The sequence below is a fragment of the Poeciliopsis prolifica genome, unplaced genomic scaffold, assembly GCF_027474105.1.
Source record: "Poeciliopsis prolifica strain line A6 unplaced genomic scaffold, Auburn_PproV2 SCAFFOLD016, whole genome shotgun sequence".
In the NCBI taxonomy this organism is placed as follows: domain Eukaryota; kingdom Metazoa; phylum Chordata; class Actinopteri; order Cyprinodontiformes; family Poeciliidae; genus Poeciliopsis; species Poeciliopsis prolifica.
The window spans coordinates 5591106-5704304 of NW_026562391.1; the positions used below are offsets into that span (position 1 = coordinate 5591106).

At 41.9% G+C, this 113199-nt stretch overlaps 11 protein-coding genes across 14 annotated transcripts; 5 read left to right on the forward strand and 6 right to left on the reverse strand.

The window, feature by feature from the left end:
* Window positions 1–12710: 12710 nt before the first annotated feature.
* taf5 (TAF5 RNA polymerase II, TATA box binding protein (TBP)-associated factor) lies at window positions 12711–18620 on the forward strand. Of its 2 annotated transcripts, none has more exons than XM_055040932.1 (11): window positions 12711–13119; window positions 13982–14210; window positions 14290–14605; window positions 14711–14874; window positions 15159–15294; window positions 15414–15534; window positions 16327–16456; window positions 16959–17123; window positions 17228–17405; window positions 17796–17973; window positions 18073–18620. In XM_055040932.1, the coding sequence occupies exons 1-11, from the start codon at window positions 12711–12713 to the stop codon at window positions 18285–18287; spliced, it is 2241 nt and encodes a 746-aa protein (XP_054896907.1). In that variant the 3' UTR covers window positions 18288–18620. The 2 variants fall into 2 exon arrangements, with proteins under 2 accessions (XP_054896907.1, XP_054896908.1); XM_055040933.1 differs by having other exon boundaries at window positions 13985–14210.
* Window positions 18621–18622: 2 nt separating this feature from the next.
* atp5md (ATP synthase membrane subunit k) lies at window positions 18623–20335 on the reverse strand. Its single transcript, XM_055040972.1, has 4 exons — window positions 20232–20335; window positions 19134–19239; window positions 18837–18930; window positions 18623–18759 (listed from the first exon to the last, which is right to left on the reverse strand). The coding sequence occupies exons 2-3, from the start codon at window positions 19218–19220 to the stop codon at window positions 18841–18843; spliced, it is 177 nt and encodes a 58-aa protein (XP_054896947.1). The 5' UTR covers window positions 19221–19239; window positions 20232–20335; the 3' UTR covers window positions 18623–18759; window positions 18837–18840.
* A 1353-nt stretch (window positions 20336–21688) lies between these two features.
* pdcd11 (programmed cell death 11) lies at window positions 21689–34317 on the forward strand. The gene is made up of 35 exons (XM_055040920.1): window positions 21689–21787; window positions 21899–22033; window positions 22138–22305; window positions 22624–22785; window positions 22863–22983; window positions 23089–23252; window positions 23343–23444; window positions 23941–24153; window positions 24227–24351; window positions 24444–24504; window positions 24600–24746; window positions 24837–25088; window positions 25656–25775; window positions 25865–26059; window positions 26142–26312; window positions 26400–26613; window positions 26692–26841; window positions 27393–27505; window positions 27578–28077; window positions 28486–28548; window positions 28643–28739; window positions 28849–28938; window positions 29056–29158; window positions 29246–29423; window positions 29930–29986; window positions 30057–30179; window positions 30378–30500; window positions 30601–30766; window positions 30905–31045; window positions 31139–31282; window positions 32142–32392; window positions 32482–32650; window positions 33134–33287; window positions 33391–33556; window positions 33962–34317. The coding sequence occupies exons 1-35, from the start codon at window positions 21689–21691 to the stop codon at window positions 34131–34133; spliced, it is 5409 nt and encodes a 1802-aa protein (XP_054896895.1). The 3' UTR covers window positions 34134–34317.
* Window positions 34318–34358: 41 nt separating this feature from the next.
* Window positions 34359–44186, reverse strand: zgc:175214 (uncharacterized protein LOC557610 homolog). Its single transcript, XM_055040968.1, has 7 exons — window positions 43354–44186; window positions 42762–43152; window positions 40589–40742; window positions 38046–38088; window positions 37224–37265; window positions 36297–36379; window positions 34359–35202 (listed from the first exon to the last, which is right to left on the reverse strand). Exons 2-7 carry the CDS (start codon window positions 42784–42786, stop codon window positions 35082–35084), a joined length of 468 nt encoding a protein of 155 aa, XP_054896943.1. The 5' UTR covers window positions 42787–43152; window positions 43354–44186; the 3' UTR covers window positions 34359–35081.
* Window positions 44187–47429: 3243 nt separating this feature from the next.
* LOC129366878 (calcium homeostasis modulator protein 1) lies at window positions 47430–52111 on the reverse strand. Its single transcript, XM_055040959.1, has 3 exons — window positions 52016–52111; window positions 50124–50725; window positions 47430–48695 (listed from the first exon to the last, which is right to left on the reverse strand). The coding sequence occupies exons 2-3, from the start codon at window positions 50667–50669 to the stop codon at window positions 48186–48188; spliced, it is 1056 nt and encodes a 351-aa protein (XP_054896934.1). The 5' UTR covers window positions 50670–50725; window positions 52016–52111; the 3' UTR covers window positions 47430–48185.
* A 2040-nt stretch (window positions 52112–54151) lies between these two features.
* On the forward strand, window positions 54152–57792 carry LOC129366862 (inositol 1,4,5-trisphosphate receptor-interacting protein). The gene is made up of 2 exons (XM_055040937.1): window positions 54152–54242; window positions 55385–57792. The coding sequence occupies exon 2, from the start codon at window positions 55394–55396 to the stop codon at window positions 57257–57259; it is 1866 nt and encodes a 621-aa protein (XP_054896912.1). The 5' UTR covers window positions 54152–54242; window positions 55385–55393; the 3' UTR covers window positions 57260–57792.
* A 2714-nt stretch (window positions 57793–60506) lies between these two features.
* Window positions 60507–64360, forward strand: LOC129366879 (ras-related protein Rab-40C-like). The gene is made up of 6 exons (XM_055040960.1): window positions 60507–61166; window positions 61235–61295; window positions 61391–61451; window positions 61864–61941; window positions 62735–62957; window positions 63295–64360. Exons 1-6 carry the CDS (start codon window positions 61013–61015, stop codon window positions 63606–63608), a joined length of 891 nt encoding a protein of 296 aa, XP_054896935.1. The 5' UTR covers window positions 60507–61012; the 3' UTR covers window positions 63609–64360.
* Window positions 64361–66577: 2217 nt separating this feature from the next.
* On the forward strand, window positions 66578–69455 carry wfikkn1 (WAP, follistatin/kazal, immunoglobulin, kunitz and netrin domain containing 1). The gene is made up of 2 exons (XM_055040938.1): window positions 66578–66887; window positions 67934–69455. Exons 1-2 carry the CDS (start codon window positions 66636–66638, stop codon window positions 69452–69454), a joined length of 1773 nt encoding a protein of 590 aa, XP_054896913.1. The 5' UTR covers window positions 66578–66635; the 3' UTR covers window position 69455.
* Window positions 69449–71848, reverse strand: mettl26 (methyltransferase like 26). The gene is made up of 6 exons (XM_055040965.1): window positions 71514–71848; window positions 71244–71406; window positions 70567–70626; window positions 70433–70500; window positions 70196–70274; window positions 69449–70092 (listed from the first exon to the last, which is right to left on the reverse strand). Exons 1-6 carry the CDS (start codon window positions 71705–71707, stop codon window positions 70036–70038), a joined length of 621 nt encoding a protein of 206 aa, XP_054896940.1. The 5' UTR covers window positions 71708–71848; the 3' UTR covers window positions 69449–70035.
* A 67-nt stretch (window positions 71849–71915) lies between these two features.
* On the reverse strand, window positions 71916–93992 carry ccdc88aa (coiled-coil domain containing 88Aa). Of its 2 annotated transcripts, XM_055040921.1 has the most exons (31): window positions 93708–93992; window positions 93460–93635; window positions 93267–93372; window positions 91587–91678; window positions 90311–90416; window positions 88990–89059; window positions 88468–88526; window positions 88310–88393; window positions 88078–88218; window positions 86959–87134; window positions 86015–86096; window positions 85406–85564; window positions 85068–85214; window positions 84605–84749; window positions 83161–83709; window positions 82862–83067; window positions 82564–82758; window positions 82007–82128; window positions 81780–81918; window positions 81332–81505; window positions 80014–80175; window positions 79641–79918; window positions 78952–79095; window positions 78696–78882; window positions 78239–78384; window positions 77412–77504; window positions 76551–76720; window positions 75947–76027; window positions 74575–74790; window positions 74378–74443; window positions 71916–73600 (listed from the first exon to the last, which is right to left on the reverse strand). In XM_055040921.1, the coding sequence occupies exons 3-31, from the start codon at window positions 93327–93329 to the stop codon at window positions 72636–72638; spliced, it is 5217 nt and encodes a 1738-aa protein (XP_054896896.1). In that variant the 5' UTR covers window positions 93330–93372; window positions 93460–93635; window positions 93708–93992; the 3' UTR covers window positions 71916–72635. The 2 variants fall into 2 exon arrangements, with proteins under 2 accessions (XP_054896896.1, XP_054896897.1); XM_055040922.1 differs by lacking the exons at window positions 74575–74790; window positions 75947–76027 and having other exon boundaries at window positions 93267–93635; window positions 93708–93991.
* Window positions 93993–94752: 760 nt separating this feature from the next.
* pld5 (phospholipase D family, member 5) lies at window positions 94753–110193 on the reverse strand. 2 transcript variants are annotated; one of them, XM_055040945.1, is made up of 10 exons: window positions 110047–110193; window positions 101409–101545; window positions 100363–100546; window positions 100057–100165; window positions 99065–99192; window positions 98203–98400; window positions 96905–97056; window positions 96582–96747; window positions 96399–96489; window positions 94753–95757 (listed from the first exon to the last, which is right to left on the reverse strand). In XM_055040945.1, exons 1-10 carry the CDS (start codon window positions 110191–110193, stop codon window positions 95510–95512), a joined length of 1560 nt encoding a protein of 519 aa, XP_054896920.1. In that variant the 3' UTR covers window positions 94753–95509. The 2 variants fall into 2 exon arrangements, with proteins under 2 accessions (XP_054896920.1, XP_054896921.1); XM_055040946.1 differs by lacking the exon at window positions 110047–110193 and adding an exon at window positions 103662–103930.
* Window positions 110194–113199: the final 3006 nt, after the last annotated feature.

A 113199-nucleotide genomic window follows, 5' to 3' on the forward strand; every position in this document is an offset into this window, starting at 1 on the left:
CGCCTCAGGGAGTGAGTGTGAAGACAGATCTGTGTGAAAACTGAGCCGCGTTCACTGACACAGAACCTGGATCCAACATGAAAACAGCAACAACAAAAACTTAGTTTGGCTAATGGATCTCTGACTAAAGTAGCTAACCACCAGAGTCATTAGGAGCTTAACAGAATTTTAGAAAAAACTGAAAGAGATTGTTTTTTTAACTATTTTTTATTTTCATCTTGAACCTTATTTATAAAATTGCCCGGTTCAAACTGTTTTCTGGATGAGGGGAAAGCTGCTGAATCATTTCGAGGTGGGGCCGTTGTGTGATAACGATGACATCAGCGCCATCTTTTCCTTTTTTTTATATACATAAGACTTGGAGCTAATAATAGAGTAACTGCCAGCTGAGCCACCCAGACAGGCAGAAAGATGGAGGGAAGGAGGGTCTTTGTCCCTGAAGAAAGGGGAAGGACACATCCTTCAGTCTTGACCTCCTTCTGTGGCACTGAAGGTGTTCAACCTGAGAAACATAATTACATTTCTGCCACGTCCTGCTTATCAGAAAATGGAGCGGGCAGCCTGGTGATTGTTCCTGAAAGGTATTCAGTGAATTTTATAAGGGGCAAATATTTGACACAGGGGGAAATGTTAATTGCTTTCAGTCAAATGGAGAAATTATGATTATTTTCTTTTTCTTTAAACTCAGTCGGAGATGTAACAGTCAAACAAAAATGAAATAGAAATATGTTGCACATTTAAATTTGGAGATACTTCCGAAGACTTCTCCAAATTAAAGAGAAGATCATTGTCATTGTGTGTTGACCAACATTTAGCACTTCACAGGTGGCAGGCTATAAAAGTCAAACACATTCCTCATTGCTGATTGAGAACCAGTTTCAGAGGTGAGACAGAAAGTGATTAGTAACATCCTCCTTAAAACAGATGATGACAAAGTACAACTTAGAGCACAGACTCTAAATGTTAGAGGCGTGGTATGTTGTTGGATTTAGCTGTCTGGATCAATCGCACCCTGACGTGTGAAGCTGCAGCACTGTCAGCGTACAGATCAGATGCACTGTGATCCTCAGAGAAAAATCCGATGAGAGAAAAATCAGTTTCTCTTCCAGATATTTCAATACTTCACAGAATACTTTCTAAAATACATCCTCCAACATGCTATAAAGGCAGCTCCTTTACTAATCACCTTCAGATGTAGCTTGATCATTGTGATCCATAGAAAAATGTGTTTCTCTCGCTCTGCTATGCAGTAAAGTTCAGCTAAAGTAGGATATAGTGAATTAGTTTTCGACATTAAACCGTCTTGACATCACTTTCTGAGTTGGAGCAGTTCACAACATGCCAAAGTGTCGCAGGCTCCGAATTCAGCTGAGACTTGTTATTCTGGAGGCCTGGGAGGACGCAGCAGTGCTGCAAAACAAGCTTCACCCTCAGGGGCTGCGTCTGTACAGCAGCTTTATGCTGAAGTTTGCATATGAAAGGATCAATACAAATGACCTGAAATTAAACCTGGACGAGTCATCACATTTTACTGACACTTTGCTTTCTAAATCTGTCTAGTTTCAAGTCATGGTATGATAACTGGATACTCCACAAGGAAACATAGAATTAATTTGACTTTGAATTGTTTAAGTCTACTTTGTCTTAATATCGAAGGTGAAATGATAATCTAATGTTGTCAAATCTACTGGATGTCTTCATAGACCCACAGTTTGCTGGTATGGCCTGAAATATAGTTCTTAAGTGAGAGGGTTGTGCTGCTGCTGCTGCTGGTTCATGTATAATGGAAGAGATGAAACCTTTCTGGGAGTTATTCAACATCCAGTTTGCACATGACGCAGCAGTTTGAGGCAGGAAGCTTAACTCAACTTTAAAAATACACCATAGATGATCCAGAAAAGAGCTTGGAAACATACTTCTGAATATTTAAGTGATTAGCAAGAGCAGTGATAATAGCAGCAAGTAAAAAAAGGAGCGGCTACTGATGAGAAGATCAAAGTTTCTGTCACAGTGAAGCATCACACCAGCTTTGGATGTTTCTGCTTCAGACAAATAAATAAAATATAGCATTATTATCAGTGTAAAAGAGTAAAACTCATTGGCATCTTCCAATTCAAGCTTATTGTGAATTTTTGCAGAGCAGTCACAGATCCTGTAACGAAGCATAACGTCATGGCCGAATGGTAAATGTCACCTTCAGAAATTCTCCGTAATCCAATCCCAAAATATCACAGCGTGTTCCAAGTCACAAATCAGGATGCTGCATTCATCACTGTTCGCTGTGCTGCATGGAAAGGTTTTGTGTTGCATATCTGGGTCAGATCTGTGGAAGTTAATTTCCGTCGGAGTTGATCAGGTAAGAAAACCAACAAGTCAAATGAGCTTCGATCATTAATCTTCCGTCCCAGAGGATGTGAATGTTGGCTACATTATTAAAGCCATTAATAACTGTGAAACATGATTTTTTTTCCCCTGCGAAGTCACAGCTTTATGCTTATGTAGGGAAATGTAAAAACTCATAACAAACTCATTTTGTTATGGGTTTTGCAGAAGCTGAATGTCAACTCTCTTAATCAATCTGAAAGCTGTTTTACTGCTCGCACCAGTGGCAGCAAAAATCCCAATCTTTATATAAATTCACGCCACTAATATCACTGTGTTCAGGTATTTACATCACGGAGAAGTTATGTTCGTTGTAGAGCAGTTCACCAAGAAATCTGTTTCCTTTTCTTCAGCTGCTCCATATCCACAACTCTTTGTGGATGCAGATTGGGCGTGAGACGGTCCCAGCTGTCGCTTGGCAAGAGGGCAGAGTACACAACAGATTGATCCTCAGTTCGTCACACAGCCAACACAAATAGAAGCAAAATCCACCAATGTACTCCATCATGAGATCGATTCGGAGTCCTCAATAAACCTGGCATGCATGTGTCTCAGCTATGTGAGTGAACTGGGAAAATCAATGCGAGTCGTGCACGAGAACATTGATAGCATGATGATAGTAAACAATAGACGGCTGTTGTTTATCGTGGGCTGAAAAACGTAAATTGGTGGCATCATCCCATAAAATCTTTCTCCTCTCACCTTGTTTCCCCAATATACATAAACACTCATCTACCCACTACATTAATGTTTCTTTATTAATGTGCGGTAGCAGAGTCTGTTTAAACCAAAAAAGGGCACAGAAGGACACTTTCCTCCCCCAGCGGAGCTCTGTGGGTCGAAGGAGTAAAGATTAACTGCCCCCAGAGACCACAGATGCTCCTGTGTACAGCAGAGTCTTCAAACATCCAGACGTGCACAAGACAGCTGTGTGTGGGGGGGCGGGGGCAGTGAGGCAGGACACTGCAGTCCACCCACTTGCACCACCAGCAGGAGCTCTCACCTCTTTTCTCCCGAAGGCTGACCTTTAACTGATCATCCCACTCATCTGTCATGCTAAAGCATTTGGGACAAAATAGAGATGAATGGAAATGAGAACTTATCATACGGTTCCTGAGTTGTTCGGACTGCCTTTTGTTAGTGAAACCGGCCGGCTCAAACTGATGGAGTTCTGCTCTGCTCACAGCTGGCAAAGGATCCGTTACCATAGCAACAGAACACAGCAGGGCAGAGCAGCTGCTCAGGACTACAAAAACGCATCACTGTAGTTCCAACTACGGCAGACCTCTCAGTTTAAATGGAGGCTTCTTGCTGTTTTGGCCAGTATATAACTGATTTAACCCAAATACTGTCACACATGGGATTAGATTGGCAATGTAAAAGGAAGCTTACTGAAAACTTCAAAATAAAAGCCTCAATATATCTTTTACTCTGAGATTTGTGCATTAGCCTTTTTTCTAAAATAAGCATTTAAGCTATTTCTTATACATTAGCTTTGTTTACTATACTGAATGGAGGAAGTGAATGTAAGACAAAATACTAGTGACGACCCATATGCTACTCATGGCATTCAAACTAACATTAGCATTTTGGCTAATTTTAGTTACTGAATGGTGCAAGTCTATGTTGGTCAACATTATGCTACTTTGTAATTTCTTTAGCTAAGCTTAGCATTGATGCTACTTTCTAGCATCAGAACGCTGGGTCCAAACCAACGGGCACACTTTGGCAGGCCCCACTTAAATTTCTTCAGAAATTTTCTAGTTCTTCTTCTCTAGTCATGGGCCAAAAACAGCTCAGACCACCAATCACTGGATGCCTTCGTCTCCTGCCGGGCTGTGAAGACACAACTGGAATCCCGAAACTTGTTCAAAGTAGGAGACACTTTATTGGCTTTCCATCCCTGCATTCCTCTTCTCCTTTTCTGTCTGAGCTGCAAAGTGCTGCAGTTTGCAGATCTGAGATAGTTTCAATCCATAAGCCTCTGAACACCTCCGTGTTTGCTCCACCTCATTTTCTGGCCTTCATCAGCACCGCGGCCACTCAATGCAGCTCCCACAGCGAGGAGCGCGGTGGTGTGTGCGTGCTTGCCCTGCTCACCCATCTCCCAAAGTGCTGACTACAGTCATTCCATACCTCCTGGCAGTCTGCCTGCAGGCTGATATAGTGTGTCACCATTCGCACATAAACAGCTATTGATCGGCTGGGAAACACCAAAAGCTTTCCATTAGCTTGACATGAGTGTATTTCAGATTGCCTGTGGGACTCGGGGGCTGAAGACTCAATCAGACATTGTGCATGACTGCGGAACTGTTAAAATATTTACCCACCACGGCCATGTAGATACAGACAAACATCCTGCCGCCTTGATGTGATGGTATGTTTCTTCCTGTGTGTGTGGTTGTAGCTGTAGAGAACCTCGTGTGTGTGTGTGTGTGTGTGTGTGTGTGTGTGTGTGTGTGTGTGTGTGTGTGTGTGTGTGTGTGTCAGTGATGCTCACACATCGTAATTAAAGAGCAAATCGATGAAGCTGCTTTTAATTGGAAAACCGTTTATAACATTGTACATAAAGACAGAGAGGACAGGAATCATCTGTATCCGACTATCGATTAACATTTTACCTGGAGCAAAGTTGAAGAATTTCTGAGCCGTGCAGTTAGAATGGCATGCATTAAATATTCACTCCCTGACTGTCCAGTATATTAGGATTATCTGCTTTGTGCTTTGTGGGCCGACACAAAGCAGCAAGAAAAGTGATGCATGGTTTACGATTTAGAAATTCAGTTGATGTCCTCAAAGGTCAATTCATTTGTAACAGGGAGTGGTGATGGTCAACACATTCACACAGGCTTTTACACAAAGATGAATGAATATCCACCTGAAATAAAGGTCTAAAAATGAAATCTGACAAATAACACATGAGCTAAAAAATGAAGTTGGATGGCAATAGTTCAATAGCGGCTGAAAGTTGCTATCGGATTAAATCTAGTTTGTTTAAAAACCCAAAGACTGTAAGGATAAAAGGGGGGCTTCAATCCATCCTTTCGGCTGAAATACGAAGCATCGGTGCTTTAACATGCATACTTCTTACAAAGAGCTACACACCCACAAACTTAAGGAACAAACACTGTTTCCAAATTGCTGCATATAAAAAATGCACACATGCAAGATGTCTGCTACTTTGTGTCCGTCTGTTGTTTTTGTTTGCACAGGTTGGTCAGTCCCCCGGGACGCCCTCTTTCATCAGATATCCCCCTCCCCTCCTTGTGATTTCCAATGATGCTCATGCAAGGAGACCTTCCTCACACCCTTCAGTGACTTTTGTGTCAGGAACACACACACACACACACACACACACACACACACACACACACACACACACACACACACACACACACACACACACACACCTCAAGGAGAACAAGGACATTCAGCACAAAGAGATTCTCAGATGCATTTAGCTGAGATTTCTGTGTGAAATTAAAGAGGAGCTGAATATTACCTGCAGAGATGGAGCAGGTTTTTGAATCAGACACTCAGGCCTCCAGAGCTGATTAGGATTGAGCTTAGGCGCTGCCGACAGATCTCATGAATTAACTAAATGTCACTATTTTTAGGGCGGAGAGGGATCTTTATCAGCTGAATGTCCAGGGAATGGATGTTCATGCCAATGCGGCACACGCAGGACAGGAAGGGAGGTGATCATCCTCAATTCTCTATGAATTATTCCAGGTTATCAGGGGACGCTGCATGTCTTCTTCGAAAAGTATAAAAATTTCTCTTTCATCACGTACTCGTTCACATATGCAGTGAACGTGTGATCTGTGCTTTAAATATCCGTCATATTTCAAGTGATTTCACCCTGTGATCTTAACGTTTTAATTAATTATACATTTAATTGCAGATGCATTGATTCTGGAGAGGAGGGCTGACCTTTAACAAATTCAAGCCCACGCCTTTATCTCAGTCTGGCAGCTGCCAGTCAGTGTGTGTGTCTGTATGTGTGTGTGTGTGTGTGTGTGCAGATCAGGGTGTGTGATTATCTTCAGAAACAATCGCTTGGACTGCAGCGGGAGCTATTTGGTGAACAGAAGCTACAAAGACTTGCTCTGCTAACAAAAAGCTCATTTCTGCACAGACAACATCCAGCCAATCAAAAAGCAGACATGACTTGCATTGATAGCTGATATAATAATGATGCACTGCACAAAGTGAAATTGGGTTAAACCCATGTAAACGCATGAAGTGAGCCATTTGCATCGAAGCTTTTTGTTAACACTTTCCCAGCTTCCCGGTAGGAGTTGGTTATGGTTCCTTGCCGTGGCGTGCCGCCTCATTAGTTCTAGACGAGGCCTGCATTATTCATGGTGATAAAGAAACAGTGATGCGCAGCGTTGCGCTGGGAGGGACCTGCATCAGGGGTGCTGTTAACGTGCCTGGTTAGCTCCGTCCTCAAAGGGAGAGCGTGGGAGGTGGCTGAGAGAAACCACAGGCAGAGAGGTGAAGCTGCAGAGAAAGTGAAAAACACTCCTTCATTTGAAACGCTGCTTATTCATAAGGTCGGTGTCGGTCGACAGCTCACGCTGGGACTAATCAGGTTTGAGTTTTTATTGACTGGTCTGAAACACTGACGATTCAGAGTGAATTGGCCCTTTTTGTTACATTTTTAGAATCGGATTTTGGTCTTCAAATTGAATCTATTTTAGATTTTCACAACATCAATGTTTATACATACAAACAAACAATAATTTGGTAAAAAATGTGCCCTAGCAGAGTCTCCTCTTTGGAAATGGTTTATTTAGTTGGTTGAGTTTCAGCTAATGTTCAACGGTTTTAATAGCATGAGGACGGGATCATCCCAGGAACTTAATCGTTCCACTCTAAAAGCAATTCGTTCATGTTGGAATGTTGAAATTTTGTCCAGGCTTCCAGCCATTTAACTGGCAATGTCATGTGGTCTTGATGAAATGACCGTCCATCTTCCTTTCAACTTTGAATGATGCACCTCCATAGCTAAAATAAACCCTCAGCATGACGCTGCAACCACCATGCTTGAAAGCTGGCTCAGTATTTTGACATATTTCCTACCTTCATGGCCAAATAACTCAATCTGTCACGAGTCGCAGACTGCGTGACGGATCCCGCTTTCCAGTTAGGTCGGTGCTGAATAATGCACAATCCCCACATTTCTTTTCCCCGAACCTCGACTCCTCTGGAGCCACAGACCAGCCTTCACGCCCATCATTCCACTTGGATGGACTCAATACGCTTTAATGCATTCACGCACCAAAGTACCCACACAGGGGAAAAGAAATACACAACTTCTCCAACGTAAGATATGAAACATGAGTAAATACAGAAACGTTACTTGACAAAGACGTACTTTTCCCTATTTTGTGTTGGTCTGTCATGCAAAATACACAGAGGTTTGTGCTTCTAACGTGAAAAGATTCAACCGATGTGAAAACGTTTGCATGTCAGGTGAAAAACTATTCCAGAATTGGACAAATCACACGCAGTAAGTAAGCCTTTCTTTAAATGTGCCGTTTGCTTGGAGTGACGACTGAAGCAGGTGAAAACGGGTTTCACTGTTTCTTCTTCTCATTTGCTGTTTCTCATCCTTCACACCTTTACTCTACACCTCCGTCTCACTGCTTTCTACCACCTCTCTCACATACCTTCCTTTCATCCTGACAACCTCTGACTTCTCCTGCTCTTACATCCTCTGATGATCTGCCTCGCCCTTCCCATTCCACCCCCTCTCAACCCGCTCCCCTTTTGTCTCCCTTCATCCTTTCCTCTTCCTCTCCTTCTCTCTCTCTTCCTCTTCTGTGGGTCGCACCTCATAAATTATTTATCTGTGCCTCTCAGTGGGGGGTGGGGTGGAGTGGGGGGAGCTCTGCTGCATTTCTTGACCGTTTCAGCGAAACCAGTAGGTGATTTCTCATCACCAGCAAAACCGCCGGTTCACCTTACTCGCAGCTGAGTGCTGCTCACAACCAATGCTGGAAAAGTCCATTTGAAAGCTGGGGAAGCAATATGTGCACCTGTCATACTCAAACATCTTTGTAATTATCCTTTAGTTTTAATTTTTTTTTTTTTTTTAAGCAGATTTAGCTTCAGTTGTGTCTTTTCTGCAGACGGTCTGTTGAAAATTAACAAAAATATATGAAAGAGGCAGAAAAAGTGCCACGCCCTGGTCTACACTGCCAGAACTGCTTCACATAGGCAGACACACGCAGGCGCATCTCCTCAGGGCGCATTTCTGCTTCAACATTTCCTTTGCTTTGATTCATGAAAAGCTATAAAACTAATACAATCTGTTTTGGGTGCAATAGATTTACTGGCTCAGTTCTCAGCTGCCCTTGAATCAAGCTGGCAAAACATTACTCCAGCTATATGTGCAGCATTTTTGTTTTCAACAAGAGGAATTAAAGGGTCCACAAACTGTCTTTTTGTTCGTTTTTTTTTTTTCCTGTGTACGTTCCAAAAAAAATCCAGACTCTGTGGGGATGCCACACCCTTGCACCATCTGACCGAGCAGAAATGGGGATGTTGGGAGAATCCTTCAGCTTCCACCACCCATCCATCCACCCACCCACTCACACACACAGAAAATCCAAGCCAATCGTCTCCGAGGTGTGAAAGAAGGGATGGGACTGAACAGACGTCTCTTTTCTCCACCCTCACCCGTTTCATTATCACTATGAGACGTGCTGGAGCAGCTTTGAATAAACTCGGTGTATAAAAGGCAGCAGCAGACATAAGGTTGGATAAGTGCAGCTTGAACAAGTGAGAAGAAGTCGATCTGAAAATGCGTCACCTCTTTTCCAGATTTATGTTCCTTGCTTTGCTTTTATTGCAACATTGGGACTTTCCTGGTGGGTTGGTATTCAGGGTGTGGCTTGAAGGTGATTTGTGAAGTAAAAAAAGAAATAAAATGGGTGCGGAAAGCAGAATATATATTTACATATCTGATCAACAACCTTTATGCATCAATAGGCTTCGAATGATAAGTGAAAGTGAATAATTTAGATTAAAAAAAGTAGCTAAACAGCTCTCAGTGTCTACTAATAGCTGCTTTATGTAAATAAAAATGTTTTTCTATATGCTTTTTTATTCATAAAAATGACAAAATGTCCTACAGAAAAAACGAAGAACAAAAGCCAGCAGAAAGATGCAGAGAGTGTATATTTAAGAACCAGCTTGTCTTGAGAAATGTGGAACGAGATCAAATTAGCCTTAAAACTACTTAGGATTAGCTTTAGGACTCAAAGAACAAAAAGGTGTGCGTTCAAACAACTGGCTCACAATTTAAAGGAGAAGGGAAAACAAAACATTTAAATAAAACATTTCCAAGAATAACACGTCCCACATTGCTCTCTCCAAATCTTCCAACACTGTAAAAATATTGCTGGAGAAACTATGCGTTGCCAAACTGGTCAAAAGATTACTCGCTGCTGGGACTACAGGAATGATTTGGTGAATAGCAGTTATTTATTTTGAGATTGTTTTCCCCACTCAGTAAATAAATTCAATATATTGAAATGATACATATAAATGTATTGGATTATTGGATATTGGATTATTTGCGGGGAAACAAAAAAAAGTCAGAGTGAGATTATACTAGTGCAACAAAATCTACCTTTATTTTAAAACTCTTTGCACATCTTTACCAACTCTGTTAATGTGTCTGCACCTGCCATTGCTGGAGAGCAGAAGAGCATTTTTATCCACTCATTTCACGTCAGTCAGAAAACAAGTTGTTTGTGAACTAATTGCGGTCTAATCCAATCATCATCAGAAAGGATGAGATGTCAGCAGATTGCTTCTGGTGTCTTTACTGAGTTGCATTTCCATTGAAGTTTTTTTTTTAAACATTAAACTACATCACAGTTCTCTCAAGCAGGACAAAACGTTGGGTATTTTTCACAGCTGACCAGACAGGGAGAACGTTCACAAATCATATGTCAGATTTTTTTAATTTTTTTTTACTCCAAACAAACGTAATGAGCAGTTTTACAACAATCAGAGAAAAGCTGACCACACCCTGAGCTGCTCATGTTGTCTCACACACTACACCCACAAACTAACGCAGCCCATCCCCCCACCCGGCTCTCCTTCACATGGAGCAGCGACGCCTCAGTGTTACACAACATCCCTCCGCATCTGTGCCTTCTGTCCCAGCCCTCATCAGCAGAGCTGCTGGGGCGTCACCTTCCTGGAGCCCAGGTTTGGAACAGGCCACGAGTTAGGATGGTTAAAAAGACCAAAACCAAAAGGTCAAATAAAATCAAAACATGAGTCCGTTTTGATTTTCCACGTGACAGCTTCACTGAAATGAAAACTTATGCCTGGCTGACCTGAGACCTGCCTCGTCAGCGTCACACGTCTGACTGCATGTTTGGCATGTTTACTGAGGCAGGTATGGTTCTTGTTCTGTGCAGGAGCTAAAAAAAAAACAAAAAAAACCCACCTCAGCAGTATGCAAAGTGAAAAACATGAATTTTTCTGCATGTCTATTGCCTCAAGGTGCTTCAAGGTGAACAAATTAAAGATTTGATTTAAAAGCCGTGAAGGACGCAGATATAAATTATCTCTTATGATTGTATGGTGTCGTAAAATGAAAAGATGGATGCAGTTGTAATAAATCATTATAACCTAGAGATGAGGATTATAACAATGACATCTTATGACAAGTCTTAGTAGAAGAAATTAGCAAAACATGTGAAAACATGTGCCCAAATTTTGTCGTTTTGTTCTTTTTGAATCAGTTCATAAATCATAATCCACAAACTCAGTGTCCTTGAATTAGTTCTGCCTCAGGGAGTTTCCTGTCTGCCTCCTCCTTGTTACCTAGACTACACCAACATCAAATGCCCGTTAATAAAAAGGTCCCCAATAATCTTTGAATTCAGGTGTAATTTTGGTTCATAATTAATCACCAGTAGGTGTGAAGATAATTTGTCATACAAAAAGCCGTTAATCAAATGAGACTCTCATGCTTCTGTTTTCTTTTTGCTGAACAAAATTTAAATTTTACTGATCATCTGGAGAAATTAACTATCTGTTTACCGCTGGAGGCCTAATAGGGAATACCTGTGAACAAAATCTACCAATTCTATGCTGGTATTTATTCACAGTGACTGTAGATAACAATGTAATTCAACAATTTTAACAGGGAAAAATATCTCTCTTTTTCTTTTAAAAAAAAAATCTTGACATCGCTGAGAGTGAGTTGGTCGTGTGTGTGTAAAGAGTGCCCTCCTCTGGTACAAGAAAAAAACAAAACACACATCTATTACTAATACTCAGCATGAAGGCACAGCTGGATACAAGTGAGCAGCTGAAAGTTAACAATAAAGAGATTGGTTTTATAAAATAAAAACAAGACTTTTTTTAGGAAGTTGAAAAAATGTTTAACCTCAGTCGAATTGCCCAAAATGTCTTTGTATGTTGAAGTATCAAGAATCAGTTTTACTGGAACTAAGGGGCCGAGATTAACTATTGCAAAACTCATTTCCACTGCAGAACATTGTTGGCAAGCATTGCTAATCCGTCTCATTTGCTTTTGCCACTACTTTTTAAATCCCCGTGTTTGTGTATGGATAGAACACCAGGTAGAGGGATGTTGGAGTCTGGGATATGGCCATTGACCATTATGATCAATAGAAGAGATTGTTTGACCTTCCTTCCTTCTTCACCTCTTTATTCTTTGGTCTTGCTCTGCATCCATAAAGCCTTCTTTATGGATGCAGTGGACCCCACTGGAATTTGGGGCAGTTCAGGTTTTTCTTGGACTTTGGAGATGTCAATGAGGCGCTCCTTGAAAACAAATCTGTGGCCGAGGTCACACAGCAACTCTCCGAAAGTAAAACAAAAAGCATGAGTAGAAATCCTATATGCACAGGCTTCAAAACTACAGGGAATAGCTATCCAAACATGCATCCCCTCATCAGATAAGATTATGAGCAAAATTCTACAAAGTGAACAAATCAGAAATAATATCGGCCCCTATGAGCAGCAAATTCTGGTTCAAGTTAATTGAAATAAACATCATGCTAAGCAGGCATCCATCACAGTTTGTTTGTGTCCAACTTGCAAATGATTGTGCCATCGACATTCTTCCTCAGGGTACCACTAAGCAGCATCCAGTCGTACCAGCCCCACAGCTGTGAAACCAGAGTTGATTCTTGAGAGAAAGGGGCGGGACTTAATTGGAATCTTCAAATTTGACTGACATGCGCTTAAACCAATCAGGTGACTCAACGTCATGCAATCGGCGGTTTCCGTATTTCAATCTCGCGCATGCGTATTTCATTTTGAAAATGGCGGCCGTACAGGGTAGTATAGTCGACGCGAAAGACGAAGCCGACATTAAAACAGAACCGGCGACCGATGGCTTCGGAAATAATCACGCCAACGACGCGGGAGTTCTCTCCGCGTCCCCCGGCTCCAGCGCTGCGGCTGGAAACAGCAAGCCGGCGACGGGAGCCCCCGAGGACCAGCAGACCCTGCTGGCTGTGCTGCAGTTCCTCAGAAAGAACAAACTGTCAGAGTCCGCAGAAATTCTGCGTCGCGAGGCGGGATTGCCGGAGGAGGTTCTGGATCCAAAGGGGGCTGACTCCGCCGGTTCTGGGCTGGGAAGTGGCGCGGACATAGACGGCGGGGATGCGAGCGCTTTGCTCAGCCGGGTGACCGTCTCCGCTCCCGGCGGAGCAAAGGCGCCAACCAAAGGTACGGTTCACTCCAACTCACGTTAAGTGTGTGAAACAGGGTGAAAGTGTCTCTGGTGTTAATTCAGAACCAACACCAAGTTACTCTGTTTAGGAACGCATCTACAGATTGTAACCGAACCGGGCCAAATGCTGTAAAATCAAACATTCACATAGATATGACCAACATACTGAGTTTTGCGCTGTTAGTTTTACAGAAGATTGATAGAATGTATGACACGTGTTGCGTTCAAGGCCCTCTAGGTTCTGGAAGGAGACATAAAAGCATCCTTCCAGGTGTGTGCTGAAATATTAGTGTGTCAATCCTATCAAAACTGTTTTTAGTTGTATACTGCCAAAATACATCGGTTTACTTTTATTAATATATTTTGTCACAAATCATCCCTCTCAGGACTTTCACGTTCTTGGTGTGTCCCACAATAAAAATGTGTTTGACACCCTTCTAATGTATGGATGAACTTGGTGTGTCTGACATTATACAGTTTCTGAAGGGTTTTTCCATCATTTTCTCCCGTTACTGTTAAATGCCTGTAAAAGTGAAATGTTTTCCTATTTTGAAACGCTTCAAAAACAGAAAACAAAGAGTGGAAAACATATTTTCACATACAGGTGTGTTTTCCCCTGTCCCATTGTCTCAAACTTGCATCCATCCATTTATTTTTCCTTTCTTCCCTCATAAACATATGCATTAGATTCCTGTTAAACCTTTTGTGTATTTGCTTTAAAAACTGAACTGAGAAAAATTGCAATTTTGATATTAAAAGTGTGTAGAAACCCTGAAGTCACATTTCAAGTTTTTAGAAGCCAGAAGCTATGCCTGAATGAGTTCAATCTACCACTGATGGAAAACCTGTTTCTGGCAGCAGCTGGAGAGGATCAGCCGGACGTCAACGTGGTTCTGTCAGCCTACAGCCAGCAGGGAGACCCAGCTCTCTATGAAGTTTACTACAGCGGCCTGAAGAAGTTCATCGAGTCGGTTCTGGACTGCCACAGAGCAGAACTGTCTCAGGTCTTCTACCCTCTGTTCGTCCACATGTACCTGGAACTGGTCTACAACAATCATGAAGGCGAGGCTAAGGCCTTCTTTGAAAAGTGAGTGTCTTCAGGATATTTCAGTCTACGCCCCGATAATACCCATCATCGTATTTACCCCCTCGCCCCCCGGTTTTAGGTTCAGCGGGGACCAGGAGTGCTACTACGAAGAGGACCTACGCATTTTGTCGAGCCTTACGAAGAAGGAGCACATGAGAGGGAACGAGACTCTGCTGGATTTCCGCACCAGCAAGTTCGTTTTGCGCATCTCCCGCGACTCCTACCAGCTGCTGAAGAGGCACCTGCAGGAGCGCCAGAACAATCAGATCTGGAATATAATCCAAGAGCACCTGTACATCGACATCTTCGATGGCATGCCGCGCAGCAAGAGCCAGATCGACGCCATGTCCGGCAGCTTGGCCGGAGAGGCCAAACGAGAAGCAAATAAGGCCAAGGTTGGATAATTAAATTATTTTTGCTTTATATTTTTCTTTCATACTGTTTTCTTTTCTTTTCTTTTTTTTCCAACTTTTTTTGCTTGTTTTTTTTAATTTGTGTAGGTTTACTATGGCCTGCTGAAGGAGCCAGAAATCGAGCTTCCCCTCGATGATGAGGATGAGGAAGCAGAGAACGAGGAAGGTAAACCCAAGAAGAAAAAGCCCAAAAAGGACAGCACCGGGTCCAAAAGCAAGAAGCAAGATCCAAATGCTCCTTCACAGACCAGGTACAACCATGTGTGTGTAATTCACGCCTCTGGACTCTCATATCCTCCATGCATAATAATGAATGTCTGTGAACAGCAGAGATATTTATTCATGAGAGTTAATTTTAAGATGAACTCTCAAAATTTTCAATGCCTTCGAAAAGTATTCACACGCTCTGAAATTGCATATTGTTGTTTAATTCTGCTGAGATATTTTATTAAGGGCCAAACATTGAAATGTACACCAGATTCTCATTCTTCATTGGGATTTGTTTTTCAGTGGTTGACGGGTTTTTGTGTCTTAGGATACCTCTGCCCGAACTAAAAGACTCAGACAAGCTGGACAAGATCATGTACATGAAGGAGTCCACCAAGAGAATTCGTTTGGGACCCGACAACCTGCCCTCTATCTGCTTCTACACCTTTCTCAACGCATACCAGGTAAATGAGCTCAAATGAGCTGCGGACATTTGAGCGTTTGCACTTCACGGGAGTTGTCGGGGCGAACCAGTTGGTAGCGATCAGCTTATTTTATTTTTTCTTTCATGTCGCCCCTTCAGGGTCTAACAGCGGTTGATGTTACGGACGACTCCAGTCTGATCGCAGGGGGCTTCGCTGACTCCACGGTGCGGGTGTGGAGCGTCACGCCGAAGAAGCTCCGCAAGGTAAAGACCGCCACAGGTAAGACGTACCACAATGAGCGGCGAACGGCTTTAGCGACAAATTTCATACGGTCTTGAATTAAAATTCTGTGTTTTCAAGGTTAATAAGGCGCTTGATTTCTATGTAAGGACCTAGAAAGTGTCGTTACTCTCTGCACAGTTTTGTAGTAAAGTCAGATTTTTTTTCTCACTGTCTGAAGTTAAATCAGACTAAACTCTTCTTGTTTTTAGGTTAGATAAAATGATCAAAAATAATTTTATTAGTTAAGTGCCACAAAACTTTTGAGAACATTTTGTAAAACATATTTTCTGCTCCTTCCTTTGTACATCATGTTCAGCATTTAATATGAACAGGAACTTTATTTATTTGGATTGTTTCAATGAAATTAATATTTATTATTCCTAATGTCTTAGTGAATTATTGATTTGTGTATTTGAAATAAAGGTTGTTTTATATTTTATACTTTTGAAGAAATAAATTAGTGTTTTGTTCTTGAACTAGTCAGGTGTACAGGGTGTGTGTTAGGAAGTCTTCAAAATATAGCATTTTGTTATATTTTAGTTTGTTTCTTCTGTCGAATACTATCAGAAGACATCATCAATAACAATAATAAGTGACATCATATAATAGTGAATTGAAACGTTGGTTTTTTTAGATAATTTGCAGTGTTTGGTGCTGAAAAAGTTTAGAAACGTACGGTACATTGGAAGCATTTGAAGTTTATTGTGGAAAAAGTGTGTGAACCCTGTAGCTATTGTGACACAGTTTCAAAGTGAAACGTTAGTTTTACGTGCGTTTTCCCTCTTTAAGATTTGAATCTGATTGACAAAGAGTCAGATGACGTTCTTGAGAGGATTATGGACGATAAGACGGCCAGTGAGTCAAAGTGCCTCTACGGACACAGCGGACCGGTGTATGGCATCAGCTTCAGCCCAGACAGGTACAGTTTTGATCAACAGAATAAAACCCCATGAGACGAATATGCTCAACTGAACATTACCCAAGTATGCGACTTAAATAAAAAATGTTACTCTAGAAATCATCAGTTATTGGCAAGCATCTAAAGTCCAAAGGCAAACTGGAGTAAGTTCAGAAAACCTGAAGATCAAAACAACTTTAAATGATTACGATAAACTCTTTGTTCGTAGAAAGTGAAATATAAAGAAATGAGGGACGAATCAGGACTTTTGCACAGAAGGTACATTCATATAAAAAAGCATTTTAGTGCTAAAAGTCTACGTTACAAAGTAGTTGCCATGTTTGATGATGCAAATGCTGTCCTGCCCCCACTTGTTGATTTTTATTTATTTTTCTTAATTTAGGTACAGGCTTCTAATTTTAGCAGTAAAAATGTTAATCTTGTGTGATAAAATAACAATAAGTGAACATTCTTAATCCTTCCTCCAAGAACAAAAAGATTTCTGACCATCTCACCTTTTCAGAAACTACCTGTTGTCATGCTCTGAAGATGGGACGGTCAGGTTGTGGAGCCTCCTCACTTTCACCTGTCTGGTGGGATACAAAGGCCACAACTACCCAGTGTGGGACACGCAGTTCTCCCCTTACGGGTATTATTTTATCTCCGGGGGGCACGACCGGGTCGCCCGGTAAGAAGCGCATACAACACACCTGCAGTTCTGTGCGTCTGTAGAGGAATGCGTCCTGTCGCAGCTCAATGTAAATGTCCCTTTGCGCTCTCTCTCTCCGACAGCCTGTGGGCGACCGATCACCACCAGCCGCTGCGGATATTCGCCGGTCACCTGGCCGACGTCACTTGCACTCGTTTCCATCCCAACGCAAATTACGTGGCCACAGGCTCGTCCGACCGCACCATCCGTCTGTGGGACGTCCTCACCGGAAACTGCGTCCGTATTTTCACCGGTCACAAGGTGAGATTTCACAAGAACAGGCGGCTGCCGGTTTTCAGCTCAGCATTTGATAGAAATGGGAAGAATTATCATAGTATGACAGTGTGGAGGAAAATAAGGATGCAAATGCATTTATACAAAAAAGAAACTATTTGAACATGATCTAAAAGCTTATTTTGAAAACAGGAAGCAGTGATGGTTCATATTGCTTGCTAAAATAGTGACTTCAATTAATAGTTCTGTAAATTGGTCTTTTTAACAAAAGAACTCGATCAGAGATAAAATGAGACTTTTCACTCTCTGACCTCAGTTTCTTTTTGAGTTTTAAGTTAACATGTAGTCCATAAACATGGAGTCCTGTCAGTGATAAAAATAAGATAAACCACTGTTTGTTTTTTCTCAATCCATCAGGGTCCCATTCATGCGCTGGCGTTCTCTCCCAATGGGAAGTTTTTGGCCTCGGGAGCCACTGACGGCCGAGTCCTCCTGTGGGACATCGGTCATGGACTGATGGTCGGAGAGCTCAAGGGTCACACAGAGTGCATCTACTCCCTCAGATTCAGCAGGGACGGAGAGATCCTCGGGTCCGGTGGGTGCTCCACATCGCACTGTTCCCTTTAAATCAACTAAATAACAGCAACGAAGGCTTTAATTACCCCCCACGTGATCATCGTTTGGTTCGTTCTAGGCTCTATGGACAACACGGTTCGCCTGTGGGACGCGACGAAAGCGTTTGACGATTTAGAAACGGACGACTTCACTGCGGCTACGGGACACATCCACCTACAGGATAACTCCCAGGAGCTTCTGCTGGGCACCTACATGACCAAATCAACACCTGTAGTTCACCTGCACTTCACACGGAGGAACCTGCTTCTGGCTGCAGGAGCTTATAATCCATAAGAGCATGGGACCATCAGGGAGGGAGGAGAAATCGTTTAAAGCTTGACATGATGCACATCATTAACCTCTGAACTGTACAAATAAACATCATCAGTTCGTTTTCTGGCTAACAGACTGAAGTAGTAACCGGTTGACCAATCAGGTTCCCAGAACAAAGCTAACTGTTGCAGTTGTAAACTGCCTCATTGAACCCCCGCCCCTTTTTTTTTTCCCTTTTTCTTTTAATGAATCACTGCCATGACTTCACAGTTTACCTCAAAACATGGCTTTCAACTTTGTAACATATTCTCTTTTATACTGATGCACACTGTAAATAAAACAAAGTGTTTTCTATATCCAGAGCATACATTTTCTTTATTGTTTACACAAGGAAACGAAATAGACATATGTTACTACAAGCATGTCCAGCTGCTCTCTCTCTCTTTCTCTGTCTCCATTCCAAGCAGTTAGAAAATGAAGATCAAACGAAAACCTGTTGAGAAAACAATCAGCTTTAAGTCATCGGAATTGAAAACAGCTTGTAGCATAGAAAGAGATGAATATGCTTACAGAACTACTTCTCTGTGACGGCAGGTTTTTTCTTGGGCTTCAATTTGAAGAAAAGGAGGATGCTTGCAATGGTGGCATAAGTGGCCAAAACGCACTAAAAAAAAGGCAGAAGTATTAAAACAAGTCCTAATTCTAACTTTACAATAAAACATGCTTCGTACAAGTTTGAACATCACTCATGTTCAAAGAACTACAAATTATTTTTGGTTCGGCTATAATAGTTTGCACGAAGCAGATGTGAAATCTTGAAGCTTCAATTCAAACTGTTGGGTTAAATAGTTCATCAGCAGAACTTACATTCCTCCTTCCGAGGATTGTGTATGAATTGAAGTGTTTGGCAATTCCAGTGAACTGGTGCTGACTCCCCGCGTCGTGTCCTGCCATTCTGGCTCAACGTATGGTCCTTCCACAAACACAAGAGCCAATATTATCGCAAAAATCAATTACCGACTCTAATTTATGTAGAATAATATTTAAAAAAACAAAACAAAAATTTACTGTAATTTTGGAATTGTTATTTTTCAACAAATTTATTCACTGTTCCATCTCCTCTATGAGGGGATCAATAAATGATAACTATAGATATATTTTGCATTTTAATCATAAAAGTCAAATTTCTTTATGTAACCTGGTGTCCTGCTGAACAAATAACTATTTTGTGACTGTGATTCCTGGGCGGTGCAGTCACAGCCATACAGTTACACAAAATACTGCAAAGAAGTGAAAAAAATAAAAATAATAATTGGTTTGAAAAAACGTAAATCACTTATTGTGATCACAACACTTGCCAATGCTTGAACGTTGGCAAGTTTCTATAGTTTAACTTTGTGCTATTAATCAGTCTTAAAAATAAATTCAGATTTGGGAAATAATCCAATTTCTGTATAACCGATGACAGCAAGGCTTCATGAGAGGAAACTTGCTAATATTTCAAGCAATTTGGTTTTTTTGAATAAATCATCCAACGTCAAACTAACGGAAATACACGGAAAAATATATAAAATACTTAATGTTTTAGTAAAAAAAATTTTGGGAAAATTAAAGCAGATTTAAATAGGTTTGACATCTTCATTGAAATGCAGAAATACTACAACATTAATTCAGCCGAATTATAATGTAATACCAGCCATTGTAAGATATTTGTCAGCGTAACTTTATGCTTATTAACTTATACGCAATTAACTAAGAATTAATGTAACTAAACAGAAAAACAAGTTAGCACACTGTGAAGTCACTGTTAGCTTTCAGAGTTAGCTACCAAGCTAAGTGGATATTCATTAACGTTGCCAGACCATTCCGTTAAACAGAAGAGCTACAAAGACATGTTTGTTCTTTTCACGTGTTTCGAGACCAAAAAGGATCAACTAACCAAAGCATAAACGTGTCGCAGCTTACCTCAAACACACGACCCCTGAGCTAGCTGAATGAGACAAGTGCCCTTCAACAGAGGCCGCAATGCTAACGTTTCCAGGAAGTCCCGCCTACTTTTAGCAGGCCAGATGCGATTGGCTATTGGTTGAAAACAACGTCATTCATTTCTGGGATCAGAACCGACCTTTGATTGGCTTATATTAGTGTCCGTCATCAATTCTCCACCGTGATTGGAAAACAGAAGGACCGCCTTGACGGGTTTTTCTTCCGGGTTGGGACGATGGCGTGTTGCTGAAAAACATGTGAGTTACTGCATGGGCAAATCCGAGTCTGAGCGTGCATAAATATCTCAAAACCAGGTATTGTAGATACGTATTTATCTTTAAAGGAAGAAATAATGTTTCCGGAGAGGATTACTGTCTGCTGCGCAGCTTGTTGACGTCCATCCAGTTAGATTTTAGTCGGAGTCGGTGGAAGACGGGAGCTCTTTCAAAGTGCTTGTCAGACCGCTCCATTTAGGTTCAGATTAAACTATTTACTGTCTTCCAATTGATTTTTTTGGTGAGCCATATTCTTTTATGCTTTACGTATTAATATTATAAAGGACCACAGAGAAAATAACAACTAATACAATTAAGTAATTTTGTTTAATCAATTCAATAGAGCTCACATTATTACAGTGCATGTATTCGTTATAATTGAAGTAAAGTTTATTTCAGTCAACGATTTTGACTAATAAGTAATGAAAATCCAAAATGCTTTTTCTTGGAAAATTAGATTGTAATACAAGATCGGTAGAAAAAACTTTTAGTACTATTATATTGTAAAGTCAATGCATTCAATACTTCCTGAGGCTCCTTTTGCATAAGTTGTTAATGTGCTGCTGGCAAATAAATTGTCCAGCAAATGTTTATCCTATGGCACAAAGTGCTCTAAAATGCAAGATGTCTGCTCTGACCCTATAACACACAATAGAGCAATAGACTAAATCATTACTGACTGTGGAAGCTACACACTTGATCTCAATGAGCTTGAGTTCATCTGCGTCCTTCCTCCAAACGCTGGGACTTTGATTTCCAAATGAAACGTAACATGATTTTCATATAGTCTTATTTCCTTCTAGTGGGTTTCCTCCAAACTTTCTGATTGACTTTGTTTTCCAGTCTTTTTAAGGCGTTAACAGAATGTATTTTTTCTTGCACTGCACTTTCTATGAATATGCTTGGGAACAGCGACAACATTTTGAGGTTTACTGTGTTTCTTGATGGTGCTAGGTAAAGACAGTTTTCTCACACACACGTTTAACAAATCTTTCTTTTTATTGGCTATTGTCTTCAAAATAGACAAGCAAATGTCCTCCGTGTAGCGTCATCATCCAAACTCTTGTTTTGTGTGTGTCTGCAGCGTTTTGGAGATTTGGATATACTCCGTGTGTCGCCTGAAACTTCTTCAAATCATAGACGTCCCCAGCTTCATCCAACATGGCGTCGGTAGAGGAGGATTTTCCTCGTGGAGGCAAAACAAAGCCCACCGACAGTAAAGTCACAGCGGAGCCAAGAAAAGTGGACAATCTGTTTCAGGTAAAAAGACAAACAACTTGATCAACACATGTAGATGTTTAATAAGCTCTTCTACAATCCCATCTCCGACCAGAAAAGTGAACCGATGTTGAACTTTATTTCTCCCTTTAGCAATCAGATGAACAAACGACAACAAAGAAAAAAAAGGGAGGCGCCAAGAAAGTAAAAGAGCAAAAGACAGAGGAGCAAGAAGGTGACCTGACACTTAATGCTGCTGCTAAAAACGTGGAGATTCTGCACATAAAGGTGAGAGACATAGCCATCTCCTGTCAACGCTTAACCCTTGTTTAGATTTCTACTTTTGATTATTTTGTCAGTCAAGCTAAATTGTGCAACACGTTTTGACCCAGAACGTAAGAGAAGGGATGCTGTTACTGGGCTGTGTGAAGGAGGTGGCTGACTTTGAGGTGACCGTCAGCCTCCCGTGTGGCCTGCAAGGCTTCCTCAGCATCAGGAACATCAGTGATGCCTACACCAAGCTGCTAAGCGAGCAGCTGGACTCAGGCGCTGAAAATGAGGTGACTAATTCAATCTGAACTGTTCAGTGTTTGTCTGACACATTCAGCGGCTTACAGCGATGTAAAGTCAGGGTTTCCCCCAGTGTATTATAAGCCTGGCGGGCCACCAGGCTTAGCATTGCTTATTTATTTAAGATTTGTTTTAAATTATTAGCATTTTTTGGGCTTTATAGTTGGTGTTCAGATATTATTCTTCCAATAACACAAAGTTATTGGAAGAATGAAATTCCTGTAAAATTCGTTAGATTATGGATGTCGTGTGATCAAAAAATTCAATGCGTCTTAAGCAAGCTGTACTTTTGCGCTTTGACTTCGCAGGAGTTCTGCTCTTTGTCCCAAATTTTCTGGCCGGGAATGCTGCTCCGATGCGTGGTTTCCAACATGGACATCACTAAAGGAGGCTCGCTCAGCATTCAGCTGTCGGTCAATCCGAAGCTGGTCAACAAGAGCCTCACCTCGAGCTCTCTGATGGCTGGAATGGTGAGCTGGAGTGAACGCCAGCGGTGTTAACAAAAAAAAAAGATCTTTGTTTTTTAACGTTTGTTTTGATGAACCAGGTCCTGAGTGGATGCGTGGAGAGTGTTGAAGATCATGGCACTATAATTGACATTGGCGTGAGTGGAACAAAAGCCTTCCTGCCTGAGGATGCTGCAAAGAGCAAACAGCATAAAAATGAAGGTGAAAAAAAGATCCCCAAAATGACTTGAACGTAGCTTTGCAGCTTCAAAAAGACCTCAGTTTGGAAACGTTTCTCAAATATTGGCATGTTCTCCGTGCGTGCAGAGCTTAAAGTGGGTCAGTATGTGACTTCTCGGGTAGAGAAAGTAATGAACGACGGCCGCGTCGTCCGGCTCGCCGCCGCGGCTCGGGCCTCCGCTGACGCCAAACAGGGCTGGACTCTCACCAACCTCCTGCCAGGCCTCACGGTCAACGCCACCGTTAAAAAGGTGATGAAGGCTTCCTTTCACTTTATCGTGGACGCGAGTTGAGCTGAAAGAGTTGCGTCTTTAAATGAGCTCTGCATATTGGGGTTGCAGGTGACCAAACATGGCCTGCACCTGGACTTCCTGTCCTCCTTCAGCGGCCAGGTGGATTTTCTGCACATGGAGGAGGAGTCCAGCTACAGAGAGGGGCTTCAGGTAACCCCTCACTTGTCCTGCTTGTCCTGCTGCCTCAGCCGGACAGTGGGTCTCGACTTCAATTTAATCTACACAGATTTAAACATCTTGCCTGAAACATTTAATCCTAATAGAAGTTTAAAAAATGAATTTATGCAAGCATGGGAGTCCAGTATTCTTCCGGGTAAACTGATGAATATAACTTCAAATGAATATGTCCATCATGGTCTGATTTCTTGAATATATATTTTAAGAATTTAACAAATGAGTTGTGATAGTTTGAATTCATCACAGTTTTAGTATCGGTTGCTGCATAACACTAGTATAAACTAAATAAATAAATAAAATATAAACAGTATAAACTGTCTGCAAACACTGTTAGCCCCGCCCACAGATTTTAAGAGTCAAGTTTGACAGATAAGTTGAATTCAGGAAGTGTTGAGTTGAATTAATTCTTGACACATTAATAATTTGGTGTTATTTGCGTGTTGACCTGCGGCGCTCCATAACCAACCAGGTGCGAGCGTGCGTTCTGTACATCGAGCCGACCACTCGCCTCGTCGGGCTGAGCCTGCGCAGCCACCTGCTGCAGCCCGTGTCCGACGTCGAGGCCACTCCTCCCGGCGCGGACCGGACCGGAGAGGTGGTGAAAGAGTGCAAGATGACCACAATGCACCACATGTCGGGGGCCATGTTGGAGCTGCCGGACAAAACCCTGACTTTTGCGCATGTAAGTGAAGCTGGCGATTTGATGAACTTGCTTTAAAGACCCTGACGTAATATCTTATGACGCGTCTTGACAGAGGAACCACCTGAAGGAGCCAAGCGACCCGGCCAATGAAAATAAGGTCTCTGCGATGCCCGAGCACACCTGCAGGATCCTGCACTTCAGCCCCATGGAGCAAATTTATTTTGTCAGTTTACGAAAGTACGCAGCGGCCGATTTTTATTATTCGTTTTACGTCAGAAAACGTAAAACGAATCCTGCACTGACCACCTTGCGCTGTCTCCTGATTGCAGGAGTGTGATTGAACAGCAATTTTATAGATACCAGGATCTTCACGCCGGCCAAGTTGTGGAGGTGAAATAGAGAAAATATTTTGTTGGGGTTAAAGTTGCAAATTTAATCCGCTTCGTAAGGATGTGGACTGTTTTAAGCCTCTGTTGTCCTCCAAGGGGACGGTGTCTGTCCTGCTGAGTCACGGGATGATGGTGCATCTGTCGGAGCACGTCAAAGGCCTGGTGCCTCGGACGCACCTCTCCGACATCATCCTGAAAAACCCGGAGAAGAAGTACGTCGAGGGAATGAAGGTCAAATGTCGGGTCGGTACAGTTCTCTCCTGGAGAAGAAGCAGGAATGAAACCTCTACCAGGGTTTTCAGATTAGCATGTCTGGTTGTGTGTGAACTTCAGGTGCTGTCGGTAGACGCGGACAACAGGAAGTTGTGTCTCACCCGGAAGAAGGCGCTGGTTGAGAGCACCCTGCCGCTGTTCCTCAGCTACAACGACGCCCGTCCCGGCCGGGTGTCCCACGGCTTCATCGTGTCCATCAAAGGCTTCGGCTGCATCGTCCGTTTCTACGGCAACGTCAAAGGTCTGGTCCCGCTGGGAGAGCTCAGCTCTGAGCCCGTCGTCTGTCCAGAGGACGTCTTCTACATTGGACAGGTGAGACCGGAGGAGCTCAGGTGTTTGGAAAATAAAAACTTCACATTTGAAGCCTGACTGCTGACGAGTATCTGCTGCAGATTCCTGGTTGTCTTTTTTTTTTCTCAGTTATATTTTAACAATGGACAAAAAAGGAAGACAAGTCAAGTTCATCTATTGAGCACATTTCAGCAACAAGGCAGTTCAAAGTGCTTTGCACCACAAAAACATCATATTATGAAACAAGCAATAAACCGTAAACATTTTTCAGATGCCATCATGAAGCAAATGTATATAAAATATATTGATCGGTGTTCCATCCACGCATTGGTTTGTTCTGAGTATTTGTTCTGAGTGCTTGGATAGGTTGGGAGTTGTAATGCAGAGTTGTGTGTCGTCTGCGTAGCCGTGGTAGTTGATCTCATTGCTTGTATTAACCTGAGTTAGCTGTAGCATGTAGACGTTTAATAGGAGGCGTTCTAGGATGGAACAGGTGACATCTGCTCAGAAGACGCCTATTAACACAAAGAATCAGGGATTTGAATAATTTTGAAGTGTATGTGGTTGTTTTCCACCTTTACCTTCCAGGTGTTGAAGGCCAAAGTTCTTCAATGTGAGCCAGAGAAGGAGAAGCTGCTGCTGTCGTTTAAGGCGGCGGGAGAGGCGGAGGAATCTGCAGAGCCTCCGATTGACTGCCAGGTTGGAAAGGTAAAGCAGAGTCCTTGGTGGTGGTGGTGTTGTTTTTAGCCTACATCAAACCTTCCTCGTTTCCCGGCTACATTTTGTTTGCCTTGTAGAGGGTGGAGGCAAGGGTGGTGAAGAAATCCATCAACAGCCTGGAGGTCGTCATCCTCCCAGACGAGGGCCGCGCCGTCTTACCCACAGTGCATCTCTCTGATCACGTGTCCAACTGTCAGCTACTGTGGGAGGTTCTGCAGGAAGGAGACACCATTTCAAACCTCATTTGCTTTAACAAGAACAAGCAGAACATCGTATCCTTTCTCCTTTAGACTGAAGCTGACGTTCTGTGGTGTGAAACGGTTTATTTCCGCCTTAGCTGCCTCTCTTTTAAAGACGCTCACCAAGAAACCAAGGGTGAGATCGTCACTGGAGGAAGGGGCGGTGGCCAAGGATTTCTCCGAGATTACCGTGGGGATGCAGCTGGTCGGCTGCATCAGGAACATCATGTCCTACGGCGTCTTTGTGGAGTTCCCCTACGGCCTCGTTGGTCTTGCACCCAAATCTGTGAGCTGGAGAGCTGGGAATCGGTTTTTCCTGACGGAGAAGTGTAGCTGTTTTCAACATTGAGCGTTTTTTGTTTGACTATCGCAGGCCATGTCGGATAAGTTCATCAGCGACACGACGACCGCCTTCAAGCTGGGCCAGACGGTCATCGCCAAGGTGACCAACCTGGATGAGGAAAAGCGGCGATTCCTGGTCACGCTGAAGATCTCTGAGGTCATAACGCCCGACGGGGACGCTCGGGCCGCGTTCCTGAACGCCGTGCAGGAGAGACGAACTGTGAAGGAAATGCTGACTGTCAGAGGTGTGCTGAAGGTTTCCTGTTCAGCCCGGCAGAACCTGGCTCTGCCGGTTCCCCCTCTCATCATACCTGTCTCTACAGATGACGGTGAACTCCGGCAGCAGCTGGCCTCTCTGACCATCGGCCAGAAGCTGAAGCTGATGGTGGATTCAGCGACAGAGGATGGGGCCAAATTTAAGTCTGACAACTTGCCTGGTGCTGACATTATGGCCAGTAAACGCCATGTGGCGGGTACGTTCAGAACCATCAGGTCTTAAAGGGATACCTCAGAGTAACTGTTGAAAGATTTTAGTCGTTTAAGCTCTGGCCTGCAGTAGAAAACATCCTGTTTGTTTCTTCATTTAGTGTAAATTCAGACTATTTTTTGCCACCGGTTGAGATTAACAGCTAATCTGAGATGACCAACACCCAGTCTGACCTTCACTTCAATGATTATAAATGGTATAAAATTGTTAATAGTAGCAGGTCATGGGTAGGATTGGACAAATGATAAAACCATACCGAATAAGGCAGTCGCATCAGATCCTGATAAATGTAGAAGCCTTTTCTCATTATAACAAAGTTTTTGTCTTAAATTGAAGGCGTTCTGGTAAAATTACATTTTTATTCTGCCAATATTATAATTACATTTTCATAACTAAGCAAAAATTCTCATTGCCTGCCCCTAATACTCTGTCGTGCAACACACTGAAGGGACAACTGAGATAAGAGCTACTTTTTAAAAACTCATCTTCTGAATGCATCAATAGTCCTACCAGTGAGCGCATCTGCCTGTTTTCCAGGAGTTAGCCTGATCCCTGGGCAGAAAGTGAGTGCGGTCATCCTTAATGTCGACATCCTGTCCACCTGTGTCCATGTTTCCGTCCTCCCAAAGCTGCTGGGGAAGAAGAAGTCTGTAAGTGTTGCTAATGTTTTCTCTCACGTGGCATTACATTATCTCTGCCATTTTTAACATTCCTCTTCCCAGCTGAATAAAGGCTCAGACTGCTGTGCCGTGGTGCAGTTCGTCGACCGGGACTTTGCTGTCATCTCGCTAAACGATGCGGCGCAGCTGACTCTGCTCCAGACCTGCAGCCACCTGAACGAGGTCACCCCGTCCGAGGCAGAGAGGCTCAAGGTGGGGATGACTCTGACGGTGGAAGTGGTAGAACCCAGCTGCGAGCAGCTGGAAGGGCTCCCCCTGGTGTTGTGGAAGAGCAGAGCGCCGAAGCGGCAGCGTACGGCTTCGGAGAACCAGGCGGACTCTTCGGGACACCGCTTCGGCGAAGTCCTGCAGGGCACAGTGAGGTCGGTGAAGCCCACCTACATTCAGGTGGCGCTGGAGGACGGGAGCACGGGCAACGTCCACGTGTCGCAGGTGAAGGAGCCGGCCGAGGTCAAGCTGGGCTCCTTCCCCACGTCCTCGGTGAGAGTGGGCGGCGTGGTCAAAGCCAGGGTCATCGGAGGACGAGAAGTCGCCAGTCACAGGTTAACGCAACCTTTAAGTGTCGTCGTTTGTAGATGTGCTGAGTGATATGCATTATTTGTTTCTATCTGTTGTATTTTGGTGATTCTGGTTGATAACTGATGGATCTAAAAACGTAGTAATTTCATGAATCAAATAAAATGTTATTTGAGGACACATTTCAGCAACAAGGTTAAGTTCTAAGTGCTTTAAATAATAAAAACAGAAAAATACAAAATCATATCCTACCCTGTCGTACAACTCAGGAGGGACAATTGAAATAACAGCCACTTTTTGAAAATATTTTTATAACTACTTTTTAACATAAGAAAGTGAGAAAAATGTTTCATTTTAAGTCGGATTGTCCAGCTGTGTCCATTTTCTCTATTTTCAAATGGCTGTCTTCGTAACAAAATCTTTCTTGATTTCAGATTTCTTCCGTTTTCTCACCCCAAATTCAAGTACACCATTCCTGAACTCACTCTTATACCCAGGTAACCAAAGTGGATCATAATCATCACATCGCGCGTCCCGATTATGGATCTTTGACATTTTGAGCCTGGTAACTTTCTGTTTTTCTTCCTGTAGCCGACTGGATCCTGGTGTGGATTTCAAACCGGTCACAGCAAAAGATAAACTGTCCGGCTATAAGCCTGGCGACGAAGTCACATGTTTTGTGTCAAAGGTGAGCTTTCATGAGCGTTTCAGTGGATTCACTGTGTAATGGCAGCAGATCCAAATATTTCCAGTCATTCTTCCAGCTCTTCCTTCAGTGGTTTTGTTTCTGTTTCCAGTTTAAATCAGACAAGAAGTGCTTGGAAGTCACCTCTGACCCCTGCGTCACAGGGACCGTGGACCTGCTTTCCATGATAACGAATCCTAAAGTGAGTGATGCAGATTCTGTTGTTGTTGGGGTTTTTTCTGGTAATTACATTGTGAGAATATAATTTTACTTAAGAAAATATCTCACCTTGAGTAAATATTTGTTTTTCCATGTCCAGGATGCCAGCCACCCAGAAAAACTGTTCAAGCTGGGCCAGGCGGTCCGCGCTAAAGTGGTGGAAGCGAGCGTCCATCCTCAACGCTTTGTGCTGTCGCTCTCAGGTAGAGAGGGTAGAGTTGACGTTGAAATGCTTCGGTAACGTTTCGGTGGCGATGACTCTCATTCTCCCTATTTTCCTGCTTTCCCAGGGATCCATAAACTGGAGAAAGGCAGCATTACATTGGGAATGGTGACCGGTGTTCAGCCACAAGTCGGCCTCATGGTCAAGCTCCCCTTTGGCGCCGCCGGAACGGTTTCTGTCACTGACGTCGCCGACACTTACAGGCCAAACCCTCTGGAGGCGTTCAGCAGGGACCAGCTCATCAGGTTAGCTGATGATGAGGTTCGGCGTTCTCTGACGGGATCATCTAAAAAGTTCAATGCATTTCTTGTCATTGTGATGTTTATCAGGTATAGTCAATAAAATGGCAAGAAATGCCATTCTGGAGACATTTATTCTTGGAAATGAATCTATAGAATATGAGCATCTCTTGACAATAAATATTGAACCTTCTCACTACATTCCAAGACCAGGAAAAAATGGTCGTGGAGACACTTAATGTTATGTTAGAAAAAAGAATCTGAAACTTAAAAAAAATCTGAGAATAGACTATAGCAGAACAAATAGGATAAATACACACAGATGGACCCCGGACAGGATCTTGATTAAAATGTTTTTTTTTTTTCATGTTTACAGAACGTTTAGTCGTGCTGTAAAATGAAAGCTCACATTTTAAACTTAGTTTATTTTAGTCGTATCAAATTTGAGTAGAGTTAATTAGGAAAAGTTAAACTTCTTTAAAGCCAAGCGTTGCCACCCTGCGTCCCCTCAGGTGTTACCTTCTGGATATGCGGAATGGAAAGTGGCACCTGTCCCTGCGTCCTTCACGGTAAGAACAGTCATTGGGAAAAGTCGCATGGTTCGTAGAACGTATGGCTCATTGCAGCGTGTCCTTTCAGGTTGAACCCACAGAACACCAAGCCAGCGAAGGACCCAGAAGTCCTGTCTTTGGACCATCTGCGGCTGGACCAGGTGGTCCGAGGTTATGTGAAGACTGTGAGTGAGCAGGGAGTCTTCATCAGGTAACTACCTCTGTCTTGGATTTACTGGATCTCAGTGTTGCATTGGCAACATTTGCAAATGAAAGATCAAATGTGGAGAACCTCAAGACCTCGCTCTCGGACCACTGAGCCTCTCAAGTGGACACAGAGACGGGAGCTGAAGAAATAAAACACAAGTTATCTCCTCCTCGTCATTTCTATCCTCTCCTCTGTTTCCAGGCTGTCGCATAACATCACAGGAAGAGCTCAGCTTCAACAGTCCTCCAAATACTTTGTTAACAACCACAAGATCCTCTCTAGTCACCTTCCGGTCAACACCCTCCTCACCACTAAAATCCTCTGGTAAAAACACAACGTCTCAGCTCAGACTTTCTGATCGTATTTTGTTATTTATTTATGTATTTTTTTAATGCGGTGAAATAACCTTGGTTTGTTTCCTCAGTGTGGACAGGGAGGACGAGTTGGTCGACCTCTCTCTTCTCCCCGCGGACACCGGAAAGCCAGACGTGCTTCCGGAGTCCCTCGGCCTGCCGCTGCGTCTCGGCGGAAACGCGGAGAAACGCGACTCAAAGAAGGCAAAGAAACGCTCGCACTGCGAGAGCGAACAGGTAATGAACATCCTTTCAGCTGCCATCATCTAATTTTCACATATTTAGCAGCACTAGAGTCAAACAGAGAGTCCACAACAGCTGCATTCGGGATCTTTAGACCCTCAGGTCAGTCTTTGTTGTTCATTCATGTAACAGAAACCAGCAGAGCCCCAGATCCCAAAGAAGAAAAATAAGAAATCAAGCAAACCAAAAGCTGATGGTGATGACAGCGGAGTGGAGGTCTACTTCAGAGAGAAGGAGGATGAGGGGGAGGAAGTGAAGCGTGATTCTGCTCAGGTAAGCTGAACTTCAGACACTATTTTTTGCCCTTGCTGTGAATTCCGGCCCCCACAGCTGGAGAACATTATGGGTGTGTTTCTGCCCCTGCAGGTGTCTCGCAGCTCGGCGGGTCCGTCCAGGCTGCAGGTGGCAGCCGGCTTCTCCTGGGATGTGGGGCTGAGCTCCCTGAAGCCCGTCCTGGAGGCAAAGGACGGGGACTCCAGCGACGGAGAGGAGCAAGACGGCAACGAAAAGGTGAGACGATCAAAAGGGATCCGTCAGGGTGGCGTTTATATTACTTGAGCTTTTTCGTGTTTCCTGTGAACCTTGGATTTTTTTTTTTTTCCCCGATTTACCAGCATAAAGTGGGACGTTAATATGAGTTAGAAGGAAAACAATGAGTAATTTATTAGTCATTTTACTAATGAAAATCTTTGTACTGTGGTATTTGTCAGGGTTCGTTCCGGTGCTTGAAATCCTTGAAAATTCTTGAATCTCACTTGGCGAGTTTTCAAGGTTTGGAAAGTGCTTGATGTTCAATCTGCCCATTTTTGTAATAAAGTACGTTTTTATTAAAAGCCTAAATTTGTAAAACATAATTTACAGTTAAACCAGATGTTTTCATACACCTAATAAAAGGAGACATATTTTCTTCTCACTGAAATTAAATCAGAATAAATTTTTCTTTCTAGAATTCTTTCTATTTGCTAAATGCCATAAATTATAGGGACATTTATTTTTTTACATTTTTGGATATGTCTTATTTTTATTGGCACAATTACTTATTGGTCTGTGCAATTTAAGTTAAGGTTGGCTTATATTTTGTGTGTTAAACATTTTGTTAAATTTGCGTGTTGTTCTCATACTAGTCAGTTTTTTTGTGTGTTCTAAGGCGGTTTGACGAAGCATTAATTCAGAAGATCCGAACACAAAATCATGTCACACTTTTCAGATTTTTATTAGTAAAAAATGTGTAAAAACCATTTTGTGTGACTGTTAAAACAATCATCTCATAAAAACCAGTGTGAGACGAGACCTTTAACTGGTCTCACCTGATTTTTCTCCTTGATCAATTTTATTATTTTTTCTTTTTTTTTTTAATTTAACCGTCCAGCCCCAGAAGAAGACGCGCCACGAGCTCGAGCAGGAGAAGAAGTCGGCGGAAAAGGCCCTCCTGCAGCGGGAAGCCGAGCTGATGGACCCGAGCCTCCGGCCCCAGGACGCGGCCGCCTTCGAGCGGCTGCTGCTCGCCTCGCCCAGCAGCTCGCTGCTCTGGCTCCAGTACATGGCCCTCCACCTGCAGGCCACGCAGATCGAGCAGGCCCGGGCCGTGGCCGAGAGGGCCCTCAAAACCATCTCCTTCAGGTGTTTTACAAGCACCGACGCCCCCACGCAGATGGTGACGAGAACGCTGCGCAAACGGTGTTAAGACTCCGCTCCGTGTTTGTGTCCAGGGAGGAGCAGGAGAAGCTGAACGTGTGGGTGGCCCTGCTGAACCTGGAGAACATGTACGGAACCCAGGAGAGTCTGAAAAAGGTGTTTGAGCGAGCCGTGCAGTTCTGTGAGCCCATGCCCGTGTACCAGCAGTTGGCCGACATCTACGCCAACTCCAACAAAATCAAGGTCTGAGTTTATTCTTCCCATGGTTCACACCAGCCCCGCTTAGTCCTCTTTAATCGAACACCAGGTCGTTTGCCGAGAAAGCCGTTTGGGGAGATGTGAATGTGCGACCGACCCAGGTTTCAGTTCGGTTGAAGCGCTAGAGAAAGAAATCCTACAAACACTAAAATCTGCCCTGCCTCTATTTTGTTTACATTTTTGTGAAGGAGGAAGTTGTCTTCTTCAGAGGATTTTATATCGTGTCCTTTAGTAGTTATTGGTGCAGCACTGCCACAAGAAAGGAGGGGAGCGGGTTTTTCAGTTGGTTTTGACCGTCTGACACAGTGCAGTGTGAACGCGAACCACACCAGCTGAAAATGTAACAAACATTGCAATAATTGTCCCCAATCGAACCAAATCTGCTGGACCATCACGTGTGAAAACACCCTTAGTTCCTGAGTGAAACTACTTTTCCTCCAGTTTCTAATATGTGTGTTTGCGATGTAGGAGGCAGAGAGTCTGTATAAGACCATGGTGAAACGTTTCCGGCAGAACAAAGCAGCGTGGTTAAGCTACGGGACCTTCCTGCTCCAGCAGGGCCAAAGTGATGCTGCCAGCTCTCTCCTGCAGAGGGCGCTGAAGAGTCTGCCCCCCAAAGAGAGTAAGATGAGCCGAGTTGGTTTGTTTCATCTCTCAAGAAATGGAAACAAACGTCAGAATTTTACCAGTTGTGACGTTTCCTGTGTTTTGCGCCGACTTGCTAGGTGTGGATGTAATCACCAAGTTCGCTCAGATGGAGTTCCGCTTCGGCGACGCTGAGAGAGGACGCAACATGTTCGACAAAGTCCTGACGAACTATCCGAAACGCACGGACCTCTGGTCCATTTTCATCGACCTCATGGTCAAACACGGATCGCAGAAGGAAGTGAGGTAAACATGAGCTCCTTATGAGGAGGTTCACACTGGAATTTATGTACAGAAACAACACAATAAATAATCAAATGTCATTTTTTCAGATGAAAGTACATTTTAGGAAATAAATACAAGTCTGAGAAAGTGAGGATCTCTTGTGGAGTACCTCAAGGCTCCATTCTTGGGGCACTTCCACATGATCCCCCTAGTTTAGATTATTACTGTAACTATGCTGATTGTTTAGATTTTGGCCGACATCTACGCCAAAATTTCCTAGTTGTTGAACTAGGAACTTTGTTTTTATGCACTGAAATGCATTTCTTCACCCCTGTATATCTTCTGTTCTGAAACATTCAAACAGTCTTGTCTGAACCACACGAGCATTTGGGTTTCATTTCGTTCTCCGCTCCTCTCCTTCCGCAGGGCCGTCTTCGATCGGACGATCCACCTCAGCGTTTCCGTGAAGAAGATCAAGTTCTTCTTCAAGCGCTACCTGGAGTATGAGAAGAAGCACGGCACCCCTCAGAGCGTCCAGGCGGTCAAAGAGAAGGCCATGGAGTTCGTGGAAGCAAAAGGCAAAGACGCTGCAAACTGAAAGCGCAAAAATACATCAGCGGACCCAAACAGAGTCCCTGAAAACCGTCAAGTCTTTTAGTTTGAACTCTTGTAAGGTTTGTTGACTGTTGAAGCTTGATGCTGGGTCCATGGTCTATACATGTTAAAAACAAGCAGCTTCTTTTTAACCTATTTTGTAAAATAAACACTGCATAATGATGAGAATAGAAGTTATGGCTTTTTTTTTTTAATAAATCCAACACCGTGACATTACATGACACTTTAATTAAAATACAAAATAACATCATATAGGGAGACTTTTACACACAATACATACAGGCAAGACTAGTTTTCTAAGAGTCCTGTTTTAAAGGAGGACGGGGTCACAATCGGTTCCTACTGAAATCGTCGGGGGTTTTTCTTCCAGCTGGTCTCCGTCTCAGCCAGATGTTGTGGCGAACTCTGGCTGCTGGGGCGTCTCGCCTTCACTGGCAGTACTTGAGATGCATATGTGGCACTGGGTTTCTATGGTAACTGACATGGGTTGTGCTGGCTGCGTTGGTAAACACCCCTGAGAAAGTAGAGAAAGTATTCGGACTGATTCTGGGACGTCCCGCTCCGTGCCTGTGGTGATGTTAGTCGCTGGCAGTGCTGCTCGACTCGTCCTGATAATCCAGCTCCGTCTCTCTTTCTCCTGCCGTCGTTGTTTTTGTAGCTGTGTTGCAGTGCAACATGGAAGCAGAACTAGGAACTTTGTTTTTATGGAAATAACCCTACTCATCCGGTCTCTCTCTGGCTGATCCGATCAAACGTGCCGTCGTCGACGTCTCAAATCCCAGCCGGGGCGCGTCGCTCGAAACTCGCCAGCAGAACCCCAGCTTGGGATGATTACCACTTGTTACCTTCTGAGATGTTCGTCATCTTTAGTGTATTTAATGTGGGTGTTTTCTGAGAGGGGGAACGGGTCTTTCTCTTCCCCCCGGTTGTCTCACACCTCCTCTGGATCCATGGGACCCTCGGCGCCCTGCGGGGCGTCGGAGTGGAGCCGCAGGATGGGCTTGTTGCACATGGGGCACACGCTGCGGATCTCCAGCCACTTGAGCAGGCACCTGGGAGGAGGAAACACAGGAGCAATAGACGGAAAAAAAGGCATTTAAATGGGATATTGAGATAGAAACCAAAATAACGGGGCCAATCTTGCACTAGAATTTAACTGGGTAAATATTTTGTCTTGCATAATAAGTCTGTTAGGCAGACAAAATAAAACGTGGCTTTGAAACGCATCAAATCATCCGACAAACAGATCTGTAATTTCAGTCTCTCAAAGTCGGGTCGGATGCTGCGAACGAGGAGATATGCCGTTCCTTTATGCGAACGCGTGCGGCGGAGCCTGAAGGGTCCGAGGCGCTCGGTTCACGGTCACAGATCCCTGAAGCATCAAACGGGGATCAAACGCCTCTGGAAAAACACCTTTTGAAACGCTGCAGCATGTTCTGAAATCATCCCTCGTATTTTCAATCATCCGTCCACATTCACAGCTGCCCTGGAAACGATGCTCATTGATTTCAGCTGTCAATGTGTTGTATGGCTTGTTTTTTTTTCTGAAATCAAGTGTTTACAAAGATAGGAGAACGAGATATAAAATGCAGCCTAATTATGTGACTCAAACAATGAGCACCTGTCTTTGATCACTATGGCCGAGAGCACAGAGGGAGACCAAAGTTTCAGGAGAAAATTATGTTGTTTCACCTGTTTGTTCGTCTTATAACGGTTTAGCCTTCGATAAAGAGAAGGCTAAACCGAAGAAAATGAGAATCTGACATATTTTAGTTGTCAAACCACTGCCAGAAAGATTCAGCTTATCTCAGCTCAGAAACAAACGGGAGTCTCTGTTTATTAGGGGAATGGAAATGCCAACAGATCTGACATATGACATCACGTAGGTCAGGGGTGTCCAAAGAGCTATTAGTGACCCTTGGACTAGATTTCCCAAGAACGATGCAAATAGTAGAACCACGCCTACGCGAAGACATTTCCTGAAAAGCCGACTTTGATGCACCCAAATCAGCTTTTACTGAATTAATTAAACTTGACTATTAATGTAGAAAGCATTAAAAAAAAAAAACGGTGACACAAATTCTCTTCTTACAACTGAGAATGGAGCTAATCTCTCCAGAATCCTTCAGAGCTCAGCAACACTCACTTCTTGTGAAATGCATGTGAGCACGGACACACGCCCAGTTCATCTCGGGTCCTGAATTCTTCCAGGCACACGGCGCAGGTTTGCTGCATCGACAGAAACAGAGCGGGTTAGTTTAAGGTGAAAGAAGGACAAAAACATTCCTGAGAGTGCCACAGGGAGCATCACGCTTGTCTCTTTCGAACCAGCAGGCTATTTGTTTTCTCGTTTCACAGTAATTTAATTTATCTCTAATGAACAAATGGGACGTTGTTGAGAAACCGCCATCTTGCTTCGTTTCCAAGCAACAAGACCAGTCGGACACGTAAATAATGATATAAAACGTTACATTGAAAGTATATAAATGTGCTTTCTCCAAGCGTCTAGAAATTGTATGTTCAGGTTCGAATTTAAAGACAATTCAAAATTGTTTCATTGCTCTGGATTTTAGGAATCAAAATGATTCCGGTAATTCGTTTCCCTATTAAACTGAAAATACATTTTAAACAGCTATTATACATTTTTATTGGTCTCAGATGATATTATAACCTTAAATGTTGTCATTAGCAGTAAGTGGAAAATCACTAATTAACAGAAATAACAGCTTGAAAACACCAGCATGTGCATAATGATTTCACTTAGTGAATGGAGTGACTGAAAATCAAGGAATTTTCAATATCCTAACCGGTCGAAAATGACTGCATGTATGTACACTGTAGATGTATGTGCTCTGCTGTCAGTGTGACAGTCACACATTGTGCAGACGTGCTCACATTGACTTTATTTAACAGCATCTCCACCCTGATTAATGCAGGACGGCCAACTAATCACGCCTGAAAGGGGTTAACCCGACTAAACAAACACACCCAGCTCACAATGGATCATCTGAGCTCTTGTGGAAAAGTATTCTGGCTAAAATAAAATCAAGCTTTTACGGGAAAAGAAACTCACTCCGAGAAGGCTCAGCTTCTTGCTGGCTCCTTTCAGCACCACCTGCAGCGAAGAGAGCGAGGAGAAAATGTTGGATGTTTTCTTTAAAGCGCTTCTCATTCTTCCAGTTCATTCTCCCAATGCAGGAGCCACGAGCGTTTCTTCTCACAGTCGCTTCCTTGTACCTCATTCACACATTTGGTGAAAACCAGCGAGTAAATACTGACACACAGGTGGAGTCAGGGCCATGTATGAAAATGGCCCTGTGTAACACGGTGGACTTCCATGACTATATAACATCCCTCAGAAACCTTGTAGGGCTGAAAATGATTGACTAATTCAGTAATTGATTAATCGCTAACTGGAATATGCAGTCTCAAAGGAAGGACATTTTGATGAATTAACAACAGTCGATGCAGCAATTAAGCTAAAACTGTACAAAAATAAATAAATAGCCCAGTTTTTGTAAATATGTTCTACCCAGGATTTCTCAAATGGCACTTTTAGCTTTTTCTGCTGAGCTTTTCACATGTTGATGTTGGAAGGTTGTTTTTTTTAGCTGCAGACGCATCCTTTGCAATAACTGATCACGCATTCCCTGAAGGAATGCGACAATGTTGCACTTCAGGGAATAACATGTCTATTTTCTTGTTGAAAACAGAATTAAACTGTCTTTTTGTTGCTTTATTTCTAACATTTTAGATAAATGATTAAATGACTAAATCTGCAGAAAGTGCCAACTTTTTATCCAATTAGCCATCATAATAATCGATTACTGTTGTAATTGCCACACATCCTTGCGTTACACAGTCCCTCACAGTGACAGGTCTGGGTGTGACGTACCTCGTTGTAGCTGAACTGCTCCCTGGTTCCTTGCTGTTTCAACCTGAGGGAGACACAAGAGAGGATGACGCTGCCGTCTGCACAGTGTCAACTGCATCAGGGGAGAAACGGGCTCAGGTTTACGCTGAAATGTGTTCGCTTCAGTCAAAGCGGACGAAAAATCGCAAGGCTAATTGTCAATTCATGGGTCTTGATAAAGTTAAAAGCAGAAGAGATCAGCAGTCATGTGTTGATCAAAGATGCAGGGAGGATCGGTGTTGGGTTTCACCAGGCCAGACTTTCTCGTCTTGTAACCATCCTGCTGGTCAAAAGGAGGAAAGTGGGGTGAACGTTACAAAACAAGCTGTCAATTAAAAGGCATGCTTGTTGATTCTCCTTGGAAAACTGTATTATAAGCCTTTAGATAGTTTTAGATTTTGCAGCAGTCTGACCTTTTTGCTAAAAATATTGAGCAGAATCTTCAAGTCGAGTCATTTGTTTTGTAGAAATCCCATGTAAAGAATTAATATTTCAAAAAAATCACCAGTGACCCAATTTATGTAATAATGAATTTCTAAATAAATATTATTGAGCCCATTTTTATACTTTTATTTTTTTTTGAGTTTACTGAGAGGAAATTCCCCTTCAGTAATCCACAGATTTCCATTTTCACAAATAAAGAGAATACAGTTATAGCACCATGTTATAAAGTAGGGAATGCTAATAATTATGTCACTTATGATTTTGTCAAAACAGATTATCTTTTACTTTTTAATATACCCAAAGGGGGAAAAAAAGAGGTATTTATATTAAAGGTTGAATATTTGTCTTTTTGGCTTTGAATTTGTAGGTATTTTGCATGTTTTTTACCAGGGCGGGCAACAAATCTCCTCAGGTCTGGAGAAAGTTCCAGAGGTTAAGCATCAGTTTTGAAGTAGGCAGTGAAAGGAAAGACGAGGTAATGCTGTGCTCAGATCGGAAACTCTGAATTTTCAGCCATTTCCCTTTATAATCATTTAAAATAAAAATAAACGCTTATATAGGATGTACTATGCAGTTATTTTTAGGTGGAAAGAAACTTGAGAGTAAAACCCTTACATCCACCTACCTAAGCTGGAAGTGTAATTCAGATGATGGCCACTAGGTGCTTGTTCCGACCCAGTATGTGGTGCTGGTAAACTTCCTCAATTTCTAAACATTTCTGAAAGAACATGGATCTCTTTTTTTCTGCCTGTCTAATTAACAAACCGCCTAGGATTACTGTGTTCATGTAGTTTTTGGTCATCGGTTTTTGCAAATGTAAAATAGACTTGAGTAATGATTTTGGGACAGATTTCAGATACTAAATCAATTCCGTGTTCAGGAAATCAGACATTTTAATTTGTTTTAGCAGTTCCAGGTAAATTCCCAGCACACACACACACACACACACACACACACACACACACACACACACACACACACACACACACACACACACACACACACACACACACTCATAACTAAGGGCATAAAAGACCGGTTAACCCAACATGGATAATTTTGAACTGTGTGAGGAAGCCAGAATACCCAGAAAGAATCCACACATCCACGCCGTGAGCCAAAGAACCCGTAAGTCAAACACTAACGACTTTCATGCCAGTAATGTATCGCCCACACACCTAAGCAAATGTATTTTATCTGGGTTTTTGAAGATAACTAGTATGGCACGTTGTCTTGTATTTTCTGCTCTGGGGCGGATAAAAGAAATCTCTCATCATATCACATTTTTATGCCAGCAGGGAAAACTAATTGGGAAGCACAATTTAGAGTCTGGAGACATTCAGAATGACCAAAAAAAGGTCAATTATGGCTTGGCAGCTTTAGCTTCATTTAATGCACTGGAATGTCTGAGATGCCAATAAATGTTTCACTGATGATTATTAGAAATAAATAGTTCTGTTTGTGGAGTTATTTGGTTTCAGTAAATAAATATGAGGAGGTTGATGTATTTTTTAATGCAAAAAGAAAAGCTTTTTATTCAGTAATGTCAATAAACATGAAGGGCGTTTGGCTTTGTTTTTTTGTTTGTTTCTTTAATACTTGATTACTTCACTAATATCTTTTTTTTTTGGTCTGGCTTCCTCCTCATCAAATTTGTCGCCAGCTTCGTCTTTCTGCCCTCTGGGACCAGACAGGTGTCGCTTAGTGGCTTTCACAGACAGCTGCCTGCTCCGTGTGAAAGTAACGCAGACGTGCGCAGAAAGCGAGAAAACCGAGGCAGCAGGGATGTGGCTGAACTTCAAAGGACGAGGTGAAAGGTCTCAACTTGCTACGTTCATGCAAATCCACCTGCAGAGTTGGTGAGAAGCTATTTGCTAACGAGCAACAAACGAACCCGAATCGCCTGCTGCTCATCTGGAGAAAAGGCCACAAACATAAAACAGCAGGTTTTGATTCTAGTGGAGAGTGAGATACGTGTCCATTCTGGAAAATATTTACTTAATCAGTCTTCTTCTTTTCGTCTGCTTTAGCCGAATCTATTTTCAGTCTTGATTTTTCTCCCCAGCTACTAACGACCTTACCTGAAAAGGTAGCAGCAGAAGATGAGGCTGAGCATGAAGACGAAGAGGCCGATGCCCAGGACGATGACATAGATGTTGAGGGGGAGGTGGTAGTTGTCAGACGTCATGCTGCAGTACTGTTCAGAGCGATGAAAACTCAAACCACAAAGGCATCCTGCCAAGAAGAGCGTTCAAATGCACAAGTTTGTCACTCGGTACTTTCATGACGCCAAAAGCTTTCCCTTGTTCTTTTGTAACTGCAACCTGCTATGTTACTTTTTTTTAAAAATATGTTTCTGCAGATGTTTGCTGAATTAAAACTGACATTTTGTTCCCTCTATCGACAGAAACATTGAAATAAACACATTGAAATGTCGGTTCTGGTAAAAGTGAGCAAATCGATCCACGATACCAATAATATTGATACCAAACTTGTATCAGTAATATCACTGTGATAAGATCAATACTGTAGTTTCAAATTCCTTCTTGAAATTTGTATTTATTTTGGTATTCTAGTTTCTTGACTGAAGATTGTTATTTTTATTCTGAATCTATTAAACAATACACACAAGTTTAAACTAAAGTATTAGTTGGGCTTTAACCAAGCAAATCAAAAGGAAAATAACTCGCAAAGGTCAGAAGTTTGATATAATACATAGATAATGAATACTGGGGCCGGGAATACCGGCACTATCAGATCGAAACCAAAACAAGCATCGGCCCTTATCTGGCATTTCAATGAAGAAAAAATATAATTTCTCATCGAATTTACCGGAGAATCTCAAAGCCCTCCTGACACAATACGACACCAACAGCGCAAAGACGATACATTAGCAAATTGGCCTAAAACCTAAAACACCAGAGTCCACCAACAGCAGATTCTCGTTCTCTTGGTCAGTACCAAGAGGTTTAAACGCAACGTGCAGGTGTCTGGGGGGGGGATCTGCGGCGCCACTGAGACGCTCGTAGGACTGAGCGTTAATTGCCTGTGAACAAGACAAACATGAAGGATGGACAGCACTTCTGTCACGACACCATCTGTTCCACAGAATCTTCCGAGATGACTGGCAGAGTGTGAGCGCAGGCGTGTGTGTGTGTGTGTGTGTGTGTGTCAGAGTGTGAGGGGGAGGCCGTGTGGTTGGGATTCGTTGTCTTGGAAGTGGGGGTGTGCTGAGCAGAACGTACTCTCAGGGGAAAAAAAAAAAAAAAAAAGCACCATTTGGTCAAACCATAGAGGAGGAAGCCCCACTTCCACAGACCACATGTGTTCCTATTAATTTGCTGTACAGGATGCTGTTTGCCAGCCTCTAAGTGACCATGTGTCACTCTTTACAGTGAGGGAAAGGGTCCAGCTTGCAGGCTGCGGGCAGGGGGGGTGAATTTGTCATGGCACGGGGCGGGTTAGGAGATTTATGAGGGTACGGGGTCAAGTAGGGACACCTGAAGGGAGCGTCAGACATTATGCAGTTTTAAACGAATGGACATTGTATGCACACAAAACCAATGACAAATAGCTGGAGTGATCAGTTTGAGATTATCGGACATATAAAATGGAAAAAATCAATGTTTAATATTTTTGCAGCAGATTTAGGGGAGAAGATATTTTGTGTTCTTAGGAGCAAACAGGTCAAGCTAATATTTTAAGGGTTAATCCATATGAAAGGTGTGAAGGTTTGGTTTGGTTTTAGCAGCTGGTGTATGGGTAACTGGACCAAGATGAGCTGATATGACCCAGTTTATCAGGCGGGCAGCTGGCCTGCAGCCCGCTGCCATACGCAATTTTAAACGAGTGTACAGTGTGTGACATGCGGCTCTTATGTTTTCCAACTGTAGTTTTAAAAATAACATTCATTTTATAAAAGCTACCAACGACACTCCTTTGGTTTCCACAACACGACCATTAAAGTTTCTCAGGGTGTTTTTGCGACTGAAAATATTTCCAAACAGCCATCTGTGTCTGTCTCAGAGTTTTTTTCTTTCGTTTTTTGTTTTTCTCCGCCAGCTGACCAGCAGTGTGCAGCCTAAGACAACAGGTGCCAGGAAATAACAACAAGATAGGTTTAAAATATCCTTGAATTCAGCTTTTTTCACACGCACGTTACTTCCTGCTTTATTTCAATCTCGTCAGTCAAGTCTGCAGACGGCCGCCACCTCGCATGTGTTTACTGGTTGGCGGTGAAATCCACTCACTTACCGTTACACCATTGGAACGGTTGCATGAAATTCGACTCCCAAGGAGGCAGCAGTGAATTCAGGGCCCTGTCAGGAGAAGAGACTGGAGAAGCGCCAGAAGCAGTGGATCCGGAGGCTCAGATGCCAGAACTTGCGTCTTTCTCAGCGAAAGGTTTCTCTCGCTGACCTGGATCTTTGCGTTAGCTCCTTCAGAAAACAAGTCATGGGAGATTTTCAGAGTCCAGAAATCCTCGGGAGGTGTGGTTCTCTTTTTGTTGTTGTTGTTGTTGTTGTTGTTGTTGTCGGCTCAGCAGTCTGGGGCTGCACAGAACTCTCCCAAATCTGGACGAACCACTCCGGGGTGGGTTGAGTTCAGGCGGCGAAGGTTTGGGTCTGGGGGACCTCAGATGTTTCTGCATGATGTCACCAAAGGAGAGAGGAGAAGAAGAAGAAGAAAACAAAGAAACATGGCTGAGAACAAACAGGAGCAGAGAGGCCTGGTGAGACGAGTGAGAATTTGTTATTAAAAAAAAAAAAAAAAAACAGAAGAAGAAAAAGCCAAAAACCTCACCGAATCGTAAACAACAAGCAGCTCGCAAACAGGAAATACTCACATTTCTACCAGGGAGAAGGGGAAAGAGCCTCCTTGACTTCACTTTGCGTCACTTTGCGGTGTCGTCTCCTCTCCCCAACCACCACAACCTCTCTCCAGTCACAATGACATCCAGCGTCCAAATGACAAAACCCTCAACGACGGCAACAATCCAACATCAACCCGCGCCGTCGTCTTCCTCCTATAAAGCAGCTTTTTGTTTTCTTTTTCGTTTTTTCTTCCCAAACAGGGGGTTTTCACAGGTCTCACCCCGCTCTCCGGGCTCCTCTCGCCCCAGTCCTCCGGTCTTGCAGTCGGTGCTCCTCCTCGGCGGCGATGTTCTCCTTCCCCGAGAGCAAACGAAGTGAGGACAGCTCCATGCAGTCCCCAGCGGTCCTCTACAGCCGCTGCTGTGTGTTTGTGTGACACCCGGAGAAGATGCGCGCGCGTGTTTCGCTCGTGCGTAGGGAGGGGGATCCTACTCTCCCTCCAACCATCTGCTCCTTCGCTTAAGAGAAGAAAAAAGGAAAGAAAAACAACCAGAGACAAAAGGCGGAGCGTGTTTGTCAGCCTCTCACACCTCCAGCTGGCTTTGTCATGGCAGGTTTCTCCCCCCCTCCTCCTCCTCACCCCGAGTCTTTTGCTCCTTTTTTTTATGTTTTTTTTTTCAGTCCATAATGGTGCCTGCAGTTTGCCTTTTTCTCTCTCGCCCCCCTCCTTCTTCTTCTTCCCTCTCCCTCGCTCCTGTCTCTTGCTGCTCTGCTTCGGGTTTGTAAACAGATCTCTGCTCATGTGACCAGCCGTTTTGCCTCGCAACTCTCTCCTCCGTCAGCCCTCCCTCGCAGCCTCCGTCCTCCAATCTGCAGGCGGAGGCCAGCCAGAATGAGCCAGGCGTCGACGAATGGATGGTGGTGGGGGTCGGGGGGAGGGGAGCGGAAGGGGGTGCGCCTGCGAGCACGACGGCGTGCGTGCGTTTGCGCGTTCCTCGTTCCACCCCTCCACTCCACCACTCTTCCTCCTCCATACACTCCCATGCATATATGTGTGTGTGTGAGTGAAAGAGAGAGAGAGAGAGAGAGAGAGAGAGACTTGCAGCAAAGTCAAGGGAGCCCAACGATGGCTGATGTCCTGACAACCAAAACAAAGCAGTGTGTGTGAAATGGAGGTCAGGTAGGGAATAAATGATTTCTGCCTTTAAAAAAATTTAATAAAAAAATAAAAAGCTGTGAAATAAACAGAAATCTTCAGAACCAGGAAGAATTTATGAAAATATAATAATAATAATAATAAAATGCAGGCAGCAAATCACAAGCTGGACACACACCCCCACACCAGCAGGCCTAACCCTAACAGCTGCTGGACTATCGGGCAAGGAGAGGGTCAAGGGGAGGGCTGCTCCAGTAATCCCCCAGGGGGGGCATGGAGGGAGGGCAGAGAAGGAAGAGTCAGTGGGATGCATGGCATTTCCACCACCTCCCCTCCATCCCCCCATTAGTAAAATACGAGGTGTGAACTTCAAAAATTAGGCCGTCTGAATTTCTCCCATTTACTTAGATTTCTCTGGCAGCATTTTAAAACAGACCAATCAGCACGCCGAAGGACAAGCTGTGATCGATGGAGTCGATTTTATGGGCTGGTTTGAAACTGAAGGCTGCCTGTAGTTTTAGCAATGGCAGAGGAGGAACTGAGCGAAGCCGTTCTGTTAGCCACAACTCTAAATATTGCATTAACATGAACTAAATTAATATCTTGTTCAGCTCTTTGCAGGGGGTAGGGACGCATGTTTCCTGCTGTAAAGTTGACTGTCGATGTCTGTGGAGTCTGTTTTTTAGCCCTTGGGGTTTGTTGCAACTGTGGCAGCATTTTTTGTACTCTGTATATAAAGAAAGGTGTGACAGTGACGGACAGAAACAATTTTGAGCATGACAACGCCAGCTAACAGCTGCTAACAAATCCAAAGTTTACATCTGCTTTTGAACTCCCTGTCTGTGAGAAGCAACAGGGCCATATTTCTATAATGCTTGCTGTCTTCATGTCTTATATCAATTAGTCTTGTGAGCTAATTTAATCTAACTTTGGTAAAACAGCGTCACTTCAGTGGGGAACCCAAATCAGGCAATGTTCTGACTGAATTGTTGCCATGAGTCTAAACTTAATGAAGAAATTTGAACTCTTCCTTTTTTGTCGTCGTTTTAAGCTGCTGTTTCTGTGAGAAGCATCTGACTCAGCGTTCTCAGGCTTTTGACACTTTAACCTCTCATGTTCACCCTAACCACGAGCTTAGGCTACAATGAGAAAAACGTTTTCTTTTGCACATTTGTGGACTGACAAGATTATTAGACTTCTGTGGATTTAGAACAGCTAATTGAAAGAAAATCAGATTCACCCTTTATTGGCTTTTCTGAGTTCCCGCAACAGCTGGCTGAGCTGCAGTTCTAAAAAAAAAAAAACACAACCCTGATACTGTAAACATGGCTGATGTATTTTTACCAATTTCTTTGTCAGTGTTCACAAAAGCATCACCAGCATTAACCCGGTTGTGCATAAACACATTATCTATGTTAAACCTGTTGCCTATAATTGCCCTCATTGCTGACGTGAAAATTGGTTGTGAATTAATACGGTTATTAATTCGCTCAGGTTTATCTCTGAGATCTACGTTTAGGTTAAAGTGTCCTATTGAATCCAGTGTATTAATTGGATGAACTCAAATGAATTAAAACCTTACTTCAAGCCTAAATATCTGCTTTACCATTAATAGTGTTGCTGGCAGAAATGATCTTCATATGCTCAAATTCAAACCAGAGAAACCAAAACAATCAATAACTTTTGTTATTAGGTTCTCAGTTCCCTTAAAACCTTCTTTAAAACTTTCTTAATCCAGCAAAAATTTTGTGGCGTTATCCCGATGCTCTGTTTTCTGCGTTAGCGTTTGAAAATCGAATAACAGACCGAACCTTCTGCTGCCAGACGGCAACAGGTCGGCGGTTTTAGAAATAGCACGCACTCTTGTGAAATATGGTTTTCAAGACAACAACATTGAATCAACAACTTCCTGAGTTCACTCAGATAAGCATAATCAGCTGTAACTGCAGACATGTAAAAAAGGGGCTTTAAACAACACTTCCAATGACAGATGTAAGAAAATAAAAGAAAAGGAAAAAATAGTCCTCTTTCTGTGTGAAATTGTACAAGAGTGTCACTGACAAACAAACAAACAAACAAACAAAAGAAAAACCCAACAAAAAGCACAACGAGCCAACGAGATGCAAATCTTGACCTTGTTTTCATTCTCACTTGTGAATGTTCCGGAAGCCGCATTCTTTTGTTTTTGCATGAACTTTACATTTGCTCCGAAGTTAAAAAAAAGTTACAACGCAGGATGTCCAACTCGGAAGAAAAAGGCGGACGCAACATTCCTACACCCGGGAACTTTTATCATTTCAGTGCTATTGTGTAACGTCTGCCTACAGCTGACAGAGTGATGCTGAATCCAGCTGCTTCACTGTCACCCACATTTTAATGGGGTATGGACGTTTTAATGACAGCCACACAAACAGTGGTTAGTGTTAACAGTGAGGGCTTTCCAGTGTGCTGCAATAAATAAGTGTGAGCTATCTATAGTTGTTTGTCTTTTTTTTTTTTCTTCAGATTTAGTTTCTCAACATGCTGCCTCAGCTCCTACATTTTAGAGTTGCTCATGCCTGCTGCTGATCAGTTACTTTGGTGCATTTAAGTTGCAGCACTTTGTTCCTACTTCCTTTCCCAAGGAAAGTTCTGCTGAGTCATAATGTGACTTCACTGATATTCTTAGGATCTGTTTGTTCCCCTGATTACAACTGTACAGTTATCATTAATAGTAGTTAATTATCACAGTCCTATTTGAGCGACAAATTATTTAAACCTCTTAAATAAGATAGTGAAAAGGGTGGCGGGCTGAAAAGTGGCAATAGTTATTTCCCAGACTTTAATATCAGGTATGCTCTTATCATGCGCGGTATATTTGTTCACGTCGTAAGTTTTGTGTTGGGGAGAGAGGCTCTCACTTCAGAGCGCCCAGTTAACCTAACATAGTCAGTTTGAGACTTTGAATACATGTTCAGGGTTTCAGTTTTTATTTGCATTATTTAGTGTTGAACATTAGCAGAGGCTACTCGTCCTGAAGGAAGTGCCACGACAATGGATAAAAGCTGCAACTTTAGAAATTGTGCACTGGAATGAGATTCAGTCAGAGCTGTTACAGGTGCAATATATATATGTTCTCTCTAAAGAACACGTTACTTTCTCAATGTTGATCAAACCGTTTCTTAGGGTTTCCAAAGGCCACTCTGAGAATTTCCTATTTGGGTCCTGCCTTTCGGTTCAGACCTTGAACACAAAGAGTTGGTCTCAAAAATCCCTTTGCTAATACTAAAATGCCATTTTACGTGACTCAGAGCCAATTTAACTTTTTTCTGCTCTTTGTCATAGAACAAGGATTAATTCATTGAATTTAGATGTCTTACATAATTCATAGGTCAGAGCGACGCAGCGTAACGAAAGACACTCCTCTGAAAGGATCAGGTCCTGAAATTAAATGATGGAGGAAACAGTAAACGTGGAAAGAAAAGCTCTGAAAAGCCTTTGGAAATCTGTAGGAGATATTGGCCAATGTAACTTTAAAAGAAGGGGGAAAAAAAGTCTAACTGAATGGAAGCAAAATATGAAGAGATGGGCAATAGTTGCAGACTTTGTCAAAGTAACAAAGTCTTTTTCCTTTAGCTTCTAAGGCGAGGAAACAAAAGTAAAGGCCACATCTCTGGAACACAGTGTCTGCCTGCGAGTTCATTTGTAAGTGTTTTCTCTCAGTTTTCTTTAAACCTTACTGTAATACACCGCCCATTCCTTTTTTTTGGTCTCGTGGGCGTGTCCGTTTGCGAACCCATTGAATCCCTCGTTTATCTTCCCGGTCAGCTTGCTGTCGTTTTCACCGTCCATCTGGTCCTTCCTCAGAGCCAGCGCCGGCTTACACGTGTGCCAGTTCCACAGAACCTTGTTCATGTCGTCCTGGGCCCTGATGCCCAGCAGCTTGTCTTCGTCACTTCTCTTGTCCTCGTCTTCGTCGCCCTCGTCGTCCTTCCCGGAGCGGTGGCGGTGGAGGCTCTGCATCTCGCCGCTGATGTTCTCAAAGTACTGGTGGATGCACACTTTGGCGAAGCTCTTCGCGTGCTCCTTGCAGGTCTCATCGAACATCTTGCGCTCGATGTCGATGTAATGGGACCAGTATTTGGTTTTGAGGAAAGCGGCCTGGGTGAAGCACGGCCTGATGGCCCGGATGAGGAAGGCGGTGAAGGTCATCATGAGGAGAAAAATCCACCCGCATGCCTGCAAAGAGCCGAGGTTTTTAGACGAACAAACAGACTGCATTTGCTTGTGATGGATTTCGTTTTCTTGTTAATCTTTCCACTTGGTAAAGTGGAAACAACACATTCTACTGGCTTCCTGCAACCTTCACAGCTCACCAACTTCATTTATGTTACAAACGTTTCATTTGCAAGATACGGGACTTCAGAGACCTAAACAGCAGCGTGGGCGTTTTATGAGAGGACCAAAATAGGTCTCAGTTTCATGAATAACACATTTAGGAAAAAAAAAGCAACGTCACAAAAGTAAATGTAACCAGTGAGGGATATTAGAGGTGAAACAGAGCCACATTTTCTTATGAGGAATTTAAAACATTGCAGCTGCTAGAGTTTTAAACACCCAGGGGCCACATTAGCTTAGCCCCCGCTTTCTTATAACAAACAGGTAAAAACTACAAACAATGACATAATAAATTTAGATCTACTTTAAAATTCAACCAAAGGTTTCAAAACACAAAATAGGAGGGTTATGTGTTTGTAACCACCAGTATTCCACCCAATCCTGTATGATCTGTCAGGGAATTTATTCAGCTTTGGGGAACATTCATGATGTAGTGATTTTCAACAACGCAGAGACGGCAGCAGCTGATTAGTTCATGGACAAAGCTGTTAATCACAGCTGTCAGTATTCACCGTAATTTAAAGATTTTTTTTTACAGTGTACGTGACCTGAGCGATATGTTGAGTAGCACAACCTGATGCAGATAATGACTCACAACATTGTTCTTCTATTAAAGCAGTGCATTCACTTTTTGCACATCTGTGTGAGGATTGTGACAGACATCCACGTCCTACATGGGGCAAATCAGGAACACACAACTTATGCATTTTATTTGTATGAGTTGTGTGCCCCGGGCTTTAGGTTTTCTGTGAAAGGGCAATGTGATCCACAATGGGAGTTTGTGGTTGTGTCTTTATTGTGACGGTTTGACTTGAAAGGGGTTTAAGTTGCATGTCCTTCTTCAGTGCTTCGACTGTGTAAAAAAGTTGGATGGATGAAAATGTTTCTTGAGCTAAGCCAACAAAATCATGCACTTCAATTATACATCAGAATATGGAAATTCTTGCACCTTTTATGTCTTGTGTTAAATCTCAGGGAACATTCGGCCACACTTTGAATAAGTATGGCCGAATTCAAGGGCTTCCAAATTCAAGTGGTATTTTTGAAAATAATAAGAATGATTTTCTGTTGATTTGATTTGATTTTTTTTTGATGATCCATTTTGTGGTTTAATATTTTGAATGGTGTCAAATAAACAGATTTTTTACTTTATTTACTTCAGGGACGCCAAAACAACAACCTTGTCGTTTTTTTTAAAGTCATATTTCTGATTTGCATTACTTCTTCTTGTGTTTTCCCCTGAGAAAAAGTAAAACCAACTCAGCATACCTGTGATATACACTTGATGTACCGTGTTGCCGCCACTCTTATTTCCTGATGCTCAAACAGGTCTTTGCAGGGGATTCTGGCCAGCAGTCGAATCTTCTCTGTCTCCGACATCCCTTTAATGAAGCTGGAATTCCCAAACTTTTCAATGTCCAAGTTGATGCTGAAAGCGCAGAGGAAGCTCTTCCCGTCCATGAGGGTGACCGACACCCACAGCGCAGGGGCGATCAACGACCTCTGGGTGATTGAACAAAACATGTAGCGCAGGACTGTCGGATCCTTCGTCCGGCTCCCTGTGGGCCTTTTCCACTCCTCGGCGAGCACCGACACATTATTGTTCAAGACAAAGCCCAACAGAAAGAACCATATGGGAGGGATGACGAGAAGCCCGATACCGTAGGTGTAGTTGTACTCTGGCATGCAGGGGCAGCTGAACTCAAAGGCAGAGTACATCTGGGCGCTCGCTAATGCCATGATGCCACAAATCCCATTCATGAAAGACTCCTGGTTGGACTGGAGGAACTGGAACATCATACGAAACTTATCCATCGTGTGAGATGTGGTGGACGCTTTGGTTTACAGACAGTCAAATCTCTGGAAAAAGACTGTTTGAGAAGAACCGTTAGATAGACAGCACTTCTCATTTGGTATGAAAAACAGTAGCGTTTGAACTTCTTGAAAAACAAACCTTAATTAATGCCAAGTTAGGGTTTTAACAATGTTCAATAATATTTAATGAGGTGTCAGCGATCCATATTGACCTGACAGCATGACGTAGTTGCTGCAGATTTCTCAGCTTTGTATTCGTGATGGGGAGCTCCTTGTTCTACCATTTCTAAAATTTGCTCTAATTAATTGTGATCTGATGACTGAAGGCCATTGGGGTACGGTGAACTAGTTGTTCTGTTCAAGAAACCAGTTTGGTTTCTACACATCGGCTGTGACATTTCAAGGATACTCAGCCGGTACCAATGGGCCCAATGTTTGCCAAGAACAATTGCCCATACTTTTATGCCACCACCACAAGGCTGAAGCAGTGATACAAGGCGAGATGGATCCTCATTTATGTTGGCTACACCATATTCTGACAATAACATCTAAATCTCACAGCCAAAATCAAGGCTCGCCAAACCACTGTTTTACCAGTCTGCCCCTTGTTCAGGTTTGGTAAACATGTGAAATCTGTGGCCTCTTTTTGCTGATGGTAGCTGGCAGAAGAGGCACCGAGTTTGGTCTTGTTCCCTTGTGATCTAAGGGCTTCAAATGTGATACACTCAAATGTTGTGTTCGTAAAATCTTGTTTGTAACAAGTGGTTATTTAAGCTACTGTTCTTTTTCTATCATCTGGAACCACTCTGACATCAGCAACACATTTTCATCCAGACAGCTTCTCCTCTCTCTTTTGTATTCTGCAAACCTGAGAGACGTTTGTGCCCATCTGGCACAAACAGCTACGCAACGTTCAAAGCCACTTGGTTTCAAGATTCGGCTTCACAACATTTGCCTGGCTAAACTCACTGAGCCGCTGACTGATTCAGGATTTGTATTACATGGTAAATGGTCAGGCGTACCTGATAAAAAGGCTAGTAAATGTTCAATCAACAAGATAGTAATATCTGAGTGCAAAGTTATTATAACAGCTATTACGTTTTTTTTTATTAAGAAACGAGTAGGAGATTTAAAGTTTTGTTTATATCCATAGAGAATACATTTTGGCTGAGAAACATCGCTGGATTTCACCAGACGCAAAGAAGATGCAGCAACTATTTACAATTTATCTATAAAACATTTGTAATTTACTTATCCAACAACAAAGTTGAAGACAGAGATTTAGTAGAACATGTTGATGGTACACGTATTCATAGATATTGTTCTCATATTAACTTCACACTTACCTTGTTATTTATACTTGGATAAACAGCTGAAAAGATAAACTTGTCATATAACCATAATGTCCATAGTGAGTGTCCTGTGGCTCTGTTTATATGCAGCGTACATCTGCACCTGGCTGACTGAGAAGTGATTCTCTGGTGAAACTCAGACCTGACCTATGCTCCTGTCATCAAGCTCCTCCCTTCACTGTGTTACAGTGATTTGAGAAAATATATTCTCTCAAACGTAAACCTGACGAAGCCTGTGAATATCTTCCACTCTTTATTTCAAACCCCCCCCCCCCCTCTCTTTTAGCTCTATGTTTCTGCATTATTTTATGAAAAGCAAAGTGCTTCTGTGTCAATCCAATAAATCCCATCAGTGAGAGTGCCTGGATTGTTCCTGCCCCACCACAACAAGCCAGACATGCAAACAAACGTTCAAACTATTCAAATATCTGTGGCTTTGGATGGAAAATTTGGTTGCAGTCACATAGGAAAAGAGTGAATCTGTTTCCATTTGCTTGGAGTAGAAATGAGAGTGAATCAGGTTGAAATAGTTATATATAACTATTTCAACTACACTATATATAGTATAGTACACACACACACACACACGCACGCACGCACGCACACGCACACACACATATATATATATATGTATATATATATATCCTACACAGGAGTTTCAATTCATATGGATCCACAAATTGAAGCTTGACAAACCAGTTTTAAGCCTACAAGAAGATAAAAGGCAGCGGTTCACTCCACTGTTCATGAACACTAGCCATTTAATGCACTTGTCTGTAACCTGATACTGATTGTCGACACCAGGAAAATTATTTCTCTGAGTCAAAGATTTGTGTACACTGATTTTATGTAACACAAACAGCGCCACATTAAGAAACACCTCATTTCCATTGACACTCTAGACAAAGACTATAAAGGCTCACCGTTTGTTAATATGCTCAGGTAAATCTTTAACGCTGGAAATACAGCAGAAATTATTCAAAACCACCAATAACACGGAGCAAACACAAAACCATAGCTTTTTTACGGCTTAAAACTTGATTAGTTATTGTGGCTGCAAATAGTAACAAAACAGGAATTACTATTTCACAATGTTTACAGGCAGATATTGTTTAAAAAGACTACATTGTTTTAGATCAATTCTCAACGGGAGCTTCAGATACTCGTCTTCTGGTTGAATTAGTCTCAGACCAATAACGACATTAAAAACCATAAGTTTTCTATTTAAATCTGAAACGCTTTGAGACGTTTTGGTACCTTTCGATGACAGAAGATACATTTTAAACCCGTGGGAGATCCTCATTATTTGGCATCACCTCTGCAGGCTGCTGTGGAGTCTTTGCATTTGTATATAATTGAAACCGGACATATATTTACTCTGTTTAAAAAGAAACATAATCCATTTTTCTCACTGTCTAAGACTGAATCAGACTAAACTTGATCTGTTTTAGGATGGCCAGGAGTACCAAAGCTATTTTCTCTGTGCTAAATGCCAGAATAATGAGAGAAATTTGGATTGAACTTCATTTTTCTTTGTTTTAGATTTGCCTTTTAAACTGTGTGACATGGGTCTAATGTTCTCGGTTTCTAAGTCAGGTTCATAGCATATTGGCTCACGCCTGCCCACAAATCTTTGACGGCCATGATTAGAATCATTGTTGTCATTAAAAGGCCCATTTGTGCCCAAACTTTCATTTCCTGACTGAAATCTCAGCTTCTTTTTCACTTTCATTGTTTTAGTTTACAAACTATGGTGAAGATTTTCCTGGATTGTTTAAATGCACAGCGATCTGTACTCTTCCAACTTGAACAAGTTCTTTTGACATTTAGCAAACAGAGATAGTTTTAGTCATCCTAAATAATGAAAAACAGGAAAAAAAATTCCTTTATGTCAAAAACACGGGGGAAAAAAGTTGAGTTTTTAAACAGTATATGAAAACTTCTGGTTTCAGCCAGTGTGGCTGCATCATCTACATTTGGCACTACATGTGAAATGAGTAGGCAGTTTCAGGAAGTCAGCTCGAACCTTTTGCTTTGCATATTGCACAGGAAAGTGTCGAAGCAGAACACATGGGGTTACGTGAGCAGGAAATAAGTTGAACCTTCGACTAAATAGGAAGAGATGTCAGAGCAAGTGGCAGCATAAGGTCGTTTCCTCCTTTGTACCTTTTCACGTGTTACCGGAACATCCGACTGCTGAGATAAACATTCTCTCATTCAGGTGTGTATGATTATTTAATCTTGACATGTTTTCTACATAATAGTGCAGAGTGCTTGATTTGAAAACACCCAACAGGATTTAATAAAGAGATAAATGCAGCATTGCTTGAACACATTCAGGAAGTTACTTGCTTCCCTCTTTGGCTGCATCGTTGTGAAACTTACCAGTAGCATCTTTTTCTTAGAAAACTAGAATGCTGTTACAAAGAATTATTATTATTATTTACAATTTTAACTCTTACCTTACAAGGGTATTTATAACTCCTGAGCTTTTTCACATTTTGTTACATTGCAAACTTCTTTTGACTTCTTGGTGATTTCGTGTGGTAGACAAAAACACAAAGTCTGCCCATGAAAAATGATGAATGATTTTATTTTATTTGATTTGATGTATTACGCTATAAAACTCATGTGTGCACATGTACTCAGCACCCTTTACCTTTATGCCCCTAGATGAAATCTTGTGCAACCAGCTACATTCAAAAGTCAGCTAGTTAGTGAACATTCCTCCTGGGTGGAATGTTAAGAAATCTCTACATGACTTCAGCTGCTCTGTGACGACTGTAGACGTTTGTTAGAGAACATTGGAGAACAAACAGCATCATGAAGACCAAACAACACAACTCAGGCCAGACCAGACTAAAATGACCTACAGAATGCTGCATGTGGTGGAAAACTTACACCCTGAAAACATCATGTGCACCACAAAACATCTTCTTAGCAGGATTATGCTAAATGATGAATGCTTGTCTTCATAAAGACAGGCTAACTCGTCAGAGTTGAAAGATGGGGAAGGAAACGCGACATCGGTTGCAGGTTGGGGTGGAGGTTTGCCTTCCAGAAGGACAATCATCAAAGCCACAGTGGAACAGTTTGATGGTCCAAATCTAAATATAACTGTAATATTTAGAAAAAATGTTGAACATGGATATTCACAGACTTTTTCCACACAATCCGACTAAGCTTGAGCTACTTTGAAAATAAGAATGGAAAAAAATGTTAATATAGCAAAAGTAATGAATGTCCAAATCATATTATCACCAAATAATGTTTTGGGATTGCAATGAAGTAAATTACAAGGTTAAAATGAATTTGAGCTGTATTTGAAAGTGAACTAATCGCTGCCTCCGTATTCCTTCCCAGGCTGCGCAGATGATGCAAGATACTCTGGTGCGAGTGTTTGTGGTGGCTGCTGGTCTTCTGTTGTGTCCCCGGGATAATCCTGGGGTTGAGGAATGGGACGACGCCGTCGACCAGGATTTGCAAAAGCATGAACAGATGCTGCTGGAAGGGGAAGGGAAACTAGTCCAACCATCAGCACCTGTCAGTGACAAAATAAAAGAACTTCAAGGTGACATAAATAACAATCCAGAGCAACAGAATCAGTCCAATCAACATGACAAAGATGAACCATTGGACACAGATGCGGCTGTTGCTGAAAGAGGAACTTTTGATCCCAAATTACCAGTGGGACACATGACAAGTAAATCCACTACCGTGAATCTGACTGAAAATCTTGTCAATCAGGAGGGAGAAGATTTTAGAAGTGGCAGCTCAGAACAAGATGGCCTGCAGGGACATTATGAGACGTCAGAAGGAGCAACGATCCATCCAAAAGATCGAGACTCACCTGCCTCATATGCCTACAGCAAGACAGAAAACGAAACCTCAGATGGAGGTATTGCAGAATGGGAGAGGGATTATCTCTGGTACATCTGGAACACATTCTCCATCATTTCCATAATGCGCTTCTTCAGGAAATACCTGAAGAGAAATCTCCAAACAGATCAGGAGGAGACCAGGATCCCCCCCCGCAGATCTCCTAAAGTGTCGCTACCTGACGTTGAAACGCTGCAGAGCTTTTATGCTCAATGTGTTCAGGCCTCTGCTGAGAAAATGTTGAGGGAGAAGGGTTTTTTGGAAGGATTTGCAAATGACCTCTTGGAGGCCATGAGGACGGTTTGTGAAAACAACAGCAGCATGTTGATTGAGGACTTTCAGATGGTGAAAGAGCGTCACATCATCGTTCATTTTGCTCCATGCAAACCATACAGTGTCCACTGCCTGCTCAGGAACAACCCGGTGAGTGATCCGCTGCTGGACATTCAAGTCTGCGGTCAGATAAAACTGCTGAAAGAAGAGAAAGTCCCGAATGGCTGCCCCTGCCAGTCCGTCGATGCAGACGACATGGTTTGCCTGGTGCATCCTGAGAGCGACAAAGCAAAAACAAAAGTGGCTGATGCTTTCAATGGACCGCTGTGCAGCAAGAACACTCCTTTTCTGTCAAAATCGAAGATCACCCGGTGGTTTCAGAACACAGTCAAACAAGCCTGGACACAGATCTCGCATAAATACGAGTTTGAGCTCAGCATCGGCTACGTTGCAACTCCAGGCGCTCTGGTGGTTCGCTTCAAGTCAGGGAAGAAGATCAACTTCAGCTTGAAGCCGGTGGTTAAGTTCAACACAGAAGCTCATTTCTGCATCACACCCTGGACCTCCAGTGACGTGGACACTTTCTGGGCACTGTCGCTCTCCGTCTATGAAGACCGCCTCCTGGAACATCTCTCCAAACGCCTCCCTGCGAACTCCTGTCATGATCAAGTTCTCGAAATTGCCTTCTTCCTTCACAGGAGACAGGAAGCGCTGACAGGGAAGACTGCACTAAAGGACATCCACATCAAAATGGCATTGATGCACCTTCTGCTGGCCAAAAAAACATCGCAGTGGCAACCAAACTCTGCGACCTCTAGGCTACAAGACCTGCTGAGCTTTGTGGAGGAAAGTCTTAAGAGGAAGCACCTGACCCACATTCTCGTTGGCAACCCCTTGGCTGAGGTCACTGGACTACCTCAAGAAATCTGCAAAGCAAAACCAGTGAACCTGTTTCATGTCTTTGTGGAAGATTACTGTGCATATAAGAATGCCGTCATGCATTTCCAGGAGATGTTTCAAAATGCCCACATGTTGATACATGAATATGTTGCTCAACCTCAGGCTGGCACAAAATCCTTTGCTTAAAACTGTGTACAGTTAGACAGACTTTTTATTTTTTCAAATAATTGTATAAATGCAGGTGCATCTTAATTACAGAATAACAAGAAGGGAGCCTAATCAAAAGGAACTTTGGACTTGATGGTGCTTGATAGTCCTGCACCTGCAGACACAGGTTTCTGTTGTCCCCGTTTTTTTGTATGGTGACTTTATTTTCTTCCTCTCAACTCCTCATTTACATGCTTTCTTACAGGACTCTGAACAATGAGGTTCTTTAGCCGTTACTTTTTGTGGCTTACTGGCCTTGGGGAGAGTCCAGTCATCTGTCTGCTGAATTACTGTCAACTCAGTCTTCCTTGTGATTGAGCAACATTTCACAATTGGAACGTTTAATGCATTAGGTAATTTCCTGACCAACTGAATTTTGCATTTCCTGCTTCTGTAAGCCTTCATCCTATAAATTAACAAAGGATAAAGACCTTGAAATACATCAGTCTCATCCACATTTGAACCAAATTGTTAAAATAAAAAAGTTTTGTTGGTGATCTAATCTATTTAGATATAACTGTATTTAAATAATAAAGTATCGGTATATCATGTGATAAGTCCATGTGTAAAGCATTTATTTGAAATAAATTATTACAACATTTTAGACATCAAAGTCTTTGAAGTACATTTGTTTCTGTGGTCCTTTTGAGGAGACCTCAGTAGACCATCAAATTCAACTTCTTAAATTAAACTTTACTTTCAAAGTCAATCTTTCAAGAGCAACTGGAGATTATTTCCTTGGGTCCTTCTGGGTAAAAAGATGCGTCATATTCCAAATGTTAACTTATTACAGAGTGCTATTTTTATTCTGCAAGATTGTAATTTTATTTCAAAGGGGGCTTCCATCACCAGCATTAACTTTCACCCAACTCAAGATCAGAGTTACTTAAGAGTTAATTACAAGTCTGTGCAAAGGATTTTCCATGCCATAGTTTGAGAACTCCATTTTACCCTGCTGATGGGGATGTTCATTCACAGCAGTTGCACACTCAGTCCTTTCCATAGAGCTTCTTCCATCTGGTGCACAAACAGGATTATCCACTCAAAAGATTGTCAAAGCTTCTATAATTCTGCACTAAAACATGTCTGCAGCTGCTAATAAAATCCACCGCAGGCAAGTTCAGCAACTTACTGGCATGGTTATAATTGCAAGTGTTCTGCTTTGGGCATGGAGTAGGTGGCGCTACATTCACCTCCAAATAAAATTCCTGCTAGACAATGCATCTCATTATTAAAGCACATCTTTTGTTTTACAGTGTGCAACAGCACATCTAAAGCACTCTGAGTAGGGGGACACTTGGCTGAACCTCCCTGCATGGCTCCCCCTGGTGGTGCTTCTGAAGAAAATTAAAAAAAAGAGCTTTTCTTCCATTCTCACTATAACAGGAAGCTGGGATTGTAAGTCTGGCTTGAAAAAGCCTACCATCTAGAGGAGAAATGGTGAAACTGCTCTTTGGTGGGACTGTCTGCTAAGCCTTTGGAGTTTTGGAAGAAAACTGACTTTGTAAGAGTGAAACCATCTGTAACAATTAAAAAGAAACACTTATGGAAGATGTATTTGACTCAACAATGGGCTCGTGTTTAATGAGAGGTCTTATCACCTGAAGGAACAAGTATTGCCTTTAATATTTACTTAGCAGGGGCCAAATGGCATTTCCCTTAAAACTGGAGCAGTTGACTTCAGTCAGTATGTGAGACAATGTTCAGAAAACCAAGAAAAACAAACAATTCAGGTTAAATCTTTACTCCTCTGGAATTTAATAATCAGTTTTTAGAGTGTACAGTAGATAGTGGTAATCTTTTTTTAGCATGGTTCATTGGAGAACTTACTGCTGTTAAATATTTGCATTTACGTCCTGAAACTTAAAGACCTCCTTCTTGGCTCTTGTGTATATTCTGTCCAGATAACATCGTACTTCGACTAGCTCCAGTTTGTTTGCTACGCCTTCATCACTTGGAAGAGTGGAAGGAATACCCAGAAACACTCTGTAGAGCCAGATGAGATATCTTCTAATCATAGTTTCAGGCCTCAGAACTTTTCTGTGATCACTGGAAACAAGAACGTTGAGATATTCAGAAAGCTTCTTTGATCCGTCTCTGGAGGAATCATCGGCTGAGGCAGGCAACAACTAGGCTTTGAACAACATAAGTTGCTTTGCTTCCTCTTCCTTTTCAGGTGTCACTATCTGCTCTCTTTCTGAATCAGACTCTGGAACTTTGAGGAAAGCAAAACATCATCAGAACAAGCCCAGCATCTGAAAGAACCATTTTCAGCCCAAAAAATGGCAGGTTTTCAACAATCTGCAATCTGGAGAGGACTGCTGAAAAACACTAAAACATCTGGGTCTTCCTGTGGGTCTCATATATATTACAAATTTTATCAATGTATATACAATAAATGCAATATATATGGAATTTGATCTACAGGAAAAACATACAGAACCATAGAACAATCCTGAATGTAGCTGACAGCTAAATCTTTCTGATGCTGGTCAACATATATGTGCAAATGAATAAAATCAAATAAACATGTAAAAAAACAAACATTAACAAATGATGAGATATCAACATGAATCAGCAATACTTGAATTGAAATTATTGAGATAATAATTTCAGTTATTACCTCAATAATTTGAATTATTACTGAGATCTTGTTTGAAATTATAAAGAAGATCTTTAAGGGGGCTGGAAAGTATTGTGTAAAATTTACTTTTTGAGCTTTATATTGTTTTATAATTTTGATCCCTCATCAAAAACATACCCGGAGTGTTGCTTTGATTCTTTTATGCATGTTTGAGGACTCCTTGCACTCACAAAACTCTTCCTTGGAGCCACACGGAGTACCCCTCCCACAAGCCTTTCCCTCCCAACTCCTCCAGACTAGCGCCAGCAGGGATTAGCAACTCCCTGGTGGAACTACACATCTGCTGAGCTCATCATACAAACTACTTCTCAGTCCAATACTCCTAAGGCTCGTTGTAAACGGAATAATACAGAAGAATTGTGGCGTCATCAGCTTTTTAAAGAGACTGAGGGTCAAATGTCTTCTCTTATGCTTCATTTCATATATATCCAAAACTGCTCCTTTGAGATAGATATACCAGAGATATGGCAGAGTATATATATACCACCCTAACCCTGTCAAACAACAATCATATTTTCTACAAAAGTTTTAGCATTATTTTGAATTTAACTTACCGGAAATGACGCAGTGAATGGTGTCACTGCCTGGTTGTTCCCTCATAGTCCGATCACAGCGTCGTTGGAGTCGGGGAGGCCCCGTCATTTCACTTCGGCTATTTAGTCTTTCGCGATTGAGTGGAGACGAACTCTGATTTGGTTTGTTCGTGTGCCGCCACAAGTTAGTTTAAACCGGTCAGTTTTAACGTCACGGCTTCAGTTCGTCAAGGAATGCGGCGCTAATGTTTAAGTTAGCTGGCTTGCTAACGGGAGAGCTAGCAGCCAATGTTGTTGTTTTGATAATTTACTAAAACAAGACAGTCTCCACGTCCATCATCATAGTTTGCATTTCAGTGCAGTGGGAAATATAGCTGGACGATTAAGCCGCAGAGAGAAATTAATTTCTTCAAGTTCGAATACCAGCTAACTCGTTAGCCAGTGCTAGCGGCTATCGGCTAGCGTCCGCTGGCCCTCTGGGGAGCCCTCCAGCTCGCCCCCCGAACAGCGCACAGAATCCGGGGAGCTCGTGAAGCTCTCAGCGAACCAGATCCAATGCGTGGGATGATGGGAACTCAAAGCAGCCCCGTCAAGAGCTACGATTATCTCTTGAAATTTCTTCTCGTGGGGGACAGCGACGTGGGAAAAGGAGAAATCCTGGAGAGTTTGCAGGACGGATCGGTCGAGTCTCCGTACGCCTACAGCAGCGGTAAGTGTCTCTTATTCACCCCGTCAGAGGCGCCAGATGGGACATAAACTCAATGTGTGTGCCTTCAGGGATTGATTACAAGACCACCACCATCCTGCTGGACGGCAGACGGGTGAAATTGGAGCTCTGGTGAGACCTCGGCATCATTCAAGGAGCAGTTTGTTGGTGTTGTAGCTTCGTATGGTATTTAAAAATGCACGGGGCCTCATCTGTGCCTTCAACAGGGACACATCCGGCCAAGGGAGATTCTGCACCATCTTCAGGTCTTACTCTCGTGGAGCACAGGTAATCCCGAAAGCAATTTTAACTTGTTTCTTAAAAGGTTCCAACATTTACCTGCACAATAGATAATACAGCTTAGGTAGATCTGCTTTTCTCATGCAACATGGTGACTGGCCTCGTTTCTTAAATGCTGGTGTGGATTCATGTCTGATGGTTAGTGGTATCACCACTAAAACTGCACAGGTAAAGTTTGTTAAATGTTGCGGGTAAAAATAAGTTTTTTCTCAAGTTTGAAAGTGACAGGAACCCAGCAGCAGGTAAATGACTTACTTGTTAGCGTTTGTTTAAAAGCTGATGCATGCCTTTTTGCACAAATGTAGTTTTTGCAGATCATTTAATATTTCTCCATCCTTGTTCCCGGTGAGATCCTGTGCATGTTCAACCTCTTTGTATAATTTTTTTTTTTTCTGAACAGGGCATCCTGCTTGTATATGACATCACCAACGCCTGGTCGTTTGATGGGATAGATCGATGGATCCGGGAAATTGATGAGGTAATCGCTTTGGTCCATTCACAGTTGACAGAAAAATAGTATGTGAGAAACATGTACTGATACTGAAAGTACAGTGGATTGCTAACATTTTCATTCTCATGGAATTTCTCCCACATTACGACCGCAGTCAATACAAGTTATTGGTATTTTTGTGCTACATCCAATTAGTAAATACTTGTGACGTAGAAGAAGCATACTTTAGAACAGCCTAGTCAAAGTTCAGACCCAGTTGACAATCTGTTGCATCAAATCAGGGTTGCTGAAGGTAATTGCGTGCCAAACTTTTCAGATTTTTATTTGTAAAATATTTTGAAAGCAGGTTTTCCCAGAGTGTATTATAAGCCTGGCGGGCCACCAGGCTTTTCTTGTGCCCCCACCAGGCTTAGCATTGCTTATTTATTTAAGTCTTTTTAAATGTTTGCATTTTTTAAGAGTTTATAGTTTGTGTTCAGGTATTAATCTTCCAATCTTTCAATGACACATAATTATTAAGTGATATTTTCAAGTTTTCTGTCAATTTTAAATATTTTTAACTCAACAACACAGTGGACCTCTGGATGAATGACTGCCGTAGCACCCAAACCTCAGGCTTAGTAAGTTTTCTGGGAGAAACCTTGGAAAGCATGAATCACTTTCCTTCCTTTTTACCTTTAAACGTTATTTCATAATGATTTGTCACACAAATACAAGACAAGAAAATCGATTCCTGTCTTTGGGTGTTGCTTTTTTGGACAATATAAGGGACGGGAACACCTTATCAAGAGAATCATAAGAGGATTTCCTTTTCCTTCAGCATGCTCCCGGCGTTCCCAGGATCCTTGTAGGAAACCGACTTCACCTGGCTTTCAAGCGCCAAGTGCCGACAGAGCAGGCGAGGGCTTACGCCGAAAAGAACAGCATGACCTTCTTCGAGGTCAGCCCTCTGTGCAACTTCAACGTCATCGAGTCGTTCACAGAGCTGTCGCGTATCGTGTTGATGAGGCACGGCATGGAGAAGTTCTGGAGGCCCAACAGAGGTGAGTCAGCGGAGCTAGTTCTTACCTTTAACTTTCTAAAAGTAAACTGAGACAGAAGAAATAAATTAAAAAAAATTATTTCCAGATTATTTTTCCAATTGTCTAAAAGCTGAGTCTTCCTTATACTCTCCACGTAGTTTTTGTATTTTTTTCCCCTCCAGGTTTTCTATTTCTCTTTTAACTTGAAAAGATAGAAATAACTTTTCATTCTTTTTTTTCTGTTTTTCTTTCTTTGACCTCCACTTTAGAGGAAAAAGAAGAAAATAAACTTTTTTTGTTTGTTTCTTTCCTTCATCAGCACATACATCTTTAACAGTTTTTGCTCCCTCGCCCTCAGTCTTCAGCCTTCAGGATTTGTGCTGCCGATCGATCGTCTCCTGCACGCCGGTCCACCTCATCGACAAGCTGCCACTTCCCGTCGCCATCAAATCCCACCTCAAGTCCTTCTCCATGGCCAACGGCATGAACGCCGTCATGATGCACGGACGCTCGTACTCGGTCGCCAACAGCACGGCGTCTGGCGGGAGCGGCGGCGGAAGCAAAGCCAACAGCCTGAAACGGTCAAAGTCCTTCAAAACTCCTCAGAGTCCTCCAATGAACTCGTCCTCCTCTTCCTCCTCCTCCTCCAAAGGCAACTGTAAGATCTCATAGTGATGGAGGGCAGAGTTATTTGCCCCACTCCCTCACCCCTCGTCAGGGCAGATACTAAAGCTGTTGCCCCCAAGACGTCACAAGGCTGACGACCATGCAGAGCTCCCAGCTGCCAGAAATGAAAACAGATATGAACTTATTTGATGTTCAGGAATTAAGCTGGACTGATGGACTGGTTTCTGTTCTCCTTGCTCTCGCCGGCGCCATCTTGTGGATGCTCGATTACCTGTTCTCTATCAAGGCGGGGAGGATTTCCTGGGGATCAACTAATGTGAATCAAGGGTTATCTCTCACTAGTTAACACTACAGATGATTCTCTTCTGTAAGAAAAAAAAAACAAGATTGTTTACTGGTATTTAAAGCTGGACTTGAAGTTATGTATGTATATAGATATACATGTGTATTTGTGAAGCAGTGATTTTCATGTGGAGGAGCTTCTCATGTTTGTTTTGTCTCGAGCGTTTTGTGTTTTTAGTACATGGAACAAAAATGTGTCGCTTTGCTATTTATTCAGAATATTTTGTTTGAAACATTTTAAAATATGCTAATGAAGTGGAATTAAGGAGGAACAGATTTCAAACAAAAGCTCTCGTTTTCCAAAACTATTGATTGGGGTCCATTCGTCGCTGCACTGTGTCTGGGCTTTTAAAACATAAACCGGATCCGCTTTGTCGTGTAACTGTTTTAACTCTCGACAGCATGGCTAGTTTTGATCTCTGCTCGGCTCTTATTAAAAACAGAAGTTGAACAAACGAGTGGACCGATCGATGTTTTCACTTTCAGATTCAGCCACAGGAGAATCTTGTTGGCTTTAGAAGATTGTGAGTAATTTTCAGTATGAAACGATATCTGACGGCTCATTTGCTGTAGCCTTATGACGTGGGAGCCAATTAGAAACGCTGCAAAAAAAAATATTTACCAAGTATTTTTGGTCTGGTTTCTAGTTCAAACGTCGATGTGAAATAATCTGCCAGTAAAACTAATATTGTGGAAGTTTTGCCTTGAGATAAACTCCACTTATTGCACTAGAAACTAGACCAAAAATACTTGTTTTTGCAGTACATTCACTTAAAGTTCTTTTTAAAAATTTTTTTAGTGGTTGGTCTTTTCTAGAGAATATATATTTTTTATGTATCAAACAGGGTACATAATATGGAGCATTAATTGGATAATTTAGATAAAAAAATGAACAGTAGTTAAATAAAAATGTCTCATTTAGGTGCTGTTATTTCAACCTGAATGTTTATTTTCTTGAGTCAACTAAGTGGCAGACTCTCATGCTTATGTAAATTCATTTATTTTCATTCCAGCTTCCTCGTGGCTCAGTGTGTTGTAGAAGAGCATGTCCCTATGGTTCCTCTTTAGAACAATAGCCTACAAAAACAAAAGTCCAACCAAGTATTTTTGGTGTAGTTTCTAGTGCGTATATCTTAATACACTTGAAGTAAGAGAAAACTAACTTATTACAAGCTACTTTTGAGCAAGATATGAGCTTAAAACTATTAAGTCAATAATTCCTTAATATTGATTCAAAGAAATAGTTCAATTGGCTCTTATAAAATTGGAAAAATGTCTTGTTAGAGCTGAAATAATCTGCTAGTGGAAGTAGTATTTATTTTTAAATCGGCATTAAGAAATTCCTAACTTAAAACAAGCTCCTACACCTTGCTGAAAAAGTTACTTGTAAGTTTGTTTTACCTCAAGATATTTGCACTGGATGCTACACTGAAAAGCCTTGGCAAGGCTTTGTGTTTCTGCGCTGCAAACCGCCCTCATGTAAACATCTAATGAAATGTAAGAGAGTGGTGTGTCTCAAAGTTTGCCACGACTTCTTTGCCTGTGTTCAAAATCACAAGGAAATACAGATTTGACTTCCAAGTACGTATTGGGTATTATTATTCTTTTACGCAGACATGCGTAAGGGCCTCTGTGGGAATCCTGGGAGTCATTTCCCTGTCCTCTCCTTTTGTCCAGTCCAGAGACTGGCTGGTGTTGAAGTGCATTAAAAAAAAAAAACTGTGGGTGTGGGGGAGCTGATTTGATTAGCTGCTCCCTCGGTATTGGCCAGTTCGGGTTAACCGTGGGCTGGGGAAGAAGGGGGTGCGGGGCTCCACCGCCGCGGAGCGTGAATGCGGGGCGGTCAGAAGTCACCGAAAGGTCGCAGGGTCACTGCGAATGAAAAGATGAGCAGGAAGGAGCGGCTTGTGTAGAAGGGGTTGAGGGGGGGGAGCTGGATCTGCAGCCCGGCTCGGCAACAAAAGACGAGTCACACCCTGCTGAAAATGGGGCTTTTTACGCCTTCCCACCTGGCCGAGGCATCTCAGAGCCGAGCGCCAATGAGGCTCGGTGGTAAACCGACCCGCGTCTAGACAAGAAGAGAGGGAGAGGGGCGCGGGCGACGTCGTTGTGTCGGACATGACGCGACACGCCCTCTGCTTGGCCTTTCAAGCTCCTCGCCTCGAGGGCCTTTCACCACGTCGACATATGTAAGTGTGTGTGTGTGTACTAGTCCGTTTACCTGCGTCTGAATGCAAGCGTCCCATTGAGATGCTGCGTCTTTCCCTTCTGTTCAGCAGCAGTTAGCGGCGCGGCTCCACTTGTCTTTGATGTTTTTACAATGTTTGTCCAGTTGCGTCGCTCACGGTGTTGCTTCATAAAAGTTTCCGACTCAGAACGGCCGTGGGGGCGGTCAGAGAGGGTGTGTGTGTGGGGGGCTGCCCTTTCCACCTCCATTCACACTCTGAAAGGCTGCAGCCGTCTCTCTCTCTTTCATTGTGGATAGCTGGCTGCGTCCTTCCTTCGTTTCCCGAAGGTGAATTTTTGCTCTTTGTTGCTCCAGACCTTGATTATTCTAGGGGCGATATTCTTTTTAAAGCATGCGCTCGTGCGAGTGCTCGTTAAATGTCGCGCGCAGTAAAAACTGGAACTTTTCCGGTTTTTCCTCGAGAAAGCGCCCAGACATATCGCACAGTCTCTGTTACCCGAGACCCGCAGGAAGGATGGAAGCACTCGTTCAAAGGAGCAAACATGTCTGACATCCTCCTCCAACTTTTTCAAGTCGGGCATTCGAAGGACAAAAGGTGGCAAAGCGAGCCGCCCTGCAGATGGACGCGCGTGTTTTTGTTGGCGTTCTTGGTTTGCGGGTGCCTCGACTTTTCCTCGGCGGCCAGTGTGACAGGAGCCGCGGCTGAGCACGAAGGGTTTTGTCCCAACAAGCTCAACACCAACCTGTGGGTTGACGCACAGAGCACCTGCGAGAGGGAATGCAGCATAGATGAGGTGAGACGCTTACAAACAGAGAGAGGCCGAACAGAGTGGACATCAGATGAACGAATGAACTAATAGTTTTCTGTACTGCACAGGAAAATTTAATTTTTTTTTTGCCTCCTCCAAAGCTCAGGCGAAGTGGTGTGTTTATTTACACTGGATAATGTGGGACATTCAAGCCTTAGAGCACGTCTTGTAGGTGTCCAGAGCTGGCTGAGGTATAAGCAAACTTTGCGACTGGTTTAGACTACATCCCAAGGTTTGTTGTTAATGGTCTAAAAACCATTGGCTCAATTACAGTAGTCATTGTGAGTAATAAAAAGATGACGCGTTATTCAGAGAAATACTGTCTCTCTCTGTGCACACACACACACGCGCACGTCGATATATTAGAATTTTCTAAATGTGTTTATTCAAACTAATCCATGAAAATGGAGGCACTTTTATCTTTGACCTCAGGAAATATGTATTGCGGGAGGATATATGAAAATTTAATTATGATGAGGCTTCCAGCACTATATGAGCTTTAGCATCTTGAACCATCATCAGTGTCAGGCTAATGGGCATCTAGGGGTCAGATCACACACAAACATTTAAATAAAAGTAAGATTTTAAATGTAATTTCTCCTTTAGTTACACAGTGTTTTTCTTTTAGAAGTTCAGTGTGGTCTGCCACAGATGTATTGGTTATATGTAACTGAGAGAAAGAAAAAAAAGTCTAGTTGCAGCTAAGAGACAATAGCCTATGGACTACAACATAGTAGTCCACAGACAGTACTATGGACATTTGCAAACAAAGAGGTAATAGACTTCAGTTCATGTAGCTTTGTGTATATTAATGGTTTTTGAGTTGGCACATTTTAATTTCTACCTAAGAATCAACGCGTTTTGTAAAAGTTTATCAGTGGGCCTTTGTGTGAAGTTCTAATGTGGTTTTATCTGTTGCTCTTTTTAGTTACTGTGCAATGACTTAAAAAATAGCAATCTTCTCTTGAATACTGAATGCATTTTTCCTTTCAAATGGCATAAGTGACGATCTGAATGTGCTGCTTTCTCAGGACTGCGCTGATCATGAGAAATGTTGCACCAACGTCTGCGGCCTCAACAGTTGTGTTTCGGCACGTTTCTCCGATGGCACGCCTGCTCAGCCAGATGGTAAGGAAGGAGGTGGCAACGGAGACGCTGCCCCTGCCTCCACGGCTACCTGTGAGGGCTTCTTCTGCAGCCAGCAGGGGGCAACCTGTGACATTTGGGACGGACAGCCTATCTGCAAATGCCAGGACCGCTGCGAGAAAGAACCCTATTTCACCTGTGCATCAGATGGCCTCACCTACTTCAACCGCTGTTACATGGATGCAGAAGCCTGTATCCGGGGAGTGACTTTGACTGTGATTCCTTGCCGCTTCTACCTTGCTGGTCCTCACACCAGTCCGTTGCCTCTTGATACTACAGCTTCTCCAACCCCAACATCCTCGCAGGAAGATCCCATGCCACCCACACTGTACTCTAACCCTCACCACCAGTCAATCTATGTTGGGGGCACCGTTAGCTTCCACTGTGATGTGATTGGAGTCCCCAGACCAGATGTGACATGGGAGAAGCAGAGTGAAAGACGTGAGCGTCTAGTCATGAGGCCGGATCAGATGTATGGGAATGTAGTTATAACAAACATTGGTCAACTAGTTGTTTACAATGCCCAGGTCTGGGATACAGGCATATACACATGCATTGCAAGAAACTCTGTGGGAGTTCTCCAAGCGGATTACCCGTTGTCTGTTATTCGCCGAGCTGATGATGACTTTTCTGAAGATCCTGAGTTGCCTATGGGACGGCCGTTTTCTCCAGCTGATTGCCTTGCTGAAGTCGACACGAGAGTGTGCAGTGGGGAGCGTCACGTGGACTGGTATTATGACAGCAAGCTAAGCTCCTGCATGACCTTCAGCAGTGGCGGGTGCGACGATAGTCGCAACCGTTTTGAGACGTACGAGGAGTGCAAAGCGTCCTGTCAGAGAGAGGGGATGGGGATCTGCTCCCTGCCGGCGGTTCAGGGTCCCTGCAAAAACTGGGAGGCACGTTGGGCCTGGAATTCCTTAATGAAACAATGCCAGCCCTTTGCCTACGGAGGATGCCAGGGAAATGCAAACAGCTTTGCCACCAAAAAGGAGTGCGAGGCAAACTGTCCACAGCCCAAACGGAAACCGTGTAGAACTTGCCGGATGAGGGGGAAAATGATGCCCACCCTGTGCCGCAGCGACTTCGCCATCGTCGGCCGGCTGACGGAAATCATTGAGGACCTCGACTCTGGTTTGGCTCACTTTAGTCTGGACGAAGTCTTAAGGGACGAAAAGATGGGCCTGACTTTCTTCAACACCAAAAACCTAGAGGTGACCATAGTCAAGATTGACTGGAGCTGTCCCTGTCCCAACATCACCACGGAGGAGAACCCCTTACTGGTGATGGGAATGGTGCAGGACGGCATGGCCATCATCCAGCCGGATAGCTACGTCAAAGCCATACCTGAACGTAGGCTCCGTAGGCTTCGTGATGCTATCAATAAAAACGCATGTGAAACATTGTGAAGCTTGCTGGGACACAATGGTACGTTTAATTATTTCACAAATAAGTGACTACAGCCAATTTATTTAAGTAAGGAAGATCAGTTGTTTATATTCAGTCCAACAGAGGTTTTTATGACATTTAAGATATTGTGAGACAATTTATACAGAACTAAAATGCTATTTTATGACACGTGTTGTATTTTCTAATGGCAAATGAAAAAAAAAAATCTGCTAAAATAGCTGCTAACCAAATTAATCATGTTGAGTAAAATCCATTATGTAATATTTAAAATAGGTCACTGTTGTATATGACTGTACTTTATTTTATGTGCTCTTTAAAACTTGTTTGTGTGTATTGCCCCTCTAGTCATGTACTGTAGCTTATCTACCTCTAAAAAGCACTTACCCTTAGTTATTAATATAACATTTGTCTTTCCTAGAATGTTAAAATAAACTTTCATGTAAGTGTTTAACTGTACAGTTTGACATGGATAGAAAAACAATTAAGATTGAAATAATGTGTCCCAAGTTATACATTGACCAAAGTGGAAATTAAGGCGTTTTGACCATCCATCACCTCAGAGATGAGTCACCGGGAAACCTCACACCAAACTCTCTTTCCTGAAGAGAAGGCATTTGTTGTTTGCTGGCATCTCCACCTAGACAAATTTAAAGCATTTTAAATTTGAAAACTATTACTTTTTGAGAGAACTTTTCGAAAAACAAAAATGCGCCAGATCCCCTTATGAAATAGATACTTACAATTTTCTCTAGGAATAAACCATTTTTTTGTGCCACAGAATTGAGAAAGGAGATATCCTTTAGTCCCCATTCTGGATTCCTGCAAGATTAAACATTATATATATATATATATATATATATATATATAGAAAATAACATAAATACAAAGTTATTGTTTTGGTTCTCTTAATATAAACTGCACAGCCTGCTTACTAGTCTTACGGTGTAAATATATAAACAAACGGCAGATCATCTTACCTTTGCCTTAGGCTGTAGTCAAAGTCCACGTTGCTTTGAGGGGTGATCTGGCCATTCACTGCATATGGCTGAGAGTATTAATCGTTAGGAATCATGAGTGGATCTGATAATGGCATGAAATGTTTTTCGCTTACCCCATATGTCAACAGAAGACCCTGTGGCTTCAGCAGCACTCCAGCCCCCCTGAATAATCCCTAGAAGAGAACAGCGCGGTCTTCAGAGCACCAGAACCACATCGCATAAAATGGAGGCTGGAAAGTGGAAAACTCCTACAACCTTTTTGTTAGGAACTGCCTACAGTTATCATCTGAAGAGCTGTTATGTAAAAACACTCAGGGGAAGCTTTATGCATACTGCGTGTAGGTCAGTTCATTAAAATACTCATATCAGGTATTAACATTTGCAGGTTTCTGACATTTTGAAGTTAACTAAAAGAAAGAGGTATTTAAACAAAAGGCACTGTATAAATATGAGAGAAGAAATATCGGCAGGTAATCATTCCAAACGAGATCCCAACATAAAGCAATGCAATAATAATAAAATGCTTTTCAATGGTTTACAACGGGAACGTTTTTGTTCTTAGAAACAAACAGGACTATTTCCGTGTTATTTTTCTCCTTTTAGGCTAACTTGAACCAGCTGAGATTTCTGTTGTAGCCTACTTGAAAATATACCCATTGCTGTATTTAAGCTACATTTATTCAACACAGCCAACACACTTTGAGGAATGGCGCGTCTACAGAATGTTTGGGGATGAAATAATTTTGTTGCTGTTGTGTAACACGAAGCCATAATAATCAGCCAAGCTGACCTCAGTGCAGGACAAGGGAGAAATATGGATCATGTTGATGTTGAGCACCAGGTCGAGGCTTTCAGGCTGAATCCCTCCCCAACACTGATGAGGCTGAGAGGCATCCAGGTGGATGGCAGGCTTCACGTTGTGCAGCTGGTAGTGAGACCTGTAGGCTTCTATACTGAAAGCAGAACACAAAACCTTCACTGTGAAGCGTAAAGCACAGATTACCTCGACTGGACATGATGTCGCAGAAACCTTAAAAGGCCAACCAACACCTGCGCTCACCTGGCAAGAGACTGGCGGTCATACTCAGACGGCTGCCAGATGATGTTTCTCAAAGTCTGTGCAAAGTGAACGACATGCTGCCCGGTGCCAGAGGATATCTCCAGAGCCTGCAGGGGCCTGTCGGCGCTGACGCTGTCCCGGAGCACCGACAGAATGGGCTCCTTGTTCCTCTCGGCCGCGGCGGCGTTCAGCATCGTGCCGAAGCCCGGATTCAGGCGTCGGGTAACCGCGTAGAGTTTATGTAACCACTCCAGCTGGCGCAGTAAAGACGCACCGCACTCAGTAACACCCACGAATGTGCAGGTTTTTACACTTCGACCGTCAACTTCCGCATTCGCATCACGCGCCTGACAATCCAATCAGAATACAGGGGCGGGGACAAGGACTTCAAAATAAAACACATCGGATTTCATCTATTTTATTTTATTTTTTTTAAATGTCTTTTAGCTTTATTGTAGGAAAATAGCAATCGGGATAGTCATTTGGTCACGCTTTAATGTCATATAACTCCTAGTTACTACAGCATTAATAAGTTACAGGTTTAGGAAGGGAGATTGAACTCTGACACTGAGCAAAAATCAAACAGGATTGTCACATACTGAAAGAAAAATGGGCAAAATAAAAACTGACAAGCACCATTTTAACCAATAATAATAATGATAATAAAAACTTTTATGAACAGTTAATAATAACTTGGCATGAAACAACGTCTGCGAACAGAAACTACAGAGTAACATTTTGTTTGGCTCCTGGTCACAGGATTCAGAGCCTCCTGCTGTATCAACACCTTGACATTCTGTCCTGCACTGATTCAACTCTACCTGAAAAATATTGCACATCATCAACACATATTTTCGATTTAATATGAAAATAAATAAAATAAACCCTTTATTCTCGCAAATTACACTGTGAGTGAATGCTTGACACTGGCCTTTACTTATAAACAACAAAATAAAAAGTCCTGAAAACACAAATAACGAAAAATAAATAAATACAATTAAAAAATACTATTAATTCTGATTCAAACTGATGTATTTAGAGGATCACATAACAGCAGCTGTTATGTGATTGAAAGCCGTCACTCTTGACTGTGAGCCCTCCTGCTTCCTCTGCTGTTTCACCTTACTCGTTTTCAGAGCTAAGCAGTGTCTGTGGTGTTTCCTCAGCGTTTTCTTCTCTCTCGGGGGGAGAGTTTTGCTGTGCCAATGGATTAAGACCAGGGAAATTTGTGCTCATGTCAATAGAGTCCAAGGTTGTTGTGGTGATCTCAGAATCGCTGAAGATTGTGTCTGAGAAAACCGAGCTAAAGGTGAATGACGAGCCAAGAGGCGGCTCCTGCAAAACGGATTTGGGATGTTTTGTGGGAACAATGACTGCTGGATCTCTTGGAGGTTTGACTGGAGGAACGGGCCTGGGCTCACTGTCTCTTACGTCAGAGTTTTGTGCTTGCTCCTGTTGCTCGGTTTGGACAGTCCCCCTGCAGTCGCTGCTGACACTGGAGCGTCGAGGTGAGCCCTCTGCTGAAGAAATCACGCTGCTGGCGTGAGGGAGACTTTTAGGAGACCTGAACTCCCCCAGCTGTGCCTCTTTCACAAGAGGGGTAGAGAAGCAGTTCAGACAGCCAGACATTGAGGATGATTTACCCTGAACATAGAGCACTGTGATCGGTGAACAAGCAGAGGCTTGAGCTTTGTCGCTTACCCCGTCGAGCTCCGAGTTAGTTTTGCCTGCGCTGCCAGAGTCCGAGGAGCGACGAGACACTTTTTTCCTCGACCCCCTTCGGATGGTTCTTGTGCCTCTCGTGAGCCAGAAGTCCTGGGACAGCACTGGATCTTTTTGTCTCTGAAACATATCTGCGTTCACACTGTTAGGAGTCGGCATCGTGGCGGCTTTCTCCCCGCTTTGCTGAAGCTTTGAGTGGGGTTGCGGGGTGGACACGTCACTGGGCGGCTGGTAGGAACATGGAGAGTTACGTGACGGGGGCTGCTGGACAGGACTGCTGCCGTTTGACCAAGGCTCATTCTCCAGGCTCAGGCTCAACTCGACGCTGCTCTCACTCTGGGCTCGACACTGGACCGCACTGGTCCCTGGAGTAGTAGAGAGATAAAGTGACATTGTTTTAAAAATACCTTGAACATTCGAAGAAGCCAATGAAAAACGGGGACTTTATAGTTCAGTAATATAACTTTAGACATCGTGGTTGAAGAAGGAATGGCGCATCGCCCCGCAAGAACCATGCAAACAGTGAAGTTTGGTGGTGGAGGCATCATGATATGGGGTTGTCTTTTTTAGCATAGGGAACTAGCAGACTTCATTTAAAGAAAGAAGACAATTTCCCAGATCTAAATAAAAGAGAAAATAATAGAGAAAATATGGGGACATTCTTAAAAATTGTACAGATGTTAACACGGATGACTTTCTAAGCAAGATAACAATAACAAACTCACTGCAACCTCTCTCTGCGCTCTATGTCCTCTTTATCTAATGTCTGATAAACGAAACTAAGACGGAAAAAATCTTTTAAAAACTATATATTATACAACATTTTGGTATGTTCCAATTTTTGTTATATAAAATTTATATACTCCTTTCAATATGTTGGAGTTTGTTCAACATCTGCTGGAAATTTCATCTCAACAGGCAAATGTGCTCAACACACTGATACGTAGGAGGAAGTAAGTAAACAGTAATGGCCGACAGGGAGCGGTAGAGCAGAGCCTCCCGCTCTCCAGTTGCGAACAGGAAAGAGATTAATTCAAAACAGGGTCATGATTGCAGTTTGAGCGGTTTAGCCTAATTCCTGATCTGGCCGCACATCTGTATGCTGACTGAATCCTCTAAAACAAGAATTCAAAGGGTTTTACCGTGATTCTGCAGCCCGTCGCTCTCCTCACATCCAGATGGCACAATGCTGCCATTTGAATCTTTGTCTGCAGGATGTAAAAAAAAAAAAGAGTTGGAAATCACCACCCAGCAAGAACAGGATCTACAGCTTCAGCCTCGGGGTGCTGTTCTACTAGTGCTGATGAAATCCAACACATCAGTTTCCGGTTGCCTCTACCTGTAAGCCAGAGCTCAGAAATGTTTGGGCCAGTGACAGGGGTGTTGTTGTTGAAATGGCCAGATGGAAGAGTGGTGGGATGATGCTGGTGATGTTGGAGGATGGATAATTCGGAGGTACTGAGAGATGGGGTCAGCAGATCCTCTTGGCCTTCATCCACATCAATTTCCTGCTTTGTCTCAAATGAGGGCGATGGCTGGGATAAGCTGCTCAAGGCTACATTGAAGGATGAAGGAATGATTGGGTGGGAGGAGGAAATGGACAGACAGGTGAAACGTGTCATGCACAGCACAGCGAAGTTTGTCCGTGAATTTGTCGCAGCTAGGAGGGCAAAACTCATGCAGCACCTCAATGTTCCTGCATGCGGCATTGTGCTCTGTCTATTCATAAGGAGTTGTCTCCGCTATGGAACAGAAATGACACTTGAAGCTGTTGCAACATAGAAAATGAGTGAAGCTTGATGAAATGAGGCTGAAGATTTGATGGACATTGTAATGTTGTTGTTGGTGCTAGCACTGTATCTTATTGCCAAAATGTCCACAAACGTAACCACCGTTACAGTTAATTAGGTTACAACTAAAACACTGATGTATTGTTTTGGAGTTTTATGCCATACGCCAACCAATAGTAGTGAATAATTGTGATGTTGGCTTTACATGGCTTTCTAATTATTTTACAAAAATAAAACCTAGAAGTGTGTTGTGCATTTATATTTTGCCTCCCTGTGTCAATAGTTTGTAAAAAGAAAAAAAATAAAAAAAGAAAAAAAATAAAACTTTTGTTATGTTAGTAAATCTTCACTTGCTTTGGATGTCAAGATACTGAATTGTTGCACATGCTGCCTCGAATAAAAAACACTCCAGTTCAGCCACTTTGGATGGATTCATTTTCAAGCCCTGCCACATATTCTCTGTTGTAATCAAATAGCTCAACTTTAAATGTTCCCACTACTACCTGCTGTGTTTTTTATTCACATATATTCTCCAACAAACCTCTGTGGACTTCACAGAACATCTGGCTTTCACTTATAAATTCTGTTCCTTCCATTTAAAGGTGAACGCAGAACATTTTTGGAGTGAAGAGGGCTGAATAGAAATGCATGTCACATTTTTCAGTTTTGTTATTTAAAAAAAAAACTTTGAAAACCATGAGTTTTTCCCTTCTAATCGTTATTCAGTACTTTGCACAAGTTGAACAAGAAAACACATTGTCAGAACACAAAATGTGAGAAAGTTTGAGTGGTATGAAGACTTTTGCAATCAGAGGTGGGTAGAGTAACCTAAAACTTTACTCAAGTAAGAGTCAAGAGTAAAAAAAAAAGCACATTTGGTAAAAAGACTGAGAGGCGGTGGTGGACATCGGCTTTTCTTACACAAAGAACGACGGAAGATGGACTTGACTTTGTCTTTGTCCTTCAGCCTGCTCCTCAAACGGGAAAACTTTTTCACGGGGGCTTTTCAAAACCGAAGCATGACCACATGAGACAAATACACACGACAATGGGAGGGGAGGAAAACACAAGGGAAAACAAAATCCAGAGGTTGACAGAAGGAGGGAATGAATCCATATAAACAAGAAAAAGACACAAAGGAAACATTTAGGAGTGTTGGAGAAATTTCACACACAAAATTTATCAGGAATAATGAGTGTCTGGACATGGCATGCAACACTGACTTGAGCTGAAAAAAATAACGAACTTTGAAGATACTCATGTGAGTTTTTAGATCAGTGTTAACAAAAAAATTCAGCTGATTCATGATTGAATGTAGTCGTACATATTTAAAGACATGGCAAAGATCAAACTGCGTCGAGGCTCAAAACAAAGAAGCACATCTGTAAATAGTTCTTAAACAAATTTACTATTTATTAACAGTCAACATTTGGTAATTCCACGTTTTGAAAGTGATGACAAAACTGCTGTTTCCTCTCTGACAGTCACAGGCCCGATGCGGTGGGTTTCAGGTTCACATACTCACTGCTGCCACGCTGCTGTGAGGTGAAGTCACCTCCAGATCCATCGGAGCTGATGAAGGAGCCACCGTAGCAGTGGGCTTCAGCCTCAGATGCTTGCGTGCTTTCAGGGACGTTTTCACGGCTGCTGGACTTCATCAGCTTCTTTAGCTTCAGAGTTATCCAGTTGCCACGCCTGTCAGCGCACATGACACAACAGAGGAGGAATTCATACGTTCAAAATTCAAACTGGGATCTTATGGTTAGGAGTGGCGATATAGGCTTAGAGTTTCATCACGATATTTTATAGAAGTATTTCAATAATGGAAATAATGTTTCTTACTTCTTTTCTTAGCTAACTGTAAAGCTGTGACTGCAGGACGCTTCAGTCACGCCTCACAGACACAAATACTGCTCTTGAAAAACATGCAATTTGTAAAACACTTCTTTTCTGTGAAATCATTTGCATAAAAAGTGAGTGTATCACTAAGCTGCAAACAGAAGCTGCACTGAATTATATTTTAATTACGCTTTTGGAGATTGTAAACTGTGACAATAATAAATCAAAATTCTTAATATGTAAAATATCAATTACAATAAATGAAAAACGACACGATCAATGCCTCTGCTTCTACTTATGATTGTTGATTTTACTAATAAAATAATAAAAAATTAAAAATAGCACAAATCAAACATTCCATTTAGCAAATCTCAAGAAGTTGACTATCCAACTATTCATATTTTAGACTTTACCTTTCCAGTTTGTAATCTTAATGTGCATTCAAACTTTCTGTTTCGCTAACAGAAGCATCTCAACAGGAGCAGCTGAAACATGGAAGCTGCTTGATTCACTCAGAGCGTTTGTGTGACTGTCAGAGATGGTTTACCTGCGAGGAGGGGAGGGGTCGTAAAACTTATACTGGTCCATTATCTTTTCCTCCAGCTTCTCCTTCTGTCTTCTCAAATCATTGAGCTTATCACTGAACAAAGACAGAGACATCATTGGGGTATTATTATTATTTTTTCCATAAAATGTTCTTTGATATGAAGCTGTCACTCATAATTCATTCAAATTTGATCCTTTCCATCCTACTGGATTACAATCAAATTCTTTATTTTTGTCTAAACAAGGTCTGCATTTGTTTACATCAGCTGTTTTAGCAAAGAAACAGCTTATAGTTCATGACGACTTATAAATGCCCACTTGCAAACATTTTCTGTTCCATTAATAAACAAAATTCACCAATTATATAGCAATCATACAAAGCCTGAATCATTTTACATGTGCACAAAGTAGTATTTGCTAGTGTACCTGTACAGCTGCAAACACTAGCAGTGATTTCCACACTGCAATAATGATAAATAACTCTAGCTTAACGTTCCAACAATCCTGATGTATAAAGTGACAAGATAATTTTTGTAAGGTATACTTTGATTTGTACTTTTTAAATGATTTATCACAGTATGTAGAAATCTGTTCTCAGTGAAACAAAACTTCTTCTGTGGCATAATCATGACATGACGTAGTGGTCATTTATCTTGGCCTGCTGTTCAAGAGCAGTAAGACAAGAGAACATTCAAGAAATCGAAACTTGTGCTAAAAAAATATCACCAGCCTGACTGCTAGTAACTGTGGCACGAGTGATTTTATTCAAAACTAAATGACTAAATAATGACATCAGGTTGTTCTGTGTGCGTTCTCTGTGCTGCTTACATATACTGTCGCTCTTCAACATGAAACAGATCCTTGCTTTCCATATTCTGCTCCAGCAAGCTTCGGTTCTGCAGCATCAGGGTCTCGATTTGACCGATCAGATGCCGATTTTCTTCTTCAAGGTTCCCTTTCAGCTGACTCAGCAACTGAACATCACATGCAGAAATCTTTAGTTAACTTAAATTGAGCTGTGCAAACAAAAGTTGGGCAACTTAAAGTATCACTAAATCCCAAATCAACTTTTCTTTTGTGGATAAGCGGAGTTTTTTAAGCGTTTCTGTGCAGATTTTAACATTTTTGTGTGAATTTGTTCAGTTTTGCAATATTTTTCCTCACACCATCTCAGTTGGGATTAGTTATACTTTGAGGTAACGCGATCATCATAGAAAGAACTGCGTGTCAAAGTATAAATTAAAAGCTGGTAGTAGACTATAAAAGACTTTGTGCTTGTCCATACCTCACACTGGTTGGTGAGTTTTGTGAAGTTGATGTCCAGCTCCTGGTCTTCCTTCTTCAGTTTGGAGAAGTCGGCCTCCAGCCAGGTGTACTTCAGGTTGGCCTCGTTCAGCTGGCTCTTGAGCAACTTGTGGTCCGCTGTCAGCGCCTCGAAGTCACTGAGAAGCAGCCGGTATGTGCGGGTGAGCCTTTGAATAAAAAAGCACAGTGAGCCCAGCGTCGGGTCGGTCCGGTGTCTGTTCTTTATGTTTCGTTACCGGTCCGTCTCGTCACGGAGCCTGGAACATTCAGCTGCTGTTGCCTGATACTGTTCTTTCTCCAGAGAGATCCTCATCTGCTCCTCCTTTAAGGTTTTCTCCCGCTCTTCCAGCTTAGTTCTCTGCTGCATCAGGTTGTTATATCTAAGAAAAATACAATAAAAAAAAATTACAGACAGAGGTCGATCACATTAGTACACATTGGCACACTTTTAGTAATCATAAACTGGTTTTATCCACATTTTATCTGGATAAAATGTGGATAAAAATGTAACAATATTAGAACTCTACACTTCATAAGTGAAGCGTTATGACATGTAGAAATGAAAAGTGAATCCAACCTTTCATTATAATGCATCAGCGTTGACAAATTCCATAATTTGCAGATATAATCATTGACCCACTAACAATTCACGCAACCCAACTGTATTTGTTATTTTTATTTAATACTTGTAAAATACTTTTTACGTTATCTATCCACTCGAAACATTGTAGTTTTATATAAGCTACAACATTTGCAAAACATGCATTTATTGGGCAGTTAATAACTTGGATCCCTGCACAACTGCCCCTGTTTGCCCTTTCTAGAGTCCGTCTCTGGGTGTAGCCTAAATAAAAGTGGAAAAAACAAACAAACAAGCAAAACCACAGTATTCATTGTCAATCTGTCAGCATCTCGTCTCTCTGACCTGTCCTGTAAGGTTCGATGCTCCAGCTCCAGCGTGCGGTGGGCGTTCTTCAGACAGGCATGTTTCCCCATCAGAGCCTCACACTCCATGGCTTGTCGCTCGTGCAGAACCGTCAGTCGCTCGTGATCTCGCAGGAGCTGCTCATGGGCGCCACGCAGCTCTTCCCGTTCCTGTACGGCGCTGTCACGCTCACTTTCTATTCCAGACTGTTGTTGCTGCAGATGAGCGTTCTGGGCCATGAGGGAGGCACTCTGGGAATTTAGTGTCGACTTCTCCACCTGCAGAGGGAGAACTATTGATGCCTTGTGTAGTTTTGCTTTACCAGCCACTATGTTGTAATGATTCAATTATCTAAAGAGTACTGAGGCGGGACCTGGAGGTTAGCGTTGTGTGTCTGCAGGGCCGTGTTGCTCTCCTGCAGCGAGGCGGCCTGCCTCTGCAGGGCGAGGATCTGCGCCTGCTGGCTCTCTGACTGACTCTCCAGCTGTTTGAGTTGGACCTGCGCTGCCTGGCGTTTGGCCTCCAGAGTGGCGTTCTTCAAGAGAAACAGATATCTTTCAGGACCACCAACAGATTACAGTACCCTCTACGGCTATTAGTGCCTTTAGATGTCTGACATAAATGATTCTTGTGCAGCACAATGTTAAAAGAGAATCCAACCGTTCGTTTCAGTGCATCAGCGTTGACAAATTCCACAATTTGCCAATATAATCATGGACCCAGTAACAATTCATGCAACTCAACTGTATTTGTTATTTTAATACTTGTAAAATACTTTTTACGTTATCTAGCCACTCCAAAATGGCAAAGACAAGAAGATATTTCATTCAAGTATGGAAGGTGTTTATGAGCCAGTTTATGGCTACTAGAAAATAGCCAATTACCCAACAATCATGCTGTTTGGTTGACATTTCCAAAGGATTTCAGGTCAAACCCCCAAACAAACCAATAAAACCTAAAAAAAATCAGAGCAAAGTTAAAATCGAAGAATATTAGCCTCTGCTATAATGTTGGTATTGAGTCTTTCTTGCATCTTGAAGGGTGTTGTGTTAAGTATTAATAACAGTGGTACCAAAAACAGTGGCAAATAAGATGACATACTCTGTACATATTCGAGTGTGCGATTAGGTCACTGAAAAAAAAAAAATTTAAAGGTTGCTACCAGATGTGCCAAAACAGTAGATGATGTCACAGCAGTGTTTGCATTCTGTTTTCAAGGTCAAACCATTATGAAATTATACTGGAACAAGATCATTCAATAATTACCTCCAAGTTTTTAATTTCTCCTGAAGCAATGGTTTCTAATCATAAAAAAAAAAAAAAAGTCATGGTATTTCAGATAAGATGTATGCATCTTTCAACTCAGTTCAATCTAATCCAGCACAAATAAACCAGGCTGGTTAGAATCTGATTAAATCCAAAACTGTCCAATTTCTGTAAAGTGCAGCCATCCATTAATTTTCCAATCCTGGTTTGACCTATTTAGGGACATGGTGGACAGAAGCTGATCCCAACTGTTATTGAGTGGGGCTATTCCTCCTCCTAAACATACACAGATCAATTTCTAATAACAGAGAGGAGACCTCTTTTTTTTTTTTACTGCAACAGACCTCTGGCAGAATCACATTCAGAGAGACAACAGTGACTTTTTACGACACAGGCTCTAGCTCTAGCTCAAACAAACTACTTACGTTTCTCTCCACTTCAATCAGGCGGTCTTTGAGCCTCAGCAGCTCCCTGGTAGCCTCCTGGCTCTCCCACAGCCACTCCGTCATGGCCTTGTTGGTCTGCGCTGGAGGGCTGGAACCCAACGCCGTCCGCTCTTCCTCCTGCCGCTGCTGCAGGGCTTCGTGGCTCAGCTTCACCTGGTGGAGGTGTGCGGCTTCACATCGAAAATCAGCTAATTCTCTAGAATGAATTCCCTACTTCTGAGATCGTAGCGTTTACACAGCGAAGTTAGGGCTCCGTTTTCATTAAGAAGCTGCTGGACTGGAGAAGCCACTGCTTTTGTCTTATCGATCATTTTTTCCTTTCAAAAGCTATTTATTTGTGTTTTACCCTATTCTCTCTTCGTTTTGTTGAAAGTTTAATACATAGAAATTAAACAAATAAAGGTCTGAACCTTTTGACTTTACTTACAGTCTTCAGCTCCTGCAGGATCTGCTGGTTTAGAAAGGAGGATTCCTGCAGCCGAGCCTCCAGAGAAGCCATCTTGTCATCTTTGATCCGCAGGGACTTCTTCAGAGACGACTCCAGCTCGGATTCTAGCATCTTGACCCTATCTCGGGAGAAAATGAAATAAAATCACGTTAGATATTTAAACACACAAAACATCTTTTATATTCATCTGAGCAGTTTGGATGAACCTGCTGTCTGCTGCTTCTAGCTGTGCATTTTCCTGGTTCAGGACTTTCATCTCCAGCTCGTGGGACAGCGTCTCCAGCTCGTTGTCTCTCTGCTGGGTTTTCAGCTTCTCACTCACCAACTCCTGATGGTGGATAGCATTTTAAATGACATAATTCCTGAACTATTTCACATTTGATCAAATTTCAACCGCAGATCTCTGTGTATTTTATTTGAATTTGGCAGACCAATCCAACACGGTGCGTCATTGTAGAGTGAAAGGAAAGTCAAATTTATGTATTTGTATTCTATCCTCTAGAGTCAATACTTTCTGTAATTGCACCCTGAGAAGAAAAAAATTAATCGTAATAGAGTAGGCCACATTAAAAAAAAAAGAAAAAAGAAAATCATAGTTTCCCATTGAAACTAGTTTATCATGTGAAATTCTGATCTTTGAGGATGTAACATATGCTTTAAATTGTAAGAATGCTCTCAGAAGTGAAATAATGAAATGTTCCCATGCAGGTTTGTGCAGGTATTTGTTTTGATGTGTTAGCTAATAGATTTGGTTTATCCTCACCTCTCTGAGGGTTGCCAGGGTCTTCTGGTCAATAGCAGCTTGTTTGATCAGCTCTCTGTTGTCTCTCTCCAAGCTTTTGACCCTCTCGGATGTTTCTCTTAACCCCTCTGCCTCCTTCACCAGCAGACGCATTTCTCTTTCCAAGCTTGCCATGCAGACATTGCGGCTGTCTAAGTTGGCTTCCTGAATTTCGGCCTGGAAAGGATGAAAATAGCAACCAGGAAACTACATTTGTAGCCCTTTTAGGTCTTGGATTGTCACGTGTTATATTAGTTCTTTAAATAAATGTGATTTTTACCTGCTGTCGGAGTCTTCGGTTTTCTTTCTCTAGTTGCCTTTTGTCTTTCTCCAGCGTGGAGGTTTCATGCTCCAGGTTCTGTTTCTCAGTTTCAAGCTGCTCCAGACGCCGCGCTGAGATCCGAAGCTCTTCCAGAGATGCCTGCAGCGCCTGGTTCTCTGCCTCCATCTCCTGAACCTCAGCCTCCAAACGCTGAACTTTACGTTCTCCAAAGGTGAAGTAAATTAGAATATAATAATGTAAACGGTGGCATCATGAATAGCTAACATAAGTACATAAAGTGAAGCTGCCAAACATACCGGTGTTGTAAAGAGAAGTCTGTAGCTGCTGGTTAAGCGTGTCCAGACCCCTGCATTTAACCTCCAGCCGCTGTGTGTGCCTGCTTGCATAAGACGAACGTGTTGGCACACCTGTGTGAGTGCTATCATGGTGTGGCCTTCTGCTCTGTGAGCCTGGGGACTGACCACATGACCCGACACAGCAATGGAACTGATTGTGGTTATTTTCCAAGGTTTCCAGACCCGACACCATTTCTTTGTCTTGATCCTGTAGGCCTCCGTTCTCCTGCGCGCGGCAGTCTGGATAATCTGTGAGTAGAATCTGACTTTGGACTCCTTCCAGCTCTTCTGTGATGACTTGCTGCTGGCAGTGTGAATCTTCTGAGAAGGAGTTTGTCTCTGATTGCTCTGCCGATGAGATAGTGGGGCTGGGTTTGGCTTTTCTGCAGCTGCTATGAGCTGCAGCTCTTAGCTCTTCGATGGTCCTCAGGAGTCTTTGGTTTTCTTTCTCCAGCTTTAAAATTTGACTCTGGGTTTTCTCGCTGACCTCTTCGCTCAGGGTCTGGGGCCCTTTGAAGAAACACACCACAGTTTGTAACTTTTGGAACCAAAGAGATGTGCATTAATGCTGACCTTTCATTTTGATGGTCTCAAATTTCCAATTTTAATTTAGATAAACTGAAATTGGGCCAGTTATGTAAAAGAAGCTGAATGAATTAGTGATCTTAGGTTTGTTTAGATGTAAATAATTTACTAAAATATCTGAATAACCGATTAAACTGGATTTAAAGCTGTTCAGATGAAGGTTTGCAGAGAACTGCATCTGAATTTCAGTCAGCGAGTTGGAAGGTTCAGTCCAAAATGACCAAAATATTTAAACCAAATAAATAATAACCAAATAGAAATGAAATGAAGAGAGGTTTGAAGACAAAATATAAAGAAGAGTTAGAGCATATCATTAACTAAAATAAAATGTATTTAGTAAAACCTAGTTTTCATTCAAACAAAAAAGATAAAAAAACTGAGTTTCAGTCAGACTTCAGATGTAAAAATGTAGCTCACTTCAATTTGTAAAATGATCTTGGTTGCTGTTATTATTAAAGTTGAATAATTCTTAATATGCTGGTTATGGCCTGGTTCAGTCATAATGATTCTTGGGACATTTCATTCTTCAGCTCTGTACTGATGAAGCCTGTTGGATGAAGGGTGAAACTTCCTCAAGGACTGTCATGTCCTGGATGACCGAGAGTCTGCAGCAGCGTGTGGCCTAGTTAAATATCAGTCCTCAGTACTGATTGTATGGGACTGAAAAAAGAAACATTCTTTTGAAACTCCGTCTTTGATTGGCTTTCAAGGTTACTAAAGTGCCAGTCCTTCTTTGGGACACAATAGCAATATTTATGCAGCTTCTATCTAATAAAAACATTTCCTCCCTGTAACACCTGCTGCTGCCATTTTTTCTCACCGTGGGAGTTTTCTGCGGTCTTGGAGAGCTGCTCCAGCTCCCAGCCCAGGTGTTGAGACTCCTCCATGCTCCTCCTCTGCGCTAAAGACAAAGCCAGGTTCTCCTCCTGAAGCTCCTTCATCCGCTTCGCATCGGCTTCTTTCTCCTGAAGTCAAAACAAAGTGCTGCAAGAATCGGCTTGCGTGACACGAGGAAGTAGAGAACATGCAACTAAATGTGGAGAACTTTTTAAGATGTTTTGGCCTGTGCTGCCTCCTCACTCTCAAATGAAAAGTTAATTTGATTTGGTTTTGATTTGTTCCTAAACAGAGTAACTAAAAAAGAAAACAGAAACAGACTGCCATCGTTCAAAGACACTAGCAAACATTTAGGGTCAGAACAAAATCACCTTCCTGTCTCTGCCTTCCTCTTGGGAGAAATATCAAAAAGAAGTCTAGCGACTTCTGTGTAAAGCATGTCTGACCTGCTCCATGTCATGGACGCGGGCCTTCAGCAGCAGGTTGTGTTTCTCCAGCTGGTGGATTTTATCTGTTCGGGACCTCCAGCCCTCCAGCTGGTCCTCCAACACCTCCTTGGTCTCTTGGAGGACCCTGTTGTCCTCCTTTAGCTCCTGTCACACGCCAAATAGATTTGCACAACTAATCAGTCAAGTTCAATTTTTCAAGCATTTTAAAGCTTTTAAACATTCTTGGCAACAAACTACATTTATGCATTTGTGGCATCAGGAGCAACCGTAATTTCTTACTTTCAAAGGAAGTGTCAGTAAAACCAAAAGTGGAAAATAATCAAATCTGCCTTCACCTCCACTTTGGCTTTGTAGAACTCCATCTTGTGCAGCTGCTCCTTGTAGCGCCCGACTTCGCTCTCCAGCTTGTCCGCCTTGATGGCGCGCTCTCTCAGGGCGTCGAGCTCATCCCGGTAGGTACGGGCAGCACGCGCATCCACCTGCAGCTGGGAGTTCTGTTTGAAGGTCAAACACATGACTTCCCTTTAGAGGGAGGACTTAACAATAAGACAATACACCTTTCACATTTCTACAAACCTGACATTCCTTCCAACTCATCCTGGAGTTTATAGACAAACACTGTAAATATGAAAAGAACTTCTGACTCAAAAGTTTTTTTGCTCCAGATATTGCATCACTCTAACAGCTTTATTGCTGTTTTAACAGATTTTGACAAGGCATTTTGGAAGCACACAGAATATGTCACTGTTGGAAATAAATATGTCTTTGAAAACAAGCCCAGGGCACGCATTGTCATCTCTTTGTGTTTTTCTTTTTGTTTGTTAAAATTCCAGGTAACCAATCCATCATCAAACTGAACATTTTGTCAGGTTACAACAAAAAAACTGTCTTTTACTGATCTACAACAAAGTTGTAGATAACTACTTATTTTTGACAAGTCATACCTCCTGTTGAATCCGTTTGAGTTCGGTCTCCACATTTTCCAGCTCATGTCTGCAGTCGAGCATCTGTTCGCTCTTTTCCTCTCTGTGGTGAAGCATGCAGTGAGAAACTAGTTAGGTGTGTCGTGTTATTTAACACAATTAGTTTTACGCACAGAGAATGGGAGAACAACTCACAAAATATTTTAAAAATTACAACTGGAAAATGCGACAAAACAAACCATTTAAAAGGGCAAAATAAATCTGTGCCTGAAATCACTGCTTGCTCAGAGGCGGCTGGATGAATTATCCCACCAACAAGAGAGGATAATAGCCTACATCAGAGACAACTGGATGGAGAGAAATGATGGAACTGAGACCTGGATTGGATCAGGGTTAATATGTGACTGTGTGTGTGTGTGTGTGTGTGTGTGTGTGTGTGTGTGTGTGTGTGTGTGTGTGTGTGTGTGTGTGTGTGTGTGTGTGTGTGTGTCGTATCCGCTGAAATGCAGAGCAAATGTGGGTCAGTGATAGTGCACCGCAATGAAACCTGCCAAGCAGGCAGCAATGTGGGCCAAACTCCGCAGGGCATCGCTTATCCTGTGCTATCTCTGCCACTGCTGTTCATTCACTCTCCTCCAGCAGCTCCAAAAGAGAAGAGCTTTTAACATTCACTAATCACTGACCCAGGAAAGTAAGAAGATGTCCACGTTCCTCTTTTCTCAAGTAAAATCTTACACTCAAAGCAAACAGCAAACTAGAAAAAAACTTGCAAAAAGAACTCAAAACATATTTCTAAATTGGGAAAATATTAATTAAGATCAGTCCCAATGGTAATTAATAAATCAAAGTATTATTAGCTCCTCTGAAGGTAAAAGTAGACCATATGACCCTGTTATTTAACTCCCAATATCATCCTTATTTTTAAGCGTATTTATATCAATATTCTCTTAATTGCTGGGACTTACAGTTCCTGCCTAAGTCGTCTGATCTTTGCCTTAGAATCAGCCAACTCCACAGCCAGATGTTGCTGGGTCCCCGCCTGCTGCTGCATGCTGGGAGAATGGCTGGCAGACTGTGGACTGGATGGGCTGCTGAGCAAGCTGACAGATCCTTCCTTCTCCAGCATCAGCTCCACTATTGTCTGCAGAGGTGAATGGAAGAGAATACAAGATGTTACTCAAAAAGAAAAAACTGCAGCTCATTTTCCACTTTTTTCTGATACCCGAATCATTGAAACGTGTGTAAGTGTGTTGATAAAGAATGCGTCGTTTGTCAGTGTTTCATTTTTACTCACTTTGTGATGAAAGTTAAAACTGATTGATGGAACAGAGACATGAGGAAAAAAGCTGGTCTCGGATTTATTTTTGAAGTGTTGACTTGCCAATACCACTTTTAACCAATTAATGGGATTTTTCCAAGGTTTTTTCTCTCCAGGCTTTAATTATCCATTTTGCTGGTCGATCTTTTCCATTTTTTACTTTCACACAATTTTTGTTCAAATATGATTGGATACAGGACTCAGCGTCCAGCGTCTTTAGCAATAAGCGTTGAGGCCCCCCCTCCTTGTCCAGGGTGTCAATGACTGTCCTGTGTACATCTATCCAATCAGCAGTTTTCCTCATGATTGTGTAACCTACTTGACACATGAGAGACCATGTGAACCACATTTAACTTTTTTTTTACAATAATCAAACTTTCTGAAACAACTTTCTGATTTCACTTTATATACTTTACATACTTGCTAGTTTTAGTATTTCCTCCATTGTTCAAACAGAGTATAAATATAAATACATTTTAAAATACGATTAAATGCCGGAAATGTGTGTAGTATAGTGACATAAATTCCACATTCTATGTGACTGTTGTCATAAAAAACAGCTTGACAAATGGGATTGATGCGCCATGCAGCCTCTGCCATACATTTACCTAAAAAGTAGTAATAAAAACTTCTCATCTTCACTTTTATTGAACCACAAAATATTAAAATAAAACTTTAAGTCTGATTTCAAGTTGATCCTTCTGTACGTCTCTAAAAACCTGTGAAGAAAGTGATGTGTGAAATGTACATCTTGTCAAAGTTGTACCTCCAGATGAGTGTCCCTCTGGTCCAGGATGTGTTGGAGGTGTGTTGCCATGTTCCTCATAGCGGTCTCCATCTCCTCTGGGTGAACACCACTGGACCCCAGCCACTGGAGATCCAGCATGTTCTCCTGAGTGTGGGTCAGCTTTTTGGTCATGAGGAAAACATGCAGTCAGTCAATGTAGTGAGAAAGGAAGTCCGCACGACAAGACTGGAAGGCGTTGAACATCTGATACCTCCTGAATGTGTCCAGCTATGGCAGCTTTTGTATCAAAGTCAAGCGTCTGAATCCTCTCAATGTACTCATCCTTTTTCTGACACTACAAACAACAAAAGATGGCAAGGTTCTTATCATAGCACACAGGATGGAAGAAAGCATCAATAGCAAACACACCTGAACTGCACAGCCCATCAATAAGAGCAGAAGGTTCTTCATTTCTTCCAGACTTTGTTCTGCAGAGAGTGAAAAAAATAAACGATGTGAGCTGGATCCTTTACGGATCGTATAAGGAGGATTTCTACCATGGGGGAAATTGACTGCTGAATTTGGGTCAACATTTGCCAAAGTTTTGCCATCACAAGTCAGTGCACTTATTAGATTGATTGTGCAATTGAATAAAATGGTTTGGGAGGAGAGAATATTGACTCTACTGCACCCCGAGTTGTATTAATCACCACGGACAGCGAGGACATCTTGTTTTAATGTTGCGATCTTCCAACAGAAACAACAAAAATGTGTGATCATTTTTTTTGCATGGATTAGTTGAAACTTTACAACAAGTGTCCTCAAATTCCCCAAAAATCTAACTTTGTGCGCTGAATATCAGCTGACAATGAAGCATACCCCGTCCAAACTCCAAAGGTCCAACAGAGTATGCAGACGATAAATCCTGTGAGGTATCTTTAAGAAACCTACCACAATACGGAGTCCTGCCCAGCAACAGCACGTCTGGCAAAGGAATCATGATTAACTGTCTCAGATTATCCTGCAGAAAAAAGAAAACAGAGGAGGAGATGGGTACTGAAAAACAAAACTTGCATATTTTGGCTGGAGGGAGACATACTGGACCTTTGGCTACATGCTTCAATAGATTTGGGTGACTGTGCATGGACAAACCAATCCAGCTAATGAATATGTGTAAAAGCTGGTGCAGCTTGCTTCTTTACTGCAGCACTGAAAAGGTCCAAAACTTGCCTCACTCTATAGGTAGCTTAGTTGTGTGAACAGTGTGATACTGCTGGTGAGGGGAAGCCAGGAATGTTAATGGCCTCTCACTGAGAAATAGAAAGCTGTGTTTTGGTGACAAACACTGTTCTCTTAGACTTTAATGCAGAAGAGTTCATTTGGTGGGCAAATGGATTTGATAAATTTGGGGAACTTTGGGGCAAATATCGCCAAGTCAAGATGTGGCACACTGACGAATGAAGAGTCCAGCTGCCAGATATTGGAAATAAATTTAGGATATGTATCACACGAAAAAAAAAATCATTATAGTAAGATTTATAACTCATTTAAGAAACTCATTTAAGCAACACCTCTTGGTATCTTTTAATGTTGTGCAGAGGAAACAGGGTGAAAAGGAGAGTCATAGCCAGTCTCTTTTTGACCCTTTAACAAGTAATAGTCTGTCAGAGGAGCGTATTTTTATAAGTTAAAGTTTCTCATCTTAACGAGATCTAAATCTTGTCTCGCTATAACGAGAAACTGCCCCTGATTTTATGGCAGGAAACTCTTCTGTAGCTGACACTTTCCAACCCAAGAAGACTTTAACTGAGTCAAAAAGTTCTTCAGAGTGCATAAATATGCCACAGCATCATCATCACAAATTTTCTCTTGGAAAATTTGTGATTCAATATTGAATTATGCAGAATAAAATGATTAATCCCAATCTCATTTGAACAGGGGTGTGTGTATGTGTGAGATCCACAGTGTCTTATCCTAAAAAGAAACAGTTCTGTGGTGATCTTTTGATTTCATGAGTCACTACAGAGCTCTGTCTGCCTGTTCGTCTGACTGCTTTACTTGCTGCTGCGTGGTAACCTCACTTCTGGGCTGATTACACATGTGTTGATATGACTGATATTTAGGCCACAGATCCACAACATGTGACGCCAATGCGAAGTTGGAACAGCATCCGAAACATGCAAGGATCCCGTTCAGGATGCGATTATGAGACAACATGTTTTGCACAGTATTAACATGAGATAAGACGCTAGAAAATTGTCCAAAAGCTCACCAGATAATAACTTCTGATTTGCTGGACAAGAAAGTTCAGGTTCTGGATCCTCTGACCTGGATCTCTGCAGACTTTGTTTGGACACTGAGTTGCAGCAGAAGGATTTCTGAAAATAGGAAAGCATAAAAAACACATGATAAATGACATAACTGCTGTTTCCAAACAGATAAACACGCAGAACAAACTGGTACGGTTCTAGACTCAGACTCTTCCGTGAAAATAAGACTAAGGTCACCATTCATTCCTAACTTTAGCCTGTGTGACATCATCCCTCCAGACTGGGATGGTTTTTGAGCCAGATGGAGGGGGCACGTTACCCTTTTCACTGGCTGCACATCAACTGGATTGAGTGGAAATGAGCCTAAATTTGAGTCGGCAAAGTGTGAACCTCAAATGACCCAAAATTATGAAGGCCAAGGCACCAATATCTTCATCTCAGGGCTGCTTGCATTCCTTTCCACACTGTTTGTTCTTTGTCCGGACCTTTATCTCCCATCTGTGTCCCACTGCCGCTAAACAGCAGGTCCTAATCTCAAAAGGGTCTCTCAATCCAAGGGATTATCCCGCCTCCTCCCCTCCCTTTATTGCAGCATTGTTTTTACATTTAACACTGCGTGACCATGAACAGGATGAGTGAGTTGAATGGTGGCAAGTTGTTCACAAGTGCAGTCTGGGGGTCATCGGTTTCTCCTCCTTCTAACAATCAGACTCTGCTGTTACTTTCTGAAGTGTCACTTTGCCCAGACATGAAGGCTAAACACACAAGCACCACCAGTTAAGGCTTCTAATAATGGATGAGGGCAAAGCTGCCAGAACAGAAGGCGAGCAAATCATAATCTCTTAAGTAGCATCTTGACAGCATATATGATGTCTTTTAAGTTTTTGGCCAGTTTGTTTTTCTGCAGCCAGAACGCTCGGCCTCAGCGCATATAAGGACTTATGCTAATTCTAACTTTTTCTGAGAAACTCTAACCTGTAAGTAATGAGGAAGTTACACTTAAAGTCTTCTGCTGACAACAAAGATCCTCTTTATTTCTGCAGTGGGACAATGGCGGCACTGTTGACGCCTGGATGCATAAAGATGCCCGATGCTGCACCAGCAGCCCCTAAATTACATTTACAGCCCTATAAAAGTTTCCAACACTGACAGGTCACTCATACTCATCCAGTTTTTTGTTTTGTTTTTTGTCATTTTTAATGTTGCCACTGGTTGCAATCTGAAAGTGCTCAGATTCATAATATGTTGCAAGAGGTGAAGTGAGGTGTATTGACTTACATTTGAGCCATTATCTTGTTCAGAATCCCTCCATCCAGAAGGTCGGAAAAGTCCAAGTGGACGCCCTCATCAGCTGGAATGAATGTCTTCACCTATTCACAAAAAAAGAGCTTTGAAGAAAATTCACAGGCTCCATAATTGCACTGATTAAGGAAAAACTCTATTAGGTTTTAACCAATGTGCAAACACATTGGTTAAAATATTTTATTATGAAAAAAACTGAGCGGAAATTCAGTTCAACACCCTAAAGTAACTTACTTACATTTAAGCTACTGCACATTTTGAAGACAAGTTTACCAACTTAAAGTAAAGATACTATGGGAAATATTTGTTGATTTATGCACCAATCGGGCATTTCATTATGACCATTAATTGCATCTCTACACCTGTTAATGGTGGCCAGGGTTTAGTGTGCACCGGTCAAGCTAACATAAAAATCCGAAGAAAGAATGGTGGCGAACCAGGGTCAGCGTTTCAGATAGCTAAAGCTCATCGGTGCATATGAAGAGCAAAGAGCAGTTCCTGTGGTGCAGTTCCAGAGATGATCTGCTGTAGCTCAGATTGCTAAAGAACCTTTCTTGTTTTTGTTTAAACATTTATGTGCCTAGAAAACAACTCATTGAGACCAAATGCCCCTTTTGCAAAAGCTTTTTGGTCATGACAGACAACAACAACAACAACAAAAAACACTTTTAGTTGTACAACATTTGAACAACAATCAAGACAAACCAACAGTAAAGACATCACAAATTATGCAACAAAACTGAAGTCAGCAAAAAGGTCTACAAAGAGTTATGCATCATAAATTCAGCAGAAGGACCAGAATCTTTTAAAGAAGAAGTTTAAACATGTTTACAGTGTCAAGTTTTTTCCTGCTTCAGTAGAGATTTTCAGAAGAGACAGTAGGAACAATCTTTGAGAACAAAGATGGCGTCATCAAGTTCTGTGGGCCTGTTGTGGTGCAAGGCAAACCATGAAGTGCTTTATGAATGAAGAGATGCCAGTGATTCAGTCTATGATAACGATGGCCATCCAACCCCAGCAGACGCTTAAAGTTTCAGATAAACCTCTGTAAGTTCGCACAGTCAGTGATACGGAGCTGTCAGGACACACAGTTTGCTGAACGCAGGGCTGCATAGATAGAAATCAAACAAATTACCCATGCTGGTCATGATGAGTATTATATGATCAGTGTTATATGAGTCAAATGGAAAAATATCTCCATTTGAAAATAGCTCATAAAAATTTTGTATCTCTATCAAGTGTTATTCTTTAAAATGAATCTATTTATTTGTTTTAACTGAAGTCAAAATATGTGAAAATTGTGTATTTTTCATTTGCTTAGAGAGACTACTGAAGTTGACAAAACTATTCATTAAATATTTAAAAAATGTGTACTACGATTTCTACAGAAACATAAAACTTTAAATATGCATTTTTGGCCAAGGGACACAGGTGGAGAGAACACATCTCACATCTCAGGGGCCCCAAAGTATTCATGAACTTCCAGCACAGTGAGCAAACAAAATAGATTTAAATTCCTCACAAAATGTTCCAGAAACTAAATAAAAGCGTTTCATAATGTCAGAGCAAACCGCTATACTACTGTCAACAAACCATGTCTGATTAACGTTGCAATATATATATAAAAAAAGATTTCAACAGAGAACGTTCACTTACCCAAGTGACAAGAGGGCTCAGCATGAACTGATCCACGGACGACAGGAAATCTCCACTTTCCATGGTTTTCCTCGTATTTTATCCCGACAGGAAGTCCAGGTCCTCTCTGAATTAGGATTTAAATAGATTTTTATATTTTTAAAAGCGCTTCATTCGGGTCCGGGGCGGCGGAAAAGTTGAGTTTGTTCCTGACTTGTCTTCGACATATCCGCATTTAGTCCCGCAACAAACCGCACACACGGACAGACATCCTCCCTGCTCGTTTGCAGCAAAAGGCATCTGCCGTCTGTATCCTCTTCCTCCTCCTCCTCCTCGCTGTCACTCGGGGAGAGTCAGCTCTGACGTATCAGCGATATTCACACAAATTCACTGCAACAAAAAAAAAAGAGGTATGACCAACAAATACATCTGCTTATCTTCTTTTTTTGTCCCCAAATTCACCTCGTTTTTCAGCGCTAATGCAGCTAGCAGTCCGTTGCCATGGCCACAACACACTTTACCGACTCACTCAGTCCAACAGTTCAAATCCAAACGGACCGGAACACGTTGCTTCTCAGCGGTCCGCACCGGTCACCGTGAAGGTGGGACAAAAATAAATACAAAAACAAATAAATAATTTACTGCGCCAAACTTTGGCTGCGACGAGACGTCGTTTCATGAGGCAACAGCGCCACCTTGTGGCTGTAAATGTGAACCGCGTTCACGACCGCGACAGCCATCCATTTACCTTTGGTTGTGTTTCAGTTAGTTTTTATTTTAAATGTATATTGTTTTGCTATAGTCGTGTTAAAATCCGTGTGAAACCGCCAAACGTTCATAACCAGTTGTTTACTCTAGAGTAGAAATTTCTGTACTCCTTCATTTTGTACCCACACTGTAAAAAACAACAAAACAAAACAAAACTGACAACAACAACTAAATAAACATGTCTCTAATATATGGTAAAATGCCGGCAGCTGTGGTTACCAAAATTTAATTTAGGCTATATGGTAAAGTTCTAGCTATCACATCTAGATATTTTACTGAAAATAAGAGACTTTTTTTTTTGTTGTCTTTTTTCTTTTTTACAGTGCAGACCCAAACTGGAGGAAGACTAAATACTACTCCTTTAAAATGACTTCTCACCAGTACGGTGAAGGAAATAGTTTTCAAAAATAACTCACTGGTTTTATCTCAATGAAGGGTTTCCACTGAAATCTAGACAAGGATGTTGATGTAAGCTACTCTCTCTGTCACCTTAAGAACATATGTTTCAGCACCGGGACAATTTGAGGAACTTCAAATTAACTTTTATTTGTCTTGACTCACCTTAATTATCACAAAATATATTCTTCAGATGCCATGCTAAAACAAGCAAAAAAGAAAAAGAAGCACTGAAGTGAATACATTCTTTAACCATATACTTTCAAAATAGAAAAAAAAGGTACATCTGTAAGTCTTTTATGACATATGAGATAAAGTTAAATGAAATATACACATAAGCAGCTTTAAAATTATGACTTTGTTTAATATGGGAAAACACTTGTGCAAACCAAACTGGCATTATGTGAAAATGTCTGTTTGACCTTTAGGTCACAAACCGATGGCCAGACGTCTTCCTTCAGGAGTTTCTGGTTGAGAACAGAATTCATGATTCTTTCACTTACAGCAAGTTGTCAATTTTCTGAACCGGCAAAGACACTGGCCATTATACCTCATGCTCAAGTCCATGACCATGATGCCCCTGTTGGGTTATAATGTGTGTAAACATATCGATAATCCTGCACCAACTGGAAAAAATGACACATTTTCAATCAGACGATTCACGTTGCATAAAAACAAATCTGCCTGTTAACAAGTTCTTTATTGTTGAATTAAAACTAATTCATTCTTTAATTATTCAAATAATTTATAAACTTAATCGACAGGAGAAAAAAAACCCCAATGTATCGTTAAGGAGTGTGGTAAGTAGATTTCACAAACAGCACATATTTTTGCTATGATGTTACTTGCATATATAGAGCAGTTGAGTATTGGTTGCATTGGTCATGCAGTAGTAGGTACATGCTCACATCACAGCTCACTGAGTATATAGTTGCACTCAGGTGCATTTTGCAGCTGAGTCAAAACCTTATCAGATTAATGATACAAATTCAGATTTAGGTCAGTTAGTGTGATTTTACACTTTCATCTGTGCAAATGTTTGTAAAATCTGCAGTACTCAGGCAAAGACAACATCAGGATGCAGTGGTGCGATTATGTGCTCATAAAGGGTTGTTCCACTCCTTTTCCTCCTTTGTTTCCCATTGGCTTTTAGACCATTGCAAGAGTCTATATTTTCCCTGCTGGTCCTTGCTTTTCTGTAGGTTCTTGGCATAACGTGACCTCCAGTCTCTCTCGAACGAAGCTTTAATATGCTCCAGGATTGTGTCTTTGGTACCGTCTTTCATTCTGACAACCAGTCCTACTCCTGCATTTATTGCAAAGTCGCTCCCGACCCAGTCGTGGGTTCCTGTGAACCAAAACAGAAATAAAGTCTTGTGGTTAATAATTATGTTTTTCCAGCTTTTATCAGAAATGTCTATTAATTGGTGCATAACTATTTAACGTATCTGTTATGAAACCTATTTAAACCCTTCGCCTGATACACTTCACCTCAGTTTTTGGCAGTTTTAGATCACACATGCTGACCTAACATACAAGGCAGACATAAAGAAATAATATTGTGTTTGTTGTGTAAAAAAAATAAAAAAGAAGGAAAACCAAAAGGTAGATTGGCAAATATACTCACACCACTAGGACTCTTCCACATTTTGAAATGTTACAATCATAAACTGTTATATATTTAGTTTTAAATTTTATTTTATTTGATAACTTAAAGTACTGCATGATTTTTTTTCGTGTATTTTTCCTACACATTTTTTGCATTGTTTTTAAAATACAAAGTACAAAACTGGTTCAATTAAAAGATTAACTCACTCCGATAACTGAATGATGAAGGACTTTATGAAAGGGTATTCATAAAGTAGGGTATTTGTATTGTATTTGTATCACTACAAATACTATACATATGTATTTGTAGTGATACATGCGTATCACTACAAATATGTAGTGATACGTATGTATTAAAAACACAGTTCTGACGCTGCATACCGAGGTAGACGGCGTTGTCTGTCACCATGTACTTGTTGTGGTTGAGGCCCAGTTGAAAGTCCTCCTTCTGCTCCTTGTGACTGAAAAACCTCTGCGAAGTCATGAAATCCATTCGATTCAGTCACCGAATGATAAATAAAACGTACAACGAGACCAAGTTACAAAGTCCACTGATTCACCTACCACGTCCAGGGAACAGTTGTGAAGCTGCATGCACAGAGTCTTGAGGGAGGTCACAAAGTTAAAGGTGAGGGGGTGAGTTTTCTTCCAGAAGCTTATAAGAAGGCGGACCTTGACTCCTCTGAGCACCACAGCTTCTCTGATCAGCTCATCGATAGGCGACCAATACCTGCAGATAGATTTTAGAAACAAATTTCCCCCATTTCCAGTTGCTGCGCTCAGGATATTTAGCTTACCCACCTGCGCCACAGAAACAAACCCAAACTAGATTCATAAGTATGGCCAAAAAAAAATCTAAATGTCAAAGCTTTTCCACATTCACACACCTTGTGACTGAAGTGCCTCTGAAACTCCTTTTGACCAGAGGAAGATAATCGGTCACAGAAATGAAGATGAACGTCTTGGCGCTCTGGATGACTTGATGGATAGCGTCTAAATCTCTTGTACGATCTTTGGGACAGAAGTGTTCAGGGGAGGTCTGTCGAAAGGATGTAGCACTTAGAAAGGCATCTGCTTAAATTTCTAAAAAAAAAAAAGATCTACCAGATCAGAAAGGATGTTTATTTTATTCATTTAAATTTTTGTGATAGCTGTCCTGGTAGTTCCTTCTTTGTTTGCTCCAAAATTAGCAGTAGAGAAAACAAAGAAAACAATGATGCCCCTTCTGCAGCCATAGATCCTCATAAGAGGAAGCGGGGCCAGAGAGGATTTGAAGCATCCAGATGACAGCATGGCTTCATCAGCCTCTACAGGATGATAAATGTGATAAACACAACTGGTAAGTGTATTGTAGCTTGGAGGGTAGCAAGATCTATTGCCATCAGGCTATGGCACTGAAAGAGTCAGACTCAAGGTGCTGCTCAGTGTGACGCTGACATGATTAATCAGCCCATGTGTGCATGTGTTGTTAGTTTGTAATGAATGTTTCTGTAAAGAGAGTCAAACCTGAGATGCTTGCAAATGTCTCATGCAGAACAACAGTGAAAAGTTTACTACACAAATTTACCAGTGAATTATGTCGCATCTGGTGATAAAATGAAATGGCACTGCAAAGGAAGAACTGCAAAATGTGTTTTTAGAAAACATGACCTGTTTCACTAGAATAGCATCCCGAGAATAGCATCCCTATTCTAGTGAACCTCAGTCTTCTCTGATTGCTCAGTCCTTGTGCATTAAACTACTTTTGGTTTCATGTTGAATGAGTCGTGCAAAATGTCTCATGAGACTGCAAGGCGATAGTGCATTTGCATCATTATTATTCGAGCACCAGGTTCATTTTTCTCTTTTACGAGGGAATTTGTGAAATGTTTCTTATCGTATCAAACAGTTTCTACTGTCTGGTATCACATCCTATAGTACTACGTAAATATCGTATTTCATTGAATCACATCGCATCATTGAGTTCTTTGTATTATTTTGCATTGTATTACGTGGTAGTGTGCCAAAACTCTATGGTTTTGCTATCGATTTAACTTGGGAGGTCTGTAGAAAGGATGTATGGTACGGCACTGTACATAATGTACAATGTTCGACAACAGCTGCACAAGAAAAATATCTCAAATATAACCTTCTCAGGAGATAAGCATGCAGTACAGCTTCTGATCGTAAATAATGCGTTCCTCACAGACAAATAAGCGGTAGCCGGTGTGGTATTGAGCTGCAGCTCCAGGGCCTCGTGTTTCCCGTAGAGGGCTGTAACTCTCTTCGACCAGATGGAGGGGATATAGTCCCTGTCATGAAGCTGCCAGTAAAATGAAAAAACTCTGTGGAGGTCCAGAGCGAGACAGCTGCAGTTATACACCACCACTCCAAGTTCTTTCCTCTGTGGGGAGTCAGAGGAGAAAAAAAGCAGAGAAAACATGATGCAGCAGAAAAGTTGGCGTCTGTAGTGCGCATACTTTCTGAGACAAGTACATATTTTGACCGTCGAGATAGAGCCAGCCTTTAACTGCAGTGACTTAGACGTTTTCTGTCTGCCTCTGTTGTTGAGGAGGAGTTTAGCTCACATGTCCTCACAACTTTGCTTCGTTACATTCAGGTCTGCAGATGCTTGTTTCTGCGCTGTCTTTTGTCTGAGCTGTCACAACGTTCGTCAGGTTTAAGTGTGGACATTGACTGGATTTTGTTTTCCTTCTGTTTCTACCTAAATTCTCCTGTACACCAAATGGATATTCTCTAAAATGTGTGTCGTTTTTCCTCTCCGTTGTCTCATTTGGCTTTGGTTGTAGCTCCACACACTGCTGAGACATCAAAACAGCTATGTAATGACTTTAGTGTAACAGTTCCAACTTCATTAACATTTAATGGTTTGGCCTCCACAAAATAAATAAAAAGAGGAACGCTGCTTTTCTTTGGGCGCCCTTGAGGCCTGTTAAGTTGCAGGTATGGTGATATGAGTTTGTGTGGCTAAAATTGACTGCAGAGCCGTGGAAGCTTGACAACTCAAAGGCCACAACAACGCACGCCCAGCTCATGTTTGTTGTTACCTTGGACAGTGACCTCCAGTCCATTTCAGCGCTTCCGATGTAAATGTGCGTCCGATCCACTATCCAGAATGAGGAGTGGAGGCCTCCTTTGGTGAGAGCTGTCATATTGACATAACGAACCTGGGCATCTACAAACAGCAGAGACAAGTTTTATTAAAAAAGATCTGAGATAATAAGTAAAGAACAGTGGAAATATACCAACTGGCCTCGTGTTGTCTGAGACACTAGCGAGGGCAGCAGTGCTGACAAAGTGATTTACAGAAAACTTTTAAGGGATCTGCCAATCTGAAGGCTGATTCTCACAATAACTTGCTAAAGTATTCATACACATTAACGTTTTGTCACCACAAACTCTAAATGTGTGAAGCACATTTGTGTTTTGTGTATCCACTTGTCATAAATCACCTTATCTACAGAGTAAAGTTGTTGCCTGATCCTCCTAAATCTGCAGTGTGCACCTAGTGTAAAGAAAGTGTTTTTGTTTTTACATATTTGTTGAAACTCACTATGTTGTGATAGTATAACATGAGAAATAATCTGAAAAAATTTAGCTCTTTTGCCATTTCCATACATACGGCTTATGAAAGGCAACTGGTGGCACTGGGTTTTCTTCAGAGCCATCAGTTAAATCTACTAAATACAAATGTACGCCAAACATTTGAGAGTTTTATCCTGAAAATGTGTAAACCTATGTATTATTCTGTAAAACATTCACTGAGATTTGTGGTTGCAATGGGACAACGTGTGAAAAACTTAAACGCCTGTGCCTTAATTTTAAGGCAGTGTAGTGTGAACCTCAGTTTTCTTATTGACAAACTAGTGCAGATGGTTCCAACTAGTTCCACAAAGTATCTCTGGCACAGCAGGATCTTGCTTAAAAAGTAGAAAATGCCCTCAGGCTGGCAGGGTAAAGACATATAAATCGTGGTCGTCATTTGTCACAGTAGTTTAAGAAATAGCAATTATATGGTTGAAATGAGACAGGCACTCACTGTGTGCTGCCAAGGCTTTCAGCTCGGAAGAGTTTGTCAGACTACTGGCAATCTTCAGCTTAACCCCACGAGATTTCAGCCTGAGCAGACTCTGGAACAGCAGCTGACCCTGAGGAAGAGAGAGACGTTCTGTCCCGCTCTAGTCGAGGATTTCAGCAGCGTTTCCAAAGGGCAACACTTACATTTCAGCAGCTCTGACCTCATTAAAAAGATGACACGGGTGTTTAATTAAAAATAATTGCGTCTGCTCGGTTAGGACACCGAAAAATGAGTGTTTTGTTTAATTTTGTGCAGAGCGACGCGTACCTGTGCTGCAGTGCCGGGCGTTGCCTCCAGATCCCAAGCATTTAAATCCCAGACAGACGACACCACCTCCACTGAGAGCTTTGCTTGTTCCAGTAGGGACTGAAAGGCAACAGAAAGAGGAATGTGATGCCTGCCATCCACGTGGAGAGAGAGGTCATCTGGGATGTTCTCCGTGAGCACAATCCTGAAAGAAACAATTTTGATATGTGGTGGAATGTTTTTTTTTTTTTAATCTTATCAGCAGTAACCTAACATGATTTTTCTTTTCACTAAGAACTGTACCCTGAAGATAAAAGCACGGCTGAGCCGAGAAGTGTAGATTTTCACGACAGGATTTTGAGAAATACTTGAAACTTTGAAAAGCTCTCACTTATGACAAAAATTAAATAAACAAGTTCTGTTTTAGTGTATCACAGGAGCTTCTCAAATTGCGTTGCAGTAAACACCAGCGGATAAAAAGAATATTAAATATTCAAATGCCAAAGTACTAAAAAATATGTCCATTTCCTATATAGTGTACATACTCAACATTTAGTCTGTTTTTTTTTTGTTGCATGAATTATTATTAATGCATTCTCTATGAGGTCCTAATCAAGGCTGTTTTTAATCCACAGTCTGGCACGGTGATACTGAACCAGGTATAGAAAATTTTGACAGAGTTTACAGGGACAAAGTCCTGGACATCATCACCTCCACAACATCTGTCAGTAGGAGAAAGCATTAAGTTTTCTAAAAATTCCCTGAAAGATGACTTGAAACACGGTCGACAAGTATCAGCAGACGATGCCCAGATCATCACTGACTGTGGGAACTTTACACTGGACCTCACATTCTGCAGCACCAGTGAATTAACACTGTCACAAGGGGTGAGACAGATGTAGCCCATTCAAACACCTGAGTCCTGTCAGGTCTCCAGTTATTCTTGTCGCTTGTGCTTATGCCACACGTTTTCCTTCCACTCAGCTTTCCATCTTGTCTTTTTTAAAAAATGAAATTACACTTTCAAACTTTGTCTGTGGGCCGACCCTGTTTGCAGAAGTTCTCACCTGCAATCTCTGCTGCAGTTTTCCTCTGTGATCCCATCCTCGCTGTCCCCCCAGAAGTCCACGGAGGAGAAGATGAGCACCATCAGCACAGCGGAGCAGCAGAAGAGGGCCAGGGTGGCGATGCACTTCTGCTGGGTCTGGAAGACAAGTTGAAGACCAACTAAAGTCTAGAGGGGCTGGGGAAGTTGCACCAAGTGAAAACAATCAGCCTGAGTATGCTAATGTCTTCAGTCGATGTAATTGATTAGAACTTAGGAGTCATGATCGATGGGACTACTATGCGACAGTTAGAAGCCGTATGTGTCCAGAAACAGTGCCGAGTCCAGAGCGCTCCAGGTTAGCCCTACCAGAAAAAAGACCCCAAAGCACCTCACTTTTATTTATAAGACCATGCTTGGGCCGTTGCCCCACATCAAGGGTCTAATATTGATTCATATTCATTGCATTCATATGATCATTTCTTGCTCTCTGCCCCATTTCCCTGCACAGAATTGGGGGAAAAGGAGCCTTTATTTTCTCTGTTCTGGCTACATGGAGCCTCTTGCAAAAGAACTTATTGCATTGAACAATTTTATGTTCATGATTACAGAACTGGAGACGACTTCTTTAACTTGTGACTGCTTTAAATAATTAGTCTATGGCATTTTAATTGCGCAGCTTGTAATTGTATAACCTTTGCTGTCTCTCGGCCAGGACTCCCTGGAAAAAGATGTTATTTTTAATCTAAATGGGACTTTCCTTATTTTAAGAAGGTAAAATACAAACAAAACAAAAACTAGTTGAGTTGAGCCCTCTGGGGCTGAGGCAGTCATAAAGAATATATTGGAAAACTCTTCCTCCTGCTTTATTGTCCACCGACACATCCTCAGGTGAAGAGAAACTTATGAACTCCGTCCCAGGATGGACGGAGACGGCACTGTGTGTGTGTGTTTTTTTTTTCTTTCTTTTTCTGGAAAGCAATATATCAGTGGCTTTACTTGTGTGCATAAACATGCCTGGGCGGCATATTGCACACGGCTGCTGCAATATGTCTGGAACGACATTTCGGGTTGTCGGAGGTTATAACACCACAGCCCCTGAATATCCTGAATCTCAGTGAGGTAACTGTGTTTCGCTTACAGCTGCAGGATTTTTCTGCCTCCTCCCCAACCCCACATCTCATTCCCTTCGTTTGGCTTCGTCGGTTTGGGGCGCTGTCAAAGCCCCATTACTCATTCTCTTTTGAGCGTTTGTTTCAGTCCAGTCAATTTCATCTCACTGATGCACTCGGCTGCGCACGCACCTCCGGAGGCAACAGCTTTCATCGAGACAAAAATAATAAACGCCGTCCAGCAGTCTTCGTGTGGAGATGCGGGACGTTTCTGGCTCCGGGAACGAGGCTCGGCATTTCGGAGCTCTTCCTTTCGTTTAACCGAGTCAAGGACCAGAAGTGGCAACGTGGATGTCTGTGTGGCCGCGAAGGAAATGAAGCGTCATGAATCAGAAACAGTCTGACAGGTAGAAACAGGCCAGTAACTCACAGTCTACTCATAAGTCACCCACCACCGAAATAACACAGCAGCTGATTTACAGTAGCCAGTAAAAACCGTCTGACAAGGCTGGAAACTGGCAGAGTTTTATACAACTGCTGCTTGTTGGTTTAAGATGGATCAACTCGCAGGATTTTTCTATAAGAAAAAAACTCCGGTATGGAAAATACATGACAACATTTCTTCAGTGATGCAGTGTAGAAGAGGATAGAAACTTATTAAATATAAGTAAACCGCATTAAATGATTCCTACATTTAACAGTCGTTTTGTAATATTCTTACCACAATAAATATATTTGTCATTTTTTTCCATCCTTCTTTTTCTGTATATATTTGTGAATTTACTCATTCTCACTTATTTATTTACTTCCATGAAAAACGTGACCACAGAGGCAGGAGAAACTATTGCAATGTGAGGAAATGGAAAAGATTTCCTGTCAGTCTTCAGATTAACTCTGACAATCCTTCTTTTGAACAAAGAACAGACTGACCAAAAATAAACATTATTTCCGTCACAACCCAATTTTTGCAATACAAAACAGAGTTAAATAAAATACAAGATTTAAGAAATAAATTTTACAGAAACCTACACTTTTTTATACCACGTTCCTTTGGTTTGACTTGTTTAGTTTTGAAGGGGAAATTTTGTTTTTAAAAAAATTTAAGGTTTGAAATCTAGATACAAAGTGAGACAAACTGTGGTGTAGAAAGCTGTGAGCATCACCTTGACGGGCTCCTGCGGGGCGGGTCCGGCCATGAGAGCAACACTACTTCTTCAAACTTCTGCAGCGGATGTGAACCAGCAACTCAGTCCCACATGTCTGTGCGGCTCTTCGTCTTCAATCCTCCCATCCACCTCACATCTTCACTCCTTGCTGCCGTCTCCATCTCTCTGCTTCTTTGCCTGCCAGAAAGGGCGTGTGAATGCGTGTGTGTGTGTTCCTCAGCTCTCGGTTCTTCACACATCCTCAAAGCGCTCGTCCAGGCTCTCTGTGTTTCTGCTACTCGCTGGAGGAGGAGGAGGAGAGAGAGAAAGATGGAGGGCCAACCCCCCACCCTAGCTCTAACGACTGATGCAGCGCTCCTTTGCCTCCTCCCTCCTCTTCTTTCTTCTGGATCTCCTCATTATCTCTCCTGTGTGTGTGAAACTTGTGACAGAGACCATTTGGCTCGCGCAGGACATAATATTCTTTAAGGCTCTGAAACTGTTCTGGATGCTCATTATGGCGCCTGCAAATTTTCCCCACAGAGCTGCTCACCAGAAAACAGTTTGTGACTTCTGTGAAGCTTCATCTCATGGCACACATGAGTCAGCACTATACGGTCCAACCCGATCACTGTTGTGCTTAAATTATTGTGCTTTTCAGTTCACCATTTCGCTGCACTCACTTACATTTCACTTCTGCTGCTCCAGCTTCAATAGGCTGCCTCTTCCTGTGGCACAAAAACACTTCGGCGGGAATCAGATGAAATACGCACACACTTTATTTAACTCGACTCCTTCCTCATGGACGAACAGAGCTTTGCCTGATGGCAAAATAACAACACATGCTGCTGACTGCAGGCAATCTGTGATCCTATTTATCAGCCCAGCACTTTGCACTGAGAAAAGTTGAATGAGTGTAAATGAGGAAGCCCATTTACCAGTAGAGCTGTAGTTACTGGACAGAGAAGAAAATATAAACAGACCTATATTCTTGTGATCTTTGAGTTTAACTTGGTAACTTTGGATCATTTCGTTTCAGTGACTTTCTCTATTTTGGGTTTTTAGTTTCTATGTATAGAAACTATATATAGTTTTTTTTTTTTTTTTACTTGGATTCCAGATACAGAACTCCTTTCTTTGTTTTGGGTGTTAAAAGATCCAGAGGCTCCAAATAATTCACTGTGTTAATATTGATTATAGATAACACTTCATTTGACGGGGTGGGCATAAGACTGACATGACACTGTCATAAACATGAAGGAGTCTTTATGAATGTCTACTGTTATCATGAAGCGTCATTTAGTAAATTATGACACTTTTAATGCAAAGATGCTCTAAATGTTTTATTGAAAGTCCATTAAAAGTGCCAACTTTGCATTAAACTGTCATTATTTTGAAAATAATGCAACGCTGGCACTTTCGATGCAACATTTAGAGTATCTGTGTATTAAAAGTGTCATTATTTACTGAATGATGTTTCATTATAACAGTCATAGACATTCATAAAGACTCCTTCATGTTTATGACAGTGTCAAGTCAGTCTTATGCACACTCCATCAAATACAGTGCCGTCTAATTAAAAAAGCAACACATACAAGCTACAAAAAACAAAAACAAAAAAAAAACAGTAAAATATTTTGTGTTTTTTTTTTTTCTGAATGTGATTCAGTGTCTATTCAGTTATTACAGCTGGTCAAGCCGGTCACTTTCAGTAAAGTGAAACATCTGCTTTTGAAAACTGTCTTCATTTTCCACTTTCTGTTGCATCCCAGAGCATAGAAAGCTATTAACTGAGTTTTAATTATAAAGACCCACAGAGCACTCGGTGAGTTTGGAGATAAGGACAAAGTCATGGCAGAGGAAGCTGCTGCTTTGAGGACAGGTGCCCTCTGCACGCCACGCTGTTTACAACAGGGAGAGAGAGACGGAGTAAAACCAGGGGGTGAGACGAAGGTGACGGAGGCATATGAGTGACTCCCAGGGGAGGTGAAGGTCCTAAAGCCTCACATATGTGGGTGAGCAAACTTCAGTTCAAAACTCAGTGAGAAACATAAAACCAATCCCATCTTCTAAATGCATAACTCCAGTCGAAGCCTCTTCGGGCAGCACTTGATTTTGTGGAGATGAACACGCTGCTGCACGGTGACACAATCACACGACTTCAAACGCTACTTTATGCACTTGACAGTCATTAACTTCAGCACAAAAAGTTAATTAATACCCCTTATCTTCACAATCTGCACTGTGAGCAGCATTCTGACTTTGCAGAAAAGTGTACAAATCAAACTGCAATGAGCTTTAGTTAGTGACAAAGAAAAGATTGTTTTTAACAAAACATGGCAAAGGAAGAAGCCAGGAGTGAACGATACAAGGACTTCTTTTTTTCAATGAATATGAACTTTCGTTACTTGACATATTTGCCCTTTCTGTGCAGTTTTGTGGGATTGTTTTACAAATACTTTATGAACAATATGTTATCATCAAGTCAGGATCTGAAAGTAATGCATGAAAAATTATAAGGAGGGGACACGAAACCAAATCTGGTGTTTATTGTGAATAAATATTTCTGTACTGAGTTCGGCACAGAAAGAAAACCTGAATTATAGATGCCTTCTCTTGACCAGCTGCTAGTGAGTTTGAGGTCAGATCCAGAGGTCGGATAGAAAGTGAGAGTGTCTGCAGGAACGCTGCAGGGCGGGGGTTTTAATTGAGTGGCTGTGCTCTACCAAATAGGTTCATGTATCCATTTTTTCCAGTTGGTCAACCTTTGCTCCTGTGAGTCTGGCCCAAATACAGCCTCTTGTTTTCATTTCTCTTGAGCTTTTTCAAAAAAAAAAATTATTTCGCAAAAGCAACACTTTGTTGTATTTTATTGGGAATTAATTTACTAGAAGAACACAAAGTAATGCCTTATGACTATGAAGTGTTTTAGTGTATGAATCAAGTTTCCTCCCAATGTCTATAATGCACACCACATTTCTGATTTTATTTGTAAAACTTTTTGAAAGCCATCTAATATTTTTTGTTCAAGAGGTACGAATATTCTTGCAAGGCACTATATCCATACACAGCTAAGCTGACATCTAAATGCTCTCATTTTAAGTGTACTAAGTTGCCCTTAAATTAAAATATTGATGCTACTATGGCATCGTGAGGTTGTGGGTTTAGTAAAAAACAGGAAAGAGATCTAAGGGCAGACTCAAACTGCACACAGGGGAGCGGGATTATTGGGTTTTCTCCGTTTCTGGTCAAATCAATGAAAAGCAGCTAACAGCCGCTCTGAGAATTAGGGGAGTCGTAGATGAAGGAATAGCTTTCTGCTTTTACTGCATTTAATTGTAGCAAAACTGGTCATTCTTGGTCAGTAAAACGGAAAGGATGTTTAAATACAGACGCAAAAACAAAACAAAAATCAACTGGTTAACTGATGCTGTCTGTCATATTCTTCATGTTTACTTCCTATCACAAGCGTAAATGTTTTCACAATTAAGGATCCACAATGACCTGCAGATGACCTAAAGTCTCTCCACAGACTCTTCACTTATTGCAAGGCACAATTTACTGTCTGCTTTTACTTCTGTATGAATAACGTCAGCTACTCTTTCAAGGTCTGCTCTTTTGAAGTACCGTTCTCTGTAGGTGTTTGACCTTCACACCAGAAGCAGGACATCTGAGCAGGATATGGGCTTTTTATAACAACAGAGCCTCAGACCAATTTGCTGCTGGGAAGCTGGCTGGACAAGGTGGCATGGCCAGAGAGGTGGGCCCAAAGCCAGAGAGACTGTGGATTGAGGTTTGTCAAAGGCTCGACTGAAAAACTAATTTTTCACTTTTGGAGTTTTTGTCAAGGAAACATCAGATTTGCATAACATCATAAAAGCAAGACCGAGGGAAATTACATCCTGGTGCTTACACTGCTTCTGAGAAATGTGATGAAGAAATACCATGCACAGGTTTTGCTACGTACTTCAGTTTTCACTTTTACTTGTCACATTGCCTTTGTTGCTGCTTACCTTAAAGGAGAAAAAGGCTTTTTTTTCCCTAAAGTTAAAGCACATTCATGTCTCAAACTAGGGAAGATGTTAGATGTTTGTTTTTTTCACTATATGAATATACTTTGAAAGCCGAAACATTGTTATTTGGTTGTTTTAACTTCTTCTCTACGAAACGACCAAGTTCCACTGCCAACAGTCGGTGGCGGTCACGCCAGGAAATTGTCGACACAAACACTTTGCCAACTGCAGTCGCTGCATTGTTGCAGCTCTGAATACTAATGAACAAACTGCCAGACCGCTCACTCTCTCTTGAGGTCACAGTTCAGGAAGCGTCCCTTGGTCTGCAGCCTTTGTGAGGTCACAGTGGTCTCTCTGGTTCCTGTCCTGTGTCCTTGTGCAGGACGTCCCTAACAGACAGAGTCCAGTTTCGTTCTCTGACTCAAGAGATTAATTCAAAGCTGTAAAATGCAAGCGCCACACAAAAAGGCAAATTCGGTTTAACAGTGGCTAATTAAGTAACAACACAACAAGACAGCAACACTCTGTATAATTGGTAATTGGGAGAAAATATGAGTATGAAGGAGCCTTGTGTTGTGTTCCCTTTTTAGTGTATCTCATTAAGTTTGTTTTTATGTTTCTGCTTTTAATAAGTCATACCTTGAAATAAAAAGCAGCCAAAAAGCATTGAAGCAGTCAGATTATGCCTTGCTGTAAAATTAATCACAAATATTCCCTCTTTTAGAATACGCAATACTTTTTTTCAATTTGAGATCCAACAACTATGCTACTTAAAGAAGTAATGCTGCTAACAGTGGCGCAAAACGTAGATATGCATTAATGCGACGAATCGGGGCGCTGCGGAAGGGGGGGGGGGCGCCAAAAACGATGGTGGAAAACTTATTCCTACTTGAGAAAGTGCTGGAGAGAGATTTTTTTCCTCCCCATTTAATCATCCCAGAGGACAGAAAACAAATAAAGAGGGACAAGGTTAACAAAAGCTTTTCAAAGTGCTTGAGGGATGGTAGGTTAGTTATTTCAGTTTCTAAAGAGGAGGTTTGTAAATATTCAGGTTAGTTTCAGTTACTAATAAAGTGACAGGTGACTGTTGTCCTGTATCTTGTAGTTAAATACAGAAACACAATGAGCTGCACTCATGATTGCTAATGTGCTCAAAGTCCAAGTATGTCAGGGATTTTCTGAGATTTCTTTCAAAATACACAACGATTTCATTTCTATGTACCATCGATACTGAACACTCTGCTGGGGCCCACAAAGCAATCATCTGCTTCAATAGCTTACAATCATCAGCAAGCAGATGGACTGACGATCGGTCCAGTCCAGCCAGTTGTCAGAGATGGATGGATGGATGGATGGATGAATGCTTCTGAGTCTCAAATTCAAACAGGATGAAGACTTTTACTTAGCTTGAATTCAGCCTGGTATTCTTTCTGTTTGTATTACCAGTCAGTCTTTCCCAGGCTTGAAGTCATTTCTGCACAATTTTAATAACTAAGAAAATTCAAGCTTGAAGCTCATTTGAACTATCCTCATCTCAGACTGCTGATTTATTGATCTATCATAAACCTGTGCTGTTTTAATTTCAGGATGGAGTTAACTCTATGCTCTCTGGTTCACTCAGCAAGGCTAATAGTTACAGCCTTTCATTTGTGTTAGAAACTCCCCTGAATCCATCTGGTGTGTGCGTCTCTGTGCAGTCAGCCATCAAACTGAACACGAACACGTTAAAAATGAAGGAAGATGTAAGGAAACCCAGTGGGGTCAAAGCTAACCCTTTTGCCTCAAAGAATTTAAAATGTGAGGTTGGGACTTGGGTCTACAGATGGTTTCAGTGAATGAAGAAGAAAGTTTTGAATGAGATGTAAATATTCACAGCATGAGGAGGTAATAACAGTACACTCAGCTTAATTCTGCCGTATTAAAACCCCTTTTTATCTACAAAATGGTACAATTGTGGGTTCTGTGTTAATCTTTTATTTGATCAACTCAAGTATTTTTTCCTGTTGCTTGATGTAAAGGTCTTTGAGATTGGTGTTTTCCATTTAAACATGCAGCGAAGGTAAAAAGAAAAAAAAGGTAATCAATTCCTGCAGGAGGCAATGGAGCTCTGCTGCATGTAAAGGCAATTCACCTTCATGAAGACAGATGAACTGCAGGCGTACATACTGAGCAGCACTCCACTGGACCCATAGTATGAATTTCTCAGCATTACATTTACATAAATGCATTTACATTTTACATTATTTTGGTTATCAGGATTAATGTTCTGAATTTGTCATTTTTTTGCATTTAAAGTTAGCTGAAAACACTTTTTTCTTTTTCTTTTTTTTTTGACTCTAAAAAGCAAAGCATAATTTCAGGACATCTAAGCCACTTGTCAGGCTGCTCACCCGCTCCGCTTTGTCTTTATGTCGTAGGAGGATGGTTGCAGAGTAGCCCTGCTGCTGGACGCCGCTTTTCACCTGGGACACGCAGGCCAACAGAGCAGGGGAGGCTTCATCTTGTCCCTCCAGTCGAATATCAGCTGACAGCTGCATTAATGACCTGTGGACTGAAGCTGTCTGGTGGGGGGCTGAAGACACACTCTGATCCACTCACAGGAAGACGCTGTCACTTCTGTCCTCCCTCCTGCTCTTTTTTAATCTGTCTTTCAAAAGCTGAATCAGCTGCTTCTGGTCTCTCTGCTGTCTGACGCTCAGTACACTCCTCACTTGTTTGTAGCCAGAAACACCAGAACATGTTCGCTCTCCGATACTCACAGGGGAGGGTGTGTGTGTGTGCATGTGTGTGTCTTTGTGTGCAGCTTGTCAATGTAATACAGCTTCCCAGGTGGGAGGCGGGAGACAGTCGGCTCCAGTCTGCTCTTCTACAGGATGAAGGTGCAACAAGAGCTTCTGCCTGATCGCGCTGTAGCAGGACCTGATGGGGAATAATGTAATAGCTCAAAGTGTGAGGAGATGTTCCAACATAATGATATATTCATATAATGTGATTTCTCTTTTCCAAAAGTTTCCTCCTTACAGAAAGCATCACTACCTGGAGGCACAGAGAATGCCTGAAGGAGTATAGCCTCAGCTTAAAGCAGTAGTTCCCAAACATTTTCTTCTGCATCCCTATGAATTAAAACTCCAATGAAGTTTATTTCACGCTTCAGGTTGCAACAAAACACAGTACAAACCGTCTTTACAGTGAAACACTTTTATGTACCGGGAGTCCATAATGCTTCCTGCTCCCCTCCTGCAACGGCACTGCGCCCTCCCGAGGGGATGCGCCCCACACTTTGGGAACCACTGGCTTAAAGAAACCTTTCCTGCACCACGGTGTGAAGAAAGCCACAGACACAAAGGAAGAAATCAAACGCGATAGCTCAGAAATGTTATTACGCTTTTGGTTTGTGAAGCAGATACAATCAGTGCTGCAAGAAAAGAGCGACTGAAAAGATTTACTGCAAATCATGTTGTCAGCCTCAGTTATTTGGTGAAAACTACTTATCCTTGTTCACATGTTCTCTTCTGTCTATAGGACATTACTGTGAAAATATGCATGCAGTGAGGCCATTTTTATCCCAGTAACTTCGGAATCAGAATTAGCCTTATTCTCTAAGTTTAGACATAAAAACCAAGAATTTGACCTCAATGAAGACACTTGAATTGAAGTGTGTGTCCAGGATGTGTGGGGTCTGCATAGATTTTAGCTGCCATTTTCCTGACCATAGCTCTGTAAACCCCCCTTGATAGGGGGGTTCCCCCTTTCCATAGACTTGATTGTTAGCTGCAGTTTAGACCTGACTTGTTTTGTCGCTGAGCCAAGCCAGACAGTGATGGACGAAGACGGGACAGAGTGAATAATGGCTGTGAAGAATATGACCAGCCGCTTCCCTGGAAGGTCGTTTCACTTGAGTTACCAAACGAAGTGCAGTCTCTGCTGACCAGCGTCGAAACTTTTCCAACTGAACCACCCAGACTTTCACTTTTTTCCTCCTCTAATACGGAGAGGAAAGGTTTCATCAATAAAAAAAGAGAGTGAAATATGTAAATGCACAACAAAGGGGTAGCATCATTCATTCTTTTTTTTTCAGAGTAAGGATACTGAGGTGCTAAATCGTCGACGACACTTTCAGTTTCACTGAATATCACACAGGACACAACTGATGGATGCTTTTATCCATATTCATTACAGTTTCATATGTGCAAGCTCATTTTTTAACTGTACAGTTCAGAAAGAGCTACAAAAATAGTGACTTCGGCAGCGATATATTCTTTTGAAGCCATTTAGTAAATTAGAATATTTTTGAAAAGTTCAAATTTATTTTAAGAACTTTATCACTTAGTCAAACGCCTTCATTTCTGTCAATTATAATCATTTTTCACTTAATGAAAACATAACATTTAAAATTAGACCAACAACAAAAAAGAAACATTGTAATACATAATGGTAGCCTTAGTGAAAAGTATGTTTAATATGTAACTCTAAGTTTCAGTTGACAACCTTTTCTGAAGGTTGTCAAGTTTTAGTCTGACAAATGAGCCTAATTATAACATATATTGTAATTTATTGATATGACTGTAAGGAGTGAGAATAATGGTAACCAATTCTTGCACCTTGTAAATTGGTAGGAATTCAGGGAAACCATTTCCACTCCAATGGACTCCTGCAGAGGTGCTGAACCACATCAGCACCGGGAAACGTCAATCAGCTTGTATGGATTGCGGAAGAGAAGCCGAATGTCTGGAGCAGTGGTTTAACTTTGACATGGTGACCTCTAAAATCCTATTCGTAGAAAGTGTGAGAAACGAACGGCAGTAAGAGGAACAGCTGAGACATTAGAGACCAAGAGGGATTAAGGGAGGAGAAGGAGAATAAAGGAAGCTAAAGAGTGACACAGTTTTCTTCGTAGCTTATTGAAGATCTGATCTAATAATTCATTATCTTCTGCATGATTTGAAATGAACTCATGGTGAAACAAATAGATTTTTCTTGTGCAGAATAAGTGATAAGTGGCTCTTTGGGGTTTTATTCTTAACTCTTGACATCCAAATGTATGAATTATAAAGTAATCTTTTTTTTTTTGTCTTTTGTAGGGAACATATATCGTTTTTGATAATTTTGCTCATAGTCTTTCTATACATTTTCAATGCATGTTTTTTATAGTCTGACTCTCACTGCAAAATCAGTATTGAAGAAAATCCCTCCACACCAAAATAATGTAACAATGTTTATGACTGTTTTAATCATTCTCTGTTAATAATAGATGCAGAATTGCAGAGAAAATGTGACTTAAAGCTATATTTCTTGTGAAATGGCTCTGACTGCGTGAGGGCACAACTTAATTGAGAATATAAATTTCTTATATTTCATTAATGCTAAATTCTGTTTCTCTATTTATGCTAGAAAAAATATCTAATTGAAGCAGGAATCACAACCTCAAATTGCTAACAAACATATTCACTGAGATGTTGTTGGAAAGCAACATTTAAAAACCTCTGTAGTACAGTATTTATTTTAATATGTTAAGCCTGCATAGTGCTACAGACTGAATGGTG

Bases quoted from the DNA above. Each gene is read 5' to 3' on its own strand.
- taf5 (XM_055040932.1), top strand. From the start codon at position 12,711: ATGGCGGCCGTACAGGGTAGTATAGTCGACGCGAAAGACGAAGCCGAC. The intron at 13,120-13,981 runs GTACGGTTCACT...TGTTTCTGGCAG, and splicing joins AGCAAAGGCGCCAACCAAAG to CAGCTGGAGAGGATCAGCCG. The intron at 15,295-15,413 runs GTAAATGAGCTC...TCGCCCCTTCAG, and splicing joins CCTTTCTCAACGCATACCAG to GGTCTAACAGCGGTTGATGT.
- atp5md (XM_055040972.1), bottom strand. From the start codon at position 19,220: ATGGCAGGACACGACGCGGGGAGTCAGCACCAGTTCACTGGAATTGCC. The intron at 18,931-19,133 runs GTAAGTTCTGCT...CCTTTTTTTTAG, and splicing joins CAATCCTCGGAAGGAGGAAT to TGCGTTTTGGCCACTTATGC.
- pdcd11 (XM_055040920.1), top strand. From the start codon at position 21,689: ATGGCGTCGGTAGAGGAGGATTTTCCTCGTGGAGGCAAAACAAAGCCC. The intron at 22,034-22,137 runs GTGAGAGACATA...GTTTTGACCCAG, and splicing joins TGGAGATTCTGCACATAAAG to AACGTAAGAGAAGGGATGCT. The intron at 28,939-29,055 runs GTGAGTGATGCA...TTCCATGTCCAG, and splicing joins CCATGATAACGAATCCTAAA to GATGCCAGCCACCCAGAAAA.
- zgc:175214 (XM_055040968.1), bottom strand. From the start codon at position 42,786: ATGCAACCGTTCCAATGGTGTAACG. The intron at 36,380-37,223 runs GTGAGTTTCTTT...CTGTCGATGCAG, and splicing joins AGAAGCTGAGCCTTCTCGGA to CAAACCTGCGCCGTGTGCCT. The intron at 35,203-36,296 runs GTGAGTGTTGCT...TCCTCCTCCCAG, and splicing joins TCACATGCATTTCACAAGAA to GTGCCTGCTCAAGTGGCTGG.
- LOC129366878 (XM_055040959.1), bottom strand. From the start codon at position 50,669: ATGGATAAGTTTCGTATGATGTTCCAGTTCCTCCAGTCCAACCAGGAG. The intron at 48,696-50,123 runs GTATGCTGAGTT...GGCTCTTTGCAG, and splicing joins ACATCAAGTGTATATCACAG to GCATGCGGGTGGATTTTTCT.
- LOC129366862 (XM_055040937.1), top strand. From the start codon at position 55,394: ATGATGCAAGATACTCTGGTGCGAGTGTTTGTGGTGGCTGCTGGTCTT.
- LOC129366879 (XM_055040960.1), top strand. From the start codon at position 61,013: ATGCGTGGGATGATGGGAACTCAAAGCAGCCCCGTCAAGAGCTACGAT. The intron at 61,296-61,390 runs GTGAGACCTCGG...TGCCTTCAACAG, and splicing joins CGGGTGAAATTGGAGCTCTG to GGACACATCCGGCCAAGGGA. The intron at 61,452-61,863 runs GTAATCCCGAAA...TTTTCTGAACAG, and splicing joins CTTACTCTCGTGGAGCACAG to GGCATCCTGCTTGTATATGA.
- wfikkn1 (XM_055040938.1), top strand. From the start codon at position 66,636: ATGTCTGACATCCTCCTCCAACTTTTTCAAGTCGGGCATTCGAAGGAC. The intron at 66,888-67,933 runs GTGAGACGCTTA...CTGCTTTCTCAG, and splicing joins GGGAATGCAGCATAGATGAG to GACTGCGCTGATCATGAGAA.
- mettl26 (XM_055040965.1), bottom strand. From the start codon at position 71,707: ATGCTGAACGCCGCCGCGGCCGAGAGGAACAAGGAGCCCATTCTGTCG. The intron at 71,407-71,513 runs GTGAGCGCAGGT...TTCTGCTTTCAG, and splicing joins GACCGCCAGTCTCTTGCCAG to TATAGAAGCCTACAGGTCTC. The intron at 70,627-71,243 runs GTCAGCTTGGCT...GTTCTCTTCTAG, and splicing joins CTCCCTTGTCCTGCACTGAG to GGATTATTCAGGGGGGCTGG.
- ccdc88aa (XM_055040921.1), bottom strand. From the start codon at position 93,329: ATGGAAAGTGGAGATTTCCTGTCGTCCGTGGATCAGTTCATGCTGAGC. The intron at 86,097-86,958 runs GTAAGTCCCAGC...GCTTCACCACAG, and splicing joins AGACGACTTAGGCAGGAACT to AGAGGAAAAGAGCGAACAGA. The intron at 78,883-78,951 runs GTAACGAAACAT...TTTTATTCAAAG, and splicing joins CTCCGTGACGAGACGGACCG to GCTCACCCGCACATACCGGC.
- pld5 (XM_055040945.1), bottom strand. From the start codon at position 110,193: ATGCAGCTGTCAGCTGATATTCGACTGGAGGGACAAGATGAAGCCTCC. The intron at 100,166-100,362 runs GTACGCGTCGCT...TCTCTTCCTCAG, and splicing joins CGCCCGGCACTGCAGCACAG to GGTCAGCTGCTGTTCCAGAG. The intron at 98,401-99,064 runs GTAACAACAAAC...GACTCCCCACAG, and splicing joins ACTGGAGGTCACTGTCCAAG to AGGAAAGAACTTGGAGTGGT.